The sequence below is a fragment of the Barbus barbus genome (assembly GCF_936440315.1).
Source record: "Barbus barbus genome assembly, chromosome: 9".
Classification (NCBI taxonomy): domain Eukaryota; kingdom Metazoa; phylum Chordata; class Actinopteri; order Cypriniformes; family Cyprinidae; genus Barbus; species Barbus barbus.
Window position 1 is genome coordinate 25,194,677 of NC_136737.1, and position 123,257 is coordinate 25,317,933.

The 123,257-nt window shown below is 37.0% G+C and overlaps 1 pseudogene across 1 annotated transcript; it reads left to right on the top strand.

Moving 5' to 3' along the window:
- The first annotated feature begins 26,696 nt into the window (after nt 1-26,696).
- Nucleotides 26,697-117,161, top strand: LOC306875500 (poly(rC)-binding protein 4-like; annotated as a pseudogene). The gene is made up of 14 exons: nt 26,697-26,822; nt 83,427-83,606; nt 86,944-86,967; nt 91,031-91,063; nt 94,052-94,168; nt 99,298-99,429; nt 100,532-100,661; nt 101,854-101,928; nt 104,169-104,240; nt 107,820-107,861; nt 108,084-108,162; nt 110,158-110,213; nt 113,101-113,270; nt 115,042-117,161. The product of its transcript is annotated as a poly(rC)-binding protein 4-like (transcript).
- Nucleotides 117,162-123,257: the final 6,096 nt, after the last annotated feature.

Here is a 123,257-nt window from a genome sequence, read left to right on the forward strand (position 1 = left end):
CCAACAGGCCTTCTGGAACAAGAGGGATGACCAAACAATTCCCTGCTCTCAATTGGGGATCAATATATACAGACGCCCCCTGCTTCATCTCCCCCAAATCCTCCATCACTAATGAGCATGCAAACCTGCTTCCTGACATATTTGCTCACAGTGACAAATAAAGAGTGTCTTAAAAAATAAGAATGCCCTAATAATAATAATAATGTTGAAAATGCAAATCGAATTAAAAATGTGGCAAAATATATGAATGTTCACATTGCTTTAAAATATTTATACTGAATAAATAAATCTTTCTTTTTGTCATTTTGGCCTAAAATGAAAAGGAAATTGGGTCCGAGTGTTAAAATATTAATAAATTATTATTAACATAGTAAAAAAAAAAATCTTAAAAATATTGTGGGGGAAAAAATAATAAATACAATTTCCTTACACTGATTATGTGTGCTCACATCTAAACACTTTTTTATTTTCCTTAAAAACAAAATTAATTTTAAAGTTTAATGATATTTACATAATTCCTACTGTGTGTGTGTGTGTGTGTGTGTGTGTGTATATATATATATATATATATATATATATATATTAATTAGATGGCAAATTAATTAATTATGCATTATACATTTATATGCAGATAATTAATTAATGTTGTCCTATTGGCCTAAAATGAAAAGGAAATATGAAAATATATAACTGTATCTTTTCTGTATTAAATAAACATTACTTTTGTAGTCAGCTGTGCTTGAGAATACGTATCAAGAGAACTTTTTACTGCAATATTTATTTCTTTTAACCACTTTGAGGTGCTACCACATGTAAAATATTCATCTTAATTCTCTTAATTGTTATTTATTATTCATGAGCAGTTTTTACTCATTGTAATTGTAGCACTACGCAGAAAGGCTGTGAATGTTGAAATGGTCTTAACTCACTGGCTGGCCATCGCAGCCATCAACGCTGACACTAAGCGCTTCAATAAAGCGCAACCTTGATTCACTGATGCCCAGGAAGCGTTAAAGTTTTCTCAGGTCGAATCTGGCTCGTAAACATCCGTGACAAGCATTCAGCTGAAGTGATGCTCTCATGAGGTCAATGGCATCTTTTTATTGCTTTGTTAAGTTTAATGTTTGCATTGTAAAGCTGGAAATATCTAATAAAAATCTGGGGGCAGACAGAGTAATAACCCTCACAACCTTGTATGTGGCATGGAAACCGATGGCCTATTACACTGCTTTGTATGGTCTGGAATTGGTTTTCTATGAATAAGTATCCATGGTTAATTGGCCTATAGGAAACATCCATTAAAAGGCAAGCCATGTTGTTATGGAGAGACTGTAAATCTTAATCTAAATTTCCTTGATAGTCTTATATTCCACGTCATCTGTACGTGAAATGCATACCGACATACTTCCATCAAAAAAGACAGGTGATATAAAACCACCATGTATGTCTGCAATTATTTGGATGTGTCTACTAGACATTAGAAATGAGTTACAACCATGAGAATGCAGGATGGTTTCAAACTGGTTTTAGGCAGAAAATCGGATGACATTTACAGCTGATGGTGTTGATCAAATAATAATTTGATATTTTCTTTTCTAGTGGCAATAGTATTTAGATATATTTTGAGTATTAAAGAAAATAAAATAAAATAACAAAACAAAAATAAAATAAAAATGTACAACAAGAACTGAAACAAAACAAAACAAAAATACAAAAGAAAATAACAACTGAAACAAAACAAACCAAAAAACAAAAACAAAACAAGAACTAAAACAAAACAAAATAAAGAAAACAAAGAAAAAACAAAATGAACAAAAAACAACAATAACGGAAACAAAACAAAACACAAAAGAAAACAAGAACTGAAGCAAAAAACAATCAAAACAATCAAAAAACAAAAAGGAAAAGGAAAACAAACAACACCAAACAAAACTAAAATCAAAAGAAAACAAAAGTGTAAACAATTTGGGAGATGGACAGAATAAAATAAAATAAAATAAAATAAAATAAAATTAAAATAAAATAAAATAAAATAAAATAAAATAAAATAAAATTAAATTAAATTATTAAATTAAATTAAATTAAATTAAATTAAATTAAATTAAATTGAGAAGTGCTCTTCAAGATGAAGATGTTTGTTTGTGGTTATTTCAGTTTCTGACTTTCTACCTGTGTAGTTTATTCGCCTTTATTGTGTCTTTAGTTACTCATCCTCACCTGTCCCTCGTTAGTAACCCTACTCAAGTTCTCCTCTCTGTTCTGGTTTGGATGTTATCTTCCTCTGCCTGTGCATTATCATTAAAAGCATAGTACAACGCATTGTGCATGACTGCTAAGGACATTTTTGTGATCATTTCAAAATCGAAATGTCGGCGACGTTAGTTTCCACAATCTTGTCATTACGTTTCGGCTGCAATTCGCATAGCTCCTCTAAGAGACAGTTTAGTAATGCACATCCTTTAGCATGGCTCACTCTGTCTGTCTGGATTTAGCATCAGCTTCTGAAGAGCCAGTGTCTTTGACTCGGATATGAAGCAGGTCATTGGGCAGGCAAGTTCTGCAGAAGGGTTTCGCTTCAAATGCTGGGGGTGGAAAATGTCATGACGGCGAACGGATGGTTTTCAGAGCTGCCAACCAAGCTTTAGGAGCAGTGGACCAAAAGGAGACACAGAGGACATCAGCCCTCCTTCTAATTAACTATTTAACACCTTAGATTAAGAAAACAGTGAATTATTGAAAGCAGGGAGCGCGGTGGAACTGGGAAGGGCACAACAGAAAGCCAAACTGTACTGTAAAAGAGCTGAATGTGTCGCAGCATGCTAAACGCCTTGAGAAATGAGGCAGTGCTGCGCCAGAATGTAATATGTAATATGCAATGAATTAAATACAACCAGCTATCAAAAAGACAAGAAATCACTTACAAAGAATTACAAAGAGTGATTTTAACATAAAAACTCACGGCGTGGACATGCAGAGCAGCCGTTCTCATTAGGTTTTACTCTGAATGTCATGTGGCGACCCGACAAAAGATCAAAATAACAATAAAGCTATATGTATTTAAATAAATAAAAGAAAATTAAATCATTCAAAAGAACACTGATTGAATAGGAAAGTGATATGGTTAGCTGTATTGTATTATTTGCATTCAAATAATATAATTACATACTAATTTACCCATTATCCATGTCGCTATCAGAACAGATCTGTCACTCATTATTTAAATAGCACTGATTCAAATAAAGTCTGTGACTTTCCCATCATGCTCACACCAGATGAAAAAAAGAGAATATACGGAGGTTGTTGATTCGACCTGAAATATTATTGTGTTGCCAAAAATGCATTTTGCAGCAGATATGAAGTTGATTTTGCACATCAATGCTTTTGCATTATGAGGCAGACAGAAATCATACCTGAGCTGTATCTATTTGTGACAGGAGAATGGCCAGAAATGTGCCGATCTATTTGTAAAGTGGGAGCGATGAGCATTGCATCTTCCCACAAAAGAGACCTATTTTGTCCCTTAGCAGTATTAGTTAGTATATGAATGAATGAATGAATGATGCATTTATATACCGCTTTATTGTGTATTGCTGTACACCTAAAGCGCTTTACAATCATGTGGGGGGGGGGTCTCTCCTCAACCACCACCAGTGTGTGTGTGTATATATATATATATATATATATATATATATATATATATATATATATGAGAACCTTCTCATTATTTTAGATTAAGCATATTCAATTAAAGTTTTTCTTCTTCTTCTCTTTTCTTTCCCAGATCTAAAATATCGACTAACAACATTTTAGGAATCAATATGCTCCATAAAATCCTTAAAGTTGCCATAGAATGCATTGATACAATATTTTAAATTGTTCTCTGATATCAACATAAAAGGTATGTGGCTTAGGTAAGGGCACAATTTTACATGTGTATTTACAACCCTAGGATTTGTCCCCAGAATTATATGGTCTGTTATTGGCTTATTTGGAAGGGTCATGAATAATAATGTTGAGCTCTGCTCTGATTGGCTGTTTCACAGTGCGGCTCAATGTTGAGCTCTGCTCTGATTGGCTGTTTCACAGAGCTGCTCGTTTCAGTAGCTCACAGCAAGAAGGAAACACAGGGAGTTATAAATATATATTTCAATACTTTCTCTCGCAGTTATATCGTCGGGGGTACTTATACTGTATATAAAATGCGGGCATCAGGGAGCCGCTATTAATATGCGGGGCACTGAAACTGCTTTCAAATGCACGATTGCTTTTTACTTTCACTTTCGAGATTCGCAATGGCACGAACTCTGTTTATACTATGGAGCGGTAGTACTTACCACACATTTTACAAGATCAGATGCTTGTCAGTTGTGCTCAGGATCTGTAAATCATTCGCCATCATCCTCAGTAATCTCTCCTTACTCTGTTCATGTGGTAAGTGAAATCTTATATACTGCAGTGTATCAGGCTACAGATAGCAAGCAGCTAACCATGTCCCTTTAGTGGCTGGCGATTATTTTATTAAAATGCGTTATTTGCTTTCCGTGCCTTTCTGAATACAGACACCAACCCATCCCTGCACTTCACAGCCTGGAACATAACATTTATTTCCATGATCTGCCATTTTCACTGTTGTCCGCGCTTGTTTCTTCTCAATACCTGCAGAACTTCTGATGGTTAGGGTGGCAGCTGGCCTAGAACATGGGTGGGTTTATGCAAATGTTGGGGGTGTAACTATTAGTGATCCCGACTGTAAAGTCACAGTTGGTGTTATGTTCTGATTCGCCTATTTTTGAGTGTTCTTTTTTTATTCACAAGATTTACATAAGAAGGAGGAAACAGTGGTGTTTGAGGCTCACGGTATGTCATTTCCATGTACAGAACTGTTATTATTAAACTATGCCAAGGTAAATACCGTTTTCCATTCTATGGCACCTTTAAAAGTAAGAACAAAGGTACAAAATCAATAAAATAAAATATCAAATAAATGAAAAAATGTTCATGTGCATTAATGTAATTTGCAAAGACAAATAAATAAATAAATGAATAAATTCCTTACAAGCTGGAAAAAATGTATGGAAAATATGTTATTAATCACTTGCCGCCACCTACTGGCGTAACTATATAGCCTACAGAATGAAACATAAATAAACAGTCCAGTAACGAAATTAGAACATTTGTCTTTAATAATGTTCTCTAAATACATTAAAGTAACTTGACGTTATCATTGAAGACCAGCAATGATAGTTTTCATTTTGTTTACATAATTATGGCGATATATACATGTCAAAGTCAGACATGCCCCTTTGCCAGCTGTGATGCCTGGTTACTTTAAACTTGGCCCAGGTTTTTACGATTTTTGGGTCAGCACATGTTAATAGCTTCAACAATTGATTGCCAATTCAAAATCAACGTTTGAATAAACTGACAGCTCGAATGCCCAGATTATGCAGAGCTGTAATAGCTGCTAATGGTGGATATTTTGATGAATCGAAAAAAAAAATTCTATGTATAAACTGTTTATGTAATAAAGTATGTTTTTGTAGTTTGTGTTGTCCCTTATCAGTGAAAAATTATCACAAATTAAAAAGGATTCATGCCAATATTGTCCAAACCCCCACTTTTCTAGGGTGTTTCCAAACTTTATGCAGTGCATACACATTAAAATGTACTGCTTGTTTAACTTTCAGAGAGCATTTAAAAGTAACATTCACATAATGTTTGGCCTAAATGGCCTTTTCTTTAATACTCACAATAACCAAGAAAAAAATTGACATTTTGAACATTGAGAAACCATTTAGAAATAACAGTTCACAACTTGTTGAGAATATTAGCAAATCCCAGTGCTGAATGTAAACGCTCTCCACCAATCCAGTTCAAAGACAGGAACTTACTATTGTACAATTGATAATAAAGTGAATTAAATACTTAGGAATACTAACGTGAGAAAAGATTCATCCTCAAGGGTGCAATTATTAAGATGTTTGTTATCGGCTCATAATTGCATCTGGATATATGGAGCGCTTAACTGAAAAAGGAGCTTTAGGGGAGCATTCGTAAGCCACCTGTGCATTGTCAAATTCATTGTCGGAGAACATCTGTGCGTTGAAAACAGAAATAAAAATAATGAGGGAGATTATCTTTCCATTCAAGCCCCTACTTTGCTAAAGAGAGTTCATAATTACACTGTCAGGGCACACGGCCGCATGTGCTGTTTATACTTTAAAAATGCTTATAGATATATCCTCTGCTTCATGTTTCTGGCCGCAACGGATTTAAATATGAAAAATAAGACGGCACAGGAGTACTTTTAATTGCCTATATGAAAGGGCTTATCAGACATTAAAAGCAGCCGTACATCATAAGCACACACACACGAGCACACAAACACACACGTATGAATAGAACAAACCTGGCAACTCATAGCAACATTAATACTGCTAATTAGACTCTGCTTTCAAAAGGCTGAGAGTACCGTTTCAGGTCTTGGGGTTTAATTATGATCTTGGAGCATACATGTGTGTGTTTTTGTATGAGTTGAACTATTCGTCTCAAATGAAGTGGAATATTCTCCCCAAGTGCTATGCATCTACCTATCTGCCTTTGTAGGTCTTCACAGCAGGGCATTGTTCCATTACGCTAATAAGTGAGGAAATGAATCGCTTCTAACCAGACGTCTCTGCCCCAGGTGAAAATGGGTTTCCCGTATGAGCGAGAAGATCACTGGGCCCTGTGGCGCCACATCTCGCATTGTAGCCTAAAAAGGAACATTGAGTTTATTGATTTTGCATTGAAGAACCTCAGCCGTGTCTGTAAAACATGCATTGAAATATTGATCCGACAAATCAACGTTTCCTTCCGTCAGCTGGTGCATCCAGGTTGTTTGCCCATCTGAAACCCAAGAAAATATATGCATTTATTGTCTGTCTATTAGTGGTCTTATTACTACATTGTCTTTATTGTTTTTTGCAAAGAAAGTCATCATGGACATCATACATATGGTTAGGAATTTTAACAAAAAGTATGATAATGTTAAGCCTCCACAGCTGCCAACGTTTACATTTTAAACACTGCTAACAGTTACCATTATAGTATGTAACTCTTTTGCTATGGAAATTACATAATATCCTGGCTCTTCTCAGCTTCGTAATGGCAGTGAATGGTGCGTTTTTGAAGCACCAAAAAGCACAAAAAAGCATCATAAAAGTGACTCCGATAGGTTAATGAAGTGAAAAACTGCCATCACTGGCTTCTAGTAACTGCTGTATGTGCGTTCATGACAGAGTCCAGTTATGACGTGCTAGTTTTGAAACTCAAAATGTTAGTTTTGATTAGCAATTGGGCTGGTTTTGTTTTGTAGACCTGGTAACCCTGTTTCTGTGTCAGTACATCTACATTGGGTTGGTTCGCCAAATGTATAGTATAAATGCAGATATTGGATATGGGTCACTTTCATTATTATATGGGGGGCTGTTGTGGCCTTGTGGGTTCGAGTCTCGGTACAGGCAGGGATTGTAGGTGTGGGGAGTGAATGACCTGCTCTCTCTTCCTCCTTCAATACCATGACTGAAGAGCAGTTTACATCTTATTTACTTTTAACAGAAGATATAAATTGCTCGTCAAAAAAAATCTAATATAGTCAACAAATCAGAATTGGGCATCAAGACCTCCAATGTAAATGTGGCCAAGGAAGAGCACTCTAGAAACCACCCACAACTAACTAGCAACTACATATAAACACTCAAGAAATTACCCACAACCACATAGAAACTAAATATAAACACTCAGACAACTATCCATAATGCCCTGGCAATCACCCACAGCCATATAGCAAACATAAAGAAAGACACTCACAGCCCGCTTGCAACTGCATAGCAACTACCTGGCAACCTCCCACACCCCTATATCAACTAGATTGAAAAAAAACAAAAATTGGAAACCACCCAAAAACCCAAAGCAGCCAATGTCCTGGCAACCAGCCATAATCATCTAGCAACACCTTAGAAACAATCTGGCAGTCATTCACAACACCCTAGAAAATGCATAACAACTCCCTGGCAACCACCCACATTCCCATATCAATCAGACAGAAATACTTTGCCAATCAGCCACAACCCCATAGAAACGCCCTGGCAGACAACCGCAATCTTAGAGCAACCGGATATAAACAACCTGTAAACCCCACAGCAACCACATATACAGACCCTGGCAACCACCTACAATCCACTAATAAAACACCTAAAAACTCCCTGGCAACCACCCACATTCCCATATCAATCAGACAGAAATACTTTGCCAATCAGCCACAACCCCATAGAAACACCCTGGCAGCCAACCACAATCTTAGAGCAACCGGATATAAACAACCTGTAAACCCCACAGCAACCACATATACAGACCCTGACAACCACCCACAATCCACTTATAAAACACCTAAAAACTACATAAAAACTCCCTGGCAACCACCCACATTCCCAGCAATCAGACAGAAACACTCTGGCATGTACACAAAGCTCAGTGGCATCTACATATAAACATCTTGGCAACCACCCAAAAACCTATAGCCACCACACAGAAAAGCCTTAGCAACTGCACAGAAACACCTTAGCGACAACCCACAATCCCCTATATATCAGATAGAAACACTCGGGCAACCATGCAAAGCCAACTAGCACATGCATATAAAAACCCTGGCAACAATGGGGTGGTGATGGCGCAGTGGATAAGACACATGCCTTTGGTGTGAGAGACCCGGGTTCGAATCCACTGTGAGACACCAATGTGTCCCTGAGCAAGACACTTAACCCCTAGCTGCTCCAGAGGCGTGCGACCTCTGACATATATAGCCAATTGTAAGTCGCTTTGGATAAAAGCGTCAGCTAAATGAATAAATGTAAATGTAAATGTATACAATCCACAACTTCACAGCAACCACATAGCAACACCCTAGCAACCACCCACACTCCAAACAATCAGATAGAAACACTCTCACAACGCCACACAACACACTAGTAACCATACATAAACACCCCCATAGGCAACCACATATAAAGACCCTGGCAACCATCCACACTTCAATCAATCAGAATTTATCTCCCCTTTATCAATCAGATGCAAACACTCTGGCAACCACGCACAACACACTAGCAACTGCATAGCAACTCCCTGGCAACCACCCACACCCCATAGCAACCACATAGAGAAACCCTAGCACCCACAACACCATAGCAACCACACAGAAAAACCCTAGCAACTGCATAGCATCTCACTGGCACACTCCTATACAGGATATCAATCAGATAGAAACACTGTGGCAACCTCCCACACTCCACTATCAATCAGATTGAAGCATGTAAAGCCTGGCAACTGCCTACAACCCCACGGCAACCACAAAGCAACGTTCTGGCAGCATCCTAATATGATGGCAGGGAGTTTTGCGTGGTCAAACACAGCTGACATTTTCCTCTACAACAGTGAAAATTGAGTTATTTTTACAATATTGGACCTCATTTCTACACAGTGCTTGAAGTTATACAAGATCATCAGTGCGTGGGATGACTTTGCTCTTCAGAAAGGGGCCTACTGTTCAGGAAATAAAAATATAAATTATGGTAATTGTCTACTGATGAGATGGTTACTGCAGCACTTTCAGCTGAAGTATTTGGACTGTCTACTGCATTCAAAGCGAGGTATGCATGCAGTAGTTTCAAAGGACATCATTTATTGATCTCGTTCTGTGTGGGCTCGTTGTGTCTGGCAGAGTTTAGAATAACACAAGTATGTCTCTCCAGAGAGGACACTTGGCCGATTGAGTTAATTTTTTGCAGAAGCATGACGCATTTTGAAAAGAACTTGAATCATTGAGAATCATTGCTACAGTGAATTTTGAAAACAACCACACCAATAAAATCAAATTACACTTCAATGTCTTCAACTTTACACGATTTGACGTGACAGTCAATGCGTCAACCACTCTACATGCAGAACACATTGATGCCAAACTGTAAAAAAGATTGTATCTTGGAATTTAAAGGCTTGATAATGAGATTCTGGAATATAATAACCCTCATCTTAGCCTTTTACAGCTTCTGAGCAGACAGGAACAATAGAGAAGGAATGACAGAAGGTCATGTTCAATGACTTACCGGTGTGCGCCGAGACTAAATGTATCTACTGCCCCTCTTTGTTCCAGCATTCAGCAAGTTCCCTACAACCCTACAGGCACAAAAAGGGAGTGGGTGGACATTACCGATAAAAAGCAATTAATACCCGCAGTCCATAATTAGAAGATATGACAAAGTAAGAGAACTATTACAGCAGCCTAAACAAAAGACTCTAGTGTAGGAGGGCTGAATCTCTTTTAGCATCACCACACAAGGGCAATTGACTCCTGCTGAACGCTAGAACAAAATAGAATAGAATAGAATAGAATAGAATAGAATAGAATAGAATAGAATAGAATAAAATAGAATAGAATAGAAAACTATAGAGAAAGAAAAGGTGTCTCGTATCAAGAAGCTTCAGAGGTTTGACGGTAATAAATTAGCAAGAGGTGAGGTGTTTGATATATGGGCTTTCTGTAACACCTACGCAAGAGAAAAAGTCAAGAGAATTATTAATATGATCCTGTTTTTCATCATGCATATCACCCTAAGCACGTTTCTCACTCACTTCTATAATGTTCTATTTTTGATTACTTATGAGGTTTGACTGAAGGGGGCCATTATGCACTGCTAATACTGTTACCGTTTTTTTTTTAATGAAAATTTAAACAATTTTTTTTACACTTAATATAATAAATATCTACACCCTTTCAAACTGTGCTGTATGTGCTTTTGTGAATTTAACTATTAGCTAGCAATTAGCAAATTAGTTTGAAACGGTCAAATCTGTTACTGTCAACCAGTTACATTTTAGAGTAACAGGTTTTGACATGTGGGTAACATGGATGACAGATTAGGTTTCACTCTGTTTTTAAAGACTGTCTGTGTAAAATTCTAAAATGTTAAAGGTCACCCTGGGTGTATTATTGAGCTAATTCCTATATGATTCTGTGGTATATGAGCATCAGATACATTTTTAATTAGTGTTGTTGGTATTGTTACTTTTACTATTGTTGTTGTTGTTAATCACCACCCTGTTGGAAAAAAAAAAACAGCATAAGCTGTTAGGTATGTTTTGAAGCATGGCTGCTGGTTTGAGCTGGTTTAAGCTTGTCCTTAGCTGGTCATGTGCTGGTCCTGAGCAGGAACTAGTTGCTTAGGACAATATAATGCTATTTAAAATGGTAAAACTTTACAGAAATGTAAACGAATATGTGCAGTGTGCTTAGGAATGTGTGTCCTGTCATCCCTGTCAATCCTGCTTCTTTCATCAATTTCATAAAAAAAAAAAAGATTGATACAGCCTTACGTGTTTTTCCATTGTAACTTTCACTATATTTTATTTTGGACAAAGCCCTTTTTTACATCTCTCTTGTAAAAATATATATTTTTCTTCATTGACATGTGGTCCAAAACCACCAAGAAACATGATGTGTTGTATAGAAACATGGTGTTCTGAGTGGTTTTCAACACATATCTGTAATATGCTGGCAGTTGTGGAATAATGGATAGAGAGTTGGACTTGTAACCCAAAGGTCGTGGGTTTGAGCCTGTAATAAGGGGCAGTCGTGGCCTAATGGATAGAGAGTAGGACTTGTAACCCAAAGGTCGTAGGTTCGAGTCTCAGGTCTAGCAGGGATTGTAGGTGGGGGGGGAGCGAATAACCAACACTCTCTCCACCCTCAATACCACGACCCTTGAGCAACTGCTCCCGGACGCCGCAGCATTGGCTGCCCACTGCTCCGGGTGTATGTTCACTACTGTGTGTACACTTGGATGGGTTAAATGCAAAGCACAAATTCAGAGTATGGGTCACCATACTTGGCCACACACCACTTCCCTTTCCCTAATATAGTAGGTATTTATGGCTCAGATCTCTCCTTTTATGAGGGTTTAATCATCCGCCAGTGTTCTTAATTATAATGTTGCCAAACTTAATTATGAGCAGTAGTAATAGTGATGCTTGCATTAACATTGTATTTAAGAAGAAGAAGAAAAAGAATTAGCATGAAAAGCATTAAGGTTGCTATTACTTACTGCTTGTGCCTCTTAAAAATTGTCCTTGTGCTGATCTGTTTAACTGGCAAAAGCCCACATTACCCATCAGGCCTGAGAGACCAAGGCTCCTGCCTGAGCAATTCAACCACAAGTTGTGGATAAATCTCAGTTGGAGGTTAAAAAAGAGCTCCCTCATCCACAATACAGGCCCACAATATCCCATCTATCCTGTAAACAGCTTTGTTCGGGACCAAGTTGAGATTCACGTCTCAGTCTGGCCTGCATTGTGCCTGACCCGTGGCCCGTTGGGATCTGCAGTTTGTTTGGCCAATCACTATGTCCCATCCAAGACCTCATTGGGGCCGTGAGATGATACATCACACTCGCTCTCCAGTGCTGATTCAGGCTCTCCGTCTTGAAAGATCAAAAAAAATGGCTGCGAATTAAATTTGGATGACCTCTTTGGGATTGTCCATTTTATTTATTTATTTTAGCTTCTTCGATCCCACTATCAGCAAAAAGTATTTTCCAAAAGATCCACAAAACCTTGTCTGGCAGCTGATGTCGCTTTTTTTAATGGCGGTCTGCCCGCGTATACATTAATGCATGTACAAATCAGACAGACCCTGCAGTTGTCAGAAGCAATCTCTGTCTACAGCTGATGGGCTGCGAAGTAGGCAGAGTAAGGACACTGTCATTCTAGGTCTCTTGCAGAAGTGTGGGAACAGTCATTTTCAATAGAAGATAATTATTTAAACTATTAACATTTCTGAACACTAAGTTAACAGGGTAAACCAAGAACCTAGAAGCTAAATTGGAAGAAGAAACAAACGTCAAACTCAGACGACTTGAGAAAAATTGTGGGCCGGTGGTGTAGGTGGACCATAAAGCTGGTCATAAAACTGTTTGAATCTCATGTGGGTATGTTGTAATTTCAAGAAATTCAGAAGAAGGAAAGGCTGAGCAGTTTCTTGTGGGAGGTTTGTGGGAAAAGCAGGGCCCATTACTGTCTCATGGTAATAATTATAGCAACTCTGTTTATGGTGTGTCCAGGTTTCTGCTCTTGTAATGTTTCTGAAGTTTAACTTTTCAGTTAGAATCTGTCGCCACTTGGAAGTGCCAGATTTGGAAGCGTATCATCTCTTTTCAATTGTTTCTATTCAATGGGCCCGGGTTGTGATTCTATTCGAATGGCGCAGACACCATCATTTTCGAATTTTCACACAGGTGTAAAGCTACCTCCCTCGTTACCTGGCTCTTTTAGAAAATGCAGGTGTTACACAAAGGCGTGACCACATGTAATAATTGCATTTTTTCACAAGAATGTGTTTAATCCAGTGAAAAGCCAGACAGTCTGTGAGTTGTTTCACTAAATGGATGCTGCAGACTGAGGAATTACAGGTGTACACTGTTAAAACTGTTACTTGGATCGAACTCAAAATTAAGACAACATTTTCCAACTACTTTATGCAAGTTTAGTGAACTAACTGATATTTTGAGTAAGGACAACTTAATAATATGCATTTCAATGTATGCAAAAATATTAAGTAGCATTTTCAGAAAAAGCCAATAAATTGAGTACAATGTAAAAAATATCAGCATATTATACACATTAGACTTAATTAAAATAAGTAACATTTAAATGAAAAAATACTAGTTAATGTCTTCTGATTTATTAATTTTGACCAATTTGCCCTTTCTTTGTTTTGGAAGTGTAAACGGCTTCAAATAATTAGTTGCTACTATGTCAATTTCCAACATTTATTAAATCATTGCCCTCTCCAAACAGTAGCAATGAGCTGGACAGTGTAAACAATCAATAACATCTGTATCAGCTTATAAACTGCTGGTTAGTAAAACACCTTTACAGTACAGTGTGTACATAATATTGAAACATTAACACTTAACATTACAGGTCACAAGCATGAGCATCTGACATCAACTTAAAAAGCACAGCTTAGCATAATACCTTCACAGCGTGTGTGAATATTTTGAAACCTCTTTAGTTAAACATCTCACTGATCCCACTAACTGACCAGTTTTTAAAGTGCAGCTTCACAGCAGGGCTATTTTGTGTGTATAAAATATAAACTTTTTTTCACACCAGAAATTATGACCTGCAGCATAATATAAAACATGACAAGGACAAACCATTAGAACATCCTGAGAAATTCAACGTTATGTCCAATGTATAATGATGTTGAACAGACAAGTGCAGAGTGACAGTCATGTCTGAGTGCCTAGGCAAGGAGCTTGGTTTTCAGAGTCATGGGTCTTGGGCGCAGTGTGTCAAGTCCCACGAAAAGTCTTTGAAACACCTCAAATGTTTTGGAAACCTTGGATGGATACTCAAGATTAAGTGCATATGTCAACCCAAGCAGCAAGCAGCATGCTTTGGCCAGATTTCCAAGATTGGTAAGAACTGGTATTCCCTCAATGATGATTCCTACTGCATCTGGCTCACGGCAGACATAGATGCTCGTATTCTTCATTTTCAGGTCCTCATGAAAAGTGGTCTCTGCAGCCCCATTTGAGATAAAAAATAAAGTATTTAAGACAAACAATCTCATTTGTTGATAAAAAAAAAACACTCCACCATCATCTGCCAAATGCTGGTTCAGTCAGTTCACATTAACAGTCAGCACAATTTAAACCTGTTCACCAGACTGACCCAAACCTGCTTTGAGACAATCCTTACACAGTAATCAGAGATGAGCTCCTGTCCACTCTCTCCCATATACTCAAAGAGGCATCTCAGAGTGACATCTCTCTTCTTGGGTCCTAGTTAAGAAAACAATAATGAATCAATTATTTGTGTTGGTAAATTCACTCCAACCCTGTAATGCCATCATTACCCTAGGTCTGTATTAGTTTTCCTTTTTTATTCATTATAATATATGAATAGGTATAACACTTGAGACAAGATAACTGAAAAACAACCTACTCAATTGATTAATATTGTATCTTTGAACTTTGTAAGCACTTTTGCCCCACCTGTATCAGTTCCATCATCAAGTTTTTGATGCGTTGACCAGTTGCTCCTCCCTTGGCACTAAAGAGCTCGAGGGGCTTTGGGGTGTGCTTGTCCAGCTGTGACATAAACATTGCTTCCAGGGGAACCGCAGTACATCTTCAGAACTCCTCGTTTACCTGTAGGACAGCAAATGTTTGACTGTTATTTAAGAGGGTTTAAAGATTAGCAACATCTGAACTTTATGCAAAGCAAAAAAGTGAGTCTACTATCTCATGTCAAAGTCACAATTTCCAAGAAGTTCTCAGAAGTGAGTAGTGTCAGGAAAAACTGAATGATAAGTCACCTGGAATGGTTCGAAGAGGGCAGGCCATCTTTCCTTAAATTCTGCCATACCAGTAGACTTGGCAACCACTTCCTGTCTTCTCCTGCTGAACAAAACAAGAATGATTAACTTTAGTGCATCGCAGAATTTATTTTAAAAATTAATCTGAAACCTCATGTAAAAACCCCACTGAATTTTTGTAATGATATCATCATACAGCACCTACAGGCAGTTAACTTATTACAATATTGGGAGGAGGGATGTTAATACAAATAAATGAGTCTTCTCACTTAAACAAATGGTTTTAAAATGCATCAACAAAATTCATATAAATATATCAAGAGACAGGGGTTAGACATCTGCACCCAATAATTACAGAGCAATAAAAATATGAAATTTGGGTTATGAGTTAGGCCTATACATAGAGTACATTTTGAGCGTACACTTTTGTGAAAGATGAACTATGCCGGATATTTGCCTTAACTATGCTTTACCATAATTAAACAGCTTTGGACTAATTGATAATCACTCAGCTAACGTTAATGTTAACTGTGGCTTCGTGTGTGTCTGTGTGTCCACTACCAATGTCGAAGCCACGACAACGTTTTTGAAGTTACAAACACCTCTGAAACATTAAACTATCACACAAAGACAACATTACGTATACAGTGCACACACGTAGATGTATACACTATGTGGCTCAAGTTAACGAGCTGTTTGAGATTACAGAGGTTCCAGAACTTCCAGTAGGTCTTGGAAACACTGGATCATTCAAACACCATTCTGAAATGGTTCAGGCCAGGGATGCAAATGGTCACCTCTGTAAAGAAGTTCACTACATATGTGACCATGAAGTGTTTCCTTTAAATGGATAGTTCACCCAAAAATAAAACATTCTATAATTATTTACGCACCCTCATGTTGTTCCAAACCCATAAGACCTTCATTCATCTTCGGACCACAAATTAAGATTTTTTTTTATTAAATCCGAGAGCTTTCTGACCCTCCATTACCACGATCAAGGCTCAGAAACATAGCAAGGACATCGGTAAAATAGTCCATGTGACATCAGGTAATTTTACGAAGCTACGAGATTACTTTTTGTGTGCAAAGAAATCAATAATAACATAACAATTCTTCTCCATTTATCTCCAACAATTCATCTCCAATTCTTCTCCTCTTCGCCATTTTGGAGAGAACCCCAGAACGTAATCATGCGCATGCTGAACGTAAACAACGTTGATTAAGTTATGGGGTACTCTCCAAAATGGCAGAAGATGGTAACTCGGGGAAAAAGTATTCTTGTAGCTTCGTAAAATTACGGTTGATCCCCTGATGTCACATGGACTATTTTAATGATGTCCTTGCTACATTTCTGTGCGTTGATCGTGGTAATATCCTTGCTGTCTATGGAGAGCTCTCAGATTCCATCAAAAATATCTTAATTTGTGTTCTGAAGGTGAATGAAGGTCTTCCGGGTTTGGAACGACATGAGGGTGAGTAATTAATGACAGAATTTTCATTTTTGGGTGAACTAACCCTTTAAGTCTTCCAAGAATGTGCCTACTTACAGGTTTGGATACGAGGTAAACGAATGGCTTCTGTCAGATACAATTTAAAAGACCCAATTGACCAAACTGAATTTTGGTACTCTCAAATGCACATGAACATCAACTGGATCATCCTAGAAATAGTTTTTAGTGTGATTTGAACTAAAGAAATGTATGATGCTATTGTTGGCGGATTTTATGGATTTGAAATAAGATGTTTCAACAAATTTCACAAACAGTTCTAGAGATTTCAGTCTTTCGACCTTGCCTTAGAGGGACCGTCTCCTCCCCACTTCAAAGTGGTCACTGGAGACACATTTGAGACAAATGTTAATGCCAGTTATAAACAGCAATCTGGCTTGGCTGACCGCTTTTGATCAGATCACCCAATGTGGGTGTTAACACCAGGTGTAAAGGCGGCTATGAGTCCTCAGACATGGGCTTTTGGTTGACAAGCTAGCAGAAAAGAGTCATATAATGGACTATGATGACACAGGGAACCGCGTAATAAAGTACTGGTCCTATTCACAAGAGAAAACAAGAACTGCTGTCCTTTCTGTTTTAAGATTGGAAGCACTACTTTGGGGACAGTTAACACACATAATGCCTGCTGACATTTTCCCTAGTTTATCCGACTTGCCTCCTGCACTCCCACTACCAAAATTCACCTCAGTTTAGAGAGCTTTGTCAAATTCTACCAAAACTTCCAATATTTGGGAGAAAAAAAGGTCCCAGCATTCCCAAGTTGCAGAAAGCACACAGCCTGGCCGTATGCCATTGGAGCAGCTGTAGAGACCATAGACCCTCTCTTCCTACATACCTGCAGTGCTGTAATGGCTTGTGACAGCTGGCACATCGCAGTTCAATATGTTGCTGTTTGGGACTAAATGCCATCCCTGGGATGCTGCAATGTGCTTGTTGCAGGACAAAATATTCATGGTATGTCAACTCCATTTGTCATTCCATCAAGAACTATTGGGAGGTAGTCAACAGTCTCCCCACCAAAAGATGATTGTGAAAGTAAGATTCAAGAAATTACTACTTTGTCTGGTAAATGACTACGGGAACTACATTTGTAGTGTCTAAAAGTATAGCAGTGCTTGGAAGGCAGCAAAAGAAAGTGTCTTAGATTGGATAGAAGAAAGAAAGCCAATCAGTATGCAAATATTTCCGTGTTTTGAATTAATCAATCTTGTATTTCAACGGAACGGACTTCAGAAGAGACTGCCATTAGCATGTTGCTAAGCTAACAGCACAAAACACAACAAAACGCATAAAAATACATACAGTAGAACACAAATACTGCATGAAACTATCAGAAGAATATCAGTATTATTCAGTATGATGCCAAAAAATGCTGAATACATATGCAGCTAGCATAGTTAGCTAACAGTTAACTGAGATTGTTACTACTGTTGCTTTTGTTGCCGCCTCAAATGCAATTTCTGTTCAAATGTGTTTGTTTAACTTTCAGACTTAATGTATGCTAACTCTTGAGTTACTAAAACATTTGAAATAGCTGTTGAAATGTATTGTACAGTATATGTTTACTAAAAATACAAAAGTGTCTCAAAATTCCCACTTTTCAAACCGTGGCAGCAAAGTTAGATGAATCAAGTGTTAAGAACTGCAAGACGAAGAGATACACGTTAAAATTGGTATCTGGCTTTCTGTCTGTCTGTATAATGAGTCCTATAATGAGTGCATGTACCACAAAACAGGCCTGGGCAAGCCAGGTGCATCATCATTCTCACTTAAACTATAATGTGGAAACCAAATCTCAGATGAGTGTTACCAAGATGCACCCTGAAAAGCTCACTAAAATGCAGGAAGGGTTTGTGGATTAGCGTACTAAATGCAGACTCTGCAAAGTTCATCCTGGGTAAGATTTCTGCTTGTTCAAGTCTTCATTAAAAATGCATTCTTGAACTTCAAACTGGATAAGAATTCGAAGTTATCTGAAGGAAGAGTATACTGTAGCTCATAGAAGAACGTGTGTGCTCCCGTTTTAACACTCAAAGGATGCTTTATCAAAAAAGTTGACTTTGTAATTAATCCAGTACTGGCTTGCTTAAGCACATCAAAGCACACCTTGTGAAGCTATATATCACTTGTATACCTTTCCTTTGAAGTTGTATAACAGTTACGTATGTACTCCTATGATTAATAAAAAAAGCGCTTTCACTCATCTTAAAAAGTTACAGAAGATGAAAGACTGACTTTAATGAAGCAATAACTGAAATTAAGCCATATTCACACTATATATTTGCACAGAATAGCAAATATATAGTGTGACATTTTATTTTGCACAGTAAAGGTCAAAAATGTATACAGTTCACTTTCTGATAGACTTCATACAGATGTCTCAGAAATAGCAGCCTTTAAGGACTCCTTATATGTAAAAACCTACATATACCGCTGGTATTTATAGAAATGGCTACATCTTGATACTATTTTTAACCCTAGACCAAGAATTAGTATGTTGTCAATAGTCTGAGCCCTGAAAGGTGTGATAAAAGTGCCCCCTCCTGGACATGAAGTGAATTACATCTCAGAATTTCTTGGAGGCCAAATTCATAAATTCATGTTAAGCCACACACACATACATATATAAATTATATTCTAATATATTTTAATATATAATTAAAATGTATATACTTTTATATATTACTATTTAATGTGTGTATATATATATATATTTATTTATTTATTTTTTATTTATTTATTTTTTTTACTCTGGACAACCACTAAGCATCCAAATACTGATCTTTTTATTTAACAAAATGTATTTATCTAACACACTGAAATCTGCACATTTTTAAGGGTCCAAATATTTTTCTTCGCTGCCTAAAATGATCCAGGAGCACCCATTTATGTAATTTGGAGATGATGTCAAATAATAAATGACTAATTTCTAAGGGTTACGGGCAGGTTTCCTTCAGTTTTGTGCAGTTAATTTATAATTGATTAAAGAAGTTATCAAATACATTCTCTTTCACCACAAACTACTACAGCCGGAATTAACGCAGCTGTCACATCTGCCACGAAATCTTGGGATTAAGATCCTTGTGCAAACATAATGAGCAACACGCCAGTCAAACTTCAACGGAAATCAAGCAGCATAAATCAATACACTCAATTTCAACCACGTCTGCATTTAAAACAGGTACGAGAGAGAGCGTTCGAACAATGGACTATTGATTTTGTGTCTGCCTAATACATCCTTTGGCTTATGAAAGTAAGCAGAAGCATTTGAAGGCAACTTTTTCTGAATTCCAGTGGTCTCGCAAACCCTTAAGCAGATTACAGAAAGCTCACAGAGCTATAATGGCCTCCTCTTGATATGACCCTTTCATGGATTCCCAAATAGAGCTCACAAGGTTTTACTCGCTGACAGTTCATTTGAGCGAGAGCGAGTGAAATCTGCTCTCGGGTCTTGATCCGCTCCAAACAGGCCTTCTTCTTGTCAATATTCCTGTCTCTGTAAATTATGAAGCTGAAGTTCTATTTCGCTGAATTCTTCTTTTCAACACAGAGAAGGCTAAACTTTATAAAAAAAAAAAAAAAGAAGAAACGTGAAGCGTTCGGATTAAGATGCAGACCTACATCGTATAACCAAGGTTTTTAATGTATAATGAGGGGATCTGATTCATCAAAACAAAATATTGGGATGTAGGTCACAGTTTTGTGAACATTCACACAAAAAGCAGTAACTAGTCAGGTGGCTACAAAGCATTTGACCACTGGATTTACAAAAATCATTTCAGGTTTCAACACTGCATCAACTACCGATAAACACTTTAATATTTCATAATATTATCACTCTGAAGATTATTTAACTGCATGTATCTCTATGTCTTTGGAAGGCTTTTGTAGGGTACATATAAATCATATATAGATATGTGTGTGTGTGTTTAATAATAAAATTATAAAAATGCTAGATATGAAATTAGCTTAAGCTTAACACATACTGAAGTGTATAGTGTTTTATAAAAATGTTGAACGAGACGTTTCCACTAAAAAAACATTGGTTCATTTTCGTAAGGGGTAACTCAATTTCTTGCAAATCGTGAAAACATTTTTAATCATATTAAAATGCATAACAAGTACTTTATACCAGAAATCTCATAACAAAAAGGAATCTTTACACATTTTATAGCTCAAATGAAACACATTTTGAAAGAAAAAAATAAATTAAGCCATTTAACAAACTGTCTTTTTGTCTTGATAGACTTTTTTTGTTTGTTTGGATCAAGGAGCGAATCAAATTGCCTTTGCCAACTGACAGCAATTGATATCAATAAAGCTTAACTACCCGAAACATTCCTTTACATCAGCTTGAACTACAAAAATGTTGACTATGAGTATGTTTACTCAGCAGAAGTTACTCAGCCACATGACAGATGAGAACATATGCCAGCACTACAGTCCTGTGCCGGCAGATGTCTCTTCACTGTAAGGACTGTTAAGACTCGTTTTACAGGGGATAATCAACACCTGCTTGCGTGATAATGGAAAAACTGGTGCTACAGGCCTCAGTAAGGTCAGAATGATGAACGGGGGGATTGGATTTAATTTGCAGTCTGACCTTCGCTGTCTTGAGGGATGAAGTGATTTGGCTTGAGCGGTGTGAGCATCACTTTTGAGGAATCAACAAGCTGACGTTCACGCTCCAGTGAGATCATAACAATAGCATGCTAAAAAGAGAAAACATTTCTAAATATTCTGGCTGGTCTTAATGATTATGACATTCATAATGAGTAGAACATTTCTGGTCATAATGATTCTAAATCTAAATCTAATATTATTAGTCTTATTTTCCCATTAAAATATCTAAACATCATCATAAAGACACATTTAGGCAATTGTGGGAGAGCAACATTTTGTAACATAATAATTAGATTGGGAGAAAAAGATTTACCAAAAATGTAGTGGTTTCTGCTTAAAACAACAAAAACACGTTCCAATGGGAGATAGATAGATGTATCACAACAGTATAAAACAAACTAAAACAAATCCCTTATTATTGAATTGGTATAGTGGAAAAACAGACCATATCGGAATAGACCTTTGTCAGGCTAGAAAGCATATTTGATTTAATTATGTGGATGAAAATGAGACTGTGAGGAATAGACGTACAGTCTTTACAATGGCAAACAGTTTAAAAAGTCCTATCAAAATTTTCACAACTTTCATAACAGTTTTATGGAGTTTTTGGCTACTGAAAGTTTGACAACTCGGGCCGGCAGGAATTGTAGGTGGGGGGAGTGAATGTCCAGCGCTCTCTCCACCCTCAATACCACGACTGAGGTGCCCTTGAGCAAGGCACCGAACCCCCAACTGCTCCCCGGGCGCCGCAGCATAAATGGCTGCCCACTGCTCCGGGTGTGTGTTCACGGTGAGTGTGTGTGTTCACTGCTGTGTGTGTGCACGTTGGATGGGTTAAATGCAGAGCACGAATACTGAGTATGGGTCAATATACTTGGCAGTATGTCACTTCACTCACTTAATGTATATGTAAATGTGTGCAAACAGAAAAACCGCATTACCATTAAGTACCACTAGAGGGAGATATGTTTCCACTTCAGACCTTTTGAGTAAGACTGTGTTCAAGAGTCTATAAAATAAACCTTTAAATGAACCAAAATCTGAATTTCAGTAAACAGCTTTTACACCACCCAAAATGAACCAAACCCTGTCAAACCGAGTCGGTCGGCAATAAAAGCAACGCCACTTGCTTCATCGCCGAAAGAGAATTCAATTACAATCCCTATTGACATCATTACTAGGCTATATCTGGATGTCGCTGGAATACCTCTAGACCACTGCGTGCCTGTCATGTTGCACTTGTGTACTGTCTGGAAGCCTTTCACACCTCGACACGCTCCCCCGCCGCGTTTACACTCGCTCCACTTCGCTCACCAGCTCGATGAAGTGTGGACGCGTGCCACGAATCTCAGGTATTTCTCATGGTTGTCCACACACGAGACACCTGTTGGCCTGTCTGTCAAATCTGACTCCATTTGATTCGCTCAAGTGCCGTTTGAGTCTTAATAACATAGCTAAACAAAAATATCCTACTATAGTATGCTCTGGAAAGTAAAGAACAGATGCATGATCGTTAAAGCATTGGGATTTTGGCATTGACGCGTTGAGAAGCAAATACAGGTGTGCGCTATAAGTGACCGGAGCCAAGTACAATAAATCACTCCAGAAAAGCCGTCAAAACCATTTATAGTTGTTTACCAGAGACAAATGTTCATGCCAACTGAAGTTCATGTCAAAAAGAAGATGCCAGTCATACTGGCGTAAGAAAGGAATCAAAATCTACTGACCCCCACTCTAGTCCTTTCACTGTATTAAAAACTGTTGAACCCAGACACAAAGGGTGTGGAGAAATCGTCTGTCATCATTTACTCACCCTTATGTCATTCCAAACTTTAGTAGAATGTTGATGCAGCTTTACAATGACAGCATATAATATGGAAGCTTGTTTGTGCCACAAGATAATAACTAAATAAATAAATGCTACTGCGTTTTTTATTTCACAATTCAGATTTGTTCTTGCAAATTCTTCAAAATTGTGAGTAGGCACTTCTGAGTTCATAAGTCAGAACTGAGATAAAGTCGCAATTACCATTATATATATATATATATATATAATTCTGTGGTGGAAATGGACACCTATAGTGACTATGGACCAATAAAGATAAAAAGCAGCATAAAACTGTCAACTTACAAAGCAGAGTATTTTGTTCAGAACTTGGACTTCATGTTTTTGAGTCACTAAAAAGAACCAGTTCCTAAATTACACAGATCGCACAGTATGTTTTTGGTCCACTAAAAAAGACCAGTTCATAAGACTCATTCGTTTGGGATCACTAAAAAGAGCTGTTTAGTCATTTGTTCGGAGTGTCTGATTTACTAAAAAGAACCGGCGTTTAAGAGTCATTCATTCAAGAATCAGACTTCTTGGATTGTACCATGTGTTTTTGATGCACCAAAAATTGCTGGTTCTTAAGAGTTTTTTTTTTTTTCAGGAACTGGAGATAACATCACGTTGTATGTTTTGATTCACTAAAAAGAACTGGTTCCTAAACTAAACGAATTGCACTGTGTGTTTTTGATTTAGGCTATTAAAATAACTGGCTTGAGTCATTTGTTCAGGAATCGGACTACATGGATTGCGCCTTGTTTTTGATTCACTAAAACTAACCTGCTCATAAGAGTCATTTATTTGGAAAGTGGTTTGATTACACTGGCTGGGTTGTTTGTTTTGATTCACTAAAATGAATCAGTTTTAGTAGAGTCATTGTAGGAATTGGATTACACTGGTTGTGATTTATTAGGAAGAATAAGCTGTTTCTGTCGAAGTACACTAGTCACACTGTTTGTTGAGCTGGATCATTAGAGTTATTAGGTAATCATGCTACATTTGTCATACAGTAGTTTAAAAAAAATGCAAAAGTGCAGTGCAAACATTCTCATTAATATGTTTGTGCTCTGCAGAAGGCATGTTTGGGACAACATGAGAGTGAGTAATGATGACAGAATTTTAGTCATTCATTTATGTATTCATTGTGAGTGTCTAATTTACGCCTCTTATGTCTAACAATTCACTGAACAGCTCTGCAACAATGGAAATAGGCGACACCTGTGCCCATTTTTCACTGTCACATGACCACATTTACCATTGCCTTCATTCCACATGAGCTCAAATACTAGTGTATCAGTTTCAGTCCGGTTAAATATACACAGATAATTACACTGTTGTAATTAATCCAAAGAACCATGGAACGACAGCCCAAAGCACAGATTAGCTTCTTGAGTTATAAACAAATTACGTGGGACAATTTCTGTACCGCAATGACATATATTATTGTATAGCTATATTTAGACCTACTCAAATATTCAGTGTTTGCAAGAAATTTCTTTGTAATTTAGCGGCACAATTACGGCAGCAGAGCTCTGGGATGGTTTGTAATCAACAGGAGGTCAAGTCTAATGTTCAAATTATCTCTCACTGGCTGAAATGAAAGATTTCTCCGACCCCGTGTGGCCCTGCGCTGCTCGTTACAAGACCACAGAATATTGAGAAAGGCAGCTTCAGGCTCCCGCTGACTTTATATATTTTTTTTACAGCGGGGAAATTAATTAAAACATCCAGAGAAGGAGAACGACTGCCAATAACACCTTCAGGTAGCAAGAGACTGTCTGTCTACATGCACCTGTGGGGAGAAAGTGGAGTTATGGGACATGACTAAAGCAAATTCAATATTACAGGTACATCTAATTGATTTTATTTGCATGTATATTAATGTTTTTGAGTTTGGACAAGTCATATTTGAAAATCTGTTTAACATTTCATAGAATAAAATGATAAATTGAAAACTTAATATCTCAGTTTTATCTACAGTCGTTTTTCATTTTAATTTTACGTTTAAGTAAATTACTCGGAAATGATTTTGCATGTAGTTCGTCCTGTGCAGTTCATGACAATAATAATGCATTCCAGTGTTAAAACTGTGTTAGACATGTTGCCACTAGGTGGCAGTATTTCTCAGAACATGTCAGTTTGCCCTTTTACAATGTATTTATTCATTCATTTATTTATTGTTGATCAATATAATGCATAATGCATAAAGTCTTCGGTCTGGATTTTAAGCACCTGAAGACTGTTTGATGAGTCTGTCCGCAGTAGCCAAATGGATTTCACTGTGCAAATGGATTTTATAATGTCTATAAAATCAGAGCTATTCTGCAAGCAAATGAGCTGTAAAGATGATCAACTTGATCACAAAATGAGATGAGACTCTTATCTTATCATCATAGTTTTAGCATAAAACTAAAAGTTAACCATCATAGCCTATCCTTAATTTAAAAAAGAGATACATCAATAGCACTTTTTATATTACACTATAAAAGAGTGCTTAATATACATTCAAACGTGTTCTGGAACTTCCATATATATTATTTGTTCCATATACACTTATTTGAGGCTTGTTAATGAGTCCGTTATTAAGTTACTGAAGTGTTAATGACTGTTTTACAAACTGCTAAATACATGTCTAAATGCAAATGGCCGTAACAAAAATAAAAACATTTGTCTGTTGCTGTTCTTTCATGATTTGTCGATTAATCGACTCGATGACCGCAAACCAACCTTCATGCAGAATCAAATCTCATTCATTCATTCTTCAGCCCATCACTGTCAAATCAAATCTGATCATTTTTCTGCAGTCGCTCGCTGTTAAATAGAATCCAAGTACTTTTTTTTCCCAGTCACTTACTATCGAATCTATTTTGAACGTAAGGGAATGTTTTGTTTTCAGAGCGATTTATTTCCCAACTACGTCGAATCTAATCGAATCTTCGTATGGAATCGAATCTTTTTCTCTTTTTTTTTTAATTCATCCAAGCGCTGTGGAATCGAATCTTTCAAATGACTTCAGAATAACTAGACCACTTGCGCGAAAAACAGTCGAATATTATGGCGTGATGTTTTAAGAAAAAATGTCTGTCAAATTTCTTCTGAAATAATGGAGGAAGGACAGTGGCTCAAAAGAAGAAACTAAGGCAGGGCGACTTGTCCTCTCAGCATACGGTTGTGCATTGTTGTTCTTTTTAACCCTCGTTTGTCTTTTGTAATTGGATAGGATGGTTCTGTCTCCTTTACGCCCCCCCCCCCCCCCCCCCTCCCCTCCCCTCCCCTCCCCTCTCCCCTCTCCCCTTCAGTCTCTCTCTCTCTCCCTGACATCGGGGTTTTCTCTCTTACAGTAAACGCTTGGCACTGACAATGTGGACATCAGCGGGGAATATATAGTGTATCATCTAAATTCGCATCGTTTTATCAGCGCATTCAACTTCATTATTACCAGGTAAGACGGCAATATTATGCCGGATATCATTTCCCTGTGTTCCTTTCTTATCTGTAGCCTACATGTTTTGGTAAAAGCATCCGCTGTTAATCTGATCCGGTCAGAAGTGAGAGATTGTTCAGAAGCGCGTTGGAAAGCGCTGCTGTTGTTGTTATGGGAATACAAGCGTTACGCGTTGCGTACCGGTCCGGATCAGCACTACTAATACAAGTTGAACAACTAATATAAACAGGAACGGCGAAGTTTACAGATTTGTGAACGTTTTATGCAGCAATTTACCACGCAGCTGTTTGAACGTGCCGTTAAATTAGCATAACGCGCAATATTTACCGTCCTTATTTTGTGTAGAAGAAGCGCTGTTATCCCGAGACCGAATTGACTTGTAAATTTAGATTGCTAGTTAATCTGATTAATCTACCAGTGAACCAACCCAACCCTGGCTAGTGATTTAGGATTCAAATCTCTTTAGACTCAAACTGAAGATTCTTCATTGGTTGTATGGTTGTTTGATGTAGAAGTTGTTTATGCATATCAAGGTATTGGTTTCTAGTTTCGTTAAGGGTTTAATACAAAACCTAAAGTTAAAGCGTCCTCATCAACCGTTTTTGGCTCAGTTGAAGCCTGTGTGGGGTTTGGATGAGTGTTTGTGGTCTGGGTGATCACTCCTTCTGGACAACTGATTTGATTTCGGATGCTCTAATTGATTAGGTTGACCAGGAGCCGAACCCCCACAATTAGTGCAAATAGTAATTTGCTTGGGTCAGTGACTGAATGACTGAGCATCTTTGTAATTGAACCGATCCAGGAGAGTGTATTGGCTGTTTGTTGTCGAGAACATGCAGCAGTTCTCCAACTTAGACTTGGAAATCATTTTCAAAGAGAATCAAACTTTTTTTTTTTCTTCTTCACTCCATCTCTCTAATCAAACAGATTTTATGTACAGAGCCATGTTTTTATCCTTCTGTCATTCACTCCCCGCACCTACAACTACTCACTTGTGTCTATCTATCTATCTATCTATCTATCTATCTATCTATCTATCTATCTATCTATCTATCTATCTATCTATCTATCTATCATCTCCCTTGTCAAAAAAATCCTATTGGAATTTCAGTTTATCCTTTAGGATCTTACTGGATCCTTAGAATCCTATTGGACATTCTGATTGATTTTCATGGCATTTTACTATGTCCTGTAATGGGATTTGAATTTTTCCTATAGGATCTTTTATTGATTTGTATCATAATTGGACATTGTGATTTTTAAATGGAAATTCACTTTGTCCTGTAAGATCTTACAGTGCCTTGCGAAAGTATTCATACCCCTTCATTTTTTTCACGTTTTATGTTGCGGCCTTATGTTAAACTGCTTTAAATTACTTTTTTCCCACATCAATCTACATTCCATACACTATAATGGTAAAGTAAAAAAGAAAGAAAAAAAAAGGTTTTTAACATCTTTGCAAATTTATTAAAATTAAAAAACTTAAATGATTCCATTGCATAAGTACTCATATTTGCTATTATTGTTGTTGGTACAGTAAAGTGTTATTTTTTAACTTCTGGTCTCCTGGTATAAGCTTTATATCTTCCTCCCCAATTCTTTCCCCGAGTCTAGAAGTGGTCTAGGGGATATTTGCGTTGGAGGATGCAAGTGCTACATACTGTATGTGTGTGTGTGTGTGTGTGTGTGTCATCAATCAATTATCAGTGCCTTAGAAATGTTTTGGCACTAATGCTGTGCTGCACAAATCACCTCCCATGTTGTTTACAATATTAATGCAGGTTTTGCAACATACAATGTACAATGTCTACATCAGGGTGAATTTAAGCAAACTGCAAGTACTATTTGTTAGTAAAACAAATACAGTGGAAAAGTGCACCTTTAGAAAAAAATCCTATTATGTCTTGTCCTATAGGACTATTCCTATCGAAATCCTATAGGAATGGTTCCAAAATATGATAGAAATTCCAATTAGAATCCTGTACAATTTTCCTATTGGAATCCTTTAGGATTTTTTGACAAGGTCTATCTATCTATCTATCTATCTATCTATCTATCTATCTATCTATCTATCTATCTATCTATCTATCTATCTATCTATCTATCTATCTATCTATCTATCTATCTATCTATCTATCTATCTATCTATCTATCTATCTATCTATCTATCCAATCGTTCTATCATTCTGTCTATCTACACTTTTTAAAATATTTCTATGGTATCAAATGTATGTTTCTACCAATTATCAAATCAGAATTGAGTTTTTTAAAGATAGATAGATAGATAGATAGATAGATTCAAATAAACAGTTATTAAGGCATTTGTGGAATAATAGAGTTGATCAGTGATTTAAAGTGCTCTCCATCACCTAAAAATGAAATAAAAACTTGCCTGCACCAGCTGTACTTGTAATATAGAATAAAAACCTCATTGTGCTCATGGCATTTTCTCTGCTAAACTGTTTGGCATGTGAGCAGCTAATTCTTCTCCGAATCACTGAATAGAGATCTTTGTTACTGTTCTTTTGCCTCTCTGTGCAAACTAGCTTTGAAGTTAACTTTGGATATTAATAGGGTGTACAGGGACGTGTTCGTAGCTGGTTCCTATGGCCTGTTGAAGACCGTGAGATGTCCTTCAAAATAAGTTGGAAAAAAAAAAACTTCATTTCCTATTAAATGTCTTTTTACGAAATAAGACGCACCGACATAATTGTTGGCATTAAAGTTGACAAATCTGCACCAAAGCACATTAGTTTTGGTTCTTTGATTAAGCCCCTTGTCAACTCAAAATTAAGTTTATAAGAAAACAAATTGCCTCTCTGGTTGAGGAAATGAGGAGGTCAAAAAAAAAGTGATGAATGACTTAAGAGGGGGGGGGGGGGGGGGGGGGGTGAAGTGTAAACATCCTTCCAAAACAAAGCCGAAACCAAGAGGGGCTTTGCTTGGAAAATCTTCAGACCTCCTCGTTGAAGCACCTAACGCACAATGGCATTCAGCATCGCAGACAGGCGATTAACTGTGGTTTAATCTGCACCAGGCCCTTTTCTCCTCAACATTCTGATCTACGACACTATTTTTAGCCCCACAAAACAACCCCGCTTCCCCAACCCCCTAAAAACACTGCAGGCATCTGTGAGGAATCCAGCATTTAAGATAAGAGCGCAAGCTCACTTGGTGCTGCGTGAGGATGCTAAGTTTGTCAGCATGACACGCATGTGATTCATGCTCATTCTCTCTTGTCTCTACCGTTTGTTTGTTTCGGGTGACTTTGCGGCGCGTGGTGCGTCACGAGGCGGCAGAGCTGATCGTATGGATTCTGCGTTTAGAAAAAAGATCTGAGAAGATATTGACCGCTTGCAAGTACATTGCCCCTCGGCTTGCAACGTGACTGTCAAAACTCTCATAACTAGGGCTTTTAGTTGAGATTAAGGCACAAGATTCTCTTAATAAAATTATAAACCCATGTGACTTTCTTTTTTTCTGTGGAACCTGAAAGCAGAGATTCTGCAGCTCTTTCCTATACAACACAGCGACCACATGTCTTCAAACTCCCAAAATGATTGATCATTTCCCCAAAATCATGAAGGAAACAGTTTCCATTTACAGATCTTTGAAGCTTTTGTTATTTTAGCGAGGCTAGCTCAGTTTTTTTTTTATGGCCAATTTTGAACAGTTCAACCAAATATGTTTCTGTCACGATTCCTCCAGGCAGGCAGAACAAGACACGGGTAGACAGGATTATCAAAAACGACAGGTTTAATAACATGGAACTTGTAACATAGATAATAACTGACATCGACTGAACCAAATGGGGACTTTAAATAGGCTGTAAGTAAGGCAACACACAGGTGACGGGGATTAACTAATAATGACTTGATGAGGTAACTAATTAAACCAGCTGGGAACTAAAACCAAATAAGGAAACTCAGGAACAGACAGAAAAATACAAAACTAAAGTCCAGACATATAACAGTTTCCTTTACTACACTCATTTATTAAATTATTTAAATCTTTCATATTGTTTGTAAATAATTTTTCAATGACCTATTATTAGTATTTTAAGAAATGAGGGACGTTTTTAGGGACGCACGATCAATATGCATGCTAAAATCAAATCAAATCATTGTTATCATCAGCCAATATCATTATATTATTTTTATTGATTTATTTTATTTAATTTTCTTATGTTGTTTCAGGCTATATTGGCTATATATTGGTGGATATTTGGATATTTAATTGTGCATTTCCTTCTTCCTGACTAATTTTATGTTTAGATCATCTAGCACTGGCTTAATTTGTTACATTTAAAACTGATCATTTATTTTCATCGTTTTATTTACATGTTTTGCTTTTAGCATGTAATATACTTTTTGACAAATTAGTATTGCATTTTGATATAAGCCATTTATCAATTATTGGTCAAAACAAAAAGTTTCCAAGGTATGTATTTATTTATTTATAAATATTATTTAATTTTTGTATCAGCCATTTATGAATTAGTGGTCGTAACATAAAAAAAAAGTTTATAAGGGACTGATGATTGATTTTTGACAAAATAGCATTGAATTTTTGTATTGGCCATTCATGAATTATTGGTTATAACAAAAACGTAAATATTGGTGCATCCTTTGTTTAATGTTTTAATTATAGATTTTATTTATATTATGTCTATCTATCATGGACTGCCATATGGAAAAGAGCAGCATGACGATTCTTCAAAAATTCTTCTTTTGTGTTTCACAGCACAAAGGTTTAGAAAGAAGTGAGGGTGAATAAATCATGACAGAACTTGTTTTTGGGTGAACTTCCCCTTTAAGTAAAAAGAAACCAGCGTATTGACAGATTGATAGTATAATAATGGCTTAACGTCTGTCGTATGAGGTAAACAAATTAGATCCATTGAGTCTCGCGGAAAGAGACAAAACGTGCTGTCACTGTGTGTTTGTGGCTGAAACAAGTGTTCCACCAGACTCTCCTCCTATAGCACTTCGTCCAGCTACACTTGTCAGCTTACATGAGTATATTTTTCCTGTCTGGTACATTTATAGGTAATGCTATGAATTTTATTTTTGTCAGACAGCGTTTTCCAGACTGGTCCATTGGTATCTCTTTTTGCCACCACAAAGCTTTATTTGATATTTTAGATCTTGCTGTATGCACAGTATAAATGGGGGGAAGTCGTGGCCTAATGGTTAGAGAGTCGGACTCGTAATCGAAAGGTTTCCGGCCGGCAGGGATTGTAGGTGGGGGGAGTGAATGTCCAGCGCTCTCTCCACCCTCAATACCACGACTGAGGTGCCCTTGAGCAAGGCACCGAACCCCCAACTGCTCCCCGGGCGCTGCAGCATAAATGGCTGCCCACTGCTCCGGGTGTGTGTTCACGGTGTGTGTGTGTGTGTGTGTGCATTTGTTCACTACTCACTGCTGTGTGTGTGCGCACTTGGATGGGTTAAACGCAGAGCACCAATTTCACCATACTTGACAATACGTCACGACTTTAAATAGATTTTTCAAAGTTGTAAACAAAGCAACTAATTAAATAATTTGTAAATAAAAATTATGTGTATGTATACTGTATGTAAAAGTGTTTTTTTTTTTTATTATGTAATATATTTTTAGACAAAATAGTATGGCTAATGTGAGTTTTATTTATTTGTTTGTATGTTTATTTAAAGACAGTCACTACGAAATGCAATATGGATTCTTAAAAAAAAAAAACCTCCTTTGCGTTATACAGAAAAAAAATTAAATAAAAGCATAATAACAGCATTGACAAAAATGCTACTGAAGTGTTTCTTTGTAATTTTTCGTATATGTAAACATATATTTGTAGTATTTATATATATATTGTGACGAGTCGGCTGCCTCCCCCCTTATCATCATCACCACCCCGTCCCGTATTCGCCGCCCTTCACCAGGCTCCTGACGGGAGTTGGTGTGTGAGAGAGGAGGGGCGCTGAACACCTAGGGCTGAATAGAGACTCATCACCGCCGCTGTTTAAATGCCGAGCGCGCCTCTCCTCGGTAGACCGGTCTCTTCCCCGTGCATGCACGCTGGTGTCCTCGTGGGTCCAGGAAGGGCGCATCGAGTAGGAAGACTGCCGCACCCGTTACGGCTGACGGGCCAGGATGCCGGGCCGTTTAATCCCCCAGAAGCTCCGGGGGCCAAGGAGTAGGACGAAGCCGCTGGAAGAAGCCGCCGCCACTCGCTCCCGGACCCGAGAGGGGAGTGCATGCGGCCACCGGGCTCCGCCCCTTCCCTGGACCCTTCCTATCTGAACACTGCCCTCCTTCACGAACCCCGTAGCACAACAAGGACACCAGATCCCCTGTTTATTTTGGACACTTTTTCCCCTTGGACACTATTTTGATTATTATTGTTTAATAAAAACCTCTCCGAGGCCTGACGCCACACCCACTGTGTCTGTCGTTTGCTCCTCCCGCCACTATATATATATATATATATATATATATATATATATATATATATATATATATATATATATATATATATATATATATATATATATATATTTACTTTAACATTTCACATTTATTCAGGTTGTTACTTGCAGTTTCTTCGTAATTATTACAAAAATGTACTAGCAATTTCTGAGTGTTAAAGTTTTTTTTTTATTATGTAAAATAATTTTAGGCAAAAATAATGAATGTTAATTTGAAACGGATATCATATCTCACTGTTTCAGCCAGCTTCTAACGTATAGCATCAAGGTTGTTGCTTTTGTCTAGAAACTGCATCTAAACTTACAAGCGATTCTCCATTGTGCATGTTGTTTGACACTCATATCTGCTTCAGTCGAAGTTTTCTCCCATCAATGTCACAATAGCACCCCCCCTTCCTCGCCCACTGTCAATGTTGTGCTTCCAACTTTTTCAGAGCGTCTTTGATATATTTCTTTGGAAGAGAGGTGTTGCAATTTAGAGCTCTGAGAATTTTTAGATCAAGACGTGCTTCTTCTCTATCTCTCCCATTCCCATCGGTATCAAAGCCAGCTGGCAAGGTTGCAATCAAAAAGCTGATTTCTGGAAAACACGACACGTTCGACCTGCTCGTGAAAAGTGAGAGAACATTAACAGTCATGAACGACAGTAAAACTCAAATATCTCTGCGTTCTTTTATCAAAACGGCAGAGTTAGCGAGGATTGTGTAATTGATTTATACAGGCCTCCAATGAACAATTTCCAACAGAACGATCCTTTCATAGAAAGAGAATACATATATTGTTTAATGTGTGCTAGCGAGCAGAATGCACGAAATGCAGCCCACTGCTCCAAACAAGCTTCCCCTTATTTTTCTGCTTTCTGAGAGATTGAGGTCATTGTTAATTGAAACACAGACTCATGTTGGTCACCCACAAATGAACATTCACTTCATCTGTTGAGCTTAAAAAGAGCTGTTTATCAGAATGTCCATGCTGCTCTTTTCCTTATAATGACAATAGTGGCCACAGACTGTTTAGCTGCAAAACCTAATTTTATTTGCACTTCTGCATATTCAAACCCTATATCATTTGCTGTCATTGATATAAGACAGGAGGGGGGTGATGCAGATATTCACTTACATTTCAATATATTCCTCACACAAAGTTATTGTATGATTTTCAAAGTGTTGGAATATATTACACAAATTCACATGAACCACTATTTTACATTTATGGCGCTTTTTGTCATTTTTGAAGCAGTGTTGTTATTGTACACCAAAACTACCAAGAATTGTTTTGATAATGTGAATACAGCTGGAAAAAAAAGAGCGATGAAAAACTTAAAATTTTTCCTTGGAAACTAACCAAATTAAAGTTAAAATAAGATGACTAAAATAAAAATAATAATGCCTTAAATTTAAGTTTGTTTCTCACACAAGGCTATCGTATATATGTTGAAGAGTTGGATTGAGTAATAAGAATAACTATTATACTGTACCTAAATTATGAGTTGTTTGGAGCAGTAAAACTGAAACTATCAAGATTATTTGATATGAGACAAAACTACAGAATGTCACATTTTATTATTGGGTGATTCAACAAATACATGTTTTACCAAATAAAAAGAACAGCACTTTTAGAGTTTCATCCCTCTATCTGATGTGAGCATAAGTATTGGAGCAGTTGCCTCACAGGTCTTTCTAAGTGATCAGCTGTGTCCTGTTGCATTAATTCTTCAGATATTAAAAGCAGGGAATGTGTCGTATCAGTTATATCCATTACTTCTGTATTCTGAATCTTGCATTTGATGATGACACACACAAACCAGGATGAAGACGAGGGAGCTGACTTTGAGAGAAAAGCAAGCAATTTGGATGCTAAAAGAAAAGAGGAAGTCAGTTATAGCTCTAGCAAAAACAAAGGGCATGGAGAAATCAAGAGTTTGGAAACCACCAGCGACACCAGCAACCAACAACGACCTGATCGGCTGAGAAAACAACAGTAGTTGATGACAGACAAATCATAAAAGTTGTGAAAATGAATCCTAAAAGACGTGTCTGTAAAATCATCAACAACTTCCAGAAAGCTGGGGTGATGCTCTGACAATCTACTGTCCTCAGGAGACTTTGACACAGAATTACAGATGCTACACAGCAAGATGCAAACCTCTGACCAGCACCAAAAATAGAAAGGCAAAATTAGAGTTTGCAAAGAAGCACAAAGGTGAGCCAGAAGAGTTTTGGAACTGTGTTTATGGACCAATGAGACAAAGATGAACCTTAATCTAAGTGATGGGGAAAGCAAAAATGTGGAGAAAAAAAGGGAACTGCAATGATCCCAAGCATACAGCCTCATCTGTAAAGCATGGTGGAGGTGGTGTCATGGCATGGGCATGCATGGCTGCCTCTGGAACAGGCCCTCTCAACTTTACTGTCGACTTAATGTATGATGACAGTAGCAGAATGAATTTGGAAGGGTACAAAACCATCTTGCCTACCAATATTCAAGAAAATACCACCAGATTCATTGGGAAGTGCTTCATATTGCATCAGGACAATGACCCAAAACACCCTGCCAGTTCAGTCAAGGAATTTATAAGGGCAAATAAATGGAAAGTCTTAGATTGCCCAAGTCAATCTCCAGATTTAAATCCGATTGAACATGAATTTCACGAGCTGAAGAGGAGAGTAAAGGCAGAAACTCCCCAAAACAAGCAACAATTGGGATTGGCTGCATTAAAGGCTGGGAAAAGTATTTCAAAGGATGAGACCAAGAGTCTGGTGATGTCTATGGGTCACAGACTCACTGCTGTGATTGTACGCAAGCGATCTGCAACTAAATAATAGCTTTTAATCTTTTATATCTGCCTTATGTTCAACTGTCCCAATACTTATGCTCACATCAATGAGTGGGATGAACTCTAAAAGTGCTGTTCTTTTTATTTGGTAAAACATGTATGTGTTGAATCACCCAATAATAAAATATGACATTCTGTAGTTTTGTCTCATATTCATCTTTTAATCATATTTGCAAATGTCTTGACTCCACAGCCAACAGAGCAATTTTGTCTTTAGTGTTACAATACTTATGGAGGGGACTGATATATATATATATATATATATATATATATATATATATATATATATATATATATATATATATATATACATATATATATATCAAGTCAAGTCTGCTTTATTGTCAATTCTTCCACATGTACGGCACATACATACAGAGAATTGAAATTACGTTACTCTCAGACCCTTGGTGCATACAGTTAACATTTAAGACACTGACAGTAGACGTTCAAATACAGATAAATACAGTTTAAACATATGTACATTCAACTATACAGATATACAAGTGAGGACATTGTAGAAAAAAAATAAAGAGAGATATAAAGTGGCATAAGGCACATGGCAGATAGAGTGCAAACCAGTTAAATAAAACAAAACTGTGCAGATATAAGTGTAGTGCAAGATATATATATATATATATATATATATATATATATATATATATATATATATAGACATATATATATATATATATATACATATATACATACATATATATATAAGCATAACCAATTACTAGAATTTAAGCTAAAATTTAAAATATATCAGCTAATCCCAAAAAAACTAAACAATTAGGTGTTTAGGTGTTAGGTGTTTTACAGACATGGTCACTATTAATGGAAAATAGCAGCCTGAACTTTCTACTAAATGTCTGATTTTCTGTTTTACAGAGAGAAAGTCATTTCTGAATTATATTATCTACATATTATTTTAAATAATATTCAAATTCTAGCCAATACTGATAAGCTGATCATTTATTTCCTAATAATGATAACAGATGAATGAAAATATTCTTAACTATTTTGACAAAAAAACAACAACAAACAAAAGAAACACTGAAAGCTAAAAGCAGTCATTTTAAAGGCTAGAAGTGATAATTATATGTGTTATTAATGTTATCATAATTATTATTACTTATATTTCACTGTAATATACTGTTATTACAAAATATGTCAGCTGGGATACTGTTGTACATGTAGTATTATTTTAATGTGCTTATTTTATAGTGAATTGTGACACAATTAAATGCCTTAATAAAGGAGTATAAAATAAGTGATTTAGTCAAATTGTTAGTTTAGTGAAGCTGCCAGCAATTTAAAGGTTGGCCTGAGAGAAATATAAAACGCTCTCTGAGATCTAATAAAGCTTGAGTAATTAATTCCAAACCAGGAGGATTTTCTGACGTGTGTATCAAACACCTGTTTTCCCTAAACAGAATGGCTGCCACCTTCCATTTTAATCGGCCACGGGAAAATTGCCATAGTGTGCTTGAATGATGCACAGCCGCAAATGATGTTCTTTCCGGAAAGACACATGTGTACCTGAGAGCTGTGGGCACCTTCACATCAAGAAGAACGCTGTAGTACAATGCTATTTTCTGAAGTAGTACTTAAAAAAATGAGAAGGGGAGGGACCGCTGGACTTTCTGCCACGCTTTGGGAGTCTTGATAGTAGGAAAAAAGACTGTTAATTTGAAAGCACTCTGTATCCTCAGAGGGACTGCTAAGCGCATAGGGAAGAGCTGAAATCCTCCATTAGACTGAAAGGTTACAGGTTAATAACTGACAGTGGAAATAGGATATGAACGCTTTGAGCTACGTGAAAATTGCATCTTGCAAACATGAGAATATAGGGGGAAGGGAAGAGTGAGGTCTTGTCTGTAAAAGCAGGATGTTAAAGTGGACGTCAGCTCAAAATTGACCTTATTTATTAATGCGTTTCTTCCCTTTTTGTGTCTGATTCCAAATGTTTTTGCAGCATTTCATCAACATTGTTCTGCCTCTGAAACAACTAGGTCTAGAATGTTTTGTAGGACAATAAAATGAATATAAATATTTAGAATGTATTAGATTTAATCCACAGCCTATTCTATGAATAAATATTTTGAGAATTTTATGAGGCGAAAGCCGTGATTTTAGATGAAACGCAGTTGGTGACAGAGGGAAAATGGTTATAAATATAATATTCCCCTAAAGTCATGATTCATTCATAGTTGAATCATAGCTGTAGTGTTCATTTTTCATGTTCACAAATCATTTTTGCTAATCTGTGACCCAACAGCAGTCACTAATATGTTATAAAAATATATTAACATAATATTACTGATATTAAAATTAATCAATATTTTATTAATGTATTATTAGTTTATATTTTCATATTAATACTGACTATAATAAAAAATATATATATATATATTATAATTTATTATAAATATTTATACAGTTTTATTGCAATATTAATATAATTATACTATATATTATATAGGTTATAATATATTTATATATATGCATATATATATATAATATATATATATGCTTATATATATATATATATATATATATATATATATGTATATAAGACAAACACATTAATATAAACAATAAAAACAATAATAATAAACTATTATTAATGACATCTATCTATCTATCTATCTATCTATCTATCTATCTATCTATCTATCTATCTATCTATCTATCTATCTATCTATCTATCTATCTATCTATCTATCTATCTATCTATCCTAACAATGAAAATATTGCTGTCATATGATAGACATAATTGACAATTGTGCATATGATTTTTCACATTGCTTTAAAGGAAAATGATAACCACAAACAAGTTTGGAATTACAAGGTGATTAAAATGACAACATTTAAATTTTTGGGCAATCTACTCAAACTTGAATGCCAGGTTGAATTAAACAGAGCAACTGGAGCGAGACGCCACATTCAAGCAGCCATGGAAGAAGCGCTTCCAAATAATCAAGGTGTACAAAAGCATGCTCCAATAATTCACATGTAATGCACAACTTTTAAGCAAGACCTAGGTCAAATAGTACATCTCTTCGAAAGAAAGAAAGAAAACTTCAAGTCTACCTTTTATTTTAAATGAGTCCCTCCCCCCATGAATTATTCGGCTTCTCCGGCTCATGCTTGGGCGCACAATTATATCAAGCAATGCCTTGGCTCTTGAACAATAGATCGCGAAAGCACTCAAGTACTTTATTATTTAAAACCTATCATCTGCTTGTTTCCGAGACTGGAGCCCTGCTGCACCTCCTGAGCTTGGATGAGGTGGATTTGTTTGTGTAATCCAAAAGCAAGAGTCCCATCTGTAGTCGTCAGGGAATCTAGATGTTTGTGTCCTATGAATGCAACAAATTCTGGGACATTGTCACTTACAGTATCTCATGTCCTGATATGGGAACCTTAGGTGATTTCGATAAATGTCAAACATTTTGGGTTATGAGCTGGAAGGGTTGGCATTGGGAATGAGGTAATACTGGTACTTAATTATGCTGGAGGAATATGTAAATATGTGAAAAGATCTGTAAATGCGGGGCAGAAGGGACTGGAAAGCTTCTTGCACATGAAATACAAAAAAAAATTTACAATGATGTACATACATAACAAAATACCATGTTCAAAACATGGAATTTTATTGGTACCATGTCAAAAAAATACCATAGTAATATGGCATTCTTTGAAGATAGATTCCTATTCAAATACCACAGTATTTACATGGCTATTCAAGGTACTTTAAAGAATATCATGGTATTAGCATAATATATACCATGGATGAATGTGATAAGTAGGACATTTTTTTGGAAATTTACCATGGTAGTACAGTAGTATTTTTGTAAATACCATGGTACTCTACATGGTACCATGCTGTTGTACTACTAGAGATTTTTTTTCTAAAAGATGGTACTCTGAGGTATTAACATATTACATGTCCTAAGAATATGGTATTACCATGCAAACCTGTCCAAAAAAATAAACATGGTAATACCTTGGTATCTTTTGTATGTGTTTACTGCCTTGGAGCGCTTAATACCATTTCCCATTTATACAAATGAACCAATTTCTTAATTAGCAGTTCTTGCTATGAACATGATTGATACCTATAATCAAGAAATTTGTGTGTTTTTCTAAACAATCAGACTTTCGTCTACCAGATAAAAAAAGCAGACTAAAAACCTCATAGATTTGCATTGAAAAAGGGACTCGAGCCATGTCTGGGTGCTAGTATATCATACTTTTGAGTAAGTCCAGTAAGTAATGCACTGTGGCAGTTTTGCACAGAAAATGCAACAATTTTCTTAATTTGTGTAACAGTGCAACTCTTTTTTTTTCATCTTTGTGTTTTCCCCGACAACAACCGACTTATGTCTCTCCAGAAAACGAGAAAAATACACCCTTGTTTGTGAGACAGTTTCCCCTAAGTCAAATAAATAACAATGGCGAAGGAGCTGCCATAATGGAAGCTCACATGTCATGAGGAATGCTCATAAGGAGGCGCGCGGGGGGGTGTTATGCTGTGTGGGCGCATGCATGCACGTCTTTATCCTCAAACACGTCAGAATGAGTCCTACGATGACAGAGCAGCCACTGTGCCGGACCCGCCATTGCTTCCCGCTCACAAGTGGCTGCTTTGTGCCTCCGTCAACCTCGGTGCAGAGACGGCAGGACATGATGAGTGAGGACCCATTCAGCGAGAGATGTCCGCTCTCTGTCCGATGTGACCGGTCCAAGACGGGTGAGGAGGAGGAGCGAGGAGAGACAGCACTGGGGAGTCTTGCCAAGTCAGCAGGCAGCATCCATTCCCATCCTGAATTTAATATCCTAATGCGCTCTTGGAATCGCAGATCTAATAAGGAAAGAGATGGGGAGGGAGGCAGGGAAAGAGGGTGGTCCTTTTCAATAATGAAAACTGGGCAGGAATCTCTCAAGCAGCGAGAGAAACAGAGCAAGAGAGAGGCCATAAATTAAAGAGTCAGGAAGTGACAAAAGCTCTTGGAAATGCCAATATCTGGACTTATTTGTAGTGCAAAGATGCGGCAGTTGCAATCCCAAGCAGTAAAAGGGCTTTGCTGGGTGGAAAACTCAAGACTGAAGCATTTCTGACTGTGAACCTCAATCCAGCCGGTGTAAAAGAAACAGCCGACTGATCAACTTTATCTCCCTCTCCATCATGCTTTTCTTTGTCCCATCTTTTCGTAGAGTTCAGGGATTTGATTGTTGCGCCACAGCAAAAATCTGTCCATTTAAAAATAAATTGTTGACAGTGCTGTAGTCAAGACCCGCATATTTGAGCCTAAATTAAGGCCAAAGCCAAAACCGAGACCAGAAATGGGTTGAGTCTGAGTCGAGACTAAGACTAGAAGAGGGTTGATTCCTAGTTAAGCCCAAGAACAGAAACGGGTTGAGTCTGAGTCAAGACTGAAACCAGAGGAGGGTCGATTCCTAGTCAAGATCAAGACCAGAAACGGGTCGAGTCTGAGTTAAGACTGAAACCAGAGGAGGGTCGATTCCTAGTCAAGATCAAGACCAGAAACGGGTCGAGTCTGAGTTAAGACTGAAACCAGAGGAGGGTCGATTCCTAGTCAAGATCAAGACCAGAAACGGGTCGAGTCTGAGTTGAGTCTGAGTTAAGACTGAAACCAGAGGAGGGTCGATTCCTAGTCAAGATCAAGACCAGAAATGGGTCGAGTCTGAGTTAAGACTGAAACCAGAGGAGGGTCGATTCCTAGTCAAGATCAAGACCAGAAACGGGTCGAGTCTGAGTTAAGACTGAAACCAGAGGAGGGTCGATTCCTAGTCAAGATCAAGACCAGAAACGGGTCGAGTCTGAGTTAAGACAGAGCTGAAGGTGGGCCGATTTAGAGTCAAGACGGAAACCAAAAAAAGTTTGATTTCGAGTCTGAATCCAGGCAGAGACCTGAAGAGGGTTGAGTCTGAGTCACGGTCAAGTCCAAATGCTCCTAAATCTATAGCGCTCGAGTCTGGTCTCAAGTACTACAACACTGATTTGTAGGCCATCAAAAAACAGATGAAAAATACTGATGAATCATCTTGTATTCAAATTTTAGTTTCATCAAATGCTCTTTAGAATTTGAATGCCCTTCCTGTCACATACAGCACTATAATTAGCAACTCTCAATCAGGGATGACTGATAAAATGAGCTTTCTTCTGTGGAACACGAGAAGATATTTCAAAAAATGTGTCTGCATGTTTTTAATCTATACAATAAAAGTCCAGTTTTGTTTTGAATTCCATTGACTTTCATTGCTTGGACTAAGACTTTTACGCTCCACATAATAAAGTTATACAGGTCTGGAACAACATGAGGGTGAGTAAATGATGTATAAAGATCGTAAACATAGTCAATTTTCGATTTCATCTTGACTTTAAGTGAGCATAACTAAGAACTATTATGTCTCATGAGCAATAAAATCTTCCTGCGCCTTATTGCTTTCTTTACATTCTCTATCTCTCTCTTGATCACCTCCTTGTTTTCTCTTGAATATACGTCTGCACTGGTAATTACTGCACAGATCTCTTTGTTATGTAGCGCAGAAGATGTGGTGTCAGTATGAATTAGGGATGAGACAGCCCTGCAGCTGACATCTCAACTCGTTTTGAAGATATAATCATCCACCCTCGTACTTCAGCACTTCTTTCCATCCCCACCTACTCGTTATGCTAAAATACAAGCTAATCGCTATTATTAGCCCCCTAGGTTTCTGCAAAATAAATCGATTAGTCTGACCTAGTTTAATTGGAGGTTTATAAACAGGGCGAGGCTTAGTAGAGGTTTAGCGACTCCCATGCTGCTGGGATGATGGGACTGTTGTGGCGCTCCGGCTTAGTTTTAGCAGCAGGCATCTCGTCATTCCAGGATCAAGGCCATACCCTGCACAGTCCTCAGAAATAGTCTAATTCCTCTTTCCCGGAATAGGCAAATAAATCTCACTACAGGACAGAATGGGACAGTTATATCCCCAATTTTTCCATAATTTCTGGCTTTGTGATCTTTTCAGGATTTTCGGAAAAAAAATAAGTTTTTACAACATTCTCGTATGGTACTTCAATTAGTTAACACCTTACCTTTAAGGAAATTTATGGTAAACACGATTTTTTGATGCCACAAGGTTTATAGAAATGTTGCATTTTCTTTCAAATACATTTTTGTTTTTGCATTGACAATTTTTATTAATACATTAACTCTTAAGGATAAAAAAAACATTGAAAAACATTTTTTTTTAAAGTCCTGAAAAGATATGCTATGCTATGCTATGCTAACGGGGTATCCTTCACTCTTATGGTACATTTATTCAATTACTAAACACTTTACTTTCAAAAAAATATGTGGCAAAAACATTTTGGCAATGCACAGTAGCGGACATCACAAGGTTTATTACAACGTTTATGCAATGTTATTAAAAGTTTCTTTTTTTAAAAGAAAAATGTGTATTATGGCTCAAAAAATAAAACATTGTTGCGATATTTTCAGGACTTTAGAAAAACATTTTTACTAGTAAAAATAGCCTTCAATTAGTAAAAAAAACAAAAAAATCAAACAGCATTGTGTAGTAGCAGGTTGGACGTCAAAAGGTTTATGCAACATCATTACAACGTTTCTGCAGCGTTATGACTTTCAAGGCTGAGGATTAAAACAAACTGATCTTTTCAGGATTTTTGAAAAACGTAAAGCATAGCTGTGCTAATGGAATATATTTATCGCAAAATTGCGATCTTTTCAGTATTTTCGAAAAACGTTCAAAAAATCCCTTTCTCTCACAGTTATCGTATTCAATTAGTTAACACTTTATTTTTTAAGGAAATTTATGGCAAAAATGTCTAAAAATGTTTACTACAAAATTTCTAAAAACATTGCAATGAGATTACAATGTTTCTGCAATAATGATATAAAAAGCGTAAGAATGTAGGATAGAAACATCATTACTTTTCAGAACTTAAAAAATAAACATAGTTTTGCCAGTCAGGCGACGTGACTGTATGTGTTTTTACGCAGCATTGATTATTGTGAGTGGTGGCGGTGAGCAGGGTAACTCCGGGTAAAGGAGCTGGCACACTTGCATTTGAGCATGCACTTTTATTTTTACACAGCGTTTGTGTTCCTCTGCGGCATGCGGCATTTCTTTACCTCGGCACTGAGCTGCTTATCATTCTAGAGCAGGGGTTCTCAAAGTCTACATTCAAAGGTCCAAATCTGAATTTTCATCAGTGTCAAAGGTCCGGAACAATTGTTTATTACAAAACGTGTTTTTAATAAACATACATAACATATAACAAATAAACACTAATTAAAAAAAAAAAAAAGGTTCCCTTTGCATTCAAAATACTTTAATAACAAGTGCAAAAGTGGCAAAACAATTAATTTAAGTGTCAGCAGTAGAAGTCGACCTATAATGTTTTTTCTCTGGCCAATGCCGATATTTAGAAATCAGGGCAGCCTATGGCCGATATATGATGCTGATTTTTTGGGCCGATTTTCTCTTTTTTTCCCTTTATATCAAAAGAGAGTTTGCGTAAATGGTTATTGCAGGGCACAAGATAGTAATAGTAGTAGTAGTAGCCTAATTCATAGTAATAATACATGGCTCAAAACTTAAGCACCTTCTCAAAACAGTTCTGAAGCATGCTTTTTTGTTTATGTTTGCTGACAGACACCAGTGTTTCCCGCAGACTAGCAAATGCAAGTTGATTCTCTGCCAGCAGGAGGCGCTGTTGGAGCGTGATATATAGCTGTTTCCCCGGTAACGACTGTAATCAAATAAGCGCTACTTTATCAGCCATTACAGGAAAGACCAAATGAAAATTGACATCATAGCTTTTCTGAAGAAAACGGACGGTTCTTTTAAAAGATACATTCATATAAAAACACCCGCGCAGCATTTTATTTTTCAAACGCGCAGTGCTCAGTTTATTCAACGAAGTATAAGCCTTTTGGAAAATCTATTTGTAGCGGTCAGTTTTGATATTGTGACAAGCTGCCACAAATAAATGTATACACTGGGCACTGCTATAAGACAAATTGCCATAATATAAGTGATAGCAAAACAAAACAAAAAAATTTAAATATTAGCGGTGAAATGTCGCCCGATTACGTCAAACGTCATAGGCTCACTGGATGTCATGATGACAACAAATGTCATGAAGGAAAAGTTTCAATATCTCGCCTGCAATTTCGGACCTTCTCCAAAAAACATAAAAAAATAAGAATAAATAAACAAATGATTTACAAGTTTAACGTGCGTTTATCAAAGTAGGAAATATAATTAGTGTTCTTGAAATATGAAATAGAAGCGGGTCCGGATTGAATTCCCTCCGGGTCCGGACTTTGAGAAGCACTGTTCTAGAGGCTGGTTACCTCTCGCTGGCTTTGATCAAACCCTGTTTCTAGACACCCCTCTGCTCCGCCTTTACTCGGCTTGCCATGAAAGACCCTGACGCCCATTACCTCTGCATCTCTTCCACAAATCCTCTCCGCTCTTTCCTGATGGCCTATGGGCGGTTTTGATGGAATGTCATAGGTTGTTATGAGTGGGTGAGAAATGCCAACTCTCGGAGGTTCCCTCAGCCCGGTCCTCCCACCCCACACTAAGTCGTTTGTTGCTGGCGTGACAGTAGCAACCGCTAACCGTTGCTAAAAGTGGCCTGCTTTTCCTAGCACTGGCTAATCTCACTTTGTTTCGCCAAGCTCCTAGTTTCCACAAAGCTAGCACCTAAATAACAATGCTGGCTTGTAAGAGCTGGCCCGGGTCGAGCTGGAGGGATTTACAGAGCGTTGCAGATGAATCGGCGCCCGGTAAATGTATTCATACAGTTATAATTCAAGACTGGATGTTAATCATTCAATGCAAGAGTGTTTTTGTTTGTGGCTAGGGATTTTTTCTTCTTCTTTCTGTCTGCCGAGTGCCTAAAATATTTAACAGGGCTTGTGCTATTTTTAGATAGAAGCTCATTCTCCCTCACTGTGTGTGTTCCTTTTCTTTTTCTCTTTTCAAACTATGATACAACGACTTCTGAAATTCAGTCGGATGCATAGCTGTGCCAAGAAGCAGCAGAGAGTAGGGCTTCGAGGTATGACGGCGTTTACCTGGCGACAGTTGAAATGTGTTACTGGGTAGAGATTGCATTAATATGTGATGCTATTCTACAAAATCAAACACCAAGCAGAATATGTTTTGTTTGGGAATCTTTTTTTTTCTTCTTTATTAAAGGGCTGTCTAATTCTTGTCCTCCTCCACTTTTTAATGTAAGGCTTCATGCTTATCAGTGTTTGTTTGTTTGAGTTGATAATATTCTTATTATTATCATTGCAGCTTATTTTGTAAACTTAATAATAATAATAATAGGTTACACTTTATTTTGTGTCCTTGTTACAGTGTAATTATATATTTAATTACTGATTAATATAAATTAACTACATTTACTTACTATAGGGATAGTTTAAGATTAGGGTTTGGTTTAGGGTTATTTGCATGTAATTATGCATATTTAATTGTTATATTAGTAAGTTATATTACTATTGTTATAATAGTAAATACATGTAAAGTGTAACAAGGACCTTAAAATAAAGCGTTACATAATAATAATAATATGTATCTATTTATTTATTGTTAATTTGTTTCAGTTTTTAACTACATATTATTATTATTATTATTATTATTATTATTGCAGTTTATTTTCTAAACTATAATAATAATATTTATTGTGCAGTTTATTTTTAAACTACATTGTATTTATTTATTTATTGTGCAGTTTATTTTAAACTACATACTATTATTATTATTATTATTAATAAATATTAAAGGCTTCTTATTAAAGGTCTATAAATTAATTAAATAAATACATACATGTCTATATTATTTTTTTCAGATAATATCTCTAATTCAGAAAATATTATTATTATTATATGTTGGCCGTATCATGAAAATAATTATTGGCATTGACTAGAGTTTTAACGTTGTTAAAGATAGTTAGACTTTTTCTCAGGAAATATATTTAAAAGTATTTTTCTTACTCAGTTGGCAAATTTCTTGTTTACACCTCACTGTATTCTGTTAAATTTATTAGATCTATTTTTGGTCCGCCCACACAGGCCTAGCATAGAATAATTGGAGGCCAAAACTAGTTTGCGTTTTCAAGATAGAAGATATTCTGCATGCAAATGAAAGAAGTTGGCAGGTGTCACCATTCACTAAGGACATGTAGCCTATCAGCGTGCATGTTAATCACTTTCAATGCATGTCTATTTTTCACCTTTTTCTTCTTTCCTTGCTGTGCATCTGTCCATCACGATGACAGACAGATGGGATGCGCCCTGGAAAAAGAAAATCTGCATGGAAATCTACTGTTGTGACAGACCGAAAGACCAAAGTCCTGTATTCGGAGACACATCTCAGGCAGAAAAGCTAATCTAAGAGCAGATTCAGTTGGTAATGCTCTTAGCCTCTGCGCCCCGTCCCGGTACAGTTCGTCCGCCGTGGTGTGATTTCGCACACAGCTAAAGGTCAGATGCGTGTTGGCTCGCTGTCAGTTGTTCACATGGTGTTGATGTCAAGCCATTACTTCTCGAAGGACTGTCACAAATTGATGGAAGTCATGAGACGTTTGACAATTAATTGAGTGTCATTTTCAGTGTCAGTGATGAATGTTAAATACTTGCTTCTGCCCAATTAAATTTGAAGCCTTCAGATATTATTTTTGGATACATTTATCCTCGCTGATGAAAAGGCATTTCCTTATTAAAACTAAAATAATTTTAAATCCTGCGTTCTAATTTACAAAATTAAAAATGTATATTTATTTGCTAATTATTTTTATAATTAAAAGTATTCTTTATTTTAATTAAATTTATTTGAATATATATTGTTGATGATAATAATAATAATAATATCCTTAAAATAACAGGATGTTTTGAATTTGACTATAATTCAATATATGATCAACTTTGTTTAATTAAGTTTAATACTATTTCTTATTATTATTATTATTATATTTTAAATGTATTACATAAAACTTTACAAAATAAAGTTGATCGGGTATTTACAGTGGGGATCGAAAGTTTGGGCACCCCTTGCAGAATCTGTGAAAATGTGGATAATTTTACCAAAATAAGAGAGATCATACAAAATGCATGTTATTTTTTATTTAGTACTGTCCTGAGTAAGATATTTTCCATAAAAGATGTTTACATATAGTCCACAAGACAAAAAAATAGCTGAAATTATTAAAATAACCACATTCAAAAGTTTGTGAACCCTTGGTTCTTAATACTGTGTGTGGTTACCTGGATGATCTACGACTGTTTTTTTGTTTTGTGATGGTTGTTCATGAGTCCCTTGTTTGTTCTGAACAGTTCAACTGAGCACTGTTCTTCAGAAAAATCCTCCAGGTCCTGCAGAATCTTCAGTTTTCCAGCATCTTTTGCATATTTGAACCCTTTCCAGCAGTAACTGTATGATTTTGAGATCCACCTTTTCACGCTGAGGATGATTGAGGGACTCAAACACAACAATTAAAAAAGGTTCAAACATTCACTGATGCTCCTGAAGGAAACACGATGCATTAAGAGCCGGGGGTGAAAACTTTTTGAATTTGAAGATCAAGGTAAATTGTACTTCATTTGTCTTCCAGGAAACATGCAAGTATCTTCTGTCGCGTCAGAAGGGCAGTACTAAATGGAAAAATATGATATTTCAACAAAATAAGAAAAATTTGGACATCTTCATCCTGTTCAAAAGTTTTCACCCCCCGGCTCTTAATGCATCGTGTTTCCTTCAGGAGCATCAGTGAATGTTTGAACTTTTTTTAATTGTTGTGTTTGAGTCCCTCAATCATCCTCAGCGTGAAAAGATGGATCTCAAAATCATACAGTCACTGCTGGAAAGGGTTCAAATATGCAAAAGATGCTGGAAAACTGAAGATTCTGCAGGACCTGGAGGATTTTTCTGAAGAACAGTGCTCAGTTTAACTGTTCAGAACAAACAAGGGACTCATGAACAACCATCACAAAACAAAAACACAGTCGTAGATCATCCAGGTAACCACACACAGTATTAAGAACCAAGGGTTCCCAAACTTTGGAATGTGGTTGTTTTAATAATTTCAGCTATTTTTTTGTCTTGTGGACTATATGTAAACATCTTTTATGGAAAATATCTTACTCAGGACAGTACTAAATAAAAAATAACATGCATTTTGTATGATCTCTCTTATTTTGGTAAAATTATCCACATTTTCACAGATTCTGCAAGGGGTTCACAAACTTTCGCATGCCACTGTAATTACAGTCATATTCTGTTCTATAGAAACCCATTATCAACTGATACAATAAATCGGGGAAATCTGTAATATGTGAGCCTGGAGCACAAAAGCAGTACGTAGTAAGTAGCACAGGTATATTTGTAGCAATAGCCAAAAATACATTGTATGCCAAAAATCTTTAGGATATTAAGTAAAGATCATGTTCCATGAAGATATTTTGTAAATTTCTCACCATAAATATATCAAAACTTGATTAGTAATATGCATTGCTAAGGACTTCATTTGGACAAGACAATTTTCTCAATATTTAGATTTTTTTGCACCCTCAGATTCCAGATTTTCAAATAGTTGTATCGCGGCCAAATATTGTCCTATCCTAACAAACCATACATCAATGAAAAGCTTATTTATTCAGCTTTCGGACAATGTATAAATCTCAATTTTGAAAAATTGATACTTATTTTGTGGTTTTGTGGTCCAGGGTCACACATCAGCAGATATATCTCAACATGTAGATGTTGAGAACCAGTTGAGGATTGGACAGAACAAGCATTACTTATACCGTCACAGTAGGCATCACTGCTGTTCAGATCTGATATGAGATTGTGTTCTTTCATTATCTTCACTGCATGTTTCAAAACAAATGTCACCCATAGGTTTATTACGACACTCGCAGGTCCTACAAACCAATCCTCTCAGTTGCATACCACCTCAAGCGTGACCACCAAACATGCTGTCAGGGATTAGACTCAAAGGTCATATGTCCCAGTAAGCGTGCCGTTTATGGTGACATGAAAGAGTGCTGTTTGAGGAATAGCTTTGAGTACCTGCCACGACATGTGCCTCTCGCCTGAAGAGCAGCATGTAGGATTTTCCTCGTGTCTCGAGCGTACAAGTGGCTTCAGATGAGCTTTTTCCACACATGGCTTCCCAGAGCCCAACACAAAGCCCTTGTTGAAGCTGTGAGATGGTTTCTCATTAGAGAGCTGGCTGCTTTTATCGAGTTCTTTGACTTTCGCGCAAGGGCTGAGATGTTGCTGTTTAGTGTCCTAGTTTATTTTGGCTTTACGAAACAAGACCTCCAATCACTTTCCTGATGGTTAAAATGTTGTTTACTAGTTAGGAACCCTTTAAATTGAGTATTTTGGATTTGGGGACCCAAACATGAAAATTTATTTATTCATCTTTAGGTCATACAAGTTTGTTTCTTCATCAGATTTTGAGAAATGTAGCGTTACATCGCTTGCTCACCGATGGATCCTCTTGCAGTGAATAGGTACCGTCAGAATGAGAGTCTAAACAGCTGATTAAAAACTTCACAATAATCCACACCACTCCAAATCCATCAGTTAATGTCTTGAGAAGCGGGAAAACTGTGTGTTTGTAAGAAACAAATCCATCATTAAGACATTTTAACTTTAAAACATCACTTACGGCCAAAATATCAGATTAATAATGTTTCCTCCAGTGAAAAAGTCCTTCTCCTGTAGTCCTCTCATATCAAAATGCACAAACATATTTAGTTTGAACTATTTGGGACTGTTTTGGCTTGTAAAGCGTGCTTAATCTGTACATATTTCGCTTCATAAGAGTACATTTTCAAATCTTCATTTTGGGGTGGACTGTTTCTTTCAAATTGGGATTCTGTTGTTTCTCAAGACAAAGGCTCATGGGATAGATGTGGGTAACAGAAACTGAAGGTCACAACCCAGACTGGCAGGTCACATTGGAATCATGCATATCAATTATTTTTATTTCTTGTTTTTGGCTGACATTCAGAGCTGCCAATTTGAATGCCCGTTTTAGATCGCTGGCATTCCAGGCAAGGTAACCGCCCACATTTAACCACCAGTTCTGGTGTTTTATTGGTGTGGCCTGACTCCAGCATAAATGAATAGGTGTTACGATGCCCAGCTCTGCCTCTGCTCAGTGGGTGAATGCAGCATAATGTGTAAATTTAAACATAATCTAATTTAACTGTAGAGAAAATATACAGATGGTGCACTTCAACTTAAGCTTAGCACGCAAGAATCTCATGAAACCATGTCTAGGTCACATTTTAAGACCAAATGTAAATGTATTTCTTATTTCAGGACCATTTAATACCTTTGAATTGTTTATTAATTTATTTAATAATTGTATTTTATTTGTTGATTTGACTTTTGCTATATATATATATATATATATATATATATATATATATATATATATATATATATATATATGCATGCATACATATACATACATGCAATGTAATGCATATATTTCAACAGTACACACACTGTCAGTCCTCTGTCGTGTGTCATGTGTTCCCGCCTCTTGTGTCCATATTTGGTTTGTTTCCTGTCCTTGTTATGTGTGATTATTAGTTTATTCTGTTCAGCTGTGTTTGTGTAATTAGCCTGTGTATTTAAGTTTTTGGACCTTGTTCAGTTTCGTGTTGTCTGGTCTACTCGTTACTCCCTGGTGTTCCTGTCCGTGTCAGCCCTGCCTTGTTTGGAGTCATTAAAGACTGTTAGTTTGAGTTTAAACCTTTCTCTCGTGTACCTCGTTCATCCTTGCTGTGTGCACCGTGACACACACATATTTTGTAAACACAAAGTTTTATTTTGGATGAGATTAATTTGACAGCACTATTATTGTTTATTATTATTATTGTTGTTGTTGTTAAAATATTTTGAGCCATTTAGCAGTGTGTGATGTAATGTGAAATGCTAAATTAAATCTAATTATTTTCATTAATGATCTAATTGTTCTCAAATTAAAAGGAAAAGGAAAAAAAGAAGAAAACAAGAAAGGAGGGAAAAACTTCTTGTAACCTAATATTAATAATTACAGGAGTAAGTATATTTGTACTTTTAAAAATGTATTTGTCACTGTAAATTTACAACAAAAGTTTTTTTTGCTGTAAATTTATGCTGGCAATTTAAGTTAAACTAGTAATTAATAGGGTAACTTAAAAATGAGGAGAAAATGGAAAAAATGACTTAAGATTTACAATTTCTCTTGTACATATGTCAACTTTAAATTAAAATCTTGAGGATTAATTAAAAAAGGGAAAAACAGAATTCTCAATATATTCTCAATGGTAATCCATTGGAATAAATAAATAAATACACAAACTGTGTATACACCATAAATGTTTTATAAATTGTCATTTATTTATTCATTCATTCATTTTTTTTATTCAATTAATTATCTATTTATGTATGTAATGCATTTATTGAAATAATAATGGATCGTTAATGGGGATTAAATAAGAGGATAACACAGCAACGAAATGAAAACAATTAAATCCAGACGTGCTCCTCTGGCTGCACATTCTGAGGAGAGGGATCTTGACATCCGTGCGCCTGCATTTTTAATTTCCACCCTGACCACTCCACAGGCCTCTGGTTCCTCCAGGAGAGATCAGTCAGAGCCAGATGGGGATGTCTTTTCCCGCAAGTCATATATTACACTTTCATTCCCCTATCTCTCTCTGTCATGAAGCAAAGGACTTACTGAAGACGTCTCCTGCCAGTGCTCCTCAGTCACAGGGTTTCAGGCGAGCCAAAGCACTCCAAATCTAAAAGTAGCATGACGCACTGTCTGCTGATTGCCAATGTAATAATAAAAAAATGATTTGTTAGCGTCTCACTCTTTAGTGGTGGGTACAACACAGGAGCCAATAACCAGAGACTTGTAGATGTAATCAAATGAAGAATCACTCTGCTCAAATTACAACCAATTTAGGCGCAAGGACAAAATGTACATATCCGTAATGTGTCCTCATTACATTTACTGGAGACATTCAGAGATCAGGTGACGGACGAATCAAGAGAAAGCAGAAGAAAAAAAAAGGACAGAGGATTCTGGTTTACAATTTGCTGACAAACTTCACTATGTTTGTTTGATCGTACTTGATGTTGGGATTTGAATATTTGTATTTGGACGTTAAAACATGAAAAAATCCCTTAGGTTTTCAATGAAGGAGGGACCTTGGATGGTCTTTTTTTTATATAAACTACCCAGAACACCCTAGCAACTGCATAGCAACATAAAAATCATTCTGAACACTCTAGCAACCACTAAACCCCAATCAGAACACTTTAGCGACTTCACAACAATATGATAAAAGACATTCACAACACCCTAGCAACTGCATAGCAACTTAAAACCCAATCAGAACACCACAACGATTGCGCAATAATATGTTAAAAACCACTCAGAACACACTAGCAACCGCATAGCACCTCAAAAGCCATTCAGAACACCCTAACAACCAGTAAAATCCAATCGGACCACCTTAGTGATTGAACAACAATCTTAAAAAAACATTCAGAACACTCTAGCAACTGCTAAAATCCAATGGGAACACCTTAGCGGTTGAAGAACAATGTTAAAAACCATTCAGAACCCCCTAACAACTAGTAAAATCCAATAGGAACACATTAGTGACTGAACAACAATGTTAAAAACCATTCAGAACACTCTAGCAACCGGTAAAATCCAATTGGAACCTCTTAGTGACTGAACAACAATGTTAAAAACCATTCAGAACAACCTAGCAACCTAAGACCTTAGCAACTGCAAATCAATATGCTAAAAACCAAACCATTCTGAACACCCTATAGGAACTGCATAGCAACATGTTAAACACTATTTTGAACACCACAGCAACATGAAAACAACTCAGAACACCTTAGCAACATGCATAGCAACATGCTAAGAAACACTCAAACACTGAATAACTCATTACTGAATTCACAATGCCATCTCTGATTCTCAAACAAATTAACTAGTTCTTTTTTTTTAATAAAACAAATCAGTGGTTAATCACTTACTATAAGTAAAAAGTATTTTATTTATTTGTAAATATATGTAAAGTTACAGTTTTAGTAAGTGGTATTTTATGAAATTAATAAATGTTACTAGGTTTTCAGTGGACTATTTTGGACATGTAATGTACCGGGTTTTGCATTTCTTATTTCCAAAAATATCTTCCTCAAAAGTGCTAAAAGAAACGTTGATGGGGCTGTTAAAGGGGTGGTTTACTGCCTTTTTTCTTTGCTTGATTGTGTTTATGGGGTGCAATATAACGTCTTCGTGTTTCGTTTGTTAAAAAACGCCTTATTTTTCATAAATTTCACCTTTATTGTAAGCCGCTTTCTCCTCTATCATTTGAACGACTTCCTGATTCTATGAAACCACTCCCTCAGAAACAGGCAATGGGCTCTGATTGGTTAGTTGGGCTGGTGTGTTGTGATTGGCTAAACTGCGTACTGCACATTGTCCGGAAAACTTCACGCCCATTACCTTTACGGGCGACAGTTGCATGTGCTCCGGTCAAATGTAAATAATGGTGTCAATATTGCCGTATCAGTTTGAGCCAGAATCAGACCCAGAAAGCGGTAATGAAGAGAGTCAAGCAGAACCTCCGCAAAAACACGGCTCTTACAAAACGTTTCTGAATAGTAACTTTTTTTATTATTATTATGCTCTCAAAGAATTTCGATACGCTGTTACTTGAAAATGCTACTGCTGTTTGTTAGCTTTTGAGATACGGTTTTCTCCTGATTAAACATTTAATATAACTGAATACATGACTGAGTAATTACATGAAAAATTACGTCAAAGTATACATGGAAAATACATTTACAAAATTAGTACATAATTACAAATTCGGGTCCAAAATGTTTGTACTCGTTTGTCATAGACACACGAAATAGCACAACTAACTGGCTACTAAAGCCAGCGTTGGCATTTGTTTACGTCCTTGATAAAACTAAAACATTACGTCTGAAATTATACATGCAAATACATTTAAAATGATTAAATCTTACTTACAGGTTGTTGCCCAACAACTGCTGCCTCTGGTTTTAAAGTTGGAACTGCTCCATGTTTTAGGAATAGTTTCTGGTTGAATCCGGCATTGAACTCGTGTCGATTCTGGAAGCTGTCTTCCGTAAAATGCGCAGCACAGAGAGCTAAGTTACGATTGTAATTGTCAGGAACATAATCAAACATAAATTTTAACCATTGTTGACGAACTACAGCGTCTGTAGGAAGCCCGAACACAGAAGACCTGACAGCTGGGTGAAAATAACACACTTTCGACGGCATGGCTACAGCTCTCCACTATAACTCTTCCTCTTCGACAAAACCGCAGAACATGGCCTTGCGCCCTTTTTTGCATGTTCCGGAGGGAGGGTTGATGTAAATTTATGGGTTTGTTACGTATGAAACCCGGGAAGTATCTCGTTGTAGTCCCATTTGAGTCGTTTTTGTAGGCATTAAACTTCCTGATTTTTAAAAGCCGATATCTCCGCTTATGTTGAACTTTCAGCGTAGCAACTTTGCAGATACCGTTCATGCACCAACAGCAACATTACACACTATTTAAAATGAAAAAAGTGAAATCGCAATCAACCACCCCTTTAAGGAACCTGAATTATTCAATTCTTTCTGATTCTCATTCTTCTTTGTTCTCTTCACATCCTCTACCTTTAATCCTCCACAAAGTTTACTCGACTAAACTGATCAGAGTCAAAGTTCAGTTCAGGATTAGCTGATCAGTTAGGCTGAGATAATCGGAAGCGAGCCGCTGTGGAAAAATCTTTATTTATTTGAACTCTTTGAAAGTCTTATCCCAATCCAGCGGAGTTCTTTATCCGCTCTTATCCTGCGCTTAACCTTTGAATCTCCACAGACATTCGTCAGGCAGCTCTGCCGGGAATAAAAGAGCCTGACAGGCCTATATGATAACTATTACAGATGAGAAACGCCATGCCTCTAATTTACACATTTATCTTACTTAGGAATATTCTGAAATCTGTCTGCTAATTAATAGGTTTATCTTTCCGCCCAAGTCTCACAATGACCTATTATAAAAGCTTCCAAAACCTCTTCATACCCACTTTGAGTGGGTATGAAGTCACATTACTTTTTAAAGTATTAAAGGAACAAATCATATGCTTTTTGTGAGATCTCTGTTATTAGATAAACTATTTTCTGCCATGTTACAAGAAACCATCTTACTGAATCTAGTAGTATTAGTTGTATGTTAGGTTTATACATCCATTATAAAAGTATATTATTGTTATTATTATTATTAAAACATTTAAAATAACCTAAATTTGTAAACATGTTTTATTTTGTTAATGTTTTATTTATTTCAAACTTCACACATCTTTTTTAATTGTATTTAGAAATGTTCTAAATTTGTAAACATTGTTACAAAAATTTACTTTATTTCATTCATTCCTTCCTTTTTTACTGTAATTTAGAAATGTTCTAATCTGATTACAAACAGTTTACAAAACATTTATGATAAACTATTGTCTGCCATGTTATAATATTATTTTAGTATTTTATGTTCTATACATTGGCTCGTAATTTTCAAATGTATTAAGGAATGTGCTAAATTTATAAACTGCGTAAACTTATTTATTTCATTTTCTATATTTATAGTGTGTATGTGTGTACTATTGTCTACTATATTCCTTGCAATTCTACTACTGATTCTTGTATTTTATGTTTATACATATTTATATTTTTTCTGTAATTGCATTTCTTTTATAGCCTCTAAATAAATAAATATTTCTGTGTGTAATATATATTTTATTTGTATCCTATACCCTATTTCTATGAAAGGACTTCTGTTCTCTATTCTATATATTTTTTTTGTCTACTCTACACTATCAAGTCTATATTCAAACAGCATGTAATTTATTTTATCCTTTGCATGTTTAAGAAAAAATCCATGCCCTGATCTGCAGTCTCCACTGCAGTGGTTTATCAGACATGCAGAGTTCCCGTAAGCAAGCAGAGAGTAATGTGAGTCTCCATAACCTGAACCGCCTGACTATTCTAACGGTATTGATCATGGGGCTCCAAACCCCCATCCCAGAATCTCTAGTGGCTTCTCGGGTTGCTTGCATCATCATGGTGTGGAACCAGAGTAAAGCGACAGATTGATAAAACGACCTTCAACCCAGACAGAGGTCAAAGGTCCAGATAGGCGACCTAAATATGACAGGCCATACATACTCACAATGCCTTAAACCGAAGGACGAGGACTGGAGAGGGAAAATAAAAAGGTTACTCAACTGTATCAGTGAATAAATGAGAGCACGGGAGGTAAGAAATTCATTTTCTATAGTTTAAAAGAGGGTAAAGTAAAACATGTTTGGGTAAGAAACAAATGCACATAAAATAATTCCCAATAGATGCGCTTTCTAGCTATGATGTGTCTGTCAGCGATGTAACCGAATGTATCCAGAAAATTGGTTGTAATCTGAGAGAATCGGCAGCATATGTAGGGATCTCGCCTGAGGGGCTAATGTGTCCCATGAGTACAAAGTGGTCCGCACTGCAGAGCGTCCATTTACTCCTGTGTGAAGAGGATTTTAACAGACGATTGCTCAATCTGAAGAGGGCTGTGTGTCGTTAGCAAGCCCCGATTCCGTGTCCTATGAGAAAACATACACTAGAGGCTTAGACTTACTTATATGATTGGACTTCATCAGAGAAAAACTAAATTTGTGCTAAAAACTACGTATGCAAATGTGAGCTACTGGTCGCAGTCTTGGTTCGCTCTGTTTGACCATTGAGTTTGTGTGGTTTGCAATGTTTCACGCATGACTTGGCATTTTAAAAATGTGGCACTCAAGTTAAAACTTAAAAAGTAAAGAAACCTCTAGATCTTGCTTTGTTTCAATCCCACTGCCTTTGTCCTGCATTTTTTAAACACTAAAAATGTGTTCTGTGTGAATGATCATTTACTTTGCCATTAACAAACCTCCGTACACTAGGGGGCGATAGAGTTGCTTTGAAATGTTTGTGCCATTAGTCAGAGCTAGCTGTAAACATGCTGACTTCAGCTAACTTTCTTTAAACCGTTTTTTTTTTTCTTTCTGTACTTCGAGTATTTGCCCTGAAAGAGAGAGCCAGTGGTAGATGGTGTACGCTAAGGCTAATGCTCAAGCAGCACATTGTGTAATGCTAAGGTTAATGCAGCACATTGCGTAAATAACTGCACTCTGACACAAGGCATGAAATTGCCTGTGGCTATATACTTGTATAGACTATGTTTTTAGGCCTGTTTATGCTAATGTTCGTTATAACGTGAATATGCTTTTACTTGCATACTTACATGGGATTACGAATTGCATTCTGACACACACAATGTGAAATAGAGCGTATGTTTCATCTGTATTCATGTATGTTTCTGAGTATGTTTCTGGATCTGTATATGCTAATGCCAGTTATAGCGCGACTTGCAACAATGCGAAGAATTCAACACATACTTGAATCACATTTGGCACATTTAAAGAAAAAAAAACATTTAATTGAATTTACGTAGTTATAAGCATCTACATTCACATACTTGCATTGAGTTTGCTTCTGGATCGTTTTATGTGTGTTGTAGTGAACGCTAACAATTTAATACGAACTTGTGTGGGATTCCGAATAGCTTTCTGACACGAGCAATGTGAAATTGAGTTTGTGTTTCTGAAAGCATCTTCATTCACATTTACATTTACATTTAGTCATTTGGCAGACGCTTTTATCCAAAGCGACTTACAATTGGGGAATACAAAAAGCAATTAATCTTGAAGAGGCAATCAGACAGAGGAAGTGCTCGTAACACCAAGTCTCAGTCATTGTTCAAATAAGTACAAGCTAATAAGGGAGGGAGAGAAAGATTTAGTAAGTTTTTAGCATTAGCAAAAAAGAACATTAGCAAAATGTTCATAAAACATATTTTGGTAGCTGGGTTGCAATCATGCTGAAAATGGACACACGTTATAAATTGCATTCTGGCACATTCTGGAAAACAGAAGTGCATAAAATCTAGTCAACGTAGTTGGAAAGAAAGTACTTTGAGTATCTTTCTGGATCAGTTCACACAAATTTCCGCTAGCACACAATGATGCTTAGAATGCATTCTTGTGCTGAATGAAAATAAAATGACGCAAATTAAAATGCAAATCAAATTGAAATAAAGTTTTTTTTTTGCAAAAAGTATCTCAATACATAGTGTGTTTTTTAACCTTAGCATTTGTACAAATGTTAAGCTAAGCATTATGCAAAATTGCCAAGTAATTTACAGCTAATATTGAACAAAAAACTGAACAATGCATCCTTGATCTTTACTAATAAACAGACCTTTTAAATGACCCATTAAACCGGCCTGGGAGGAAATTCATCTGAGACATGAGAGGAAATGACGACTCGGGTCTTAACGGGATTCTGTATTGCTGTAGCGTGTTCTACAATTAGTCTTCTGAGCTCATCGATTAAAGCCCACTATCTAGCAAGAGACGAGACGTGCAGATCCTTTGTGGGGTTTTTACCCGGAGGGACCATCCTGATTGCTGTCCAGCTGTCCATTACTTTAATTGAGAGTAAGGAACAGCAGACTTCCAACTTGAGAGAGAAGGAGATAAGACAGCAAGAGGTAAAGTGCAGGGATGAGATGTGATTCCTGGTCAAAACATTCCACTTTGCCTGTGTTCTATCTAAGTGCTGGAGCAATCCTGTCTTCCTGTTGGTGCATTAATGTCTCCTGTCTATAAAATCGTAATAAGATCCCTCTTCTGCACTGTCATAAATATTTTTAAAGAAAATGCATTTTTACTGTGTTCCCTTGTGAAATTTGCACAATATGACCAGGTATTCAAATAAACAGGGTCCATTTTAATAGTATGTTGACGTTAAACTATTTTGCAATGAGTTTCAGCCATGTACAACTGCGAAGGTCATGTTTCTAGACGGCGTCCGTCGAGGCTTAGTTCATTTAGAATGACAAAAGGGGTATTTTTATGTAGCTCTCACAAGGGACTGTAGTCTGAGGTTGTGGAGATGTCAAGCTTAGGAACAAAGCCTTGTATTTGTTTTGAAAGGTTACCTTTTCATACTTCGGAGTGTTTTAGATATTTCTGGGGTCATAATTTAGCTGTGTACGGTTTTATTTTACACCAGTTGCTTGTTCGGAGAATATGAGAGAATTTGTCTTGGCTGCATTATAATTGTGGTTTGTTTGTTTTTCTAAAATGTATGTGATTATTATTATTTTTTTTTTTAATAAATCAGATAAATTAATACATTTAAATAAATTTGGGAATTTTAATAATAAATCAGTTTAAAATGAGGCAGTATCGTTAGGAATATACCGTAGGCTTTGCATGAGACATTTCTTCTTAGCAAATAAATCGGGCCTCTTAATTAACTCGCAAATTAATCCGCTCAATACTTTCATATTTTGAGCAATTATAGGACTTTTTTCTGATTAATAGTCAAAGTAAGCGAGGGAGTTCTGCTTCTAATAATTATAATGCCCAATATAATGGATGATTTTAATCAAGGAAAATAAAATGAGACACAAACATTCTTGTGTCTTTCGTGACCAATTGCAGTAACTTGCCTGCCATCACTGAGTATTACAGCAGCGGTTTAACTCGAGTAACAAAATAACACACAGTCATTTTTGTTTCAGTGTCTGGTGGCTGATTTATGATGGTTATTTGGGGCTTTAAAACAACAGGTGATATAAACAATGAGATTTATCCATGCACAACCACTAGAACAACAACTGTGTTTCAGTGTTTAAAAAGCAATTTTACATAAACTGACACTCTAGTAATTACACAATTTAGACTGCATAGATCAGTATCAGAATGGAGATCAGTATCAGAGTGGATGTAATAATATATATAATATATATAGCAAAATATTTTTATTTTATTTATAAATATTATTATTACATTTGTATTTTAATATTAAATAATTAAAGTGAATATATATATATATATATATATATATGATTTTATGAATAAATGCAAATTGTTAAAATATTTAATGTAATTTATATTCAAAGTTTTGTAAAGTTGCCTTATGTAATAATAAAAATAATATATGTTATGTTATTGTTATTTTTATTATTATGAAATATGAAGGCAAATGTACAAAATATTTTATATAATTGTTTAAATATGCATTTATTGAAGGCATATTTACAATATTTGATATAATTTAATATTAAAAGTTTTGTAAATTTGCCTTTTTATATAATAATAATAATAATAATAATAATAATAATAGGTCATTTTTAATTTCATATTATTATTATTATTGTATAGTAAAACTTGCAAAAATACAAAACATTAAATAATTCATAATAACAATGTACAATTTAAGTAGTAGTAGTAGTAGTGAAATATATGTGTGTATCTTGAAACTGGAGCACTGAAGAGCCAAGAAACAGAGAATACACTTCTGCCATCTCAGCAGAGAACCAACAGATGGCTAAATTATCTTGACTTATTGTCCTATTGAATTGCAGCAGACACAGGAAGCCCAGCATTACATTATCCCTTGTAAGTCCGAATTAGCACAATGGCCGTGGAAAGCTTGAGGATCCGTAAAATCATGGGGAGTATATAGGTGCTGTTGGGGTTAATGAAGCAGATGCATGTTACGTAGAAGAGTTTGAATGCTATCTGGACGGCTTAGCCTAAGGTACGTGGGACAGGGGCCAGACTGTGTTCTAGAACACGACGGACCCCCTGGAGACGGAGACAGAGTGTTCACTCAATCGACGAAACATGGACTGAGACGCTCTCGCCATGGACGGCTGAGCTCAGCGCTAGTCTCTTGCGTCAACATCGCAAAGACTTCGCTGTCATGTGCGGTTTTATTTTTACTCGATGGAATGTGACACCACAAATTGGGATTTTATACCAAGTAACGTGTAAATTAACAAGGGCTAACAGCATGTGAACCTCTTAACAAGCCGCCTGTGCGGTCTAGCACTACTCCACGCTTCTGTGAGGACCAAATTTACCTGCTTCGTCGGCACTGATAATTGCTGACAAAACCAACAGTGGATCCAGTCGGTGGGCCTTGCCCAGCCCTTGAATGGTTAGCCCAAATGATACCACGCGTATAGCGGTCTGTGCTTCCCATTCTTTGCGACAGACGAAGGGAGACATTTACTAATGAGAGCAGGCCATCCAGTCCGTCAGATGCCTCCATCACACACGCATTGACTGAACAGAGCTGTAAATTACAATTAGAGTGACATGTCTTAACAAGCCTTTCTGCCGTTTCCGCTTCTTCGTCCATCGTAGCATAAATCCCCAGAATTACGATTATATAATTAGATCATTTGTCCCTTTACCTAATTGGCACCGTGTCGTGGTGGGTTGTTATGTTGTTCCTCATTTAGGACTAATATTTTGTTGTTAAGCTAATAAGATAAAGATGCGTAAATGTCAGCAGTGCATTTATTAAATCACAACAGGATTCAGGATATTAGTATATGGATATTGCAACCTAGGTTTACCATTTGTCATCTGAAGGAGTAATGAGATTCGTCTGTGACGATACATTCATTTATAGGATTTTTAATCAGACGTATCTGTTTGTAATATGTTTATTTATATCCCTCCAAAGCAATCTTTCTGAACACCAGGAGTGCGAGATTCGATGGTGTGCGAGTTTTAAAGGCGTAATTTTGTTTATCTGAAGAATGCTTTTTCAGAGAATCAGATTGCCTGGTTGTGATGGATTACAGCCGGCCTTTGTGCCTGCTTTGTAATGCAAATAAATCAAAAGGCCATCTTTGTTTTATTAATGTGCATACACACTTGCTCATTGTATGTGTAATGCAAACTCAAGTAAACATGCTTGTTGTATTACATTTATGCATTGATTTGTTTAGAAAAATCTTTATTAGAAGCTGAAGTGTCTAATTTAGTGGAAGTACACTGAATAACAGCAAAAAAGAGACTGTTTTCAAACAAAAATACTCCCTGTCTGCCATTAGTCTATGAAACTGATGGCCACGCCACCAAACTCACCCCATTGGTTGAGTCAGTTCTGCTGTTGTCAGGCTAAATGTCAGAACAAAATGTTTGGAAACCATAACAGAACCAGAGTATATACTTTAGGTTGATTCCCCCATAATAACAGCAAAACATGTACTGTTTTCAAAAGGAAGTACTCCCTGTCTGCAATTGGTCCGTGAAACTGATGACCCTGCCCCAAACTCACCCCATTGGTTGACTCAGTGCTTTTGTTGTCGGGCTGATCGAGCAGCTCAAAAAACAACAGAAGCAGAGTTTACTTTGGGGGAATCAGTCTATAAATGCATTACTTTATATTTCTCTGAAATGGAAATAATTTTAACATTGACGCTCGCTTTTATGATGTAAACCTATATGGTGCGATGCTGCAAATGAAAGGAGAGTGCTTGAATGGAGATTACAGAGCAGATGGTTGGTAAAAATAGCAATCATTTATTTCTTATACCATAAAGTTTGGTAATGAAAGGAGATTAGGTTATATTAGTCATCAAAATGGCTCTGATATAAAGCAGAGTAAAAATGTCTCCATTGTATTAAAGGATTAAATGGCAAGGAAGCTGGCTATCAAGAGCACGGCCGAATGTAACCTTTAACATCTGTGACATTTTATCAGTCGGGGTAATTATCACCTCCATGTGACTGAATATTAAACAGCATGGCTTATCTTTGAACAAAATAAACAGTGGCAGCCAACGTCATTAACAGCGTAATTTTTGCAAGTCATTTTTCATTTCTCATTTGGTTTTAATAGTTCTTGGGTCTCTCATGACACGGTCTGACAACAGTATGATGGGGCAGGAGGTCAGCGCTCTTACAGAGTGTTAGGGCACGGCGCGCGAGCAGCTTTTCTCCCCGCGGACCTCATTAAAACCTTGAGGAGAAGTGGTGTGAGTCTGACCACTCAAGAGCGCTGCCTGGTAGAAGTTCTCAGGTCTTCAAAGACATGTTGGGAACTTCAAATATTAGAGGGGATGTTATGAATTTCTTGTGTTTTTTGTCACCCCCGTGGTGCAACTTTGGATGTAGCAAAGTCAAAGGCTTGAGTGTTTTTGAACTGCTTTATACAATTAAAGACTTTATTTGAATTTAGGTCTTGAAACAATATTTCTATTAACCAATGGGGTCTGGCTTATTACAGTTATGGGCTTGAACCCTTGTGAATGAGTATCAAAATGAGTATTGATTGTCCAGGTAGGGTTTGGGATAAAGTTAAGCCCAGGGGTGTAGGGACAAGCTCATATATTGAGTTTTAACTAGGTGAAGTAGGATTGCCATGTATTGCTTGCTTGACACAACTGCTTGACAAAGATATATGCTTGGTCGTAATTATAGAAGAGTATTATGCCAAACTACTGCTTTTCTATTTTTTTCTTTATAAAATCAGGAAAGTATCAGAAAAATCGTATCACAGATGCAATTAGGTATTTTGAATAAATTTGATAACCAAACCGTTTTGGTGATCATTGACTTCCATTGCATGGAAGAAGAAAAAAAAAAAAACATTTGTCAAAATATTTTATGTTCCACAAAAGTAAGAATGTCATATAGGTTTGGAATAACATAAATTACAATGAGTTTTTCCTTTGAAGACAAACTATTCCTTTCATGCATACAGTATTTTTAATTAATTAATAGAGCATTGGCCCAGGAATGATAGTCCAAAAAATGTTGATCAAGCAAAAGGTCCTTCTTGCCGACATCACGTAGTGCCCAATTACGCACTTTGAATAATTGAAAACGTGTTTATTGGTGGAAATTGAGTAGTTGTGTATATCAAAAGCAAGACATGTTTTCACAAGGGGGAAATGCGCAGAGTCCTGTCGCCTGCACTCTAATTCGAGCAGGCTGTCTGGATCCCTCAGGGGTCCAGCTGTCCAGCATGGAACAGCTGATGAGCTTCCCAAAGATCAGAGGCACACGCCCGAGCCGCTCTGCTTGTGCAGCTGACAAAAGCCCAACCCCGACCCTCCGCCCAGCCCCGCTCAGTTTGCTTTGTGCGACAGTCGTGGAATCCACCCCTGTGTGAAGGGTGGGTGGCACGTTGTGTTGTTTTAGCACCATGCTCTACTGGGCTCGGGCGTCAAGTCCCTAAACCTACCGTGTCCGAGACACATATCTGTCATTGGAAGGGCTGACGAACACAGGCTTCTAATGGCTTGGATATTACAAGCCACGAGAAAAAAAAAAAAGAAGCTGTAACGGCAACTGAAGGCGTCAGTCGCGAGTTGATTCAAACAGAAGATGCACTGCAGCGCTGGTATATTATGTATTTGGGTCAGTTTGTGTCAGGCAGGCTGGGGTTGGCTCATCAAGGGTGAAGTTTTCCATAATCTCCGTGTAAGGCAAGAAACAAGATAGAAGTTCTCTCAAGTTTTCTTTTGGAAACACTCTGGGGTAAAGTGCCGGATTCATTTGACAATTACGAACACTTTCAGAGTAGTAATCACAAGCACATGCATACAGCTCTGGTCAAGAGGAAGCACTTAGGATGTCCAACTAATAGCCATCCCTCATGATCTCAGTGTAGTTTCACTGAAAGCAAATGGGAACTCTGAAAATTCAATAAGTCCTTTACGGCTTCCTCCTTTTTTTCCAATCTCCATTGTATTTACACCGCCATCCGTTGGTATGCGAGTAATCCTTTGCCACTTCAGAACCGGGGTCAGAGATAGAAAATGAGAAAACAAGCTGGGGCAATTTTCCTCTGCCAATATTCTCGGCCGGTGTCCTTCACCCAGACTGAAGTGGCGGAAGCCAGGCAAGTGGCTGGCCGAGGAACCGAGGGGTGAGAAATGAAAGCTAAGAAAAGCGAAGTGGAAATGGAGTTTCCTGCCGGCTACACCCACCGAACCCAACGGCAAAGCAGCGGGAAGGATAAATAACTCAGCTGGCTTTAGCGGAGCATCTAATTAAATCAAAATGGGGCAGTTTCAGGTTATTGCCTATACTCATTAAGTACCTACCCAGTCCTTGTACTCCAAGCTTTGCTTGGAGTCTGAGATCACTGAACAAATTTAATTTGGCACCACCACTCAGCTGAAGCCTTTCACACAAAATAAGAAAAAATGATGATTAGAATTGCATTGAGTTTAAGCATTAGGGAAATCGCTGATACCTTCATATGCTAGTCACAGTAGTTGGATTAGTGGTCCCGTGTTTGACTTTAACTACTTCTATTATTCATAAAATTACAATTTTACTTCTGGGTTTAAGCAATAAGAGAGTATGCAGGCCTTAACAGTTTCACAACCAACCAATTTGCAATTATTCAGTCCATTTCTTATCAGCAAGAAATAGACCATGTTAAAAATTCAGACACTGATTTGAAGTTGTCATTCATAGGCTGTTCTTATGGATGTGTGTGCTTAAGGTGACTAAACAATGGGGATTTGATTAGAAAGGCCATGACTGGCACCTCCACACTGACCACGTGGGTTCTTCCCACAAACGTTATAATCCACCATCTGATTTATTGAATCACGACTTCGTGATCCTTGCCAACCCTGTAATTATAGCGCCAGGTAATTGAGTGGTAATTTAGGTGGCAGCACTAGTCATGAAGTCTCATTGAACTCTTTTCAGGAGCAACCCTGACACATGAAAAGCATAAAGCATGAAATCCAAGGACAATAAACATGTCATTAGCATAAGCTTTTGGTCTAAAGCTTTATAATTTACGTGGTAGCGATTGGTTTATTTGATCCTTTGTAGTTCATGATGAACATAATGTAGGGTGAGTTTATCCAAGAAAATGTCTTTACCTGAAATAAGAAAACACAGTTTAGAGGCAGCGTTACGTCTTTCTGGCTATTCCTCTTTTGTACCAAAGGTTTTGACACAAGAAAAAACTAAATATTACCAAGAAAATGCAAATAGGATGAGAATCAGACACACGCAACCAGTAAGCAAAAACAACAGCCTTGTTGTTAGCATTAGCATTAGTCTAAGTAACTCAATCAAGCTTGATATTTATTGCGCCTTTTATTCTATTTGTTCACTTTATCCTCATGAAAGACACGAGTAGGTAGATGTCTTCTGAGGTGAAAATAAAACCAACAAAAAGCATAGGACGACTCAGACTTAACGTGACCAACAAAGAAAACAATAATATTGATAGCATTAGCATATAAGCTAAACCTTAAAATATAACCATAGTTTTACTACAAATAACCCCCCCCCAAAAAAAACTGTCGTTGTTACTGTGGTTATACCATGGTAACCACAAATTAACCATAGTTTTTCTACACTAACCATAGTTCAACCATGGTGTTTGTAGTAAAACTGTGGTTATATAAATGGTAATTATTAGCTACACCAAAAAACATGGTTACTACACTTTTACTATATTAAAACCATGGTTAATTTTCATTAATGGAAGTAGCTGGAGTCTGGAAGCTTCGTAATTAAACTGTGACCATTGAGGGCATGAAGTGTCCAACATGCCATCCTTTGTTTTTTCAATGAAAGAGAGAATTAAATTCTGTCATTATTTACTCACCCTCTACTTGTTTCAAACCTGCATGAGTTTCTTTCTTCAGTGGAGCACAAAATAAGATATTTTGAAGAATGTTGGGAACTAAACAGTTGACGGTAGCCATTGACTACCATCGTAACTTGTCCATGTTATGTTGACTGTTTTTCATGTTTTTTGAGAATTTTCATTTTTGGGTGAACTGTCTCCTTAAATAACTGCTTCATACATGTATTTGAAGTGCATTTTTTCTTGTTGGAATTTTCACGACTTGTTTTATTTATACCACAAAACAGCCTAGTATAGTGCATAAGTATGTGAATTGGGAAACAAGAAACATAATTTAGGTAGCAGCACTAATCACAAAGGCCTGATTGCCTATTTTTCTTTTTTACAAGAGACCCCTTATAAGGAAAGCTAAATCAAATTCAATCGAATTCAAAGCAATGCAAATAGGATGACAATCAGACACAAACGATCAATAAGCAAAGATAATACATCCGTTGTTAGCATTAGCATTTCCGCTAACTTGGTAGCTTTAGAGTGTGTGGTTTGTTTCTAGTTCAGCTTAATGCAGTCCATGATTAGACTACATTTGTCCAGGAAAAATGTCCTCAAATGCAATAAGAGACTGTTAAGGAAGCAGAGGTCATTTTGGCGCAGACGATCAATAGTATCAGAGCCACATTAGAAAACATTCCTTGTAAAACTACACGAGGATTCATTGAGAATGATATGGAATTGTCTTTGTGAACCTTTTGTTTGTGTCCTAGAGCTGAAGTACATTGGCCTTTTCTTTCCAGTGCTGAGATTCAAATGTTTGGTGTCCATCATCTGAATATTACCCAGCATTCTGCTTCTCTTTGTCCTTGTGCAAACAGCAGTTTAGATTTTATGTGAACCAATGGCTCCTGTTCACTGATCTGAGGTCAGGAGTTTGAATCTCCTCTTCTACCACATGTGCTGTTTTTTTTTTCTTTTGAGGAAGCTGATTCCAAAAAACGGAGTGTGGCTGTGATCTCATGAGTCATGTCACCTTTTGCACAGATTTTCTCACTATTAGCATATGTTTTTCCCTTTGCTCTTTTTCTTGCTGTAGTTTAGTGAATGTTTAGATGGCAAAGAACATTTATGTATATAATTAGCAGCTGCAGTTTAATCAAAATGATAAGGATTTATTTAGCGCAATTATTTACAAAAAATTAAAAAGAAAAATTTAAAACAATGTAATTATTTAATCAATCAATCCAGTTATTTATTTATTTATTTGTTTGTTTGAAATGTGTAAAATACAACAATCCATTAAATAATTAATTATTTATACATAATTTTACGAATCTAAAAAGAAATATGTATAACAACATAATTATTTAATAATAACAATTATAACAATAGTAATGATTAATAATAATAATAATAATAAACAAACAAACAAGAAATAAATCCAGTTATTTATGTATTTATTTATTTGTTTGAAATGTGTAAAAATGTAATTAATTAATAACAATAACAACAATCCATCCATTTATTTATGTATTTATTTATTTATACATAATTTTACAAATCTAAAAAGAAATATGTATAACAACATAATTATTTAATACTAATAATTATAACAATAGTAATGATTAATAATAATAATAATAAACAAACTGTCAGGGAACTGTCGTGTGTGTGTCATGTGTTCCTGCCTCTTGTGCCCATATTTGGTTTGTTTCCTGTCCTTGTTATATGTAATCATCAGTTAATTCTTGTCTAGCTGTGTTCGTCTCGTTATCTATGATTGACCTGTGTATATTAGTCCTGTCTGTTGAGTTACAATTTGTCTGGTCTACTCGTTAACCCCGGTGTGTGATGTCCTTGTCTGCCTTGCCTTGTCCTGCCCTGCCATGTCTTGATGTTCAGTAAAGTGTTATTTGAGTTTCTATCCTCGTCTGCGTGTTCCTGGTTCCTCCCTCGTGTGTGCACCGTGACAGAAGACCAGACCAAAACAGTAAGCGGCACCCCTTCACCTCGTTTTGTTTTCCGTTTTTTAAAAGTCTTTTGTTTGTTCCTGTTTTTGGTCTGTCTCTCGTGGCATGGAAGTCGCCACTCGACATCCCGCCTTAGCCCACTGCAAGTCGGCGTGGGAGTTCGGCGGGATCGCCGCGAGTGTCGCGAGTCCGCTGGCCGCGAGCCCTGCAGTCTGTCAGCCGATCGCGGGAGAAGTTCGCCGTTGTCCGCGGCTCATCCAACCCGCCGATCGTGGGAGATATCCGCCGCCGTCCGCGGCTCCCAGCCTGCCGCTCACCCAAGTCCGCCGTCCGTGGGGAAAGCCAACCCACCGTCGGCGGCTTCCCCAAGTCACGCCGCCATTCGCGGCTCACCGAGCCCACCGTTCGCGGGAGATCACGCCGCCTTCCGCGGCTCACCGACCCCGCCGTTCGCGGGAGATCACGTCGCCATCCGTGGGGAAAGCCCACCCACCGTCGGCGGCTCCCCTGTTCACGCCGCCGTCCGCGGCTCCCCTGTGCACGCCGCCGATCCGCCTCTGACTCAATGCCCGCCGGCCAGCCTCTGACTCAAGGCCCACTGGATTGCCGCTGACTCAAGCCCGCCGGATTGCCGCTGACTCATGCCCATCGGCCGCCATGACCCTCTCAGTGGATGAAGTCCACACGTCACGGCCAGGAGTGCCGTATGTATGTCTCGTTGTGCCCACAGGAACATTTTAACTTACCATGTCATGTCTTGTCCATGGAGACTCGTCTGGGGCAGGCGGCTCCTTGAGTTGTGGCCATGGAGGCCAGTCGCAGCCGCTTGCCCCCCCTGTCGCAGAAGTGGAGCAGGTCGCTGAGGGACCCTTTGAGGGCCCCTGACTCCTCGTCATGCCCAGAGGAAGACTCAGCTTCCTAGCCAGCCCAGGAGGGCTTCTGGTTCCTGTGGGATGTCCTGTCGTGTTTGTCTAACCCTGGAGGGTTTCTGTCGTGTCTTGTCGTGTTTTGTCTGTCTAGCCCCGGAGGGCTCCTGATACCCCCTGGATTCCCCATGGAAATTTTGGGGGGGGGTAGTAGAGCTCTGGGTGGAGTGGGTGGGCTGAAGAAGGATGCCATGGCCACAGTTACCACCTGCCATGGCCTCCTGAGCTCCCTGCTCCGCCATGGGTCCTGTCTGTCTGTTCCGCTCTGGAGGTCCCCGTCCTGTGGTCCGTGTCTGTCCTGAGAGGCCTCCAGAGCGCCCACCCCCCCTCCCCGATGGAACTGTTAAGGCTCGGGACGAGCCTTTCGGGAGGGGGGAGTTATGTCAGGGAACTGTCGTGTGTGTGTCATGTGTTCCTGCCTCTTGTGCCCATATTTGGTTTGTTTCCTGTCCTTGTTATATGTAATCATCAGTTAATTCTTGTCTAGCTGTGTTCGTCTCGTTATCTATGATTGACCTGTGTATATTAGTCCTGTCTGTTGAGTTACAATTTGTCTGGTCTACTCGTTAACCCCGGTGTGTGATGTCCTTGTCTGCCTTGCCTTGTCCTGCCCTGCCATGTCTTGATGTTCAGTAAAGTGTTATTTGAGTTTCTATCCTCGTCTGCGTGTTCCTGGTTCCTCCCTCGTGTGTGCACCGTGACACAAACAAACAATAAAGAAATAAATCCAGTTATGTATTTATTTATTTGTTTGTTTGAAATGTGTAAAAATTTAATTAATTAATAACAATAACAACAATCCATCCATTTATTTATGTATTTATTTTTACATAATTTTACAAATCTAAAAACAAATATGTATAACAAAATAATTATTTAATACTAATAATTGTAATAACAGTAATGATTAATAATAATGTATAATATAACAAACAATAAAGAATCAAATCCAGTTATGTAAGTATTTATTTATTTTTGTTTATTTATATTGTTTGTTTGAAATATGTAAAAATGTAATTATTTCTAGTAGAAGAAGAAGAAAAAGAATTTAATTAATTGCATGATTAAATAAATAAATAAATACAGAGTGCTGAGTGTAACAGTAAATGACTGGATTTATTTATTTATTTAATGTTGTATTACATTATTATTAATAATTTTATAAAATGGTTTTATTTTTATTTTTAAAATGTTTTTATTTTATTTTTAAGTTATACTTACAAATAAACAAACAAACAAATAAATATACTTCACTAATAATTTGCTAATAAATATACTGTAATTATACTAATTATTACACACACATATAGTATGTTTATTTTTATTATTATTTATTAATGATTTTATAAACAGCTCAATATTTTAAATTATCACAACATCAGCATATTATTTTTTCAACAATTTTCTCAACTGAATGTGAAAATTCATTTTGCGTCTATTTGTGTCCATATTCAATGTTGCATCTTGCTTTTGACATATCTATGTGTAATGCTGCACATGTGCAACTTGCAAATGCTGCATGGAGGATTCCTCTTTCAGTCCCAATCCCTGTGCTGAGCTGTTTTCAGACCCGTCACATAAATCTCCAGAGGCCAGAGCCCCTCAGCGGCCAAGGTCACCGCCGCCGTTTAGCTGTCAGTCATCCGGCAGAGCTGCTTTTACAAAGCAACGTTACCCGGTGCTGCACAGTCAGCTCTCTGCGGAGAAAGAGTGGTGGGCATAAAGACACAACGTTTGCGTTTAAAGTCAACTCAAAATCAAAATCTTCACCGAACAGTAATTATGCTAATACACCACAAGTCTTTGACAATATAATCACTCTTAGATTCGCGATAACGTGGTGTTATCTTTACCTCGGAGACATTTATTGACCTTTAAGTTGTTGTAGTGGCACGAGCTGTCAGCGAGGAAATTGATTCAGAAAAGATAGCAATCAGAAAATCCAGCAATTCATCCTTAACTCTGCCGCTCTCGCGTTTCGCCGCAATTATCGTAACAAAACGCAACAACGTACGATTGTGATGCAACAGTCACAAAAGAAATCAGGCTAAATAGAGTCTGACTGCTTTGTATTTAAGCTCGCGCACTTCAGAGTGGAGAACGCGGCTTCTTTGGAGAGCTCTTCAACGCCCCTACTATCCCACTCAGCATAATTATAGTGATCATGAGCGAGGGATGAGTGATGGAAGGAGAGGGAGGGCGAGACGTGAGGATGGATGGAGTGGGTGGAGGGAGGAAAGGCGAAACGGCATGATCTTGTTTTGTCTTTGTGTTCTGGCAAGGCCCTGTCAAAGCTGAGACATGCTACCCTACACTTGTGCTGTTTAAATGGCACGATGCACACCGAGAAATGCATATCAACCATAGGATTTTGGGTTTCTTTTTCAATAAATCGTTTTAGGCAAATCTGTTTCACTTAGTTTGGAAATCAGTTCCATTTGTTTGTTTTTTTCATCTACCACTGATTGGATCCTGTTCAGTAAACAGCAAAACACTTTTGATACTAGATAATTGGCATCCATGTTCATAACTGGGACACTTTCAGATGCAGTATGTATCTTTTTTGTCCAATTTTCCTTTTAGTTCAACATTTTTCAGATGATTAAATACAAATGTATGGATTTTTATTTAATACATGTTTATGTATGTTTTGTATATTTTAATACATACATTTTATTTGATCTTATTTAGCCATTTTTACCCCATTAAGCCTTTTTTTTTTTTTTGCCATATTCCAACAAATTTTGCATAAACATTAACCACTTTTGAGATTCATAGTTGGGACACTTTCAGATATAGAATTTTTGGTTATCTGACTTTTTTGTGTTTGATTTTCCTTTTTAGTTCAACATTTTTTGGAGAATTAAATAAAAAATATATATATGGATTTCATGTTTATGCTTGTTTTTTTACATTTTTATTTAATACATAAGTATTCATGTATTTTTCAAGTATTTATTTATTTGTTAAGCAATTAGGCCTTTATAGAAGTGTCTTTTTTCCTGTATTTATTTATTTTTTTATTATGTAATTTCCATTTGTTTTTTTATGCATTTATTATTACAATATCTCCAAACGGAATTTCTCTTATTGATTGAATCTCTGCAAAACACTTCTGAGATTAGATATTTGGCATAAATGTTCATTATTAGGACACTTTCAGATATCAGATTTTTGGTTGTCTGATTTATTTGTCTATTATTTACCGTTAATTTAGGATTTTTCAGATAATCCAGACACGGAATGGGTGACACATAAAGAGTATTATACAAACATTACATTAAAAATGCATTAAAATCCATTAAATAAATAACATCCATACACATTGATGTATTTTTATATGTTTCATTTAATACTAAGTGTGTATTGATGTATTTTTCATCAATTCATTTATTTTTTATCAAGTAATTTCCACTTTTTAATTTTCTATGCATGCATTATTACATTTAGATGCAATATCTGTATCTGATTTTGGTTATCTGACTTATTTGGGTCAGATTTTGTTTTTAACTCAGGTTTTTTTGAATAATTCGGAAAAGAGTAATATACAAGCATATCATTAAAAATCCATTAAATACACATATGTATTAAATAAAAATACTTAAAATAATCTTAAAACATCTGTTTCTAGTGGACATTTTTAATGCATTAATGTATTTTATTAATGCATTTTTCATGTATTTTTTTTATTAAGTAAATTGAAATTTATTTTCTGTGAATTCAATATTACGTTATCTCCAAATAAATTTTCTCCCACTGATTAGATCTTGTTCCATGTGTGTAAATTGCAAAACACTTATGAGATGAAATATTAGGCATTCACGTTCATAACTGGAGCACTTTCAGATGCAATATGTATATCTGATTTTGGGTTATCTGACTTATCTTGTCCAATTTTCCTTTCAATTGAGGATTTTTTGATAAGAGCAATATACAAACACTGAATAAAATAAATAAATACACAAAAAACAGATAATTGAGGGCAGTTTTTATGTATTTTTTATATATTTTATTTAATGCATAAGTGTATATTCATGTAATTTTTATGTTTTTTTTCTTTGTCTAATCTTTGCTAATCAATGTTATGATCTCTTGGGATCTGTTTCTGAAAACTAGTTAGCGAGTTAATTTACGACAATCATAGAAGTGTAAATTAGGGCAAAAACTGAACCGTAAATGAAACATGAATTGAATGTTATATTCCGTTCTATATATATATATATATATATATATATATCTGAAAGCACTTTCATGCCTCAGACTAAAAAATAAATAAAAAAAAACCGTTGGATACAGTTTTGCAATGGGTTCATGTGGGGATTCTTTAGCGAATTCAAATGTAATATTATCTGCAGAGAAAATATTATTTACCCAAGGCCTGCTGGCTCATTGTTGTCCTGCATACGAGATTAGACCCAGTGCTTTTAACCAGCTTGTTTTCATATCGTCAAAGCAATTCACCCAAAAATAACATTAACTTAGCCCTTGTGTGATGTTAATAGAGCCTCCAGTCCAAGGACAGCTCAGCGTTTATAGAGACGGAAGCTTGTCTGTTTGATTTGGATGAGTGATGGCGATATGGGTGAGCAACCCCTTGGGACAGGCTGTGAATCCGTCATCTGTGGGTCACTGAGAAAGAGAAAGGGAATTGGGGATGGATGGGGATCTTAAAAAATGGGATTAACCCCTTCCAACAAGTATTCGAAATCAGTTCCATAATTCATATACACTGAGACGAAGGGTCATGGGCTGTAATAGAAATTCTGTTGTGTGCGTTGATGGACGTTTAAGAAAGTCCTTCAGAATCTGATATTAAACCTGTAATCCACAACCTTAGATGGTATATGAGCTCAGTAAACAGTTTATCTGGAATCAAGTCTTGAGGAAACATCCCATAGGAGCATTTTATTGCTATAGAATTCCCACTTCATTTCTATTGAAATGATTTGCCAATGTTTGGTGAATGAAAATTCACCAAACATTGGTACATGTGACTATACTATAAAGTTGACGTATACAGGTCTTAGATGTTTCTTAGGATAAATCAAAATTGAATGGAGACATTCAATACGAGTATTGAGCTATAAAATTAACGTGGCTTGCTGCTTGATCGTTAGATGTTGGGAGAATTGAAAATGTTTGAGTTCTTATCGAGTTTTCTGACTTTTACTATCAAATTTTGGTATCTCCACAAACTGTATAATTTGAGATATTCTTTGCTTCGGAAACTCGAGGAAATTACTGGAATATTTTTTCTTAGAATACCTACATTTTGCAATTTATCTATTAATAATTAGAACATAAATGAGAATTATTTACATCATTCAAACATTACTGAAGAAAAAAGTATTTTCAGAAAAGGATAGAAGTTTATTCACATTAATCTAATTTCTTTTATTTCAGGAGAAATCGATGAGAAATTTTGAGTTGAGATCTCTGATGTTTGCTCGCAAACTTTGGTATCTCACCAAATCTTTGTGTGATTTGAGACTTTGCTAAATGCTGTGCTTCAGAAACTGTAGTAAAAGCTGTAGGGATCTAATTTTTTTTTTTGCAGTAAATCTCCAACCAATAGGAAACTGTCACTCATTTCATATGCAAAGAGGGTAGCCAATCACAACAGAGCTTATTTATTAATAAAAGTTTAAAGGTACAGTAGCTAAGACTTGTTTTTGGTGCCAGAAACCTTGACTACAAGTGGACTTTTTTTAGGAAAGAAAAATACAATTAACAGCCAGATACAGTATGGTCTGCAACCAATAGGAAAGTGTTACTCATTTCATATGCAAAGAGGTTAGCCAATCACAACCGCGCCTATTTACATACAAAAGAATGAACTACGATCCCATGAACCATTGTGAATTACATCAAATAAAAACAATGAAGAAAGATAAAACTATCAATTTAAAGTTCTCGACTGTGTATATATATAGAAACGATACATTTTAAGTTTATTGCAAAATATACTAAATATATTTTGAGAGCATGTGAAGACATCTCGATTAAGTCATTTGCGGTGCTTGGTGGGAGTGGGCGGAGCTCAACGCTCGTTTGGTGTGATTTGCTTGCTGCGACTCTGATTGGTGGAATTTTCTGTACAGCATCATGGGGTTTTTCATCAAGGATTCCACATTATTATTCTTTAAAAAAATAAGGTGAAATAATACAAACTGGTGGCTTAAACAAAAGCACATAACATTGATTAAGAACATTGAAGCTCACAGTAGGTATGTTTTTAAAGGTTTATAAGTTGTTTTTTGCTGCAAGAAACCTTGAGTACATGTGGACTTTTTTCCAGGAAAGAAAAGTACAATAAACTGCAGGGTATGGCTGCTTTAAAATACAAATATTGTATTGAATTGAAATAATAAGTGTTCGTCAAGGCCCCAGTGATCATTAAGGCCTGTCTGGGGCACCCCTTCTATTCTCGCTTTGGTGGTTTCCTGTAACAGCACTTGTATTCATGGAATGCGCCATTATGAATGTTGAAGGGGTGAAGGGGGGAGGGCTGCGGGACGAGCGTGCAGTGAACCGTCACATTAGCGTGTGCGGCCTTGACTGGCAGGGCGTGTATTTGAGTAGTGTGTCAAACACGGAAGAAGAGAGAGAGTGAAAGAGAGAAACAGACCAATGCAAATAGCAGCGCTCTGCCTTGACCTCGAATGCCTCCCTGCATACAGATGCTTTGAATGAATCCTGAGTTTGTGTTCATATTCAAACCCTCCCAGCGTGAGGGCAGGTGCTCCTTCATATCGGTGCGAGAGCACGTATCGATCTCAAGCTGTGCTCTGAAATGCACTTAAATCTTGTACATTTGGGATAGTAGCTCACAACATGTGGTCAATATCCCATGTTACATTTATGTAAGGACACATGAGGCAATCTGCTTCTGATGTTTAGACATGCTTACTGTGCCATGATAATATTTGCCTTAGAAAGTAATACTATGGACAGTGTCATGGTATGTATTTGCATGAACAAGAATATTCCGATATTAATAAGAATTTGTTTATATTCTGATTATGCAAGTGTCATGTGAATGCATTAACTTGATTGCTATAATCAGATTAAACTAATATTCTGGTTCCTATAATCTGAATAACACAGCTGCCTTATTCTTGTTTTAATGAGAATTGTGGGCCATGCAAACACCTTATTCAGAAAATCCATCATAAAAGATGATTATATAAATGGATGCATGTCCAAAAAAAGATAATCCAGGTGATATGAAATATACATAACAAAAACTTGACGAAGAATGCATATTTGGAGCAGGATGAGAAGATTTCGAGGGCAAAAAAGGTCCATTGTAGTGATACTGTAGTGTACCGTTCACGCAGAAGTCACTTTCAAACCATGCAGCTTTCTGTTGGTCAACAGGGCTAATCTGTGGCTAAATCTTTTGCATAATCACCCATCACATGTATTTGTGTTGAAATGGCTTGATTTCGTCCACAAAAATTCGTAAAGCAATGGTAAATGTTACCACAACTATTATTAAGGACATAAATTACTAGTTTATTATTTTTTTAAAGAGTTATTCATCCCGAAACAATGGTACATGTTTTTTTGACAGTTGGACATTTTAGCCTCATTCAGACTGTCAGCCCAAATCCGATTTTGTGCATCCGGATGGAATCTGATTTGAATAACTGACTGTCCAAACAGCATATCGCATCAAGCAACTTTTCATATCCGATTTGCGCTCTTTTGTTTTTATGGAATGTGTATCGGTTTCTATGGTAATGCCGTTGCGCTGTTATGCCAACGCTAAAAACAACAGTAACAGCAATGTACAAAAACAACATTAACGTTTACACACTGCCTCCGAAACTTTCGTCCGTCATAAAAAAATTTGGATCAGGTTCAATTTTTTGTTTTCGCATCCGTAACAAGCATTTTGATAGGAAAGGATGACGAATACGAAAAAATAGAAAAACGCGCGCGAAAATTTCAGACTCAAATTTCGGTGTGCAATGGCCGGATCGGATTTCAATCGGATTTGGGCTGACAATCTGAATGAGGCTTTTGTTTGTCGCCCATTTTGATTTAGGTAAATTTATTTGATTTTTTTTAATCGTCTTAGACCGTTTGTCCGATCTTCACCAAATTTTACACAGATCATCATCAGGCCATGCTGGCAAAAAAGCTATTAAAAGCTTTTTGATAGCTCAAACCATTTTCATATAACTTATCATCAAATTTGTTGGCATGATGCCAAACTGGATCTGATAATGATACCAAAATTTGTATGTTATTTTCATCCAACACTGACCACACCAGATTAATTTTGTCACAGCGCCAAATATTGGTCAAAATCGATGAGCAATTATGTCACATTATAGGTTTCCAACCATCAATAAAAGTCTTTAATTACAATTTTTTTCAGTTGGTCTGATGCTCCCTGCAATGCTATTCACATTATTCGAATTCGTAGCTGTGAAGCGAGTAATTCTCTTTCAGAATAAAGGCTTAGCCAGAATATAGAACTCCGTTGAAAGCTCCGTGCATGTAAACACAGTCACTGTGGTGCTCTATTGTAATCGACTGTGGCGTTTCTTGATAATCCATATTTTCACACACTACAGGGTGGCGAAGCATCATTTAGCATGGCTAATTAGTCTTCATTAGATGCACCATTGTATTACACATAAAGAAAAGGAGATTTACAGGTGATTTGCATTAATTAGATGGAAGATTATGTTCAAACAGAGACATTGCTACAGGTTCTTAGATATACAGGTGTAAGTAGGACATGTTCCTGGATAAACTTCTTTGGTGGTCTAGAAACAACATTTCAGGTTTGATTTCAGGGTTAGAGGTTTAGATCTGTGGTTTAGTGCTGTGGATGGATTTTAAAAAATCAGTTGGCTTTAACATTTTTCTGTAATTGATTATTGGCTCTGTGGGAACCTTAACAGTCAGCACTGGATTTTTTCATACAAGGTCAGGTTTAATTAAACCACTAGAATGAGTCCATAAAAAATTAAATTAAATGAAAAACACAGAATTTGGGAAAGTTATTAACTTATTCCAGTTTTGATTTGTGTTTGAGTAATTTCAGCTAAACAATGATTAATTCAGTTCATTAGAGCTTTTATGATTTAATACAATTTAATTAAACCATTAAAATGAGTCCAGAAAAAAAAATCAAAGAAAATGAAAAAGAAAAATGTTACTACATTTTGGGGGAAAAAAATGAATAAAACATTCATAGGGCCCTAGTTTAATGCTATTTTAGAGTTGCTTCTGTTTCTGTTGTTCCGGGACCAACAGAAGATCCAGAAACACATTCAACTTGGCAAACTCCCGGCGACCACAGGTGCGAACCAGTGTGCACCATCATCTCGCTCTCGTTCCTCTCGCTGTCTCTTCTTCTAATTGGTTGGTGGATCGCCTTGAGGGACGAGAAGAAAAACGAGACCGGCACAAGTAGCGATCGCTTTACACTAATGACATGCGTACGCCACCACCATCAGTGGACACGACTATCCAAATGACACACTGCCTAACTCCTACACAGGCCTCACCGATGCCGCTCGGCTTCGCTTTTTGGATCTCTGACCTACTTTCTCAGAGCCCCAACCGTTGATGTGCCTCCCCTTTGAAATCTTGGCCGTCTTCCGATGTTATCTGAAAACATACACCCACACCTGTAATTGAGCAGCCTCGACAAGCGCAGCTTTAATTAACCTGTCGGCAGATTTCAGAAAGCGCGACGTGGGTGAATCTGGGTGGTGTTACGGCGAGCAGATGTTCTAGGCATCATCAAGCGCTCGTTCGTCATTTGCATGCTGTGATGCCGCAGTTTTAGCACCCGTGACATCTGATGTAGCAGTTCCTCTGAGAGCCGAGAGCTTATTTCATTCACCCTGAAGCTTTAACAACACTCGCCAATCAAGTTTTAAATTATCACACATGCAGGCTAATTTTGGGGACGTTTAGAAGCTGATGGAAGTTTTTGAGTGTTAAGTAGGCTTGATTCTGATCCCTTTAGGAAATGGAGGATACAAATGAAACATTTTTCTCTCTTTTTCAAGATCAACTCTTTCACCAAACTCTTCTTTTCTAATTGTGAGACTTCCTCTGATTTCTTGCCGACATGGAGTCAATATAAAAGGATCCATAAAGAAGAAAAGAAAAATCTAGTTGTTCCATACTCAGCTTTTTTATGTATTATTATAGCATGCATAAATATTTTGCATTAGCTTTTATTTTTTAATTTTCAGTTTTAGTAATTTTATGTACTTTCTCTCTTTTTTTAATTCTATGTGAGTTTTGTTTATTTAAAATTTGTATCAATTTAGTACTTAAACTAAAAACACTTAAAATAAGAAATGATGCCTAACTGAAATGAATTGAAGTTAAAGCAGTACAATTACTACAAACGTACTACTTACTTAAAAAAAAAAGTATATAGAAATATTTTAAACAAAAACTAAAAGAAGTTACTATAAACTTACTAGTTGCCAAACATACTTTATTATTATTATTTTCAGGTTTCAGTTGAAGTTACTTTTTTATTTATAGTAATTGTATGTGTTTTTCTCGTTTCTATTAGTTTTTGTTTAACATATGTCTATATAGCTTTGATTTGAGCTTATTTGTTGTAGTAATTTTAGAGAAAAAAAAAAAAAAAAAAAAAAAAAAAAAAAAAATATATATATATATATATATATATATATATATATATATATATATATATATATATATATATATATATATATATATATATAAATAATTGTATTTAGTTGCCAATGCATCATTTTTAATTTCTTTAACTTGAAGTTTTTTCATTTAATATTTAGATTTTATCTCAGTTTACAGTTACCGAAAATTATTTAATAGTTTTAGTTAACAATAACAATGTTTGTGTGTGTAATATTTTTGCACATCTTATTTTTCAAAGTAGTTTTAAACTAACTTTCATAATTTTTCTAAAATTATCCTTGCTTCAAAAACCAGCTCTCTCATTGCTATGTGCGTGTGTTTGTGCGATTCTGGGATTGTAGAATGCATATACAATTATTATGGCTCATTTGATCCAAAACTGCTTGAGATTTGCTATCTTAGATATTTCCTACTGCTCTTTACACCATACTGCCAAAAAAAAGGTCTCAACAGAGCTTTTTTGGGGGGGTGGGGGGGTCCTCCATGTAGAGGCATGGTTGCACAAAAACCTGCAATTTCCTGTATCAAAAAGAAAGAAAATTGCCGAACTCAGCAGCACCTCTCGCTCCACTTCTGGGCCATCACCAAAAAGCGCGGTGAATGCAGCGGGAGTAATTTCAGCAAGCATTTCCACTCGTCCTCTCCTGCTTTGTAAGATTGGCTAAATTGGTGATACTGGCTTTGGTGGCCCTCATTGTCATCATTCAGCTACTGAGCCATTGTTGGATTGTGTGTCACGGTTGTTCTCACTCAACTGAACACTTTGCACGTAAGAGCAGATGGCATGGCTATTACATATCATCTTATTTACCACTGTGAGACATGTGGACTCCTGTCAAGGCAAACAGAAACTACCACGTGTTCGAATCTAGGCCAGGGTCATTTCCCAATCCCAGCCAACATTCTCCCATGTGTCCCAGTCTCTCACTGTTCAGTCGCAATGAAGGCAATAAATATGGACCTACAGTTGATGTCAAAAGTTTACATCCCCCTTTCAGAATCTGCACAATGTTAAATATTTTACCAAAATAAGAGGGATCATACAAAATGCATGTTATTGTTTATTTAGTGCTGACCTGAATAAGATATTTTACTTAAAAATGTTTACATATAGTCCACAAGAGAAAATGGTAGCACTTTATTTTAGTCCTCATGTACATACTATGTACTTATTATAGTAATAACTAGGTACTAACCCTGAACCTACCCCTAAACCTACCCCATGTAGTTACTAGGTATTACCAGAACTTTCTTAAATAGGTACACTGTAAGTACACGTACTGTAAAATAATGTGCAACCGAGAAAATAATAGTTGTATTTATAAAAATGACCACATTCAAAAGTTTACATCCCCTTGATTCTTAATACTGTGTTGTTACCTGAATGATCCACAGTTGTTCTTTTTTTGTTTGTTTGTTTAGCGATAGTTGTTCATGAGTCCCTTGTTTGTCCTGAACAGTTAAACTGCCTGCTGTTCTTCAGAAAAATCCTCCAGGTCCCACAAATTCTTTGGTTTTGCAGCATTTTTGTTTATTTGAACCATTTCCAACAATGACTATGATTTTGAGATCCATCTTTTCACACTGAGGACAACTGAGGGACTCATATTTTGCTATTACTGAAGGTTCCAACGCTCACTGATGCTCCAGAAGGAAAACAATGCATTAAGGGGGTGAAAATGTTTTGAATTTGAAGATCAGGGTAAATTTAACTTATGTTGTCTTCTGGGAAACATGTAACTATCTTCTGTAGCCTCTGAAGGATAGTACTAAATGAAAAAATACTATGATATTTAGGGAAAATAAGAAAAATGTACACATCTCCATTCTGTTCAAAAGTTTTCAGCCCCCAGCTCTTAATGCATGGTTTTTCTTTCTGGAGCATCAGTGAGCATTTGACCTCTTGTTCAGGTCAGTACTAAATAAACAATAACATGCATTTTGTATGATCTTTCATATTTTGGTAAAATAGTTAACATTTTGCAGATTCTGAAAGGGGGACGTAAACTTTTGACATCAACTGCAGTTGGCTTTTCTGCTAAATTTTAAAAGCATAATTTTGTTCCAGTGTTAAAATATTGACGTATATTTTGTGTTGTCGTTCAAGAGTGGTGAGTGGAAGGAGAGAGTCCTGCCTTCCCCCCTCCCTGCCCATTCCATTATCCGAAGAGCATCTTTCATGCGTCTCCCTGGCCCTGAATCCCACGTCAGGATGAACTGTGAGCAGGATTTTGGAGATGGAGGCATGAACGTCACTCTAACTCTCCGGCTGCTCATGCATGGCAAGGTAAACGCATACACTTATACCACAAACATTCAGTGTTTTCAGGGCAAGACAACCCTGAGAGAAGCATTTTGAAATGATACTGTGTTCTGTACCGAAACTTCTTATGAAAACTGAAGCTGGATTATTATGTTTACTATTTACCTTATGCTCAATGGTATTTTGTTAGCAATGTAGACTAGTTTGTGTGTCACAACCCATTAATACAGAGATGTTTTAAAATAATCCCTGATTTAACTTCAGCATGCAGATAGTATTGAGAAGTGATTTTGTATGCGTTATTTTGATAAATTGGATTAAAATAATGATTCTGTTTCCATCATTATTCGAAAATGTTCACTGAAGTTCCCATGTGGGATTTTACATATTAAATAAATAAATACAAATAATGTAGTTTTTGCAAAAAAATGAAAAATGTATATGGGAAAAAGTATATTTTATTTTATTTATTATTTATTTTATTTTTATCTTTAAGCATCAAAACAAATACATTACAGTTTTGCTTACATTAGAATGTGTCCCATTCATTCATTTATTTATTTTTTCTGAGCCAAAATAATGACCGTTATATATTTTACCATAAAGACACCCACTATAATGGCATTTATTGTAACAGTAGTTAATTTAACAAAAAAATAATCATCTTGTCAGGCATTAAAAGACTCTATTTAAGGATCACAGTGCAGCCACCAAAACTTCTAATTTATTGTAATTTAACATTTTTGCCACTATCTTTCAAACCACTAGGTTTTACCCATTTGTCAGCAAAAAGTTTTTAATCATTTAAAATAATACAATTTAGTATGATCACATTTTCTTCTATATATTTTAATGTGTACAGTTCAGAATAAGTATGTTGTTTCATTTTTACATACACACACACACACACACACACACACACACACATACATATATATATATATATATATATACTATTCTGAATATGATGGAATATTATTTCTCATTTTATTTTAACAAAAGTTATTTTAATCATTGAACTAGACACTGATTTCTATGTTTAAAATTACTTTTCTGAATTTAAATCAATGCGGACACCTAAATTAGGATGTCTCATCTTTGACCCATGTACAGTTAAAAAAAAAAAAAAAAAAAAAAAAATATATATATATATATATATATATATATATATATATATATATATATATAAATATTGCTTTTTATTGCTGGATTTTAATATAGTTTTGGATATATTGTAAGTAAATTGATTAAATATTCATATTTTTAACATGATAAATATCATTCTTGTGTTAATTTAGTAGAAAGCAGTGTGAGTATCATGATAATTTCCAACTAGATTCTTTGATGGCTTTTACATTTCCTATAATGTCTTGAATCTGCTTGAATTCTCTAAAGGTTGTGGATTTAATTGCCATGTCATTACAGTGTCAACATGTTCGTTGAACTGTCAGCCAGCTGCCAGTGACAGATTTCCACCCACATGCCTAGAACTCGATATTTCTCATTTGCATATTACTGCAACAGTCATGAAAAACCAATGAAAACATAATGAACCATTAATAAACCACCACATTTATATGATTTATGTGCCAATTTACCTTAATTCTCCATCAACAGATTGTGAACCAATCTTCCAATGAAGATAAACACAGAGATCATTCAAGACTTAAGTGATGCCTTTCATTTTTGGCAGCTCAAAACACATCCTTGCTGAAAACTGTTCGAGACACTTTGGTACATGATGTCACAGTACCGTAAGTGGTACATTACATCGTCCTTCAGACTTTTTCCTGCACTCTATGCAGAGTTATAACACTTCACAAATCAACCGCCACCTGTGAGAAAACAAAGGGGACGGTTTGCATATTGGTACAGCATGATTCGTATTGAAATGTACGATTTTTAGAAAAACAATCAAGCATGAAAGTTCACCTCTAAACCTAATTGTCAGTTAGTATGATCTAATTTGTACACTTTCGTAAATCTGTTTAAACAACCAATCGTACGAAAACGTACAAATGAGTACAACTTAATTTAAATAAGCCACCAATTCGCCAAAACTTTCGCCAAAGCAATTGAGCCACTTGACAATTTTAATGCCCATTTGTCAAGCATACTTTAAAGTCAACATGAAATCAACGCACATTTTTAATCAGGTTAATCAGTATATGCTACTTTAAAGAAGAAAAACATTTTGCTGTTTGATATCTAATCAAAATGAAATGCGATTTAAAAATGATCCAACATGCTCCATCTTTAACATGGTTTCACAACAAACTACCATACACTTAAAAATAAAGGTTTCAAAATGGGTTTTTCACAGTGACGCCATAGAACAGGGGTCCTCAACTGTGGACCTTGAGATCCACTTTCCTGCAGAGTTTAGCTCAAACACACCTAAATAAGCTAATCAAGGTCTTCAGGATTGCTACAGAGTTGCAGGTAGGTGTTTGTAGGTTGGAGCTAATCTCTGCCGGAAAATGGATCTTGAGGTCCAAAGTTGAGGACCCCAACCATAGAAGAAAAATGTCTGGTTCCGCAATGAACATTTCTGAGAACAGAACCACTTTTTCTTAGGCCCCATTTACACTAGTGCATTTTCGTGATCGAAAACGGAGACTTTTGAAAACAATGGCGTGGCTGCCCACATTCGCACTGCATATCCTTGACAACCGTGTAAACAATAACATCAAGCTCTTTGTTGTACCCATAGATATGTATAGCTAGATTCCCCATTCGACCGCTCCAAGCACATAGACGTGTCCTCCATCTAAATAATAGAGAATCTACCTATACATATCTATGGTTGTACCTGCATAAATGGTCATGTGACATGCGTTTTTCGGTTGTGTAGTGTAGACGAGGATCGTTTTCATTCTAAAACGCTGTTTTGAAACGAAAATGCACTAGTTTAAAAACAGGGCCTTAGAGTGAAGAACATTGAATAACCTTTTTTTCCATGAATGGAATGGAAAGGTTCCATGGGTTTTAAAGGTTCTTCATAGAACCACTGATGCCAATAAATAACCTTTGTTATTAGTTTGTATAGTAACTTTCACAATCCAGTCAAATCCCGATGGATAAAACCAAGTTTTGTTCTGAAATATTGTACTTTTTGGTCACATAAATCAAATGGGTTATGAACGCCATTTTGCGTTGACTTTAAACCCAAGATGGGACATTTAAAAGGTACCGAGTGCTTCCACAGCCTGTAGGGCCCTGATCTAATATGGTTCCACGTGATCCCCGAGTGCACAGATACTCCAGACCCAGCCTACCTCATCAAAACCCACAGATGGATGAGCGGGGAGTGAGTTTGGCAATCAATAAGCTGACATTTGCTTTGTTTCTGTTTTCACAGGAGGTCGGCAGCATCATAGGCAAGGTGAGCAAATCTCTTTGTTCCAGTTGTCCCTGCTGTTGACTTATTAGATTTGGTGGATGCGTCTTGAGATTTTTGTCACTATTGGGTTTGTTTTTTCCTCTGTATTAGATTGTTCTCACAATCTTTCTCACAGACCTTTAGGTTACAATCCAAAAGCCCAGATTAGAAACCAACAGAATGTATCACTTTACGACTTGATGTTTCCTAGCAAATGGCTTGTTAAATGCGACGAGTCGTGCATCTTATGTATTAATGATCTGGATATATTAAGCTGTTCAATTCTACAGCTAGCTCTGTTTATCCCTAGAGCGAGTGCAATTGTCTAAACATGGTACAATCTCTTGGAGAGGCCCAATGTAGATGTCACAATGATTAGTAAACAGTGTGCCAGCTACTGATGAGATGATTTTTGTGGGATTTTTTTCCTGCTTCGGCCAACTCTGGGTCCTGGAGCAACAAAACACATACACGCACAAATACACACAGTTGTTGGCATTTCCTTGGCTCCAAATAGATCTCGTGTGACACAAAGCTCTCTTCAGAACTGTCCTGCTAATAGGTCTCTGGGCCTTTGCCAGAGTTTGGCCTCAGGACAAGAGCCAGACAGATGGATACAGACCGCTCTGAGCTCCATTGCTGCAAATTCGTCTTCACGAAAACACAGTTCACTCTTTTGTCTTGCACAAAAATAATTGAAAAATGAAGACTGTTGCAGTGTCCTAAAAGTGAATCTTCAGAAGAATATCCAAACGACAAGTCAAGAACAAGTTTAGCTGCACTTCCTGTTGTAGTAATTTCATTGAATAATAAAAAACAAAGCCTAGCTGCAACAAGTAGTGCCGGAACTTACTCAACTCGAATATGTGAACACAAACGCAAACTTGATTTCATAGTGTGTTCAATTAAAACATTTTATGCCCATCACCCCCCCCCCCCAGGGGAAAAAGCAATTTCTACTGGGGGGAACGTGATCGCGATTTTTGCCGAGGGGGACACAACCCCCCACCACCCCCTCCCGCCCGAAACGCGATTTACCACAAATGTTCCTTGCTACACTAACTCGATTGCATTTTTTGTTTTGGTTAAAACTGGTCTGGTCCAAACAATAAATCAAGACTAAACTTCGCTGAATTTCCTGAAGCAGGGATCTCATCAACCAATAAAAAGAAACCACTGCAACAAGTAGTGCCTGAAACATACGCAAGTATGTGAATGCAAGTTTTCCTTGCTATGCAATATACTTAATTGTATATTGTGTTCTGACACTTTTGGGAATGCAGAAAAAAAAAAAAACGCAGCTGTTTGTGCGTTTCTTGCATTGCCACAAGGGGTGCTATATCTAGCGTATATATTTTATTCTTTGATTACAGATTGACTACTATTAGGACAACGCAACAGTTTGCAGAGAATTTGGTTGAGCAAGTTTGCTTAAGTTAGTTAAACTATCTACATGATTAGCTAGCTATCTGAATCATAACATGTTGATAATTCTATCACCCCCTTAAGTTCTAGGGTTACGTGCACTTTCAGTTTGTTGGCCAGGCATTCGTGTCTGCATTTTAAATACTTGCATAGAGTACGTTTCTGTCTGTACTTCCCAGTACTGGCAATGATCCTAAATCATAGTGTAACATTGCTGTATCAAAAAGAAATAGTTAAAAAGCCTTCGTCCTTTTGATGCATTAATTTAAGCCACAGTTAGATTTTTCATCAAGCTAATTTGAATATTATGTTCTCTCACCAAGGACTGAAGTCATACACAGCTGTCCCAAGGCTTTTGGGTGACATTTATGGAATGATGATCATGTAATGCTCAATCACGTTCCAGTATAAGATCAGCTAAATTATGTTTTGACATCCTCTGTTGTCTTCTTTTTCCCTCTCTTGTTTTTTTCTCTGAAGCATAGTAAATGAATGAAGGCCTATGGTGTATAACTCCCCACTGTGAAATCAATAAACCAAGGCTTGGTTTCACAGACATAGATTAAACACAGTCCTAGACTAAATGGCCAGTTTTAACCAGAACTGGTGGTTCTCCATCACAAATCTCCACTGGAGATATTCATGGAGAGGGGCGGCCTAGAGTAGTCAATTACTATTCGTAATGCATCTTCGGGAGAAAGGAAAGAAGGTGAATAGTAAATTATAAGCAGTAAGAGAGCTCAGCCACAGTGGGCAATGTTTAATTTGACATAAATTAAAATGAGGCCTCGGAAGTGACTGGAAGTACAAGCATTCAATGGGCTTCATTAATAAAAACACAAGCAGAACAAATTTCTTTGTTCAAGAAACATTATTGCGTAAACTGTTGCAATGAATTGAAACTCATAATATATTTATTTTATTTTTTAATGAATGGTATGCACAGAACATTTAAACAATGAAAAAGAATTATGGAGAATCAGTAAATTATAAATAATGTATTGCTATTGTGTGAATATGTATATGTGAATATTGTTGTGTATGAATGGCATGCACGGAAACAAATTTTTCTTTGTTGTATTCATAGTTAAGTTTTTTGGTAGTCAAAATTTTTTACAATTCTGAATTTATCTGACAAAAAAATAGTAATAAAATTACAAAAAGCTTGAAGTTTGATATTAATATAACTGGGATGCTATTATAGGTTTTATTAATAGATTTATATGAGTAATTATAATAAATCATTCTAGTAATTTAGTTGTTTTTGTAATTTTAGTTTAGTTTTTTAACATCTCTATATATTTATATATAGTATATATCATTTTTATATAGGTTTTTTTATTTCAGTTTTATTTTGAGTAATTTTAGTAGATCAAGTTAATTTAAAAGAATATGAAAAAAAGGTTTTTCTCGCAACAAGCTGAAATTAAATAGTTTTTACGCATTTTGTTTCAGTTAATGTTGATTTTATTTCAAATAACATTTAGTTAGTTAACTATAATATCCCAACATTGTCATTGATGAATAACAAAACCCCAAAACATTTTTGTCAGTCATTAAATGATTTAGTTAAATATTTTCATTGGCTGAATGATCAACACACAAGTATGACATATTTTGACAAAATCCAAAGTTCTGTCATGAAACTCTAGATGGTGCATTCCAATAGATCTAACTCAATCTAACATAATGACATGATCACATGGTGCAGCTGATTGGTTCTTTTCGTATCAGCAGCCAATGAGCTGGCTTCTCAACATTCAAATACTTGGCTAGAGCTTGCTGCAGCAGTTGCAGCATGCTTCAGAAACCCTCCACCATCCCCAGCTCCACCTGTAGAGATCTGCTACGGGGTAATTCATGTATGCTACATATGGGGGTTATTCATATATGCTATATGTGCAGCAGCAATATTTCCCAAGCCTCCAAGAGTTGTCATGATAGAAATGTACTTCTGTTCTTTCGCAGCCTTGTTTTTGTTCAGTTATATATGAATTCAACTCTAAAAGGGACTGGTTAAGTTATATTTAGGTTATTTAATAAGCATCTGCTACATGCATCATAGTTTGATTTTTTTTTAAAGAACTTTGTGGCATACAATTTTATTCGTATTAAAGCTAGATATATGAGATGGGTAGTCTCGAAAATGTCTCATCTGAAATGTCAATTTCCCTGATAAATTAAAACCACCCAAGCCTCACTTCACCTCTGTTATGACATATCCAATCATCCTTTTAGCCCCTCTAAAGACAATGAAACTCCAGTCAAGCGTGCAAAAGCAGGTCTCGGGATCTGCAGTCATGACTATGCCGCACACGTTAGCTTCTGTGTTGGAGATAGTGAGACACTATCTGAGGCTATCTAAGTGATTCATGGATTATTGATTCCTTAGTCAGTCCAATTGCAGGGCCTTCGATTGGAAAACCTGTTCCCCTGAGGCCTATCCATGCAGATGCCATGTTGCTGTGTAGCGAAGCAGAATTGATATTAATCTGAGCTATCTGTTCAACTAGTCAAACTCACTTTATCCTCCGCTATAAGCCATTGCGAAAGACAGTCACCCTGGGAAAACAACATATCATGCAAACAAACGCTAGACAAATGCAATAAGTGTTTTATGATCTTTTTTTCTCCCCTACAGAAAGGAGAGACTGTGAAAAGGATACGAGAGGAGGTAAGCTACCTGCTACTCATAAATATGGTCTTTCTCAGCTCCAAAGCATGCATCATGCACACAGAACAGACGGTATTCCTTTGAAGCTAGTGCGGCGCTACACCACATGGATTTTTACACATAAATGTGGTTTAATGCTGGAAAAAAAAGACACTGAAACGCCCTTACATCCCACATACATCCTCAAAACAGTTGATGTCCGCCACATTAAAGATGAAAGACTGCAGAAGACATGAATATTTAAATGAAGCCTTTCATCTCAAGGGCGCATGATGCGCACGTGGTGGACTCAATTCATTAGTGTGATATGAATGAGTTGGTATTTTCAAGGTAGTTGCTAATAACAATAGATTCTGGATAAAGATTGAAGTGGGTTACCAAGGAGAAAAACCAGGAGTGGGTGAGTGTGTCCCTCTGAGAATAAATAAATATATATATTATTTTTCTGACACTGATGATCAGTAGAAATTCTTCCTTGTCTCTAGTTCTCTAGCTCGCCTGAACTTCTACCTAATGGATTTTGCTTCCTAACAACATAAAATGTCAAAAAGATTTGTGTTTTTTCAACCTAATTAATGGTTTGGGGGGGTGGCAAATGTGAACGCAAGCCTGCTCATGAGGCATTCTCTATTGCATTAGTTGGGACACCACAGGGGTCAATCCTGGGCCCGATAGAGTCATAAACAGACGAAATTGCCACTGGATGTTTTTCTGTTGTTCTGTGCTAAAGGAGCTTCAAGAAAGAGTTCTTCTTGGGGAAAAAATAAAAATCTGTCATCATGTACTACCCTGTCATACCATATCCATACGACTTTCTTGTGTGGAACTTAAAAAGAGATATTTTGAAGAATTCTCACTTGCATTTGCTCACTTGCATTTGCATGCATGATTGATAGAGAGATCAGTTTAAATGAAGCTGACAGTCAGAGCACTGCAGGACAATGAATCATGCAGCTCAGTCCAGATCTCTGCTGGAGAGATCCACACATGTGGACAGAACCCACACGATACGCACACCTAACATAAGGCCTATGCGGGTGGAACTAGTTTCCCTGAGGAGGTCAGGTAAATTTGTGTTTTACAGACGTACGTTGTGATTTGAATCCCATCCGAATCGAACATGTGTTATTATTGCACAACCTAGGTTAAAAAATATACAACAAATTGCCTACTATTTTCTTGAGCATCCTCTGAGAAATCTAATCCTGTCTGTATAGAAATGTCTTGTGGTATATCATTTTTTTTTACAATGCAGAATACCGTAACTAAAACGTTGTTGTTGTTGTTGCGGTGCCTTGTCAGCCTTCATTATGGATTAAGTTGTTTTTGCCAATTTAGAGTAAAAAAAAAACAAAACAAACGGTGATTCAAATACTGCTGGCTTCCTACCTGATGTAGAAAGAAAATACATTTTTATTCATTTATGTGCCTAAAGATGCACACACACCTCCAGCATATTTCATTTCTGAGGTTGAAATACAATAAAAAAGCAAGGCCACAACTTTCCTATGCATTTGAGCACAACTACTACTAGTGAAAATTAGTGATGGGCGGATCGATCCTAAAGTATCGATACTTTCGATACTGATGTTGTATCGAAAGGATCGATCCTCACATAAAAATATCGATTCTAAAGTGCATTTTTTTAAACCACTAATTTCATTAAGACATTCTGTGCATAAATAAGCTTTTAAGTGTTAGTCTAATTGTGTTAGAGTGATTTCTCCTGCTCGATCGGAACGCAAATGCTGAAAGACAAAACCAATCAATCACAGACAGCGTGACTCATGGCTCAGTCACAGTGTTTGTTCAAATAGAGCTAAGTTACGTTTCCCAAAAGCATCAGAAGCATAAGTAGATCTTTATAAAACATTGCCACATCATTACATTACATATCATTGTTACTATGTATAAAATTAATTCTGAAAAATGCATCACGGTTTCCACACAAATATGAAGCAGCAATAATCAGAAATGTTTCTTGAGCAGCAAATGATAATTATTTCTGAAGGATCATGTGACACTGAACACTGGAGTAATGATGCTGAAAATTCAGCTTTGATCACAAAGGCATTTTAAATTACATTTTAAAATATATTAAAATAGAAAATAGTCATTTTAATGGTTATGGTTATATTTCACAATATTGCTCTTTTTACTGTATTTTTGTTCAAATAAGTGCAACCTTGGTGAGCATGATGTTTATTTAAAAAATATTACAAAATCTTACTAACCCCAAACTTGGTTTATGTAATATTTATTTTAAATAGGCTAGTTTGTGCAAGTAAATTTATTTAAACTGGTTGTTAAAAGTTCAAAAGGATTGTGTTAGGTTCTGTAATTGCTGTTAATAAAAAAATATGCTAAAGTTTCACCTTTAGAAGTAGAGCAGCCTGGGAGCCTTTTACAAAAATTAACCATGGTTTTATTACAGTAACCACAGTTTACCACAGTATTTGTAGTAAAACTGCAGTAACCACAAATTTATCATAAAAATAATAATTTTAGTACTTATGGAACACAATGTTTATTTTTCATGAGGTACCCTCAAAGGTGCACATTTGTTATTTACCCTTAAAGCATGCATACTTGTATGGTACTAATATGCTCCCTTTTAGGGTAGGCGCACCTTTGAGGTTACTGCCCCAGTAAAGGGCTGAAATACAATTTATTTTATTTCTGAGAGTAAACAAAAAAAAAAAGCCTATGAAATGTTAAAAAAACCCCATCTAATATTAAGTGAGTATAATTACTGATTATATTTTTTGAATCATTTAAAAGATCAGTTTAGTCAAGGTATCGGTATCGGTATCGATATCGACGATACTGGGCTTAAAAATATCGGTATCGGATGGAAAATAAAATAAGTGGTATCGCCCATCACTAGTGAAAATGCATAATATTTTGTTTATTTATTCAGTTTTTCCCTCTTTCTCTTCATCAACCTTCCATCCATTTACTTTTCCTTTATTTTTTCCATCCTTACAGAGCAGTGCACGTATCAATATCTCAGAAGGCTCATGCCCGGAGAGAATCATCACCATCACGGGTGCCACAGAGTGTGTGTTTAGAGCCTTCACTATGATCACAATCAAACTTGAGGAGGTAAGTACAGGAAAACCACTCGTACATACACAAGCACGCTGAGCAATAAGCATAAAATATAATAAAAACATGCATGTTATTGCGCCGATGTTAGAGAAACAGTCCCATAAAAAAACAAACCGTCAAACTGACCTTATTATTTAAGAAAATAATGGAAAATGGATTTAAAAAAATGCTTATACCTATGAATAATTACTTAATGCTGTTAAATCTACTCAAATTTGTCACATCGTCAACAGTCTGTGCAAATAACTGATGTTTGTCAAAACTGAATGAATTACGGTCAATTTGCAGTGACAAAGTGAAAGCTTCTTAAAGAAACAGTTCACCTAAAAATTTAAATTTGCTGAAAATTTACTCACTCTCTGGCCATCCAAGATGTTGATAAGTTTGTTTCTTCATCAGATTTGGAGAAATGCAGCACTAATGAACTTGCTCACCAATGGATCCTCTGCAGTGAATGGGTGCCGTCAAAATGAGAGTCCAAACACATAATGAATACATCACAATAATCCACAAGTTATCCACACCACTTCAGTCCATCAATTAGCATCTTGTCAACTGACAAATCCATTGTTTTTAAGTTCAACCCATTGCTTCCAGAAAAAATAAGGAGACAAAAATGCACAGATCAAGAACTGTTTACAGGCGAAAACAGTCTGAAAGATTTCTAAACAAATATGTGGTGGATTTTGATGTGAGGTGACTATTTTGGCATTACGTTTTATTACGAACTTGCAATTTTTGTAAAAAAAAAAAAATATATATATATATATATATATCTAATGTCATTTCGATAATTTGACGGCACCCATTCACTGCAGAGGATCCATTGATGAGTGATGCAATGCTAAATTTCTCCAAATCTATTCGTATGAACCAACAAACTCATCTACATCTTGGATAGCCTGAGAGTGAGAATTTTCAGCAATTTTTTATTTTCATTAAAACATGTTCCTATAGTCTTATTGTGCCTTTTTTTTAATAACAGAGAACAAATTGATATACCAATTTGATGATACCAATGAATAATTACTTGAATAATTACACCAATGAATAATGCTATTCAAAACCTTTTTAAATGTATTGCATCGTCAACAGTCTGCAGATAACTGACTTGTGCAGAAGCTGAATGGTTTCCAGACGATTTGCAGAGATAAAGCTGTCAGGATGAACACCCTTTAACTTTGCATGTTTGAATTTCAGCAATTTTGAGACATGGTTTGTAAGAACAGCTGGATGAAAGAGTCGTGGGTAGTTTTTATATATCGTCAGTCGGTCCCTTCGCAGTGGGGTGCCTATCTGTTGTAGGATAACCTCAGAAATATAATTTGAGCCCCTGCACGTTACATTCCCTTGCTGATGCCAGTGAACGATTGCTGAAAAGAGACAAACAGCTCTCTGAAAAAAGTGAGACTTTTGAGGCTGATGTGTGTCATGTATTTCAAATACTTTCTCGCTTGAGAGCAACATTAACTCAACCAATGGTCTGAGGTTGGAATCTGCATTTCCGAGCAATAGCACTCTTTAGCTTAGTTAACTGGGAGGAAATGACAAAAAAAAGTTGAAAGCAAATGCATAAGCAGCCAAATGTAAATACCCAGTCATTTATAGAAACATACATACGTACGCGTCCCATGTCCGTATTTTTATTAATGGCATCAGTAGAGTTATATAACTGCCAGTCAATGAGGTGTGTATGTCTGCCTGCAGCATGTCAGCTCTACACCCACCAACTAATAATGAATCTTCTCACTCCTGCTAAATCTATTATGTATTTGATATCCTTTCATAGCAGGCAGGGTGCCATTCATTAAACATCTGTTGAATCTCCCTGTCCTCCACACAAGCCTGTTTCCGTACCCATAACTGAAGAGTCACCATAGAAACCCCTGAGGTGGTGGCGGGGTTCGTTTATGCCGAGCATATGATGAGCATTACTGGTTGAATTTTACAAGGAACTCTATTGAGGTCTGGGCCGGCTTTGATCCAGAATGTTTTTGCCTGCTCTTTCAGTCAGCTGAGAACATGGAGGACATCTAAAAGCCATGTTTCAGAGTTTCGGATGATATATGAATAGACAAAGAATTTCAGAGCATAGGGAGAAGACTGTGAAAGTCTAGACTAGAAAAGAACAGAATCTCGGTTTTTAAAGCTAAAAACTCACAAGTAATGCCATGAGACACTAAGTCTTACTCACTAACAATTCCACATGGTTTTATGTGCAAACATTTGAATGTAAAACTGAATGTTAATATTGCACAAATTCACGTTATTTCTTATTTCCATGTAATTTAGGCATTGCCAGACTTTTTTTGTTAGCAAAACCTTTCACCTAATATATTTACTTGAAGTACCCCTGAGATTTATAAATACATATTTTAATAATTAAATATCACATTTGCATGTTCACGGTTCTCTGATGTTGGTTAATGTTCACATGACATGCAGGTACACAAATGAAATATATATATATTTTTTTTAGTAAATGGTTTATTTTAATCGATGATGTTATTTTAACATTTATTTTAATTTTACATTTTTTTGATCTAATTTATTATCAGCTTTTCATTAAACCCTTGAACCCCTTGCTGTTCCAAAACTTAGTTGAGGATATCTTGATGTAATATAATGTTTAATGCACTTCATGTAATAACAACAAATGAAATATATAGTATATTTCTTACTCTTTGTATTTCATATCAATATGGTATAAGATTATCCTATTTAAATCAATTTGACAAACAAATATAAAAGTAATTAAAAAGTAGTCTAAAATGTGTAATTATTGGATTACGTTACTAACTACTATTTTTATTATTATTATTTATTTTTTTATCAGTAACAGAACCCTGTTTAAATATTAAGCATAAATATTAAAAATAATAAATATAAAACTAAATGCATTCACACCAGAAATCTGCCATGATAGAATTTTTATTATTACAAGATAATTAAATTTATGGTACATTTCACAAACATGTAATTACCAAGAAATTACAAAAAATTTAAACAAGAAATTTAAGCAGGAAAGTATTTTCTGTCAAACCTATATTATTTACATTAGAATATTTAATCTAATGCATTATCGTTTCTTAATTTGCATGTGTTGTGAGGATTTGCAGCGCATGTGCTGTCAAAATGATGATGTTTTCTTGATTTGCTGGTGTTTTTTTCTATTTGCATGTGTTTTCTGAAGTTGCAGCGCGTTGAGCTCTCTCGGCCACCGTAATATCCACATAAAACAGAAAAAAAAAAAAAAAAACATATAGAATGTTGTATTGTTGCTGTTTATTCATGGTACTAGAACAACAGAAGGCACTTGAATCTTGCTTTGCTTCAGAAATTGTTTTTGACTTCACCCGCATGTTGTCAACCCCGAGTTGTTGTTGCATATGCTTTAGATTGCAGCTTTTAAACTGCTCCTTAATTCCATCAGATCAAGAGCCTTTACAAATTGTCATAAATTCTGAGCCAGGACCCCCTTACTCAACAGCTAATATGCAAATAAGACGATCTGCTGAGAGTAATGTAAATTGATATTTTATTATCCAGGATGGTTGTTAAATGAGACGAGAGGGATGAGGGGTGAAGGCTTTGTGTGATGTCCTACATCAAGAATGAATCAGGGGAGTGGACATCCTTTAGTCACCATTATTATGAATGAGGCATATTAATATCACTCCTAATTCCACTGAGAAAAGACTGCAGAGGGCCACAAAGAGGCACTGGAATCAGAAAGAAATAGAGAATATAATTTCAGTCAGACATTTGGAAATTCTTTTCCTCAGCATCGGCAAGAAAAGATGCACAGTTTTCTTTTTTTCCACCTCCCCTTCGTTCTCTGGAGGTTTCGGGGCGAGATATTGAAAGAACACAACAACAGCATCTCCAAACCTCTAGCGCTGATAGAAATACTAAACAGAGAAGAAAAAGACTCACTAGTTCTGCTTTCCAAGACGCCAATTGAGGCGTATTCATTCGACTCACGTAGGTGAGGTCTGGGTTGATGGGCAGAGAGACAGCATATGCTATTTACATTTCAAACCCGGCAAGATTCCTGCTCCCCCCTAATTGATTGCAGCAGTGGTGGGCCATGATTCGGGCTGATATTTATTACCTGCTTTAATTAAAGAGAAAGCCTTGGAAACTACACTGGGTGAATAATGGACACTGAAGCTGATTTCTTGTAGTGGCAGGAATATGAGAGTGGAACGCTAGTTGTCCTCGATTTAAAGGGATAGCTCTAAACAATAACCGTAAGAAATTTCTGAAAAGCCAAGATGTGCTTTTTTATTAGGGTTTTGTTTTTGCACCTTGCGAATGCATGTCACCTCTTGATAGAGACAAGTGCGGATGACAGGAGGGTAAATATCGTTTAATTTGGTCATAAAAATCAATTGGTGTCTTCGACGGCGCTGCAACAGTGTTCAGTCAGCTATAACCTTTTGATAGTGGGGAACATCGATCTGCAAACTCTGAATAGGGAGATTGATTAAAGTGGACATTTAATCAGATTGCAATCAAAAGCCACGAAGGGTCATTGGTGCACAATGGCATTTTCAAACCTTGGAACAAAGAAGGTACGTTAACAATCCTTGTGAATTATGAGGACATCCTTCAAAGGGGAGTCTCCAGATTAAGTCACGGCATGCCTCAAATCTTGTTGAGCAATGCTGTTCCTTGTTTACACCCAAGCCTCTGATCTCTTACATGAATCAGGTAATAAATAACCGGTGTTTTTTTTTTTTTTTTTTTACTTTTGCTCGTTTACAGCAAAATATGGAAAGAGGTGACAGCACTCATTTCGTGTTTGGAAAGGTCCGAGTTGTTGATTCCCTCTAGAAAATCCAGGTTAAGCTAGAAGTAGTAGTCTTGGTAGCATGAGGATATAATAGGGCCAATTCCCTCCGGGGGTAACCTGGGGTTCATTCACTTGCTCAAGGGTACAATAGTGATGGATCAGTGCTTGAAGGTTCAATCCTAAAACGTTCTACTTACCAGACCAGATCTTTAAGCATGGTTCCAAACAACTCTGAATCAAAATCCTTACTCTTTTGAAAGATGCCATAAAAGCCACAGCACAATTTTCAGTTAACACGTCATCCATTCTGTGTTTGGTCCTCAAGGACTTGGCTGTTCTTGTGGCGAATGGCACAGTCACCAGTAAGCCTCCAGTCACGCTGCGGCTGGTCATCCCAGCCAGCCAGTGCGGTTCCCTCATAGGCAAGGGCGGCTCCAAAATCAAAGAGATCAGAGAGGTGAGTGCTTTTCCATATTCCTATCTTTCTTTTCTCCTCCCCAGGACGTCCATGTTAGGACTGCTTGCTCCCTTGCATATTTCATGGGTTTGGATGCCAGTAAAAGCCCATTTATTTTACATTTATGGTTTCTGGGCTGTCAAGATGGTATGAGGTAATGGTGAATGGTCTGTCATGCTAAATTTGGAGTGTTTCGTAATGCTGTTGCAGGGGGTGTGGGGGGAAGGTTGTTGGAGTTGGGGGAATATCAAGTGCGTTAAGCTAATCAAAGCAAGTTAGTTCTGAAACGGGGTATGTTTGGTGTATTGTCGGGGGCTTTCAAGTTAGCAGCACCAAGTAAACAGTGCATCTCAATGTATTAGTCCTACCCTCTTGCTTCATGGGGTTTGTTTAAGCAACTCTTGGACTCAAGTGTTTTTCCACAATGGTTTTGATTATAAATGTATGTGTATTTGGTGGTTTTAACCTAGCAATACTTAAGGGGGAAATTGCTAGACATTATCTAAATCTGGCAAACAGTTTGGAGACATTTTCAAAGAGAAATATCTAATTCCAGTAAAGCTGCATTTTTGCTTTCTTTGTGCACAAAAAGTATTCTGATAGCTTTATAAAATTAAGGTTCAACCAATGATGTCACATGAACTATTTTAACAATGTCTTTACTACCTTTCTGGGCCTTGAAAATCGTAGTAGTGTTGCTGTCTATGTAGGGTCAGAAAGCTCTATTTTTCATCATAAATATCTTAATTTGTGTTACGAAGATGAACAAAGGTCGTATGGGTTTGAAACGACATGAGAGTCAGTAATTAATGACAGAATTTAAATTTTTGGATGAACTATCCCTTTAAGGTTTGGGTTAGTCTTCATTTTCCTTTACCTAGTTCAGGTGTGCCCAATCCTGCTTTTGAAGGATCAAGTTCTTACCGAACTCCAACCCTAAATAAATACACCTCAACCTAAACATGCTATTCAAGGTCTCACCTGTCAGACAGGTGTGTGGGAGCTAAACTCTGCATGAAGCTGGCTCTCCAGGAGCAGGATTGGACAGATCTGACCTATGTAAAACAGTGTACTAATGATCTGTTCTTTCTTGGTTTGGCAGAAAACAGGGGCTCAGGTACAGGTGGCAGGAGATCTTCTGCCTAACTCCACAGAGAGGGGGTGTGACGATATCTGGCAGTCAGGATGCCATCATCCAGTGTGTCAAGCTCATCTGCACTGTAATACTGGAGGTAATTTGACTCAGAGCAAATCCATTTGGCTTCATTAACACAAGCTTTTTATGCATGCATTGGCCTTGAAAAACTGTTGTGGATGACTATTGTGTGATATTCCTAATCTGCAAGACTGCAAAGGCTTCTGTGCTTCAAAGACCGCATACTGGTTTAGCTTTAGTGGCATTGATAAACGGATATGATAAATTTCTGGAGCCTAAAAATATATTTTTATTGCTTTTTGGATGTCAAATACTTTTTCCAAAGATACTTGATCTAACTAACTGCATGTTAAAAATCATTACAGTAATGATTAGTGAATGTGGTCTCTCAGCTCTCACACAGCGTGAAATGCATTTGCTATCAAATGGGTTTCTTTGCACATAAATGGTTGAGAAAAAGAGTTTGTACTTTTTATTCATTGGGATTGTGCTGAATGCGTACTGCTCAATCTGTTTAATTTTTAATGGACTGGGTGAGGGGCAGGTTGTTGACGGCTACACTGCCTATTTTAGGAATCCTCAGCTGTCTGACTGCTCCAGGATGCAAATTATGCAAAGTCACCCAATGAATATTTAAAAAGATTCTTTTTGTTTGGTTGAGCAATTGTGGGGGATGCGCTTCACTGGGTTTTCATCAGTTTGGCCTTATACTGACCTCTTAATCGAATTATATATGAGCAGGTACAGTCAGTTATCGGCGTACTTGTGTTTTATTTTATAAAAGATGCCCTTCAGGCCCAGATGACACCTTGTCTTGGACTAAAAGGCCAAGAGTGATTTCAGAGTCATTTTGTAAATGCATTTTATTCTTTTGAAGTTAAAATGTAGGTCTGAACAACAGACTTGTGCTTCTACTCAAAGAAAACATGCTCAGGGCACATTTTCAGCATTGCAAGCTTTCCATTTGAGGATATCAAGAGCAAGCATTAATAGCATTCTGAAATAATTTGGCCAAATGACTTCCTGTGAGAGGATAATGGTATGTTTTAAGTGATCCGATGAAGAGCCAATCGATAAATGTTGCATTTGTGCACCGTGTCAGCATTTCCAGTCACTAAATGACTATGCCTTAGGTAAGAGAAACCTTGATTTGTTCTAGATGTTTCAGCGCTATTGCCGAATGAGCCGAGAATGATAGTCAAAGTTTAATATTGAGGGTGAATCCGTAAAGTTCTGAGTTAAAATTAATAATTGTTGTATGTTTGCAGTCTCCTCCAAAGGGTGCTACAATTCCGTACCGCCCCACTCCTGCTCCAGGTGCAATGCTCCTTGCTGGAAATCAGGTAAAATACACACCAAAATGGCAAAACATATGGTTGTTTCATCAACAATACTAAGCGTCCTACTTTTCTTTTAAAATCCATAACACTTAAAGGTGCATTACAAATGAACAAAAATCAATTATTGAGAAAGTACAAAAAAAAAAAGTTTCTGAATCTGTCTCCTTGTCTTGCACCAATTCTGGTCTTCTAATAATACTAACCAACAATTTGAGGTGTCGGATGAGGTTTCGCAGGAAATGTCAATTTGTCACATCCATAGACATTTGTACGATTGTTTATTTTAAAACAGTTGATTTCAATGAGAAGACTTTTTTTTAGATAGGGTGTACCTCTGCAAGTAACTAAGAACCAAATATTCCATAGTGCACCTTTAAGTGTTAAAGGAATAGTTAAAAAAAAAAAAAACACCTTTTTTGAATAATGTACTCTCCATAGTTTTAAACCTGTATTACTTTTTCCTTCTGGGGAAATTTGGCATAGCATGGCCACTCTTTTTAAAATGATGAAAGTGAATGAGTTGTCAAGCAACAAAATGACAAAACAATCACAAAAGTAGTCCACAAATAGTCTATTATATTCCAAGTCAAATAGTGACAGAATTTCATTTTTCGGCGAACTATATTCCTTCAAGGCCTTGTTCACACTGCACACAAATCTGATTTGCTTTTCAAATCCAGTCTTCAGGACTGGCTGACCAAAGTGACATTTTGCAAGGAATGAAATTGGAATCCATTATAGTCAATGTCTGGTACAGCTACATCGATTGTGACAGTCGTGACGTAGGTGTCATCATGATGCCAAGAGAGTTGTTTCTTTTACAACATTAGCAAGTTGTCATTGTGGATGTCTATTATGGCTTCTCACCATAGAGCTAGTGTTTAACTGTACGAATGCAAGTATTTTAAAGTATGAATGTATTTAAATCAGGTTTATTTTTTGAGATCAGTTTAGAAATAGTGTTTGTATACACCAAAAAGAAAAAAAGATGCCTGTGTGGACAAGGTTTAACTGTCTCTAATATAACCCTCTTAATTAGTGCTGGGATCAAGCAGATCCAATTAACATCACCAAAAACACAAACCCCACCACCAAATATGCTGTGCGCACTGAAAATACTTAATATTCAGTTGACTTAATATTGTAGAGTTTCATAAAACGCCTCACAGCTAACAGCATGCTGCCTCTATTTGCTTTAATAAAACGCGTATGTCCATCAATGAAGGGTGTTGGTTGGGACAGTCTGTGTTTATGAAATATTTCTAAGCTTGCTTGTTGTCTTCTCATTAATGTCATGGACTGAAGTCATGCAAACAAAGTAGTGCAAACATGAATAAATACATCTAAAGTTTAGTTCCATTTATTAGGTTACACTGTTATAAATCTGTCATGCAGCTAATATCATATTGCGAGAAATTCTTACAGCCTCAATAGAGCTTATTCAGTGTGAATGGCATGTTTAATTTGGCACAAAAGAAAATGGGATTCAGGAATGGAAGTATATTCAAAACCTGAAACACAAGCTGAACAAATTTATGTGTAAAAAGCGTTCCGAGTCCCAGTTTTGTCAGAAGATATATTTTCAGTGCTTCGACTAAATTTGTTCGCAAAACCATTCTTACTTAAATTGTCGGATTTAATGGCCTTTGAACAAACTGTGCTTCCATCCTTCACAGCCTTGTTTTCGTCCCCATTAAATGAGCTATGCCGTCTATCCTGACTAAGGTCTATTGTTTCACTCTTTAATCTATCGTTTGTGCCTTTAATCGCTTCACATAATTCTCTAACATGTCTCCAGAAGAGAGTAGGAGAGGCCGTTATGTTTATTCATGTTGACACAGCTATTCGTTATCAACACTCCTATGCATGAATAACAGTAGCATTAAGATCAATCAGGCTCATGAATATTCCTCACCATTAAAAGTGCTGTGAAGTCATTCGCCAATGGTGTAATTAATCGGACTGGCAGAAACTTTGACGTGTGCACTTACGATGCATCGTCTGTTTGATATATTTACCTGTCTGTCACGATGAGTAAGATTAATGTCTAATAATGAAATTAATGTTCATTGCTTCATCTTTTTTTGTTCATTAACGCTTTTCTGTCTGTATTCAAATCACGCCTAATGGTAATGATAGCAAAATTGATGCTAATGTACATGCAAAATATGTATATTCGTAAGACTAATGACATGTGAATGAAGCCTTGGTTTGTGTCTCTGTCCCCTATTTGCCTTTTTAAGGTTTTCGAAACATCAGAGTTTGCGTCTCACCCGCTTTTCTCAGTGGCTCAGGGAGGGCTGGATCTGCAACAAGTGAGTATCATTTATCCATGAAGGATAATATAGGGAGCCAAGCTTCCCACTCTTTCTTTATTTGCCTCTTTCGCCCCTGCATGGAGATGGGAATTCTGTTCCCCTCTATCATTCCTCCTGCCGCATGTTGCAGCCAGTGTCCTCCCCACTTGAGCAAGGGAGCGAGACTATACAGCAATTACTGTTTTTAGACATGAGATTGTTTTTCCACTTGACATTCAGTTCAGGCATGGCTTTACTATCGATCCACTGCAATTGTATAGATTTTTGCTGAGAACTGAGATTTGACTTGATTTTGTATATTTGTATAAACTTCACTGGTATTAAATATAGGGCGTCCCCCAAGGCCGTGGCTTTGGTCCTAACATATTTACAACATTTTAAAAGATTTAGCTATAAAGATTTTCTATTTTTACCCCAAAACATTTACTTTTCTATGTTTTCATGTAGCTCACATACAATCATGCTCAAAAAACACAAATAAAAATAAATGCGCAACATATTATGAAATGTATGCATTTTTTTTTTTTTTTGAGGAACTGACCAAAATTTAAGTTGATTTTTCATCATACTCTCTAAGTTTGCAAACAGCTTAGCTTTGGTGGAAAAAAATATCACTGTTCTTTAACAGTATGAGGTGCTAATCACTGATGTTGCTGTGAGAAACATTTATTCTGGATGTTTTAGATACAGGATACTCTGTTGCTGTGGGAAGTTCATTTGAGGGTACTATGATGGCGTGAATGGCTGATAATCTCTCTCTTTAATGTTCAGGTCTTCTGGGCAGACTGTTATCAGTCTAAATGTGCAAGTTTTACTATGAAGATTAACAGGAACAGTTTTTCTGCGAAATCCAGGAGATGTTTAGCAGAATGTCTAAGCTGATTGTATTTACATAAGTGCACATTTGCACTCAAACTTTGGTTCATTTATGAGACGTGCGGACCGGTGGCATTTGTTGTCACTGTTTGCTGGCATGACTCGTATAATATTCCAGGTCTGATAAAGGGGTATGGTGGAGTGCAAACATTACAAAATGATGGTCCGTTCCTCATACAAAACTGTTTTATGACTTTAGAAGTTTTATGGACTAAATTTATGGCCTTTTTTGAGATTGACATTCCCTGGCCACTGCCTGCTTTCATGTATGAAAAAACAACCGCATGAATATTACTGAAATCATCCTGTGTTTTGAGAGTGAATTAATGATGACAGAATGTTCTTTTTTGGGTGAACTGTTCCTTTAAGTGTCAGCCACCTCTAACTAATGCTGATGTGAAGGCTAAAAAGGGGAACCATGTGACCTTCCAATACACACACTCTACCTCGAGAGCTGTAAGGACGAGGTGTCAGGCCAGAGCACTGACATTCTCTTAAAGAGTGGCGATAAATGCTGTCTGCCAGGAGACAGGGGACTGACAACATCACCACGGCTCTCGCTAATGAAGGCACCACGTATGTGTGTGTGTGCATAAGGATTACACAGCGTTAAGTGGCTCAGCCAGGCAATTAATGCTTTTCTACATTATTTACGAGCATTTTGAGCTCAGAGAACAGGAAGGAAAGAAATAACATGGAAATGACTGAAATGATAAAAGCTCCGCCTTCTTTTTGCTACCTTAAGTCCTTACCCGGTAGGCACACGTATCTATCCAAGCTTTTGCAACCAAGTAATAGTTCAACCAAATGAAATTCCAGTTTATTTTCTCACCCTCATTTTGCTCCTAACTAGCCCTCCTTTTCGAGGGCTATCAGACTCCAGAAATAAATTGCCATTAAAGAGGCCCATATGACTTAACGCGCTATATTCCAAATCTTGTGAAGTCAGAAATAGACCAAAATTTAAGTCACCAATAATCAGTTGCGAAGCAATGAGAGTCATGTCGTGTCATGTCGTTTGTATTCTGATGTGAATCCAAGTTAAACAAATTATCGGACAAAAAAAATGTAGTGCACACAACTGATTCTTTGCATCAGTTGTTTTTTTGGATGTTGAGATGTGGGTGTTGGATGCAAAAGTGGAGGCAGATGAACACAAACTTGGATATGCAGGTTTAGGTGGACTAAATGATTGGAGATGTCCTCCATACATCACCAAAGAAGAAACTTTGATTTAAACATTACAAAGTCAATACAGATCAAAATGTGAACATGCATTTGGAAAAAAAGATGCAGTGAATTTTTATTTCATGCCGACCTTCTCCTCGGCTCTCAAATCTAATTTGCATTCAAATGACACATCCAGACGCATTGTCAAGTTTGAACTTATATTGTGGTCTTCGCTCACACAAAGCTGTTTTACTTTAAAAGTCTTGGAATATAGTGTGTGTCTTAATTTGCGATTTTGTCCTTGACCTTCTAGTTTGAAAACCCCTTTTTTGTGCTCCATAGAAGCAAGCAAGCTGTATTTTTAACATTTTAAGCACAAATTGAAAAGGATCAGGAGGACAAACCATAAAGATAGCAAAACAAAATGGGAGCCTATCAGAGACATTGAAGGGTAGGGGTGCCAGTCACGTAGCAAACTCTGAACTCACCTCCGGAGATGAGCTAAATCCGTCCTGACAAAGAAGGGTCATGTTTTTTTTCCCCTAAACAATGTTTGCCTTGAGAGCCGTGACCAATCATTTTCATTAACTTGGATACCAGAGACACAAACTAGGGTTGCTCCTCAACATGGACTGCCATTTCTGCATCAATGATCTTTTTTATTTTCCATTTTATCCTCCCTCGGTTTCTCTCTCTCTCCATCTCTCTTCCACGTGTTTAAACTTTTAAACAGGCTTATGCAAGAGAACCTCTGGGAACAGCACACAGCGTTCTCTGTAGCTTTTGCATCTGGCTATTTGGCTTCTCATTCTCTTTGATGAAGAAGCCTTGATTCAGAGATCGTCTAGTTTCACATCTGTCCCCTTTAGAAAGTTTTTGAATTATAAAGGTGGGAGGGTGGTCTAGAGGGGTCAGAGACCCCCTAGTTCTGGTCTGACCAGTTGACAAGTGCCAAAATACCTTCTAAAATCAGCCAACAGAAAAGAGAATACCAGCAAACAACTCTAGGCTTGTATGTTTATATCTTGTATAGATATATACCAATAATTACATATCAACGCGCATTCATAATCTTCCCACTTCAATGAACAACTGTGAACTACACTAGTAGTTTTCACATGTTAAGTGGTTAGCTAATCACAATAGTTGTTTAACATACCGAAGCCAAAGTCAGCATGAAATGGCATGTGTAACCTGTTTATTTTTTGTGAGAAAAGCAATGTTTAGTGTGTGCAAAAGCTATGTACCTCTATGAGGGTTCGACACTTCTTTCAATAACATTAGGCAGTTTTGATTTATATGCTGTTAAATGTTTGATGATAGCTTCTACTGCTTGTTTCCTGATCCAAAGATTCTGTAGAAGATGTATAATAGCACCCCTTACCGTAAATCAGTGAAAACATGGATTGCCAAAAAATTCCTTCAATGGTGGGGAAAGAGTTAAATAGTTATGAGGAGCTTATAAAGAATGATTTAATATGTTCTAAGTGTATCTTTCAATTTTAACACTTGTTACCATTTCTTTTTCAGGCTTTTACTGTACAAAACCAATATGGCATTCCACACTCAGAGGTAAGAAGCTTTAGAGAAAATTTCTGAAAACCATCTTCATACTGCATAACTTCCATAAGTTGAGTGTTTTTTTTATTGTGTGTTTGTAGTAAATGAGCTTGTTTTACAACTGTGAATGTACTATACAGTATGGTTCAATTCTCAGCTGTGTATTCTGATAATAAAACCCTTTCATACAATTGAAATGACTTTTCCCTCCCATTTTTCTTTCTCTTTTCTCAGTTGGCCAAGTTGCACCAGTTGTCCATGCAGCAGGGTCTTGCCCCCATAGCACAACCAACAGCCACCCCAGTTATGCCTGGTATGTTTTGCCAATCTGAGTCTCTTTGAAGAGGAAGATAATGGGTGGGATGGGGGCAGATCACAGAAATTATGGGTTAGACAGTGGCTTAGACTGTAATCAGCTTGTTGCCACCTTGGTCACACAAGCAGGATTCCCGTTTTAAATTGTTCACTGGAATATGGTGTAGAAGTGGTCTGGTTATGTTTTCAAAGGCCAGGAACAGTGTGAATGCAAAAAGTAGGTTCTTTTTCCAATTTAAAAATGTTAATTTTTTGTCTTCTTTTGATCGATCTAAATTTCTAATAGAGAGAACTCTAGTGCGAAAAACACCTTATATTTATACAGAAGCACTGCTTTAGCAGTGCTAAATCTCCTTGTACAGTGAGCGTGGATGTAACACAATTCCACCTGAGAACTCAAGTTTAAGTAGATGGAATCAAACAGACCTCCCAGAGACCCAGAGGCCACCCAAGTTCAAGGTAATACACCTGAACTCCATGGAGCATACGGCACATGCAGATTACAGCTGCAAAAATGGGGCCAACCTTTACAAGGCTCCACAGTCAGCTCCTGGGGCTTCTCAGAGACATGACAAATGTCCAGCTAAAGAAAAAGGAGGGACTCTCATCTTTTCTTGCTCTTTCACTTTTTTTTCCTTGCACAGAACCAGACATCCAATTATACAGCCACCCCAGGTTATTCCAGGTTATGTCTTTCAAGTTGTATGGTGTTTCCCAACATTTTCCAAAGGTTTTGTTGTGTAGGCCCTCTAAAGCCAACAGACTATTGAATATTGCGTAAATAAGCACTTTTGGAGCAAATGTGAGAATCAAAAAGTGAATTGAGGAATTGAGTGGTCGAAACAAATGTAATAGTTGCCCCCTGCCGCTAAAACTACAAGAGCACATCCTATCATGATATGGCTGGGGAATTCGATTATGTCGAATGAGGTAAAAAGCTCATCAGTCAAGGCAATGTTTCAGCCTATTAAATAGGCCCCTGTTGGGTTGGGAGGCACTGATGGGTCTGGACCTCCTGCTGAGACAGGAAGTAGATGGAAAGAGAAACAGGCTAGCTCTGTGCCTGTTATTAGCGGTTAGGTGACAGCATCATGCTAATAGATAGCAGAACGCTTAAAGGAATATTCTGGGTTATATACAATTTAATCTCTACAGAGCATTAGCGGCATAATGTTGATCGACAGGCTTTGGTTTTGGCCTATGATCAAGCTAAGAGGCTCTTTTATGGTAAACCAATTTAAAAGGGTTAAACATTTAGTAGTTTGTGAGGTAACCTAGTCTAAGTGGTTGATCAGTTGGACTAGTGATTATCGGGATACGAGGGCTGAGGGTATCCTGGTTAACCACTCTGACTAAGCTAATGGGGACTTGAGCTGTTTAACCATGTTCAGAAACCGCTTGACCACTTTGGGCTGGTATAACCTGTTTGTTTGTTTTTGTTTTTCCCAGGATGCAAGGATAAAGAACCTTTATGATTTACACACCATATATAATTAAATTATAATATAAATATATATATATGATATATCATACTTGATATAAATTGAAAAGCAATTTCAGTCCCTCCCCAAACCCATGCCATTAGTTGAGCTACTGTTTCTATGTTGATCCAATTAAACAGATTGTGATTTGGTTTGATGCTGCTGATTTGGTACAATCCTTGCTTTTTTGAATAGTCTGAACGAGTCAGAATTGGTTTTGGGCTGTAACTTCATCGTATCAGTGTAGAATAAACCTGAACTATTTCACTGCTCTTCCTTTAGGTTGTTATTTACAATGAACATACAAAAGAGTAAAGGGAGAAAGAAAATGCGCTGTGCATGATCGGTGAAAATGACACATCCTAAGATTACTGTTGTCCACATAAGTTCAGAGGAGCTTCTGCCAAATTTAGAAGAACACAAATGCTGAACAAAAAGAAAGGGAGAGAATGAAGAAAGCAAACAGTGAATTGTCTTATGGTTTGTTAACTTGGTACCTATTCCTCTTCCAGCAGGCATGGAGTCCAGTTCCCAGACAGCATCACAAGAACTTCTCATTCCAAATGACGTAAGTGCAAAAATGTCTTTTTGCAAGTATCACATTACTCATGTTACTCACTGATATTCTGTACAATAGCACTTTTGCTTTAGTAATAATGCTTAATTATGTTTGTTCTATGTGAAGACATTATTAAATCTTTGAGGACGGTCCGATCTTTGTTTTAGACTTAAGTAAGTGCTTTTTCTAGAAAGTCCGTTTTTTGGGATTTTTTTTAAAGAGCACCTCTCATGGTACACTTTGGCCATACAGAAATCCTGAAACTTTTCTTTCAAACACACTGACTTGTCTTTTTATCTGTCCACCCCCTGTTCTGCTAGAAGAGCTTCACAAGATCTAGTTCAATCCTGTCATGGCGTCTGACATGCTTAGCACTTCTCTGCTGTCAAAACAGAGACGGTAAATAAAGCCAGAACCTTTTGTCAGAGCTCTAGGTTGTGGTGCAGACCCCGCACCCCGGGGGCCAATGGGACGTTCCCTTCATGCCTTCTGACTGAGGCTCCCCCTCGCCTCCAAGTCTCCCTGAGATCACAGGATTAATCGACTGGCCAAGGGCCCAGCCGTGGATTCAATACATACATTCAGCTCCAATTGTTTTGTTATTTTAAGCCATCATGCCCAACTAGTAATAATCTACAATTAAGGCAGCAATTTTTAGTAAAACGGTGTTGTTCACATAAGTTTGTATGTCTGACTTTTCCCATTATCTCACTGTCTCACACCAGTTAAACACAGTTTGTCTTCTAAAAAGTCACTGCGTGTCCTATGTGAACTACTACTTATTAATTTTGTGTTGTCAGTAAATCTAGTGATCGTTTCAACAATTATTCTTAGAATATGCCCTGAAATTTGAGAAATATTTTAGTTATGCAAGCAAAGTGCTCTTATTCAAATGAGTGTGAAGCTTGCATAGTGCTTACATCAGCATTTTTTATTTCTTGTGCAGCTGTAATGACTGAGTGGATGCATTATCTAGAGTGATTCTGTACAAGCAAAGTCATTGACTACCTTGATACACATGAACAAGAACCCAGCTATTATCACATTGACCCCAACTTCAAATATATCTTGACTTCCTGAATGCATTCATTAGGTGCTAGACCTCATTTCTAGTAATTTCTATGTAAACTTAAAAAAAACTTCACCCATTTTTCCAATCAAGGGCTAATTTAGCATGCTTGTACATTCATATTCCTGTGTAAAGCCATAAACAGAGCAATGGAAATTATTGAAATTCCCTTACAGCGTTGCAATTCCAAGGCGAGGCGACATCAAACGCCTGGCAGACTAAGTTGTTTATCATTCGCAATCAGGTTTCTCTCTATAGAGGAGCAGTTTCTCCATGGTGAACCATCCCTCTAAATCAGTAGAAACGCGTCGCAATTAGATTGGGATCAGAGCAGTGCTGTAGAGCACAGCAGTGGGAGTGGATGTGGAGACTGCCCTGTGAGAGGTGGACACGACCATCAGCGATACCAGTTTTAGCTGGCAGGAAATGTGTTCATGCTCCCCATACTTTCAGAACTAAGACCTGAGAAGTAGATTCCCTTAAAATAGACCTGTCTTCAGCTTTCGTAGGGTATACATACCTGTCTCTCGCTTCGGACAGATTTGACCCCAAGCATGCACCTTGATTTCAATGGATACAAATAAATCAATAAAACATAAGTTTTTATTTGGAACTGGTAAACTTGACAGTTGGAGGAGGGTGTGTGGGTGTCGATACTTTGTTTCGTTGATATGTTGCTGGAGGATGGATAATTCATAGTGTTTAAAAAATGAAGGATATCAGTGGGCAAATATGTGGTGCAGTGCAGAGAACATGCTGGAATCCTCTATGTCAGGGTGGCAGTGAGACCTAGCGGTCGACTATAAGCACTTAGCCACAATCAGCTGAGCCATTAATAGCCCCTGGGCACCAGGGAGAGTGGTGCGACGAATCAGGAGCTTTGACGTTCATATGACTCGTGAGGAAAGGAATGCTTTGTGGAGCAATTCTTGCTCACACAATCCAACTCACACTCAAAGTGAGGGTTGGGGGCTGGGATGCAGAGTGGACAAAAACAAGCTGTCAGTCATTTGAATGACAAACCATTAACTCATCCCAGTTGGGGTCACTCCACTTTATCATTGTCTAAGCTTGAAACCAAGCCCTAAGGTCACCTAACTCCCTTGGTCCACTTCCTTCAAGCTGTGGACACGTTCTGCAGAAGGTACAGTAATCTGGATTCATACAGTAGGTTTTTGGTATGTTGGATGGCCTCAAAAAAAAAAAAAAAAAACACTTGATGCTGCCACAGTAGGATGAATTAGTTCACCACCTGCTGTTGGTTTAAACCTACCGTCTGCCTCTGCAGAAATATTAGCAGATGCTTGTTATAAAGACAATGCCATGCACAGACACCGCCTTGTCATCTTAGGTCCAGATGAACAAACACAACAAACCAGCACATCAGAGTCAACCATGATGACATGCACACAAAGGGAGATTGGAGTGTTTGTCATAAGGAAGCATTAGAGTGCAAATACTGTCCCTGAAATCAATAGGACCAAGTGCATGCCATGTTTTATGAATTTCTGGATTGCAGTTGACCAAGCTCCAGGGAAATTATCCTGACGTAGAATCTGAGCAACACAATTTTAGTTTTCTTTAAACTGGCTAGGCTCTCATAACGTTTATGTTGCAATATGCACCATGAACAGTGGTGTCCTATCCTGTTCCCGGAGGACCACTGTCCTGCAGAGTTTAGCTCCAACCCCAATTAAACACACTTGAACCAGCTAGTCAAGGTCTTCAGGATTTCTAGAAACCTCCAGGCAGGTGTATGGACTTTGGCTGGATTGGACACCCCTGTCTTTTTTATATATAACTGATTGGTCTTTTCTTTCCTCACAGCTGATTGGTTCAATAATCGGCAGACAGGGTACAAAAATCAACGAGATCCGCCAGGTGTCAGGGGCTCAGATCAAGATCGGCAGTCAGCTGGACAGCACTAGTGACCGACACGTCACCATCACAGGCTCCCCAATCAGCATCAACTTGGCCCAGTATCTAATCACATCCTGGTAAGCACTGGAAGCCATTCCATCGTAACAGATCTAGGGTGTTTAAACTTGACTACTGCATATGTTTATATGGCATAATTTACACCATAATGCTGTAGATGGCCCTGAAGTAGGATACCCTGACAAAACCTCTGGGAATTTTCAATCAGGGGTCTTTCCAGTCCAGTTTGCTGGCCAAAAGAAGCACTCTTGAGTAAAAGCATTGCACAAATACAAAGCCAGGAGATGTGGTAGGGAGAAGCCAGGCTGAGGGATTAATTGGCCAAGTTTCAAGCCAGAAGCTTGTTAGAGCTTAAAGGCAGAGTATTTTGGTTGCCTCATAGACATAATGTAATTTTATCCCACAAGATCTATGTGGTTGCAATTTGATCAAATGTTGTGTCAGGCAAGAAAGCAGTAAATTCCTGACAGCTCAGTTCCTCAGCGGACACTCCTCCATCAATGCTGGGGCAAAATTTAATTTGCTAATGTAACAAAATTAATAGTTCTGTTCTTTACCCAGGCTTATAAAAATTATTCTAACGTCAGTTCAATTAACATAAGGAATTGTCAAAACACTTATAATAAATCTGGACAATTCAAACCAATCTTGTTGGTAAAGTTCAAGTCAGTAACAAAAAGACACCTAGAATTTATTCTGTGGACCCGAGCATATGAATTAATGAATAATAATGAGGAAACAGAATTGGACCCCACTCCAAATGAGTGGCTTCTTTCTTTATTCCTGCATTTCTGTACTGGCTAGCAAAGAAACTAAGATTTCTAACAGATGCAGTGTCATGTGCAAAATAATATATGAATTCTTCTAGCATATTATGTCTCAGCAGGTTGACAAGAGAGCAATAATTGGGTCTTGAATTAAATATTTATGCTTGTCTCAGGTGTGTTCAACAAGCAGACCGGTGCAGAATGTCAAACTCACTCTGAGAAGCCCCTAATTTGTTTTATTTGAAATATGTTACTCAGGCATCCTGCATGGGAAAATTACTACGTTGGTTTTGGGAAGGCTTTTGTTGTTTTGTTTCGGTCTTAATATTATTGATTTTAGTGGTTTCTCATCAGTTGAATTCCTATCAGTTTGATTTTTGACAAGTGACGGCAACAAACGCCGATCCCAGAGCAACCGAAGGCACTCTAGCGTCAGAATACATCCTTAATGAGTCAGCTCCATCAAGACATTAAAAATCAAACATGATTATTCATGTCCTGGATGAAGTCTGGAGACGTCACCCTCAATCAGTGTCACTCTCGAAGAATACTTCCTCCGAGACAGACGTCTCGTTTCAATGCATTGCATCAGAGCGTTCTGCATATTGAACACACCCCATACTTGATAATGTCCTGAGAAATCAGTTATACGCCCTCGATATATAATTTAATGGCAGAGCGCATTTGATTACATGCATTTGTCAACATGGTACTCAGTGCAAATGCATCTTTGTGACGACTTGATAAAAGATAAAGGAAATGCTACTGAAATTGAAATCATTTTGTTTCTTTTCCCAAAGCCCCTACCCAAGCCATCACCCTGAATTAAACAGCTCCTTTCCCATGAGTGCCAAGGTCCCCCCTCAAATAATCTGTTGCAACCACCAGCAAAACACACCTTTCTTATGATTTTTTGTTTCTGTTTATTGATTCTTTTTTTATTTCTCTCAATTTTTGTTTAACATGTCTTTTATTTAACCTTCTAACCCTTCTCCATCTGGCTCCCCTCCCTTGTCCCTCCACCCTCCTGTCCTCCACCTCCTTCCTTCCCTCCCTCGTACAGTTTAGAGACCGCCAAATCCACTGCCCAGTCCTCCTCCATGTCGACCCCTGTAGACCTCAACATGAGCTTCACCCAGACTGCTCCCCATGCATCGTCCTCTGCCGCAGCCCTGGCAGCGATGGGCGGCCTTCCCCACGCTCCAATCTTGGGCGCCCCCTATACCCTCCCCCTCTCCAGCCTCCTGGGAATCAAATCCATCCCCTTCCTGGCACTCTCGGCCCCTGCTGCTTCAGCTGCTGCCCATGGCACCTTGGCCTCCTACACCGCCAAGATCTCCTCCGCCAATGGCATCAAGAAACCAGAGAGACAGAAGTTTGCGCCCTACTGAAGAGGAACTACCGAGTACCTCCTTTGTTTCCGAGAGAGGAATACTTTGAGGGTTCTTCTCTTCTAGCCTGATGTAGCGGTGTAGAAACAGACAGTACCAACTTATTTTCTTTTTTGGTTTAGTAGCTTGTCCTGAAAAAACTGTAGGAAAATAATGGCATAAACTTTAATTACTTTTTGTTTTTTTTTGGCTGAGGTAGCCGCAAAAGCCATAGACTATTCCTAATCTCCTATTTTCCCAAAATCTTTACACACGTTTATTGTCTGCTCTTATTTATTGATAATAACAAAATATTCCCGCAAAGAGTTTATAACGTAGAACACTGTTGACTGATGCTAATCTCTTATGTATCAGCTTTTATACAATGATGTCTGTGAATGCTTCTGTATACAACTTCCTGATGTTTTTAGAAATCTTTAAATGATGTATTAAAACAAAATATGAAAAAAAGGGAATGTTTTTAAAAATGACAACAGATCTAAACCTTGCTTTTGTGTTACATTTTTACGTTTTGTTCACATTCGTTTTGAAATGTTATTTATTTTATTTATTGTGCGTAGTGTTTCTTTTACAGTCAATGTTTGTTTTCTGTAACGGCTACAGGTGAAAAAAATATATATTTTCAAATTTCTTCCATTCGATCATGGTTACATACATCCTGAAAAAGCCACGTCTAAGTAACCACGAACAAGACAGTTGTTTAAGTAGTGAGTTTCTTTACTTTCTATGGGAAGTGTATGGTGCCACGGTGAATTCTGGTGTGATTAAATACCCAAATACGAAACGGCTAGCAAATTCATTTCAAAACTTTGGCTAGCCATGGCAGAGTATGGACAATATCATTTCAGGGGGGTTCTTTCACCATTTCTAATGGCATAAAATGACTACTACGCATGGTGACTGCCCTTGTCAGAGACTAATGCTGCATGTTGACTTGGCCCCTCACACTAGCAAAGATAGCTAATGCATAGGTCTCTTTGTCGATGGCGCTAAAAATAGGCAGTGTTGCAGAAGAGCAATATTGGTTTGAAAATACTAAAATATACCCATATAGCAGACCCACACATAAACATGCTTCAAGTGTAGCTACAGTAATCATTATGCTCGATCACAGAGTATATTATGTGGACTGACCTTTTTTCTCTTAAAAAAAAAAAAATAGAAATAATCACACTTATTTTTCTAAACCTAGAGTCCTAAAAATGGAATGTGACCACTCACACGATTCATTCACTTGGTAGATGTAGTGTAACCTTGACTCGTGTTTGTCATTTTTTTTCTTTAGCATAATTTGTTTTATTTACATCTTCGCAAACGTCTTTCCCATACTCATTTGCATGAATTTAACTTGCGTCTATGCAAAACATCTCGGGGGCGGTTCAGCGAGGTATCCTATGTCATGCTTCATAGATGGCCCTAAATAAACCACCGTTGGCAAAGGGCTATCGGCAAAGGCGGAACCCAAGACAAAGACAATGATGCTCTCGAATTTATGAACCATGCTATGTATAATATATATACATAAATATATATGTTCTATTATATCCATATTTCCCATTCCAAAGCCTAACACATAACCACCGTTTCACACACTATACGACACAGTGTGGCTATGATAAACACTGTCACACTTCACCGCGATAATTCCACGATAGCCGGACATGGTTCAAAAACTGTTCAGATGCTTGAATTATCTAAGGTCTGGTTTATGGATTCACATGAGGTTTCCTTTGTCAGCCTTGGGATAAATGCAATGCCATACAAATGAATAAAAACAATACTGTATTAACATAATCCAGTCTCTTTTGTTCTTTCTCAGCTGCGTGAAATGAAAAAACATTAATAGCTGAGTGTGTGAATGATTAACAATTCAGTCTTTTTTTTTTAAATAGGAAGTTTAGACCTGAAAAGCGTTTGAACTTAACACCTCAAATAAACAAGGAATTAAAACTAAGCCCTAAGGTACAATGTGTGTTTTATTAAAGCAATAATCCACTCAAGGCCATTATATTGCAGCGATTTTATCATGGGTAAGGGCTGTTAATAAGGTTTGTCATGACACAAAGCCCCTTAACTATGGTAAAATCAGTGTGCTTTATGACCTCCAGTGCGATGTTGCTTGCATAAAATGGCAGCAACAGTAATATAAGACAAGCAATATTAATTTTCTTTACAGTCATTTTCTTCTAAATCAAATTTGAAGAGTTGAAGCTGACCAAACTTTGATTCAAAGCAAAAAAAAAACAAGACTGATTGACATAATTAAATCAGACTTCAGAAAGTAATATGAAACCTCAAACACAATAATTGCTTATAGGTATTAAAACTATGTATGTTAAGCATGAAATAGAAATTCATATATTTTCAAAATGCATCTTACAGATCTTATAGGGAACAATTCTTCTATGCAGGTTTCATTTTAAAAATGTTTTTTTTTTGACCTTGTCATTTTTAATCAAAATGTTGTTAATTTGATCGTATGAAACAACAGACTTCTCTCTAATGCATGCCATACTTCTCCAATCATTTTGTCTGCTTTAAGAGATATTTCACCCAAAACTTTAAATTCTGTCATTAATTACTCATCATCCTTTCGTTTCAAGCCTGTAAGACCTTTGTTCATCTTTGGAACACAAATTTAGATATTTTTTCATGAAATCCAAAAGCTTTCTGACCCTGCAGTGACAACAATGCAACTGACACGTTCAAGGCCCAAAAATGTAGTAAAGACATATCTAAAATAGTCCATGTCACGTTGCTGTCTATAGAGGGTCAGCTCTCAGATTTCATCAAAAATATCTTAATTTGTGTTTTGAAGATGAACGAGGGTCTTATGGGTTTGAAACAACACAAAAATTAGTAATTAATGACAGAATTTAACTTTTTGGGCGAAATCTCCCTTTAAACTGCACCACTTTCTTAAGATTGACTGTAAGCTGACATTTCGATCACATTCAGATTGCTTCAGTTTGCCTTTCTGATAATTCATTTCACTTATATTACATCAATATATTGCTGTATGTGGCTACATACATTCCATTGCAACTTCAATGCAAAATATTCATATACAAAAAAGTAACAGTTTGAGGAACGTACCATGAAATCAGACAGTCACTCTTTTGATGTAGTTCTTCACTATTTTGCCTATTAAACATTTTTTTGGTGTGTTTAAAGGGATATTTCACCCATAAATGAAAATTTTGCCATCATTTACTAACCCTCACATTGTTACACACCAGTATGAATTTCTATTTCCTGTTGAACAAAAAATATAAATTTTGAAGTATTTTTTTCATATTAAGGAAGTCAATGGCTACCATCAGCTGTTTGGTTTCCAACATTCTTCAAAATATCTGCTTCACCAGATGCATATACCTTCATTAATCTCACGCCACATCTGTCATGAAAGGTTAATATGCTTATGTTCAAAATCAAATCTTCAAATCAGCTTTTCTCTGCATTCATTATGCAGTCTATGCCAACACACAGTCATTAGAAGATTTGCCTGTTCTGTCAACATTGACATTGCATTTTTACAAGGTTAGCATCCTCTCAAAAGCGAATTAAAAAGCCATCGCGCAGTGGGCTGTTAAAATAAGCAGTCTAAAATAAGACATCCCACTTTTGTTTGAACAAGTCTCTGTTGTGTCACTCAGTGCAGACGGTGTATTTTCATTTCTGAGGAAAAGCCCCTTGAGACTAGTACAGCTGAATCTCAATAGCAATAACCAAAATTCATGTGTATAATAAACAAACTCCGCTATAATAACATGCTGACACATCAGCCGCCCTTTCTATCTTTGTAACCTGGGCCGAGAGTGCCGCCCATGGTGGTTTGCCATCACGCCGCCAAATGCAACGACGCCAGAGATGAAAGCAGTCTATGAATAAAGCTTGCACCTCGCAGCAGCTGCTCAAACACAAACAAGTTCTTACAGGCGGGGTTTTCTGTCCCGAACGGGTGGGTGTGTGTGTAATGACAGCCTAAACACAGTCTACATCTCTCACAAAGGAGCTCACCGATGCCCACGTGAGACAATCCGTGACATCTTGCGCAAAAAAACCCACCAAGTTTAGTGTCCTGCATTGATGTCGACTGTCCACGGCCTGAGACGGATACTTTACAAGAGTAATTATGCAACGATAACATCCTACACCCATTGAGTGGAATAATAATTGCAATTTACCAACAATTAAAGACAATCCACAGACAAAGCAGTTGGAAACGGAAGCCAGTAATTATATGGTGATGGCCATTTGGCCGTGGTGGGCGCTGAACACCGGTGGGCTTGGCATGCGAATTAAAGCACATGCTCTGTGCCATGTACTTGGGGTAAAAAAACATCAAATTGGAATTGAATTCAGAGGAAAGTGAAATACATCTCACCCCATTAAACAGAACTAGAGTGTATTTGTAGCCTAAAGTTATTCAGAATTATTTAGGGCCACTGTGACCTTCCCCAGAGGCAATGTGAAAGCCTGTAAAATATTTGGAAGGTAATAAGAAAGATGGAGAAAGAAAAAACTGCAAGTTCATCTCTTATTAACCGGCCAAACAAAATATCCACTTTCCATCACGACAAACTTCTTGAAATGATAGATTAGATTATTTCCCCTATACACCTTGGCCTGGATTTGCCTTTGGCAGAGTTGTTACAGTATTAATATTATAGTATTTAGAATCAAGTTTTATTCTTATATTTGCCGTTTTCATTTTACTTTTAGCTTAAAGGGATAGTTCACCCAAAAATGAAAATGATGTGATTATTTACTCACCCTCATGTCGTTCCAAACCCGTAAAACCATTATTCATCTTCGGAACACAAATTAAGATATTTGTGATGAAATCTGAGAGCTCTCTGACCCTCCATAGACAGCAACACAACTGAGATGTTCCCAGGTCCAGCAATGTAGCAAGGAGATCGGTAAGATTTATGTGCTTTTGTGTTTGTTTGTGTGTGTATCTATATATTTATTTCATTTTTAATTTCAGTAGCTTAAGCACTTCATTTGTTTATTTCAGTTTCAGTATTTTCTTACAGGGTTTTCATCTGATATCTATTTCAGGTTTATTTCAGTTCACTTTGAATTTGTTTTAAGCTAACAACAGCCCTTCATTATCAAGTTGTAGTATATTAGCAAGTCTTTTTTTAAAAAGTCACATCTACCAACTTTTTGGCCCATAATCTTATATTTTAAAAGCAAAGTGTGTAATTTCTGTAGCACCAGAACAGAACGGCAAAAATAATGACCACTCCCCTCATCTTAGATTGGCCAGGCAAACAAACAGCCCCACCAATAATGTAGTTAATATTCATGAGCCAAGGAGAATCTGACAGTTTATGTAATGAGCTGCCAAAAAAGTAAACTTACTTTTCAAACTTATAAACTTAAAGAGATGCATATTCACAATTTCCACAATGTTTTAGGCCTAATTATTAAATTTTATGACAAAAAACTTTTTATTACCACCTACTTCCCCAGCAACATCAAGTAGTAAATGACGATTCACAGCTGTGACATAACATAAAGACTTTCCTGGAGACCTCCAACCATATTCAGCCCATACTTCCTGTCTCAACAGAAAATACTATACATGTTCAAGTGAATGCAGTTGTAACTATTATATGGATGGACGTGGCATCACAAAAGGCGCTTGGGTTGGTTTTTAGTCCCTGTAATTACGCGTCTATGAGAGTGAGTCACACCGGCAGATCTGAAACTTACACAGCAATCCTACAATCAGCCACAATGAGGGTTTTCAGCACAGACAATCTAATGCCAGAGGTCTGCGTGTTAAGTGATTAAATATTCGTCTCGTGAGAGGAGTCGGTCCCTCGCACTCATTCACGACGGTCCGTTGAGCACACAGCCCATTCATCAAGCCATTCATACACACATCATGTACAAACTGCCTTCCCATTCACTATATGCAAAACAATCTGTGAAAGCACCACTGAATGACCTGCTTATCAACACAACCCTTCTAAAGGCCTGAAGCTGTCTTTCAGGGGCTGAATGACATTTCTTAATAGTGATCCTCAATCCAATAGCATCAAACTCCTCACCTCGTATCAAAGGCCTCTGAAGTTTCTTCCCTCGGCATCCCAGAGGGCAACATGTGCCCTGATGGTTCAGGAGGACAATCAGAAAACAGGATCAATCGGGCTGAAACAGGAGGTGAAGCACCTGGACCCTGGTCGCCATCTGTTAGCCAGGAGCTGCTCATCTGGAGGGGAAAACGGCAGAGAGCAACTTAAAAAAATATATAATAATTATATATGTAACGAGATAAATGTTATATAAATATCAGTTCTTAGGTTCTTTAAGTAAATCCTGCGTTAATGAGATCGCAGTTCCTATTGGTTGCGCCGGTGGCGCTATGGCCCAGTGAGTTCTAACAGTGCAGCAGAGCTATGGAGAACTGCTGTGGGTGAGTCATTTTTGTTGTAGCTCCACGCTAAAAGTAAAAATATTGTTTCATGTGAAATGTTATACACTGGTCGAAAAGTATTGAACATCATAGACACTGATTGATTTGTGGAATGTGTTTTCTTTTATATACGTGTTATTTTGATACTTTTATTTCCGTTTGGGTGTACTCTTTTTCATGTGCGCCATTGTGCCATGTGCTAATGAAATGAAACGTATTCTGAATAGGTGGAACTATAACTTGACTGAACTTTCCATTTGTCTCCTACTGCTCTGTGTGCAGGCATCAAATAAATTCTATCATCATCCATGTCCAGTGTGTGAGTGCTGATGAAGGGTGGGACAAACCGGGTCAGATAAAGACAGGAAAGGTCACATTATATATATATATATATATATATATATATATATATATATATAGCCAAGAGAAATTGTTAAGTAGTTTTGATTAACTGTTGATGGTCATCAGCTAATGACCCGATTCACTGATCTCAGTTAGTATCAAATGATATGGGTGATTTGTAATTAATTTCATATTGTTTATGGTAGTACTATTACTCTACAAGACAAGTTGACAAACTATTATGAAGGAATTTAAAAACATTTTATGCACAAAACCTTTAGAGCTATAGCACCATTTAGACAAACAGACATCAAGAATCAGCACATGAACCTCAACAATGGAGACTATCAATAATAAAAAACAAAGCATGCTGGGTGCCGGTACAAAACTCCCAGCATGCATTGTGGCATGAATAAATGATGCAGCTGAATGTTCTTACTATTTTCTTTATTTGCTTTTATTTTGGTGTTTTGGTTGTGACTTTTCAGTAGACTGTTTTGTGATGTTCAGAGTTGAACCAATTTTTTTGTTTGGATTTTTTTTTATCATTTTTGATTATCACCAATTTTGAGATTCATTTGCTGATGTCTGTTGGTGATGTGTGTGTTTAAGCTCTGCCGTAGTTCAAAACATTTATTTGTGCATATTGTGCTTCGAACCGTTTCACAACATTTGATTGCTGTAGTATCAGCGGTACAAGCTAAGTGTATTAACATCACATATTTAATAAGAGATTAAACATTGGTTAAGATCAGTGAATTAGATTAGATCATGATGGTTTTGACTTCACAAACATCTGATCATAGACAAACTGAAAAGTTTGTATATTAATATTGTATCAGTTAATGAAATATGGGTTTTCACTGTAAATTTAAACAGTTCTGTAAATCCTAAAAATGTTGCTACCGTATTTTTCACGGTAAAATTCTGGCAACCACAGCTGCCGGTATTTTACCGTAAATTTAACAGATTTGTTTTTACAGTGTATCACATGATCCTTCAGAAATATTCTAATATGCTTTTTTAACAGGACTCTGCGATTAATAGAAAGTTCAAAAGAACAGTACTTTTTTGAAACAGAACTCTTTTGTACCATTATAAATTTCTCCGCTT